We start from the raw sequence: 108,895 nt of genomic DNA on the forward strand, positions 1-108,895 counted from the left end.
TGTTGTACCTATATATAGTCTAAATATTGGGGCTAGTGATTGTTCATTCCAAATAGCCTTCTGTTTAAGTTGCTGTGTGTGCTTGTGTGTGTGTGTGTGTGTGTGTGTGTGTGTGTGTGTGTGTGTGGGTGTGTGTGTGTGTGTGTGTTTGTGTGTGTGCGCACTGTGTTGAACATTCCAAGACACACCTTATACCAGTATGAGAACAAAACATGAGAGCAATTCCATTTTTATCTGATAGACGTCCATCTGTGCGTATGCATGAAATAAACATTGAGACTCACCCTAAACTCACCCTAAATCTATAATTAGAAGACATTATTTTCTTCTTCTTTTTTTTATTTTTTTTATTTTTTTTTGTAATGAGATTTTTTTTTTTTTTTTTTTTTTTTTAAGAATCAATATACTGTTGACACAATTATTAAAATAACATATTACACATGATATCACTCCTTAGCCTAAGGGAGTTTGGCAGAAAGTCCTATACAATATAATGATTTAATTGTACATTTGAGGATTATCATTTTACATTTGATGATTATCACCTCCTCTCTTCTATCAAATCTAGGTAGAAGGCTGTCCCTTGGCAGGGAGGTGGGGGTGGGGAAAGGGTACCCACAATTTTAGAAACAGCCTAGTGCTTTATCAAATGTATCTAAATCATTCATAGAATCACCATGAATGTACTATTCAAATAAAACATATTAGTAAAAAATAAATTTAAAAAAAACATCTGTTAAAACATCATTTTATAACTTTGAAACAAACTTCAAAACTTTGTATAATGAAACATTTATAGGCTTCTACAACAATTAGGACCACTGATTATGTAATGTGTGTAGCAAATAAAATCTGATTAATTCTATTTTATTGTTCATCCATTTCAGAAATTCTTTTATAGGTTTTATTTGACCTTTTATATATTTATTAATAATCTTTCATCAAAATAGACACATTTTTGTCACCAAAACACCTTTTATCATCCTGACAGAAATGAATTCTTGACATTCACCTTAGCAGTAATCAGCATTGTATTTACACCCTTCATTGTGAGAAATTGATACCATCAGTATGCTTCTGTATTGCGTACTACAGGGTTTGGTAACCGAACTACACTTGTTACCACACCCTACACACGTCAATCTGCCTTTGATATAGTATCACCCAAAATTGCACTATTCAGTTTTTCACTTTTGAACTAAGAAGACAAATCACATAGAGCGCTGCAATACCATTTGGTATACATGGTTATGACTTTGAACAGCATATTGAGGTAGGAAATTCTTACACATGAATTGATTGACATAATGTAGCTTATAATACTATATAATACTTTATTCAATGTATTCTACGTAAATATGTTATATGATTACATTAGCCCCTGTATCTGCTTGTATATTTGTTGTCAACTTGTATCAACTTCATGTCAAAGGAGGGTTGTGCACCATTCAAAATTTAATGTGAATGCCTTTTAAATTACAATTACATTTTTTAATATGAATTGAAAGTGAATTGGGGTACCAAGGAAGCAAAATTAAAGTGAATTGAAAACATTGGATCACATTTTTTTGAGTAGAAAAGCAAAGTTTGTCAAGACCTTAACTACTATGTACTAACATTTAAATTAATAATTTGATACAATGCACTTATTGTGTACATCCATGTTTTTACTTTGTACTTATATATTTGTTTTAAATACCTGCATGTAATTACAGCTGTAATTAATTTCTGTAATTACATATGTAATAACACTGTAATTCTGTAATAACATCTATGATTGCACTGTTGAGCCTGTATCCCACATCAATAGCAGCAAAAGTGTTTTGCAATACAATTTGAACACAATAAGTACATTGTAGACTACTTCTTTTTTTGATGTAAGTACATAGTACTTAAAGACACCTAATATAAAGTGTGACCAAAGTCTTAAAATTTTAAGGTTTATAGGCATTATGAACAGAAAGATAGAATGATAGACAGACATATACACAGAGATGGATAGATAGATAAATAAATAAGTTAATAAATAAATGATCATGAATAAATCAATAGTTAAAAGTCTATTAAAAATCCTATTTATTTTACTAAAATACCCAACATATAACATGAAAACAGATCACATCACCATACAACACTTGAAGCTAACAGCTTGAAGCACTTTAAAGGAACCGTATGTAAGAAATGTATTTCAATTAATCATAAAATGGCCCTGATATGTCACTAGACATTAAGAAATCATGTTCATTTCAAATACTTATATCACTGACAACAGTAGTCCGGCCAGGATATTGTCATTTAAAAGTGAAGTTGCAGCCCTCAACTGATGGTGATGTTGATGTTGTGTTTTGGCCTGATGCTCCACCCTCCACCTATCTACTAATCACAAAGTCAGTAGTGTTTCAGCATCCGGGTTGCCAGCTCTGCTCTAGTTACCACAGCTGCAGCTACAAACGTGTCGGATAAAAAATGCCTAACGTTACGAAACCTAAAAGACCTCATTATGAATCCGAAATACGCAAAACATCTCTCATGAAGCATAAACATAATAAAAAAAATAATAATAAAATAAAAAAAAACGTACTGTGTAGGACTCGTCACTTGCCATTGGAAGCTCCTTGTAGCAGCCTACGTTCCTGCTGGATCCGGCAGCCTAACTGGCTCAAAAGTGTGCATTGAGGCTATGCCTTTTGAAACCTAAAATGACAAATAGAAAAACCAATGGACTTCAAAGACATTAGCATTTGACAGTCATAGCAAGGCCATGAGTAAACATCAAATGTATAATTTGCGTCAGGGCCTGATTTGTCTAAAAAGAAAAAAAAGCTTTTAAGAACCAAATTACATTTTTCATCATCATCTGGATCAGTAATTTTCTCTGTGTTAATTGGGAACAGCTTTCATCTAAATTTAGGGCATACATGCTGAGATTTGTGTGACTAATTCAAAGTTTAGCTCTTCTGAATAATTATTATTTACTTTATTATACAGAACTACTGCAAAATATATCATGAATCTGAAACTCATTCAGTTACATTGTGACATGCTTGACATCTACTAAGTATTAATGTAATGCAAATTGGGATGGGACCACAGTGCCTTGTGTCTTATTATCTTTAATCCACACTTAATCTGTTTCAATGTTTGTTTGAAAGCTCTGTGCATTCCTGTAGCACAAACAATATAACTTGATATCAAGGTCATGGGTTTGATTCCCAGGGAATGCATTAACCAATAACTATATACATTTTAAATGCCAAATGAGCTGCTTCAGACAATGACATGCAAATATATGTCATGAGAAATATTTCTAAATAGAAGGACATTTTGAGACATAAGCATTCAAAATTGATCAAATAGTGCTTTGAAACCTTGTCCATGTAGTTTGACCTGGCTTTTTAGTATGATAAAAGCATGTTGTCATAGATGCCTCAGTTTAAACCTTTTCAAATCTACTTCGTTTGTGACAGAATTAATAGGTAAAACGTTTCAGTTTCTCTGAAAACCTGACAATTGTTCACGATTTTGGTTCTTTAAATCTTCTCTAGAGGAAAGTTTAGCCTACTACATAGATTTATTACTACAAAGATTTATCATTTGTAGCGCATAACTCATAACTCATAAAGCTCTTTGAATGTAAATGTTCTGAAATTCCTTAAAGACATAATATAAATGATTTTTCTTCTTCTTCTATTTTAGGGGGTGTTTCATTTCAAAAAATGCCAGATGGACAGTTTTTCTCACCATATGTAAGTATACTCTACATTAAATATGGATATTATGTGCTGAGAAATTGATAAATATAGAAAATAACAAATGTAATCAAAAGCTATTAAATAATGTTCATCCATATCAAAAATAGTCTAAATTGAATTTTGAAAGATCAAGGTAATCATGACATATATTTGTTTCTTTTCTTGACAGTATGTGTATGGTGTACCGTTTGTGGAGGTACATCCTCCCCAACTACAACTGCACCAACAACACCGGATTCACAAACAACCAGTGAAGTTTGTATAATAAAAACTAAAGCGTCCATTACCACAGCTATGACCCCCGAACCAAATAAAAAATGTACAGCTGTGACTTTCACAACTGCACCTCCTACAACTACGGATTCAACATCAACGGTATCTTCAAGAACAAATGAAGATTCTACAGAATTTCCAACAACAGCTACAGGTTCAAACACAGTGTCATCTTTAATGACAACAGAAACTGAATCTTCAACAACCACAGATTCAGCTGCTTCAACATCAACAAAGGAAGAATCTATGACACCCCCAACCACAGTCACATCCTCACCAACTACAACAGCGACAAATGCTGCTGAAACAACAACTGCAGAATCTTCAACAACCACAGCTGCGAACCCCACAAGCATGCCTGTATTCCCAGAATCTACAACTGCACCTCCAGCCACAGAAAATACTGCTCAAACAGAGACACCATCTTCAACAATAACAATTGAATCTTATACAACCACAGATGTGACCCCCACAATCACAATCACATCCTCACAAACTACAACAGCAACAAATGCTGCTGAAACAACAACTGCAGAATCTTCAACAACTGAAGCTTCAACAACCACAGCTGCGAACCCCACAAGCATGCCTGTATTCCCAGAATCTACAACTGCACCTCCAGCCACAGAAAATACTTTTCCAACAGAGACACCATCTTCAACAATGACAATTGAATCTTATACAACCACAGATGTGACCCCCACAACCACACTCATATCCTCACAAACTACAACAGCAACAAATGCTGCTGAAACAACAACTGCAGAATCTTCAACAACTGAAGCTTCAACAACCACAGCTGCGAACCCCACAACCATGCCTGTATTCCCAGAATCTACAACTGCACCTCCAGCCACAGAAAATACTTTTCCAACAGAGACACCATCTTCAACAATGACAATTGAATCTTATACAACCACAGATGTGACCCCCACAACCACACTCATATCCTCACCAACTACAACAGCAACAAATGCTGCTGAAACAACAACTGCAGAATCTTCAACAACCACAGCTGCGAACCCCACAAGCATGCCTGTATTCCCAGAATCTACAACTGCACCTCCAGCCACAGAAAATACTGCTCAAACAGAGACACCATCTTCAACAATAACAATTGAATCTTATACAACCACAGATGTGACCCCCACAACCACACTCACATCCTCACAAACTACAACAGCAACAAATGCTGCTGAAACAACAACTGCAGAATCTTCAACAACTGAAGCTTCAACAACCACAGCTGCGAACCCCACAACCATGCCTGTATTCCCAGAATCTACAACTGCACCTCCAGCCACAGAAAATACTTTTCCAACAGAGACACCATCTTCAACAATGACAATTGAATCTTATACAACCACAGATGTGACCCCCACAACCACACTCATATCCTCACCAACTACAACAGCAACAAATGCTGCTGAAACAACAACTGCAGAATCTTCAACAACCACAGCTGCGAACCCCACAAGCATGCCTGTATTCTCAGAACCTACAACTGCACCTCCAGCCACAGAAAATACTTTTCCAACAGAGACACCATCTTCAACAATGACAATTGAATCTTATACAACCACAGATGTGACCCCCACAACCACACTCATATCCTCACCAACTACAACAGCAACAAATGCTGCTGAAACAACAACTGCAGAATCTTCAACAACCACAGCTGCGAACCCCACAAGCATGCCTGTATTCTCAGAACCTACAACTGCACCTCCAGCCACAGAAAATACTGCTCCAACAGAGACACCATCTTCAACAATAACAATTGAATCTTATACAACCACAGATGTGACCCCCACAACCACACTCACATCCTCACAAACTACAACAGCAACAAATGCTGCTGAAACAACAACAGCAGAATCTTCAACAACTGAAGCTTCAACAACCACAGCTGCGAACCCCACAACCATGCCTGTATTCTCAGAACCTACAACTGCACCTCCAGCCACAGAAAATACTTTTCCAACAGAGACACCATCTTCAACAATGACAATTGAATCTTATACAACCACAGATGTGACCCCCACAACCACACTCATATCCTCACCAACTACAACAGCAACAAATGCTGCTGAAACAACAACTGCAGAATCTTCAACAACCACAGCTGCGAACCCCACAAGCATGCCTGTATTCCCAGAATCTACAACTGCACCTCCAGCCACAGAAAATACTGCTCAAACAGAGACACCATCTTCAACAATAACAATTGAATCTTATACAACCACAGATGTGACCCCCACAACCACACTCACATCCTCACAAACTACAACAGCAACAAATGCTGCTGAAACAACAACTGCAGAATCTTCAACAACTGAAGCTTCAACAACCACAGCTGCGAACCCCACAACCATGCCTGTATTCCCAGAATCTACAACTGCACCTCCAGCCACAGAAAATACTTTTCCAACAGAGACACCATCTTCAACAATGACAATTGAATCTTATACAACCACAGATGTGACCCCCACAACCACACTCATATCCTCACCAACTACAACAGCAACAAATGCTGCTGAAACAACAACTGCAGAATCTTCAACAACCACAGCTGCGAACCCCACAAGCATGCCTGTATTCTCAGAACCTACAACTGCACCTCCAGCCACAGAAAATACTTTTCCAACAGAGACACCATCTTCAACAATGACAATTGAATCTTATACAACCACAGATGTGACCCCCACAACCACACTCATATCCTCACCAACTACAACAGCAACAAATGCTGCTGAAACAACAACTGCAGAATCTTCAACAACCACAGCTGCGAACCCCACAAGCATGCCTGTATTCTCAGAACCTACAACTGCACCTCCAGCCACAGAAAATACTGCTCCAACAGAGACACCATCTTCAACAATAACAATTGAATCTTATACAACCACAGATGTGACCCCCACAACCACACTCACATCCTCACAAACTACAACAGCAACAAATGCTGCTGAAACAACAACAGCAGAATCTTCAACAACTGAAGCTTCAACAACCACAGCTGCGAACCCCACAACCATGCCTGTATTCTCAGAACCTACAACTGCACCTCCAGCCACAGAAAATACTTTTCCAACAGGGACACCATCTTCAACAATAACAATTGAATCTTATACAACCACAGCTGTGACTCCCACAAATATGCCCATATTCTCAACACCTATAACTGCACCTCCAGCAACAGATGCTGCAACCACAGCACTATCTTCAACTTCTTCACTTTTCACTACAACAACCAGACCTGCTACCACAACATTTTTCACTCCCACAACCATGCCAATATTCTCAGAAATTACAACATTTATGACAACAACATCTTTACAAAATGCAACTCAAAATTCAGCGACACACAATCCAGCTCCAAATACATTTGAAGCTCATAGCACTATGTCTTTAGCAACCACTGCAACCAGTGCACCAACACTCATAATTGTAACTCAAGAAACCACTATGTCATTGTCAATGTCAACAACTAGTGCCTCCCCAACTACAATTGTGACTCCAATGACTGAATCTGGAGCTGCAACAACTGCAAACAATGCAACAACAGCAGTGGTCACAAGCAAGCTGCTTTTCAACTCCTCATCTCCAGTCCCAAGTGAAGCTCTGGTCCTCGGTGCTGTCAACACTCTCCTGAAATCCAGAAAGTCACAGCTCAATGAATCAGTGAAGGTGGTGAATGTCACTTATCAGAGTAAGTTTCATCATCTTGAATTGAAAAGTATTTCAGCTACAAATTTTCAACCAGTGATTTAATGTCAAACTTTGACTGAAAAAAAATGTGTGATTGTTTGCCAACAGAAATCTCAGAAACCTCTTATGCCGTCGTCATTGTGTTTAATCTGAGTAACATCAGCATGTCTGAAGTCCCTGAGCTCAGAAACAACACTTACACGCAAGTGCAGGATGTTGTCAATAATGCGGTAAAGATTTATCCTTAAAAAATAAAGAAGTCTGAATCTGATATAAAGCTTCTTCAGAGTTGAATGAATTATTTGATTTTCTTTTGCAGCTGAACACTCTTCTGAATGAACCTAACAGTCCAACATTGAAGCCCAATTCATCCAACTTCACGTAAGATGCAAACTGACTTGCAATCTTCACTTTGTCTCCGGATATTTTAGCTTATTAAAGCAATCCGAAATGAAAAATACTTTTTCTATATAATTTTCATCAATTGTTTTGCAATATGGATTGAAGTCCTTAAACAGTATCTTCTGATTTTCCACAGGAGCTCTTCAAACAAGATTGATGGCAGGATGGAATACACCTTCCAGGATGGAGATGTCATTCAACCAGTCAGCTTCCTAAATGAGCTTCGTTCACAATTGGGTACGTCAATAATGATGATCTATGGCTATACAAAATTCTAAAAGGCAAAAAAAAAAAAAAAAAAAATGTTTCTGTAAATCACAAAAGACTAATTGTTTGTTTTTACAATTAATTGTAGAAGTGATCACTACAACAGTGTTTCCAGAATCAACAGCCGGTTCCTCTATGGCTCCTTCAAACCTAATGTTAGTGTTGACTTACCATTTTGAGAGCTCATTATCATTCATGGAGTACTTTCATTGTAAAGATGTGAAATATATTAAACAAAAGAGGTTATCTTTACAGATCTGGTTCAGCAGTGGTCACGAGCAAGCTGCTGTTCAACACCTCATCTCCAGTCCCCAGTGAAGCTCTGGTCCTCAGTGCTGTCAACACTCTCCTGAAATCCAGACAGTCACAGCTCAATGAATCAGTGAAGGTGGTGAATGTCACTTATCAGAGTAAGTTTCATCATTTAAGGTCGAAATGCTTTTGAAATGGTATTTAGTCAAATATTCATGAATGGAAATCTTTTAACCATAAAAATGTCTCATTTCTCTCCAAACAGAAATCTCAGAAACTTCCTATGCTGTCGTCTTTACATTTAACCTGATTAACATCAGCATGCCAGCAGATTCTGATATCAGAGGCAACACCGACCAGAGATTGCAGGATATTATCAATAATGCGGTAAATATATAAAAATGAACACTGTAAATATATTTAGTTCCAATGCCAATCTTCGCCAGAGTTTGATGAATGATTTGATTTTTCTCCTGCAGCTCAACACTCTTCTGAATGAACCTGGGCAACAAGTTTTTGCGCCCAAGTCCTCCAATTTCACGTGAGATGCAATCTTACTTCTATCTTGGAATCTAATTATTGATTCATTATGTTCAGTTTTCGATTTCAGGACATTAAAAAAGCAAAAAATAAAAATATTTACATTTTCTTGAAAATTTCAATAAATCTGTATTGCACAAATGAATTGAAACTCGTTAAACATCTGTTTGATTTTTCCTGCAGAAGCTCTTCAAACCAGATTGATGGCAGGATGGAATACACCTTCCAGGATGGAGATGCCATACAACCAGTCAGCTTCCTAAATGAGCTCCGTTCACAGATGGGTATGTCAATACTCACGATTTCTATATGAATAATAAAAAAAATACAAAATTAGTTTTGCTCTGAATCTGAGTTTTATTGTGTTTCTGCCTTTCATTGTAGAACTGACCACTACAACAGTGTCTCCAGACACAATAACCAGTTTCCCCTCGACTTCTCCAAGCCCAATGCAAGTGTTTATTTTCTATTTGCAAAAATTGCAACCTTTTATGGAGTCCTAAATTCATCACAAAAAAGGAAACTGTATTAATGAAAAGCGGTGCTCTTTACAGATCTGGTTCAGCAGTGGTCACGAGCAAGCTGCTGTTCAAGTCCTCATCTCCAGTCCCCAGTGAAGCTCTGGTCCTCAGTGCTGTCAACACTCTCCTGATATCCAGACAGTCACAGCTCAATGAATCAGTGAAGGTGGTGAATGTCACTTATCAGAGTAAGTTTCATCATCTTGAATTCAAAAGTATTTCAGCTACACATTTTCAACCAGTGATTTAATGTCAAGCTTTGACTGAATAAAAATGTGTGATTGTTTGCCAACAGAAATCTCAGAAACCTCCTATGCCATCGTCATTACGTTTCATCTGAGTAATATCAGCATGTCTGAAGTCCCTGAGCTCAGAAACAACACTTACACGCAAGTGCAGGATGTTGTCAATAATGCGGTAAAGATTTATCCTTAAAAAATAAAGAAGTCTGAATCTGATATAAAGCTTCTTCAGAGTTGAATGAATTATTTGATTTTCTTTTGCAGCTGAACACTCTTCTGAATGAACCTAACAGTCCAACATTGAAGCCCAATTCATCCAACTTCATGTAAGATGCAAACTGTATTGCAATCTTCACTTTGTCTCTGCATATTTTAGCTTATTAAAGCAATCCGAAATGAAAAATACTTTTTCTTTGTAATTTTCATAAATTGTTTTGCAATATGAATTGAAGTCCTTAAACAATATTTTCTGATTTTCCCACAGGAGCTCTTCAAACAAGATTGATGGCAGGATGGAATACACCTTCCAGGATGGAGATGCCATACAACCAGTCAGCTTCCTAAATGAGCTTCGTTCACAATTGGGTACGTCAATAATGATGATATCTGGCTATACAAAATTCTAAAAGGCAAAAAAATAAATAAAAATGTTTCTGTAAATCACAAAAGACTAATTGTTTGTTTTCACAATTAATTGTAGAAGTGATCACTACAACAGTGTTTCCAGAATCAACAGCCGGTTCCTCTATGGCTCCTTCAAACCTAATGTTAGTGTTGACTTACCATTTTGAGAGCTCATTATCATTCATGGAGTACTTTCATTGTAAAGATGTGAAATATATTAAACAAAAGAGGTTATCTTTACAGATCTGGTTCAGCAGTGGTCACGAGCAAGCTGCTGTTCAAGTCCTCATCTCCAGTCCCCAGTGAAGCTCTGGTCCTCAGTGCTGTCAACACTCTCCTGAAATCCAGACAGTCACAGCTCAATGAATCAGTGAAGGTGGTGAATGTCACTTATCAGAGTAAGTTTCATCATTTAAGGTCGAAATGCTTTTGAAATGGTATTTAGTCAAATATTCATGAATGGAAATCTTTTAACCATAAAAATGTCTAATTTCTCTCCAAACAGAAATCTCAGAAACTTCCTATGCTGTCGTCTTTACATTTAACCTGATTAACATCAGCATGCCAGCAGAATCTGATATCAGAGGCAACACCGACCAGAGATTGCAGGATATTATCAATAATGCGGTAAATATATAAAAATGAACACTGTAAATATATTTAGTTCCAATGCCAATCTTCGCCAGAGTTTGATGAATGATTTGATTTTTCTCCTGCAGCTCAACACTCTTCTGAATGAACCTGGGCAACAAGTTTTTGCGCCCAAGTCCTCAAATTTCACGTGAGATGCAATCTTACTTCTATCTTGGAATCTAATTATTGATTCATTATGTTCAGTTTTCGATTTCAGGACATTAAAAAAGCAAAAAAAAAAAAATATTTACATTTGCTTGAAAATTTCAATAAATCTGTATTGCACAAATGAATTGAAACTCGTTAAACATCTGTTTGATTTTTCCTGCAGAAGCTTTTCAAACCAGATTGATGGCAGGATGGAATACACCTTCCAGGATGGAGATGCCATACAACCAGTCAGCTTCCTAAATGAGCTCCGTTCACAGATGGGTATGTCAATACTCACGATATCTATATGAATAATAAAAAAAATACAAAATTGGTTTTGCTCTGAATCTGAGTTTTATTGTGTTTCTGCCTTTCAATGTAGAACTGACCACTACAACAGTGTCTCCAGACACAATAACCAGTTTCCCCTTGACTTCTCCAAGCCCAATGCAAGTGTTTATTTTCTATTTGCAAAAATTGCAACCTTTTATGGAGTCCTAAATTCATCACAAAAAAGGAAACTGTATTAATGAAAAGCGGTGCTCTTTACAGATCTGGTTCAGCAGTGGTCACGAGCAAGCTGCTGTTCAAGTCCTCATCTCCAGTCCCCAGTGAAGCTCTGGTCCTCAGTGCTGTCAACACTCTCCTGAAATCCAGACAGTCACAGCTCAATGAATCAGTGAAGGTGGTGAATGTCACATATCAGAGTAAGTTTCATCATCTTGAATTGAAAAGTATTTCAGCTACACATTTTCAACCAGTGATTTAATGTCAAGCTTTGACTGAATAAAAATGTGTGATTGTTTGCCAACAGAAATCTCAGAAACCTCCTATGCCATCGTCATTACGTTTCATCTGAGTAATATCAGCATGTCTGAAGTCCCTGAGCTCAGAAACAACACTTACACGCAAGTGCAGGATGTTGTCAATAATGCGGTAAAGATTTATCCCTAAAAAATAAAGAAGTCTGAATCTGATATAAAGCTTCTTCAGAGTTGAATGAATTATTTGAATTTCTTTTGCAGCTGAACACTCTTCTGAATGAACCTAACAGTCCAACATTGAAGCCCAATTCATCCAACTTCATGTAAGATGCAAACTGTCTTGCAATCTTCACTTTGTCTCTGCATATTTTAGCTTATTAAAGCAATCCGAAATGAAAAATACTTTTTCTTTGTAATTTTCAAAAATTGTTTTGCAATATGAATTGAAGTCCTTAAACAATATTTTCTGATTTTCCCACAGGAGCTCTTCAAACAAGATTGATGGCAGGATGGAATACACCTTCCAGGATGGAGATGTCATTCAACCAGTCAGCTTCCTAAATGAGCTTCGTTCACAATTGGGTACGTCAATAAAAATGATCTATGGCTATACAAAATTCTAAAAGGCAAAAAATAAAATAAAAATGTTTCTGTAAATCACAAAAGACTAATTGTTTGTTTTTACAATTAATTGTAGAAGTGATCACTACAACAGTGTTTCCAGAATCAACAGCCGGTTCCTCTATGGCTCCTTCAAACCTAATGTTAGTGTTGACTTACCATTTTGAGAGCTCATTATCATTCATGGAGTAATTTCATTGTAAAGATGTGAAATATATTAAACAAAAGAGGTTATCTTTACAGATCTGGTTCAGCAGTGGTCACGAGCAAGCTGCTGTTCAACACCTCATCTCCAGTCCCCAGTGAAGCTCTGGTCCTCAGTGCTGTCAACACTCTCCTGAAATCCAGACAGTCACAGCTCAATGAATCAGTGAAGGTGGTGAATGTCACTTATCAGAGTAAGTTTCATCATTTAAGGTCGAAATGCTTTTGAAATGGTATTTAGTCAAATATTCATGAATGGAAATCTTTTAACCATAAAAATGTCTCATTTCTCTCCAAACAGAAATCTCAGAAACTTCCTATGCTGTCGTCTTTACATTTAACCTGATTAACATCAGCATGCCAGCAGAATCTGATATCAGAGGCAACACCGACCAGAGATTGCAGGATATTATCAATAATGCGGTAAATATATAAAAATGAACATTGTAAATATATTTAGTTCCAATGCCAATCTTCGCCAGAGTTTGATGAATGATTTGATTTTTCTCCTGCAGCTCAACACTCTTCTGAATGAACCTGGGCAACAAGTTTTTGCGCCCAAGTCCTCCAATTTCACGTGAGATGCAATCTTACTTCTATCTTGGAATCTAATTATTGATTCATTATGTTCAGTTTTCGATTTCAGGACATTAAAAAAGCAAAAAAAAAAAAATATTTACATTTGCTTGAAAATTTCAATAAATCTGTATTGCACAAATGAATTGAAACTCGTTAAACATCTGTTTGATTTTTCCTGCAGGAGCTCTTCAAACCAGATTGATGGCAGGATGGAATACACCTTCCAGGATGGAGATGCCATACAACCAGTCAGCTTCCTAAATGAGCTCCGTTCACAGATGGGTATGTCAATACTCACGATATCTATATGAATAATAAAAAAAATACAAAATTTGTTTGGCTCTGAATCTGAGTTTTATTGTGTTTCTGCCTTTCAATGTAGAACTGACCACTACAACAGTGTCTCCAGACACAATAACCAGTTTCCCCTTGACTTCTCCAAGCCCAATGCAAGTGTTTATTTTCTATTTGCAAAAATTGCAACCTTTTATGGAGTCCTAAATTCATCACAAAAAAGGAAACTGTATTAATGAAAAGCGGTGCTCTTTACAGATCTGGTTCAGCAGTGGTCACGAGCAAGCTGCTGTTCAAGTCCTCATCTCCAGTCCCCAGTGAAGCTCTGGTCCTCAGTGCTGTCAACACTCTCCTGAAATCCAGACAGTCACAGCTCAATGAATCAGTGAAGGTGGTGAATGTCACATATCAGAGTAAGTTTCATCATCTTGAATTGAAAAGTATTTCAGCTACACATTTTCAACCAGTGATTTAATGTCAAGCTTTGACTGAATAAAAATGTGTGATTGTTTGCCAACAGAAATCTCAGAAACCTCCTATGCCATCGTCATTACGTTTCATCTGAGTAATATCAGCATGTCTGAAGTCCCTGAGCTCAGAAACAACACTTACACGCAAGTGCAGGATGTTGTCAATAATGCGGTAAAGATTTATCCCTAAAAAATAAAGAAGTCTGAATCTGATATAAAGCTTCTTCAGAGTTGAATGAATTATTTGAATTTCTTTTGCAGCTGAACACTCTTCTGAATGAACCTAACAGTCCAACATTGAAGCCCAATTCATCCAACTTCATGTAAGATGCAAACTGTCTTGCAATCTTCACTTTGTCTCTGCATATTTTAGCTTATTAAAGCAATCCGAAATGAAAAATACTTTTTCTTTGTAATTTTCAAAAATTGTTTTGCAATATGAATTGAAGTCCTTAAACAATATTTTCTGATTTTCCCACAGGAGCTCTTCAAACAAGATTGATGGCAGGATGGAATACACCTTCCAGGATGGAGATGTCATTCAACCAGTCAGCTTCCTAAATGAGCTTCGTTCACAATTGGGTACGTCAATAAAAATGATCTATGGCTATACAAAATTCTAAAAGGCAAAAAATAAAATAAAAATGTTTCTGTAAATCACAAAAGACTAATTGTTTGTTTTTACAATTAATTGTAGAAGTGATCACTACAACAGTGTTTCCAGAATCAACAGCCGGTTCCTCTATGGCTCCTTCAAACCTAATGTTAGTGTTGACTTACCATTTTGAGAGCTCATTATCATTCATGGAGTAATTTCATTGTAAAGATGTGAAAAATATTAAACAAAAGAGGTTATCTTTACAGATCTGGTTCAGCAGTGGTCACGAGCAAGCTGCTGTTCAACTCCTCATCTCCAGTCCCCAGTGAAGCTCTGGTCCTCAGTGCTGTCAACACTCTCCTGAAATCCAGACAGTCACAGCTCAATGAATCAGTGAAGGTGGTGAATGTCACTTATCAGAGTAAGTTTCATCATTTAAGGTCGAAATGCTTTTGAAATGGTATTTAGTCAAATATTCATGAATGGAAATCTTTTAACCATAAAAATGTCTCATTTCTCTCCAAACAGAAATCTCAGAAACTTCCTATGCTGTCGTCTTTACATTTAACCTGATTAACATCAGCATGCCAGCAGAATCTGATATCAGACGCAACACCGACCAGAGATTGCAGGATATTATCAATAATGCGGTAAATATATAAAAATGAACACTGTAAATATATTTAGTTCCAATGCCAATCTTCGCCAGAGTTTGATGAATGATTTGATTTTTCTCCTGCAGCTGAACACTCTTCTGAATGAACCTGGGCAACAAGTTTTTGCACCCAAGTCCTCCAATTTCACGTGAGATGCAATCTTACTTCTATCTTGGAATCTAATTATTGATTCATTATGTTCAGTTTTTGATTTCAGGACATTAAAAAAGCAAAAAATAAAAATATTTACATTTGCTTGAAAATTTCAATAAATCTGTATTGCACAAATGAATTGAAACTCGTTAAACATCTGTTTGATTTTTCCTGCAGAAGCTCTTCAAACCAGATTGATGGCAGGATGGAATACACCTTCCAGGATGGAGATGCCATACAACCAGTCAGCTTCCTAAATGAGCTCCGTTCACAGATGGGTATGTCAATACTCACGATATCTATATGAATAATAAAAAAAATACAAAATTTGATTTGCTCTGAATCTGAGTTTTATTGTGTTTCTGCCTTTCAATGTAGAACTGACCACTACAACAGTGTCTCCAGACACAATAACCAGTTTCCCCTCGACTTCTCCAAGCCCAATGCAAGTGTTTATTTTCTATTTGCAAAAATTGCAACCTTTTATGGAGTCCTAAATTCATCACAAAAAAGGAAACTGTATTAATGAAAAGCGGTGCTCTTTACAGATCTGGTTCAGCAGTGGTCACGAGCAAGCTGCTGTTCAAGTCCTCATCTCCAGTCCCCAGTGAAGCTCTGGTCCTCAGTGCTGTCAACACTCTCCTGATATCCAGACAGTCACAGCTCAATGAATCAGTGAAGGTGGTGAATGTCACATATCAGAGTAAGTTTCATCATCTTGAATTGAAAAGTATTTCAGCTACACATTTTCAACCAGTGATTTAATGTCAAGCTTTGACTGAATAAAAATGTGTGATTGTTTGCCAACAGAAATCTCAGAAACCTCCTATGCCATCGTCATTACGTTTCATCTGCGTAATATCAGCATGTCTGAAGTCCCTGAGCTCAGAAACAACACTTACACGCAAGTGCAGGATGTTGTCAATAATGCGGTAAAGATTTATCCCTAAAAAATAAAGAAGTCTGAATCTGATATAAAGCTTCTTCAGAGTTGAATGAATTATTTGAATTTATTTTGCAGCTGAACACTCTTCTGAATGAACCTAACAGTCCAACATTGAAGCCCAATTCATCCAACTTCATGTAAGATGCAAACTGTCTTGCAATCTTCACTTTGTCTCTGCATATTTTAGCTTATTAAAGCAATCCGAAATGAAAAATACTTTTTCTTTGTAATTTTCAAAAATTGTTTTGCAATATGAATTGAAGTCCTTAAACAATATTTTCTGATTTTCCCACAGGAGCTCTTCAAACAAGATTGATGGCAGGATGGAATACACCTTCCAGGATGGAGATGCCATACAACCAGTCAGCTTCCTAAATGAGCTTCGTTCACAATTGGGTACGTCAATAAAAATGATCTATGGCTATACAAAATTCTAAAAGGCAAAAAATAAAATAAAAATGTTTCTGTAAATCACAAAAGACTAATTGTTTGTTTTTACAATTAATTGTAGAAGTGATCACTACAACAGTGTTTCCAGAATCAACAGCCGGTTCCTCTATGGCTCCTTCAAACCTAATGTTAGTGTTGACTTACCATTTTGAGAGCTCATTATCATTCATGGAGTAATTTCATTGTAAAGATGTGAAATATATTAAACAAAAGAGGTTATCTTTACAGATCTGGTTCAGCAGTGGTCACGAGCAAGCTGCTGTTCAAGTCCTCATCTCCAGTCCCCAGTGAAGCTCTGGTCCTCAGTGCTGTCAACACTCTCCTGAAATCCAGACAGTCACAGCTCAATGAATCAGTGAAGGTGGTGAATGTCACTTATCAGAGTAAGTTTCATCATTTAAGGTCGAATTGCTTTTGAAATGGTATTTAGTCAAATATTCATGAATGGAAATCTTTTAACCATAAAAATGTCTCATTTCTCTCCAAACAGAAATCTCAGAAACTTCCTATGCTGTCGTCTTTACATTTAACCTGATTAACATCAGCATGCCAGCAGATTCTGATATCAGACGCAACACCGACCAGAGATTGCAGGATATTATCAATAATGCGGTAAATATATAAAAATGAACACTGTAAATATATTTAGTTCCAATGCCAATCTTCGCCAGAGTTTGATGAATGATTTGATTTTTCTCCTGCAGCTGAACACTCTTCTGAATGAACCTGGGCAACAAGTTTTTGCACCCAAGTCCTCCAATTTCACGTGAGATGCAATCTTACTTCTATCTTGGAATCTAATTATTGATTCATTATGTTCAGTTTTCGATTTCAGGACATTAAAAAAGCAAAAAATAAAAATATTTACATTTGCTTGAAAATTTCAATAAATCTGTATTGCACAAATGAATTGAAACTCGTTAAACATCTGTTTGATTTTTCCTGCAGAAGCTCTTCAAACCAGATTGATGGCAGGATGGAATACACCTTCCAGGATGGAGATGCCATACAACCAGTCAGCTTCCTAAATGAGCTCCGTTCACAGATGGGTATGTCAATACTCACGATATCTATATGAATAATAAAAAAAATACAAAATTTGTTTTGCTCTGAATCTGAGTTTTATTGTGTTTCTGCCTTTCAATGTAGAACTGACCACTACAACAGTGTCTCCAGACACAATAACCAGTTTCCCCTCGACTTCTCCAAGCCCAATGCAAGTGTTTATTTTCTATTTGCAAAAATTGCAACCTTTTATGGAGTCCTAAATTCATTACAAAAAAGGAAACTGTATTAATGAAAAGCGGTGCTCTTTACAGATCTGGTTCAGCAGTGGTCACGAGCAAGCTGCTGTTCAAGTCCTCATCTCCAGTCCCCAGTGAAGCTCTGGTCCTCAGTGCTGTCAACACTCTCCTGAAATCCAGACAGTCACAGCTCAATGAATCAGTGAAGGTGGTGAATGTCACATATCAGAGTAAGTTTCATCATCTTGAATTGAAAAGTATTTCAGCTACACATTTTCAACCAGTGATTTAATGTCAAGCTTTGACTGAATAAAAATGTGTGATTGTTTGCCAACAGAAATCTCAGAAACCTCCTATGCCATCGTCATTACGTTTCATCTGAGTAATATCAGCATGTCTGAAGTCCCTGAGCTCAGAAACAACACTTACACGCAAGTGCAGGATGTTGTCAATAATGCGGTAAAGATTTATCCCTAAAAAATAAAGAAGTCTGAATCTGATATAAAGCTTCTTCAGAGTTGAATGAATTATTTGAATTTCTTTTGCAGCTGAACACTCTTCTGAATGAACCTAACAGTCCAACATTGAAGCCCAATTCATCCAACTTCATGTAAGATGCAAACTGTATTGCAATCTTCACTTTGTCTCTGCATATTTTAGCTTATTAAAGCAATCCGAAATGAAAAATACTTTTTCTTTGTAATTTTCAAAAATTGTTTTGCAATATGAATTGAAGTCCTTAAACAATATTTTCTGATTTTCCCACAGGAGCTCTTCAAACAAGATTGATGGCAGGATGGAATACACCTTCCAGGATGGAGATGTCATTCAACCAGTCAGCTTCCTAAATGAGCTTCGTTCACAATTGGGTACGTCAATAAAAATGATCTATGGCTATACAAAATTCTAAAAGGCAAAAAATAAAATAAAAATGTTTCTGTAAATCACAAAAGACTAATTGTTTGTTTTTACAATTAATTGTAGAAGTGATCACTACAACAGTGTTTCCAGAATCAACAGCCGGTTCCTCTATGGCTCCTTCAAACCTAATGTTAGTGTTGACTTACCATTTTGAGAGCTCATTATCATTCATGGAGTAATTTCATTGTAAAGATGTGAAATATATTAAACAAAAGAGGTTATCTTTACAGATCTGGTTCAGCAGTGGTCACGAGCAAGCTGCTGTTCAACACCTCATCTCCAGTCCCCAGTGAAGCTCTGGTCCTCAGTGCTGTCAACACTCTCCTGAAATCCAGACAGTCACAGCTCAATGAATCAGTGAAGGTGGTGAATGTCACTTATCAGAGTAAGTTTCATCATTTAAGGTCGAAATGCTTTTGAAATGGTATTTAGTCAAATATTCATGAATGGAAATCTTTTAACCATAAAAATGTCTCATTTCTCTCCAAACAGAAATCTCAGAAACTTCCTATGCTGTCGTCTTTACATTTAACCTGATTAACATCAGCATGCCAGCAGATTCTGATATCAGACGCAACACCGACCAGAGATTGCAGGATATTATCAATAATGCGGTAAATATATAAAAATGAACACTGTAAATATATTTAGTTCCAATGCCAATCTTCGCCAGAGTTTGATGAATGATTTGATTTTTCTCCTGCAGCTGAACACTCTTCTGAATGAACCTGGGCAACAAGTTTTTGCACCCAAGTCCTCCAATTTCACGTGAGATGCAATCTTACTTCTATCTTGGAATCTAATTATTGATTCATTATGTTCAGTTTTCGATTTCAGGACATTAAAAAAGCAAAAAATAAAAATATTTACATTTGCTTGAAAATTTCAATAAATCTGTATTGCACAAATGAATTGAAACTCGTTAAACATCTGTTTGATTTTTCCTGCAGAAGCTCTTCAAACCAGATTGATGGCAGGATGGAATACACCTTCCAGGATGGAGATGCCATACAACCAGTCAGCTTCCTAAATGAGCTCCGTTCACAGATGGGTATGTCAATACTCACGATATCTATATGAATAATAAAAAAAATAAAAAATTTGTTTTGCTCTGAATCTGAGTTTTATTGTGTTTCTGCCTTTCATTGTAGAACTGACCACTACAACAGTGTCTCCAGACACAATAACCAGTTTCCCCTCGACTTCTCCAAGCCCAATGCAAGTGTTTATTTTCTATTTGCAAAAATTGCAACCTTTTATGGAGTCCTAAATTCATCACAAAAAAGGAAACTGTATTAATGAAAAGCGGTGCTCTTTACAGATCTGATTCAGCAGTGGTCACGAGCAAGCTGCTGTTCAAGTCCTCATCTCCAGTCCCCAGTGAAGCTCTGGTCCTCAGTGCTGTCAACACTCTCCTGATATCCAGACAGTCACAGCTCAATGAATCAGTGAAGGTGGTGAATGTCACTTATCAGAGTAAGTTTCATCATCTTGAATTGAAAAGTATTTCAGCTACACATTTTCAACCAGTGATTTAATGCCAAGCTTTGACTGAATAAAAATGTGTGATTGTTTGCCAACAGAAATCTCAGAAACCTCCTATGCCATCGTCATTACGTTTCATCTGAGTAATATCAGCATGTCTGAAGTCCCTGAGCTCAGAAACAACACTTACACGCAAGTGCAGGATGTTGTCAATAATGCGGTAAAGATTTATCTTTAAAAAATAAAGAAGTCTGAATCTGATATAAAGCTTCTTCAGAGTTGAATGAATTATTTGATTTTCTTTTGCAGCTGAACACTCTTCTGAATGAACCTAACAGTCCAACATTGAAGCCCAATTCATCCAACTTCATGTAAGATGCAAACTGTATTGCAATCTTCACTTTGTCTCTGCATATTTTAGCTTATTAAAGCAATCCGAAATGAAAAATACTTTTTCTTTGTAATTTTCATAAATTGTTTTGCAATATGAATTGAAGTCCTTAAACAATATTTTCTGATTTTCCCACAGGAGCTCTTCAAACAAGATTGATGGCAGGATGGAATACACCTTCCAGGATGGAGATGTCATTCAACCAGTCAGCCTCCTAAATGAGCTTCGTTCACAATTGGGTACGTCAATAATGATGATCTCTGGCTATACAAAATTCTAAAAGGCAAAAAAATAAATAAAAATGTTTCTGTAAATCACAAAAGACTAATTGTTTGTTTTTACAATTAATTGTAGAAGTGATCACTACAACAGTGTTTCCAGAATCAACAGCCGGTTCCTCTATGGCTCCTTCAAACCTAATGTTAGTGTTGACTTACCATTTTGAGAGCTCATTATCATTCATGGAGTAAATTCATTGTAAAGATGTGAAATATATTAAACAAAAGAGGTTATCTTTACAGATCTGGTTCAGCAGTGGTCACGAGCAAGCTGCTGTTCAACACCTCATCTCCAGTCCCCAGTGAAGCTCTGGTCCTCAGTGCTGTCAACACTCTCCTGAAATCCAGACAGTCACAGCTCAATGAATCAGTGAAGGTGGTGAATGTCACTTATCAGAGTAAGTTTCATCATTTAAGGTCGAAATGCTTTTGAAATGGTATTTAGTCAAATATTCATGAATGGAAATCTTTTAACCATAAAAATGTCTCATTTCTCTCCAAACAGAAATCTCAGAAACTTCCTATGCTGTCGTCTTTACATTTAACCTGATTAACATCAGCATGCCAGCAGAATCTGATATCAGAGGCAACACCGACCAGAGATTGCAGGATATTATCAATAATGCGGTAAATATATAAAAATGAACACTGTAAATATATTTAGTTCCAATGCCAATCTTCGCCAGAGTTTGATGAATGATTTGATTTTTCTCCTGCAGCTCAACACTCTTCTGAATGAACCTGGGCAACAAGTTTTTGCACCCAAGTCCTCCAATTTCACGTGAGATGCAATCTTACTTCTATCTTGGAATCTAATTATTGATTCATTATGTTCAGTTTTCGATTTCAGGACATTAAAAAAGCAAAAAATTAAAATATTTACATTTGCTTGAAAATTTCAATAAATCTGTATTGCACAAATGAATTGAAACTCGTTAAACATCTGTTTGATTTTTCCTGCAGAAGCTCTTCAAACCAGATTGATGGCAGGATGGAATACACCTTCCAGGATGGAGATGCCATACAACCAGTCAGCTTCCTAAATGAGCTCCGTTCACAGATGGGTATGTCAATACTCACGATATCTATATGAATAATAAAAAAAATACAAAATTTGTTTTGCTCTGAATCTGAGTTTTATTGTGTTTCTGCCTTTCATTGTAGAACTGACCACTACAACAGTGTCTCCAGACACAATAACCAGTTTCCCCTCGACTTCTCCAAGCCCAATGCAAGTGTTTATTTTCTATTTGCAAAAATTGCAACCTTTTATGGAGTCCTAAATTCATCACAAAAAAGGAAACTGTATTAATGAAAAGCGGTGCTCTTTACAGATCTGATTCAGCAGTGGTCACGAGCAAGCTGCTGTTCAAGTCCTCATCTCCAGTCCCCAGTGAAGCTCTGGTCCTCAGTGCTGTCAACACTCTCCTGAAATCCAGACAGTCACAGCTCAATGAATCAGTGAAGGTGGTGAATGTCACTTATCAGAGTAAGTTTCATCATCTTGAATTGAAAAGTATTTCAGCTACACATTTTCAACCAGTGATTTAATGTCAAGCTTTGACTGAATAAAAATGTGTGATTGTTTGCCAACAGAAATCTCAGAAACCTCCTATGCCATCGTCATTACGTTTAATCTGAGTAATATCAGCATGTCTGAAGTCCCTGAGCTCAGAAACAACACTTACACACAAGTGCAGGATGTTGTCAATAATGCGGTAAAGATTTATCCTTAAAAAATAAAGAAGTCTGAATCTGATATAAAGCTTCTTCAGAGTTGAATGAATTATTTGATTTTCTTTTGCAGCTGAACACTCTTCTGAATGAACCTAACAGTCCAACATTGAAGCCCAATTCATCCAACTTCATGTAAGATGCAAACTGTCTTGCAATCTTCACTTTGTCTCTGCATATTTTAGCTTATTAAAGCAATCCAAAATGAAAAATACTTTTTCTTTGTAATTTTCATAAATTGTTTTGCAATATGAATTGAAGTCCTTAAACAATATTTTCTGATTTTCCCACAGGAGCTCTTCAAACAAGATTGATGGCAGGATGGAATACACCTTCCAGGATGGAGATGCCATACAACCAGTCAGCTTCCTAAATGAGCTTCGTTCACAATTGGGTACGTCAATAAAAATGATCTATGGCTATACAAAATTCTAAAAGGCAAAAAATAAAATAAAAATGTTTCTGTAAATCACAAAAGACTAATTGTTTGTTTTTACAATTAATTGTAGAAGTGATCACTACAACAGTGTTTCCAGAATCAACAGCCGGTTCCTCTATGGCTCCTTCAAACCTAATGTTAGTGTTGACTTACCATTTTGAGAGCTCATTATCATTCATGGAGTAATTTCATTGTAAAGATGTGAAATATATTAAACAAAAGAGGTTATCTTTACAGATCTGGTTCAGCAGTGGTCACGAGCAAGCTGCTGTTCAACACCTCATCTCCAGTCCCCAGTGAAGCTCTGGTCCTCAGTGCTGTCAACACTCTCCTGAAATCCAGACAGTCACAGCTCAATGAATCAGTGAAGGTGGTGAATGTCACTTATCAGAGTAAGTTTCATCATTTAAGGTCGAAATGCTTTTGAAATGGTATTTAGTCAAATATTCATGAATGGAAATCTTTTAACCATAAAAATGTCTCATTTCTCTCCAAACAGAAATCTCAGAAACTTCCTATGCTGTCGTCTTTACATTTAACCTGATTAACATCAGCATGCCAGCAGATTCTGATATCAGACGCAACACCGACCAGAGATTGCAGGATATTATCAATAATGCGGTAAATATATAAAAATGAACACTGTAAATATATTTAGTTCCAATGCCAATCTTCGCCAGAGTTTGATGAATGATTTGATTTTTCTCCTGCAGCTGAACACTCTTCTGAATGAACCTGGGCAACAAGTTTTTGCGCCCAAGTCCTCCAATTTCACGTGAGATGCAATCTTACTTCTATCTTGGAATCTAATTGTTGATTCATTATGTTCAGTTTTCGATTTCAGGACATTAAAAAAGCAAAAAATAAAAATATTTACATTTGCTTGAAAATTTCAATAAATCTGTATTGCACAAATGAATTGAAACTCGTTAAACATCTGTTTGATTTTTCCTGCAGAAGCTCTTCAAACCAGATTGATGGCAGGATGGAATACACCTTCCAGGATGGAGATGCCATACAACCAGTCAGCTTCCTAAATGAGCTCCGTTCACAGATGGGTATGTCAACACTGACAATTAATTGCTCCACTGAATCCAAATAGTGTAACCGCAAGCATCCTCAACTAATCATTACTTTATTTTACAGTCTTAACGACAGCCACCACTCTGACAACAAGCACAACAATTCCACCTAATTTGTAAGAGCAATTATTCCAGTTTAATTTTCTAAAAGCCAGTTGTTGTCTGAATGGTTTTACATTCCTGTTTTTTATCATCTTTTGTAGTATGGGGAAGGTTTATATAAATATTCTCCTCGTGTTTAAAACACTGGGCCCGATACCGAGTGAGGCTAATGTTCTACAACTGGTCAACTCTTTGATCGACCCACGATTAAGAACTAAAGATGGCTCAACACAAACTTCAGATGTGAGCTTTAATAATGTCACCTTTATAAGTGAGTATTTCTCTCCACTTTAGGCTCACTTTTGTTCTAAATTTTACATTTGATTGCAAATAGTGTAAATAGTGTAGACCTGTAACAATAGCTTTCTTTCAGGGAAAATAATAAATGTTTCAGTCAATTATACCCTTCTGAGAATGAATGTGTAATGCAGTTTTACCACTCACATATAACCACACAACTAATTTTATTTTTATTTGTGTACATATATTTTAAGGAATTAATGATACCTCCTATGCTCTCAAATTTGGATTTGTAATCAGCAATGTATCCATGTCGGAGAAAGTTCAACTCAAGAATGAGACATACATTTCAATCCAAACCTCTATAAATAAGTTGGTGAGTTGGAGACACTTTGATACAGTGTTTTTTCACAAAAACTTGCCCTGAAAATGAATATGCCTTATTCTAACCTTAATATATTAATAAATGCATTCATTTCTATATTTATTACTCCACTCTTCAGCTGACTAAGATCCTAAATGACCCCTCAGCTCCTCAGTTTAATATCAAAGAAGTGGATTTCAAGTAAGTTCTGAGTGGTTATTTGTTGTTGTTGTTGTTGTTGTTGTTGTTGTTGTTTTACTTTATTTTGATCAGAAATGTCTCAATCTGTATTTGTCAGTGAGTAGTTTTTAGTATGCGAGTAGATGACTTTTGATCTTCATTGCATGTTTAAATCTCCCCACAGGGATACTAACACCGAGATTCAGGCCAATGTTGAATATGTTTTCTCAGAAAGTAACATGAACACAAACAGCACCTTTGTCAAGGAACTTCTCAAAATGACTGGAGGTATTACCACATCCACACCTGCTATGCCATGTTTTAAATACATTTCTCCACAAACACCAAATACTGTAATTTAAAGCAGGATTGTCCTTCACTAATTATTACTTTATTTTACAGACTTAACGACCGCCAGCACTCTAACGACAAGCACAACCTCTCCACCGAACTTGTAAGAGCAATAATTGCAGTACAATTTTGCAATGCCAGTCATTACATTTCTCTTTATCTTTTGCAAACTTCCATCTTGCCACTCCTGTAACGCTTACTGTTAAACACATTGTATTGAACTGATTTTACCTTTTTGTTGCCGTGAAAACAGCTATAGATGGTGACATGGAATATATCATCTAAATCAATAAATGTACCATCTTTTGCAGGCTTGGGAAGGTGATTATACACATTAAGCTTGTGTTTAAAACACGGGGCACTTTACCAAGTCAGAGTATGGTTCTACAAGTGGCTAACTCTCTGTTAACTGGACTGAAACTAAAAAGTAATCGAGCCTTCACAGCAAAAGCTCTGGATGACCTTGTGAGCTCTGTTAATGTCACCTATAATGGTGAGTTTACGTTCCTTTGTTGTTGTTGTTGTTGTTGTTGTTGTGAATATATAATTTGTATGCAAAGGGTGTGCATTATGTAGTAAGCTTTTACAGCTTTATTTGAATGAAAATGTTTAAACCAGCACTGCCCTCTAATAATTAATGTGAAATTTTATCATCCACATTTAACCACACAGCTAATTATTGTTTTGCTTTTTTCCAAAAGAAATCAACAAAACCGCCTTCTCTCTGAACTTTGGATTTGAAATCAGCAATGTATCCATGTCGGAGAAAGTTGATTTCAGGAATGAAACCTACACAGTGATCAAGACCTATATAAACACATTTGTAAGTTAGAGACACTTAAAAAAAAAACTTGCCCTGAAATTAAAATTGCTTTATTTCAATGGCATTAACCACACCATAGTAATAAACAAATTAATCTATGTTTATTTCTGCTCTCTTCAGGTGTCCAAGATCCTAAATAAAACAACAACTACTCCGTTTAATTTCAATAATATCAAATTCAAGTAAGTTCTGGCTCAGTAATTTTTCCCTTTATTTCGAGCAGGAATTCTTAAGAGATCTGCTTATATCAGTGGGTAGCTTTTGGTACATGGGTGAGGGAAGATGCACTGTAAATTCAATTGATTTATTTTGTTTCATTTCTCATTGTACATTTTTATCTCTCCACAGCGATAATTCCAGCGTGATTGTGGCCAATGTTGAGTATGTTTTTTCGGATGATGATATCAACGGTTTTGGCTTGGTCTCCATTCTTCTCGCCACACCTGCTCCAACCACAGTTTACCCTACAGTTATAAACACTACAACCTCAAACAACGGCACAAACGTAGCATGGATTGTGGCGATCATTGTGCCTGTGGCTATTGTCCTCGGGCTTATACCTTGCTGGATTCTCCTTTGCGTAAGTTTTATGATGATTGAATGTCAAATATGTGCATAGGTAGTGAAGAGATTCATGACAGCATGGATGTGTTATCCATAGATCTGCCTTTTAAATGAGGTTTATAATTGTATAGCTGAATAAAAAAAATTTAAAGTGTAAAGTGTTCTCTCTCAGGATGTTAACTCTCATTTTGTCTGTTTATGTCTTTAGTGTTTACTCTGTGGATGCTGTGCAGCAGTCAGAAAACGTTGGCACAGAAGACAGTCGTACAACGTACAGTACACCACTCGAAACAGCCTCTTCTAGAGATATTCAAGATCAAAACATTGATGCTTAAAAGATACATTATTTTTCCTGTATTGCTGGGCATACAGGACCTTTTCAACTGTGTTTTTAAAACTGTTATTTATGAAATTGTATTTATTTGAAAGTTCTGTCATATAAAGTGATGATGATCTTGTTTTCCAAATAGACAATTTATTTAGTCGTACATTTAATGTTAAGGGACAAATGTAGAATGTGTTGATCACGTTTTTATTTACACTTCATGTACTTTATCTTCATCTAATATAATATATTGCTCCCTACTGAAAAGTTTCCACAAATTCAACGTGAATGTTTTAAACTGTCTTGTTAAAAAATAAAATAAAAGCAATTGTTCATTTTAAGAATGTTGTTGTATCCAGGGATATTCAATGCAGAGCTTTACAGGCAATATTTAAAGACAGAAAGGTTATGATGATTATAAAGCATTTTCATCACTTACACTCATCACACTCCATTTCCTAAATATGGTGTCAGCCATTTTGTAGTGCCGTCTGACTTCTTTGTTTTAACAGACACATCTGGTAACAAGAGTATAAAACAAGAACTACCTGTAGCTAATATTTTTTGGAATGTTCTGGGAACATTAGGTTTTGGTTCCCAGAATGTTCCCAGAACATTAATAGTAAATCAATATGAGCACACAATTTGTATGTTTGTTGATACATTGTTTAATTGTTAACATAAGTCATGAATCACATGAATTTCAAAATAGTATTATTAGAATTTAGGAACAGTAGGCCTAATTATAATTTAAAAGGGGTGAGCAGGGCACAACCTAACGCGGAGCTAGTTGTAACACACTTGTTTGAAATACTACACATACTAGCATGATGAAACTTATTGTATTTACTAGTTACCATATAGAGAAAAATAATGATCCAAATTTCCGAAATCTTTGTAAAATATCACTGAACATTTTTTTAACTATAGCAAAAGTATTTTTTTTTTAACTTATGTTAATTTTTCATCTCTGTTTTTTGTGTTTATTTAAAATTAGACAAATCTGATATTATTTTAATCTTATATCTGTTATTTAACAGTTGAGATAGTTCTTTAAAGGGGTGGTATAATGCCCTTTTCACAAGATGTAAAATAAGTCTTTGATGTCCCCAGTATGTGAAGTTTTAGCTCAAAATACCCCAGATATTTTTATATTGCATGTTAAAATTGAACTTGGTTGGAACTTTGTAGATGTTGTTTATGCTCAAATAGCAACATTACACACTAACTAAAGTTAGAATAGAAAAGTGAAATCATATTCAACCACCCCTTTAATGCTGATCTAACTAGCCGAAGACTCTAGCCGGGTTTAAATCCCAGTTGTGCATGTTTTAACCCTGCATTACAATGTGCCCCTATTAGAACTATGCTATTCTATTCTATACCTTTATGAAAAACCATGAAAAAATAAAAATGTTTTGAACTATGCGGCATAGCTGTGTTTTCCGGTGTGTTTGTTGTCAAACTGAAACATTTGTTTATTTTTAATTATTAAAAAAACTACATAAAAAAAGTTAATAATTGTATTTTGTTGAGAAAATATTTTAGTTTGCTTTGTATATTTTTCTGATTAGATAATAGATCAGATAACATTTTAAGCTGTCATATGGTCATGTTACAATTGTACCCCACCAATGGGGCATGTTGTCACATTTCACTTCCATTCTTTCGGGGTAGGCTATATCAAGAAAAAAAGTACACACTGTATTAATGAAACAAAACCACATAATTGTACTTGACATGTGTGAGATTAATGTGGGAACAAATAAATACTTAGTCTGAACCCTAAGTAGGTAAAATTCAAATTCAAAATTAGGTTTACACAAACTTAATAGGCTAAGTCAAAAAGCGTTAGGTTGTGCCCCGCTATCCCCTTCTAAAAACATTCTAGGAAGGTTAGAATATAACGTTCTTGTTTGGTTCCCAAAATAATAACAAAACAATGATAAAATTGTAACGATATAACGATAATCTCGCATTCTCTTTTTCAGTTTATGAGTTTACTTTACGTGTTGATTAAAAGTGCTTTATTTTCTTTCATTTTTTTTTTTTTTTGTGTTGTTGTTGTTGTTGTTGAGTGAAATGGCAGTCTGGAAGACACGAGACCGTGCTGGGTTAAGCTGTTTTCGTCTTTCAAAAAAAAAAAGAAAGAGAGAGAGAGAGAGAACTTCAAAACAGACTACAAGATTGCTTTTGACAGGTAAATTACTTAACGTCAATGTGGGGGTTTTAAGCAGAGTGTTTGATTCGTTGACTCTGGTAGACGGCTAATATGGCCTAGGAGACCGGAGATGATTGTAACATTTTTGACATTTCTGTCTGTATCTTGGAGTTCTTTTAAGCCAGTGTGTTCAAAATGAGGACACTAATGGCTGTTGAAAACTCAGTTTTGCCATTACAGAAATAAATTGAATTTTATTAAAAAAGTTATTTTAATCAACATAGCTGTTTTTACAGTTTTATATTGCACTCAGCGAGAATGTTTGGATGCATTGACTAAACAGATGTTTTGCAAACGATTTATTAAGGATATTGTATATTTAGCTCATTTGTTTGAATCTTTCCATATGCTGCTTTAATTAGCAGATGTCCTCAGCGTGCATTCTTAGGGGGAAGATTACTTTATCCTATCACTATTAAAGGCAACTTTTACTTTCACACAGAAAAGAACATCTCAGAATGTTTTGTAATGCTGTGACCAAATCAGACTAGAAAACACAATAGGCTACTTTTTTGTTTCTCTGATGGAACAGAGATGACTTAAGTTTATGTGCAAACAAGTTTATGTGTTTTTATTTTTATTTTGTATTTACAATGGACCCTTTTCACAAACTATTGACATGTTTCCAGTTATTAACAAACAACAGTGAGTTGAAACAGTTAGTAATACAATAAAAAAAGAAGAAAATTACAAGAACTAAACTAAGATTCTATTACTCACTAAAAGCCCAATTTATTCTTCTGCGTCGAACTCACGCCGTAGCTACGTCATAGGCTTTGTGTAGCACGCGTACCCTTGGGCGTCCTCTGACGTGCACCCCTCCAAAAATGTAACAATGCGTCAATTCTACGCGGACGCAAGCGCTGTGATTGGTCTGTTTGAACCGCTCCCTCGGTTTCACATGCTCCCTCTGCATGTGTAATCGCGCGTCAACGCGGACAACGATGCAGGAGTATGAAAACCAATGCGTAGTAGCCTACAGCGTAGAGGCGTAAGTCCGACGCAGTGGCAGAAGAAATCAGCCTTTAGCCCTAGTCATTAAATCATATTTGAATGCAAGGGGGCCGTCTGGTGGTTCGGGGGCCCTACACGGGGGCCTACTTTGCTTATAGGGAGGACCGGCTCTGTCACTATATATATTGTGTTATATCACCTTGGCATGAAATATTGAACTCCTGTGTGGGTGTTTCTAATAGCATTGGCTGAGACTACCATAATCAATCTCTCAATATTTTTTTTTCCTCTTCTGGAAAGTTTTATAAAAGCTGTCTTGGATGTTCCTTTTGCTAGTGGTGGAAATGGGAATGCAAAAAATACATTTGTTGTAGTTTCCATTCGCTACTATTGAAGTTTACCCAACGACTTCCGCTTCAGAGAACTCTGTAAACGTGAATGCCAATTATCCCAGGGATGTGGCTCCTTCTTTAAAAAAAAAAAAAAAATCAGGACTAGGGATTAAATGTAGGCTATTATTTTAAGAATCAAACATTGAAAAAATAACTATATCTTAATGTGTAAATTTAATGTCCAATTTCTAAGGGACAGATCACCAAAAATAAGTATTGGTATGGCATGGGGTTAGAATTGATGCATTATTCCAAATAAATAGATTGAGATTCACAAACAAATGTAAAGAGATTCACAAAAATGTATCAAATTCACAAATAAATAGATTAAGATCCACAAATAAATGTAAATAGTTTTACAAAAATTCCTAAACTCACAAATAAATAAAATGAGATTTGCAAATGATTTTTTTTTTTTTTTTTTTTTTTTACAAATGTGTAAAAAAAAAACTCTGCTTGGTATTTATTTGTGAACCGCTTTCTGTGCATTTGTAAATCCCCTTATGCATCTGTGGATTGTAAACATAAGACTGTAAAAAAAAAAAAAAGATGGACGAGAAAGTCCTAAGCCGCGCGCGGTATTCACTAAAGTAGAAGGGTTTCAGTGCCGATGGTGGCGTATCCGATGGTGTGGCCATCACACCGCTTTCCAAAAAAAAAAGAATAATTTGCAGGTCAGCGCACATGCGCAGAGTATAGAGCGTTCTTCCCGCGGTCTTTTCAAATTAGAGACAGAACTGGTGGACGATGAAGAGCAAACTGTTAAACATTAAACAGCCATTGACACTCAAGGACAAAACAGCTAAATCTGTGACCAGCGAATCAGCGAAACCAGACTGGCTTCCATCATCTTTTCAAATATGTTCATCTTCAGAAGAGTACATCACAGGCATAGTTTCTTCAGATGAAGACCTGAAACTCCTTCTGGAAAACCACAACCGGTGTAGAAATCATTTGTCTTTCAATCTGCAGTATACTGAACATGAATATATCAGCAGAAGAAGATTTCACATTCAAAGCAGCAAGAAAGTTGATTGCCCAGCAAAACTATATGTCAGATATATTAAGGTAAATTTGACTGTCATGGCTCATTTAATGCACTCATTTAATATGTATAACTTTATTACCATTATAAAGGTAATGGTGAAAAGAGTGCACCCTTTAGTTCTGTCTCATGTAAGGGTGTTGCAACATCATGGGACTACTTGGATATTTTTCCGACAGATACTCATTATGGAATGTTGTTCTCGACAGATATGACAACTTTGCTGTTGGAGACAAAAGTTTTAGAAGTGAAAAACAAGCAGCTATAAAGAGGCTTATGGAGTCAATAAAAGATAACTCCACTGCCACTTCTGAAGTAATTCATGTCAAAACACCTTTGGCAGAAGCACACAAAAAGCACAACATTTCAGAAAACTGTCATTTCTCAAATAAGATCCATCAGCGGGTGCGTGACAAAATACATGGATATGTTTCACTTGGAATGACCCCTGTCCCTTTCCTGAAGAAGGTTCTGAAAACCTTTGTCCAAAAAGAGCTTTCAGGCATGGGAAGTGTTCTACCATACCCACAGGACCCATCATATTACTACCCATCAAGCCATGTTATTCAAAACCATGTGCATCAGGCTGTACTTGCTGGAAAATACTCTGGCTTTGAGCAAACGCAACTGGAAAATAAAACTGATGAATGGAAATGGACAGATTCAGGTGCCCAGTTTTTCTTTAGGCAGTGCACAGAGAATTACAGACATCAGACATAAATGCATGTTGAAGGGAATGCACAAAGAAATGGATTTCCAAAGACTCTGATTTTGAGGATAAACACACACTGGAGATGACCACATCACAAGAAACATTCTTGATTATTCATCAAAATATACAACAGCAGCATTTACTTGAGCGTTATGGAGATATGGTCCTACGTGATGCCACATACAGAACCACCAAATATGCATTGCCCCTGTTTCTGGTTGTTGTTCGGACTAATGTTGGCTACAAACCGGTTGCTGAGTTTATATGTGAAAACGAGACAACCACAGCGATAGCTGAAGCTCTTACCATCCTGAAAGAGTGGAACCTGCATTGGGAGCCAAAGTACTTCATGCTTGATTATTCACAACAGGAAAATCAAGCTCTGGACCATATACATTTCCAAATGCACAGAAGTATTTATGCTCATTCCATCGTGAGCAAGCTTGGATACTTCAGTCCAGATGAAGTGAATTTTTTTTTATTTTTTTTATTTTTTTATTATTATACTTTTCATTAGAAGTAAACCAATACATTCTTAAATTTACATTTCAGTTGTTCAAAAACATCTTTCAACGTATTTTCAGTAATGTATTAAATTGTTTTCTTAGTTTCATTTATTTACATTTAATATTGTAAATTAGTCATCTGAAACATATAGGTACTATTTTTACAGTCGTTAATATCCCATATACTCTCTTTCTGGCAGCCAAGAACAAGTTGTCCCTCTCTGAGCAAAGTGAACTACACTTCAACACAAACGTAACAGCTAATAAAGGCACACACACACACACACACACACACACACACACACACACACACACACACACACACACACACACACACACACACACACATATATATATACACACACACACACACAGTATATGTCAAATATGAAACAGTATTGCCACTTGTTGGGAAATAAGTTGACTAAAAGGCTACATCTTTTTTTCTAAACAAATACATCTACTAATGCAAACTTTTAAATGCTTTTAAAGGCGATATAGCCTAACCTACATGGAGACGACGTATCAGCCGTCTTTTAAGGCGATATTTTCTCATATAGCGTACGCCGTCGCCACGTCGCCGTCAGGTTTCCTACCGTGAACTCGCTGTGACGTCGCCGCCGGTCTGTCGTCAGCAGTCCCTATCAATCCTATTCAAAAATCTACACGGACGGCGAAGGAAGGATAGACTACTCCTTCTCCTTCTCCTTCACCAGGGTATCCTTGGAAATGTAATTTTCCACTAGTCATAATCAATAAGTTGCTGACTAATGAATAACTGGATTCAACCTCGTGATATATACGCGAGTTTGTGTAATATAGGTGAAATAGGGGATAGCGGGGCACAAAGTTACGCTTTTTGACTTTCTCAGTTTGTGTAAATGTACTTAGGGTTCAGAGTATTTATTTTTCCCACATTAATTTCCCACATGTCTAGTACAATTATGTAGTTTTGTTTTATTAATACAGCATATACTTTTTTCTTGATATAGCGTTATAGCCTACCCCGAAATAATTAAATGTGACAAAATGCCCCATAGGTGGAGTACATTGTAACATGTGATGGGCACATTGTAACATGACCATATGACAGATTAAAATACTATCTGATATAATCAAACAAATATACAAGACAAACTAAAATATTTTATCAATAAAATACAATTATTAACTTTTTCATATAAAAGAATGGCATTTTTTTAATAATTAAAAATAAAACAAATTTTTGAGTTTGACCACGAACACAGCAGTTCAAAACATATTAATTATTAGTAATTTCTGAACATTGACTCTCAGTCTTAATTCACCTTTTTATCATGTTTTCTCAATAGAATTCATAAAAGTATATAATAGAATAGCATATTGTGGGCTTCTCCCTTGACTTTATCGGACTTTATGCCTCTATGTGCCCCATATAAAACAATATTCTGCATTAATGGTTCCCACTAGAATTATGTACATTGTACCTGATTATAACTCAGAACACAAATATGAAAACACAAAAAAATAAATTAAGTTCTGATGAAGATCACTAATAATCTTCATTACATTTTATATATTTTTTTTAAAACCAGCTACATTACGTTGTTCCCCGCTCTCCCCTACTGTCACAACGGCCAACAGCTTTTCCTTCTTCAGTCAAGTTTTAAATATGCAGCAGGTCCGTGGATCTAATGATCTATTCGGGTTTCATCCGGTCCCTTTCCACAGGTGTATAAAATCAAGCACCTAGATTATGAATGCAGACTGAATTGTGCTTGATTAATACACCTGTGGAAAGGGACCGGATGAAATCCTTGAATAGAGCATTAAATGGGCCATTCCACCGAATGGGTGACATTTGCTTGTTGTAACTCTTCAAAATTAAACTTATTTTTTAAAATCTTTTTTTCAACACTGAATCTAATACTACACATATATAACTATTCAAAATATGTATTGGTCAATCTCAGGCAACTTATAGCCTAGTGATTTTTTTTGTCAAATATAAATTATTTGAACATATAACCAACAATTTCTTTAAAATAAACACTTTCTTGTGGGGAAAACAAAGGAATTAAATTGAAATACTTTTAAACATGCTTTTTAAATGGCACATGAGTTTCGGTAACAGGAATGAGAAAATATGCGTCCATCTTCTGCTTGTAAAAAATTAAATAAAGGCGTATTTTAATAAAAAAAAATCCTACAAAGGAATACAAAAGCCCCGACACAGAGTTTTGACGCAGTTTTAATCTCCCTTTTGGTTATTTCAATACTTAATTGCCGACAGAACACCACGTTACATGCTCGTAGTTTATTTTTCGTGATACAGGGCGCGCCGCATTTGCGCGTGATATAGAGTGCTCGCCGCGAGCAAACGGCGGACACGACAGGAAGTTCTTTTTCCTGAGTTTTACTGACATATAGCCTGACAACATCTGGTCTGACAGAGGACTGTGCGGCGGTGCTGACTGCGTTATTTATTATTATTTTTAATTGCTGTGAGATTGTTTGCTGTTGCGCGTAAATCCTGGAGATATTCTAGGATATGCTTAAATCACTCACGTGGTGCCTGGTGCGTCTCTGTGTGAGAGACCGATTTCAACAATCACCAGTCAGAGACAGCAGCAAAGCCATAGCACAATGAAATAAGGCAACTTATGATTTCGGGGGGTTACATATAGGTTTACAAACATTCGGGGCAGAAGCCCCGGAAAAATCGTCTGACGCCACCTCTGTGTGTGTGTGCATAAGATTTCTGTGTTGAAGTGATGTAGCCTACTATGTGCTAGTAGTAGCAGCCCGATCTCACGGGAAAACGTACAAATTCTACAAAGTGGCTTATTCGTACGAATTCATACGACCTGACTCGTACGAATTAGTACGATTTTTGCAAAATCGTACATATTTGACGAATTGGCCAATTCGTATGAATTCATACGAATGACCTACCCCTGACCCCGCCCCTAAACCTACCCATCACGTGGGTTTAGACAAATCGTACAAATTCGTACGAGTGAGGTCGTACGAATTAGTACGAATTAGCCAACTTTTTATCATTCGTACGAATTCGTACGAATTGGTCGTGAGATAGCGTTGGTAGTAGCCTACTTCACAGCGAAGGAGGTGGAAAGAGAAAGAAGGAGAGAGAGAAGAAGAGAGAGGGAGGGAGAAAGAGGGAAGTTAAGACAAAAAAGAGAGGGTTGCGGGTGTGTTTCGCTCCTTCCATTGCAATCAGTGATGCGCGGGTTGATCCGAAATGAGCGGGTGCCTGCGGTCACCCGCGGTTACCCGCGGTTACGAGTCATCCAAAAATATTTTTAATGATATTCGGGTCGCGGTCGGTCGGGTCGTTTGAAATAAAGATGCCAATTAAACCTTTGTAATTTATATAGTAGTATAGAGAGCATAAGCGGAGTGGAGCGGTGAGAATCTTCGCTCATCGCTCACGGAACTGTCCACCCCTCCGCTCCCCGCTCCCCCGCTCAAAGCTACATCAGGCCGCTCCGCTCATTATCGCTCGATCAGCGCTCAACGCAGTTTGATCCGCGCTCCACTCAAATCGCCCCCCGCTCGCTCCAAAAAGGGGAAAAAAAATCTACATGTAGCCTATATCACTGTAGCTTAGACCACAGCCTTACCTCCTAAAGAACTAATGAGCAACAACAACATTTTTCAAATAGAAATGTTTTATTTCAAATGACAAATTAGGCCTATGTAAGAAGGAATATAGCCTACACAAAGTCCTGTAAAATTAAACGAATAAATGGGCCTAATAATATGAATAACAATTATATAAACAAAAATATAGCCTACATAAAAATTTTAAAAGTAAATTTACTATTAGGCCAGAATTTTGATAAGTTAACTTTTGTGCAACGCGCACGATTAAAATTTAAATGGGCTTATATCCATTGTACACACAAACTGCTGTAAAATAAAACGAATAAATGGGCCTAATAATATAAATAAAATTTATATAAACAAAAATATAAAATAAATATACATAAACGTTTTAAAAGTAGGCCTAGGCTAAATTAACTATTAGGACAACATTCTTATAACTGAACTTGTGCGCAGCGCGCAGGATTAAAATTTAAATGGGCTTGTATCAATTGTTTGCATTTTACGCTGTATTTAATTTAGGCTACACTTTAAGTTACCGTATTCAATTTGCTAACCTTTTGCTTTCTTCCCAGCGTGTTCACATATCACACTGCATGTTTTCGAGAGATGTGTCTTTTTAGATTCCAAAATTAATCTTTAGGCCTACTGACTGAAACGATGTCGTTTTCTTCTACCACATAATAGTTAGTTTTACACCTGTATGACTTCTTATTTTCCTTTTTGAAGTAGCCTACTTTTTGAACTCCATTATTGAGCCGAGTTTTGACTGAAAATAGAATCCATCTTGCAGTCATCAACAGTAGACTGAGTCAGGCTTGACTGAGCATGCTTCAGAATCTTGGTGTGCGCGGAGCGAAATTGGAGCGGGAAATAGGGCGACGCTCCATCCTTTTAAAAATGCCGCTCTGCGTTCTGTCCAAGATCCGCCCGCTTGCTCCCGCTCCACTCCGCTCACATGCAATTTTCTATGAAATACATAGGCCTACACTTTATTGGCTGAATAACTGGCGCGAAGATGACGCACGAGCTCAGTCTGCAGGTAGAGATGGAGGCGGCAAGAGAAAAGGTGAAGACTGGGGAGTGGAAGCTCCGCAAATACACAAACAGAAAGAGCAAAGTTGCCGAAATAATGAAAGATAATGACCAAAGTGCTGGCTTTGTCATGTGTATTTCTTGCTATGCATTTACTAGCCTACTTTTAAAAAATGCGGGTCAGGAAGCGGGTCGGGTACAATATTTTCTTTCTTTTTTTTTTGCGGTCCGAGTTGCGGGCGGGTTAGTTGAAAACGTCGGTCGGGTCCGGGTTGTTTATACATTGACCCGCGCATCACTGATTGCAATATGCCATAGGTGGGTGTTTTTGGCACCTGCATAGTATTGGTTCTCTCCATCTTCTACAAAATATAAGAAAGACAAAGACAAAACGTTTAAGTCACTTCGTTGTGGAGTGGCTTCCTGGAAGTATGGTGTTCACATTGTAAAACTAATGCGAATGTCTACAATATAAGTAATTGCAACCTTAAATCTCATAATTCAGGTGAATAGTATCATATCAATATTTATAATATTTACAGTATTAAATCAACAAAACAGAGGACTCTACTTATTCCTGTTACTTTAACTCACTCCTGTTATTTTTCATATAATTAACAGGATTGAGTTTTTAAGCAAAAAGTTAAATACATGGCATATGGCCACATAGCATACATACTAATAGCATGAAGACACTGAAAAAGTTCTAGTGACATACCAAAAGTTAATGTTTTTAAAATAAACAAATGAAATCTAAGAAATAATTTAGGTAACAGGACAGTATGTTGAGGCTGACCCAATCGTTACAATTTCATCAAATATACAGAAATTAAAATGAGAGGACTTAATAATGGGGTGCTTCTCAATTCTTATTTGTGCACCCTCGTTCCCTTTCCTCGTGTCTCAGCTCCTCCCCCTGTAGGATGCAAGGGAAGGCTGCAAGGAAAGAAAAAGAGGACGGAGGAATCGAATGAAAGCTTTTTTATACATTGGAATACTTGATCACTCGAGCGTCACTTAATAGCGTCATCAGCTGCGCTCAAAGGATCTTCCCTTGTATTGTTGAAGTTGTTTAAGAAATTCATAATAAATAATAATAAAGCAAGATACCCTGTTGAAATATGTGAGATGTGTGGTTTATATAAACTGCAAAGGTAAAGTATAAATTAAAATTATTGTGACCGATGTGAAGGGGGAGGAGAATTTCTACGTGCATCACGTTTGCTGGGATACGGTGGATCGCTCATGACTCATCAGGAAGCCTCCTCACTCCTCGATCCTCGACTCCTCGCGGTGCAATAAGAGAATTGAGATGTCCTTCAAGATGGCTGAGCTCGATCGGTTTCCGGGTCATAGGATGGAGGACGGAGGAGCGAGGAGACCATAGATAGTATATAAACTGGACACAGCGACCCCATAGGTTTCAACTGAGAAAAGTGAAGTCAATTAGAAGCTCTCACTTCCTGATGGCTGAGCGTACTGCGCAGACTCAAACTGAGCTTGACGACGTAGATGTGACGTGAGCAACCCATCTGTCTACTAGTAGCTGTGCCAGGATGTGTCCATGAGCTAGGAGCAGGAGCAACTTTTGCTAAGTATTCTGATTAATTACTTTGTCATTTCGCCTCCACGTCCCCCCGATTGCCCGCGAACTTCTCCTCCTGTCCATATGGTAATTCTCTACTGTGCGACAGAGAGTCGCGTGGTTATGACGCAATCGTTAGCCTATTTTTACAAAAACTGCTTCTACGGGGCCATAACGTAAGATACAAGGTAATGGAGCCTTTTATACATTTTCGTGTTTCTTTAGAAATAAATAATGGACAAATGGAGTCTTTAAACACCTCAGATGTAAAGTTATTCGCTGTCAAAGTGACGCCAAAATGAATGGGAGTCAATGGAATGCTAGTCTCGCATAGCCAGACCTTCAGACTGACGGCAGAAGGTCTGGACTCTATCGCAGCATTTCTTGGCCAAGGACCGCCCAAGAGGACGTTTGACTGACATGTAACACAACCAATCACAGTTTGTTTTGTACCGCGTCATATTTAGGGGCGTGACAATATAATGTTGATGTCCCTACAATAACAGACCGGCGTGCATCTAATAAATTATTCATTCAAGAACCTTGTGCAAGTTTACTGCATCAATGGAGCCGCGAACTTCACATACTTTTGAAAATACAGCGTTTAGTTGATCGTGGTAAGCGCTCATTGTCTCAGTTGTAAAAACAACGGCTTTCTTCTTCCATGAGGGGTTTTGGCGTCATGACATTTGTTTCCCGGCGGACCGAAAATAAACGCGACACTCGCGCCCCCCGGAAATCCGATAAAATTCAACCAATCAGATGACGACTTCGACATTCCTGAAGTGTTTCCAGTTAAGCGTACCATATGCATCAGACGTTTAGCCAACGTTGTGTGGGCGTGACGTCTGAGGCTGAGACTAATGGAATGCTAACAGCAGGTGGGGGTCCGCTAATCAATGGAGGCGCCCGGGGAAGCTTCAATGTTTTCCGAAAACACTGCCCCCCTGGAGGAGACGAGGAGGGATATTAAGAAGCACCCATGGTCCATTGACTTCAGAAGATCCAGATGATGCAACTTCCTGTTGAAAATGTGTCTTGTGGGATTTCTTTCGCTCATCTTCGGAACACAAATGAAGATATTTGTAATTAAATCTGAGAGACTTCGGTCCGTCCACTGACAGTCTACACAAGTACTACTTTGATGCTTCGAAAAGTTCATAAAGAGATCGTAAAACAAATCCATATGAATAGAGCGGTTTAGTCCAATTTTAAGGTGGCCGAGAAGTGCAAAACAAACCACAATAATTCTGAAAACAAAACGAACAAATTTATAAATGCAATAGAAAGACTAAAAACAAATTAACACGTTAGAAAACACAATAACAATTTCGAAAACAAAATAACAAATAAAAAACACAGTGACAAATCTGAAAACAAATTAACAAATAAAAAAACACAACGACAAATCTGAAAACAAATCAACAAGTCAGAAAACACAATGACAAATCTGAAAACAAAATAACAAAAAAAAAAAAAAAACACAACGACAAATCTGAAAACAAATTAACAAATAAAAAAAACACAACGACAAATCTGAAAACAAATTAACAAGTCGTAAAACACAACGACAAGTCAGACAAAACGAAAAGGTAGGTATATGTGGCTAATGGAATACGGACCGCTTATTGGATGAGACATCTGTCAATCAAGACATGCAGAAAGTACAGCAGACTGCGGCAGAAGAAAGTCGTTTTGCGCATGTTATTGTGTTTTCTTACTTGTTAATTTGTTTTTAGTCTTTCCATTGCGTTTATAAATTTGTTGTTTTGTTTTCGGAATTGTGGTTTGTTTTGCACTTCTCGGCCACCGTATATTTTTCTGAAGAGACTCACTCCTTTATGTGATGAACAGATTGAATTTAGGCTTTTATTTACATTATTGCTTAAGTGATTTATTCAGATGGGGGCAGCAGTGGCCCCTTTAAGTCCTTTTGAAACAACGTTTTTTTTTTTTTGTGAATAAAAGTAGGCATGACTACAGCAAACAACAGCTGAGAGTTTCATTATACAAGGCAAAGTGCTGAATAGGCCTATGTTATAAAATCAAAAACAGAAACAGAACAGAACACTGCACTCTCACCATTCCAATCTTCACCAGGTATCATGTTTCTTGTCTTCTTGTTACCAGCAAGATGAATTGCATTTTAACTGTTAAAACGGGAAATCAATCCGACTGAATTATCTTGCGAACTAAAATTACAGTTGACTTAAAAGTTGTGGATTTTTCTTTCTTTCTTTCTTTCTTTCTTTCTTTCTTTCTTTCTTTCTTTCTTTCTTTCTTTCTTTCTTTCTTTCTTTATTGACACAAAAGCGTGTCTTGTTTTTATTTGTAAAATATAAAATCTCTTAGCAAGGCCTAAAATAAATAAATAAATAATAAAATATTATTGATAGTTGTTTTTTCCCCACAATGACTCATATTTGAGGTATTTGAAGTATAGGTTGGGCCATCGTCCAACTGGCCATACTGGTTCTGCAGTCTGTGACGGTACAGCAACTTCAAAACAAACAACAGATAGATCAAAAATGTGACTGCTTATCAATAAATTGATTTTCATCAAAACTCAATACCGCATTCTGATTACATTTACAATTCTGGTCACTGACAGTCAAAATTTCATCCTGTGCTCATGTGACAGCTTGTTCAGCTGTATGACCACCTACAAATAATGTGTATCATATTTATCACTAATGATAGTGATATTGGCTATATCTATTACTATGTTTTGGCTACACAGCACTAAAGATAGTGAAATGGTCTGCCAGTAAAGGAGCTATCTTCTTTTATCTCTTTGTCTCTATAATCCCTGAAATGTTCTCACAAACCATATGGACCATTACGTGTATTTATTTTAAGATAATCTCCTTTGTTCTAATTGGTCTGTTACATGCGTACCTGTCACTGCAGCTGGGTATTGTTTGGATCATGGTGAAAGAGATAAAAGGGAAAGAAATAGGATAGTGCCAGTGTGCTTGCCAATGAAAGAGGTAGAGGAGAAGGTGTAAGAGGTGTGTGCAGAAAAATCAGGCAACAGGGTGGAAGTGAATAATGAGATGAGATCCACTTTTACTATACACACATTTCTATCTATCTATCTATCTATCTATCTATCTATCTATCTATCTATCTATCTATCTATCTATCTATCTATCTATCTATCTATCTATCTCATTATGTAGCGTTGTTTTTGGCGGCCGGTTTTAATTTTAGTTTTAGTCTAGTCTTCGTGTCAAGCTGTCATTTTAGTTTTTATTAGTTTTAGTCACGTTCATACTCTTTTTAGTCTAGTCAAGTTTCAGTCGACTAAAAGTCGCCTCGGTTACGACTGTAACCTCGGTTCCCTGAAGAGGGAACGAGCGTTGCGTCGAAAACTGACGCTATGGGAACGCTTTGCGTGATGACGTCTTGAAGCACATGTAAAATCAGTCCAATGGTGTGGCGGAACGTCAGAGGCGGGTGACGTCACGTACCAGGAAGCTATAAAAGCCGGCCCGAAACAGAAAACGAAAGCTTCGTAAAGTCTGAAGTCGCGCTGACAGGCATGAAGGAGATATGGCAAGGCGACGCAACGCTCGTTCCCTCTTCAGGGAACCGAGGTTACAGTCGTAACCGAGGCGTTCCCTTTCAAGGGAACTCCCGTTGCGTCGAAAACTGACGCTATGGGAACGTCTATACCAACGCCTCCATAGCTACAAATGTCTGTCCTGTGTGTAATCATGTGAGCAGCACTAAGAAGACAAAACATGAGACCCTGGAGTAGAGTCTAAATCCAGAGAGTAGAACCTGACGAAGGTGTGCGGTGAGGACCAGCCTGCCGCATCACAGACGTCCTGTAACGATACTCCTGATATAAGGGCCTTAGAGGCCGCCATACTCCTAGTAGAGAGCGACCGGACAGCCAAAGGAGAAGGCTGTCCAGCCGCCTCATAAGCCAGTGAGATAGTCTCAACCACCCACTTGCTCATCCTTTGCTTAGACACTGGACCTCCCTTGTTAGGGGAGCAAAAGTCACTTTTACGCCACAGGGCAGCTCTGTGGACATACGCGTCTAACGCCCGAACAGGGCAAAGCAAATTATTCGCCTCCTGGTCCGATTTCGAAAGGGAGGAGGACCTCCAAGTGCCCCGAGGGAAACGAGATACCAAAGGGTCTTTCCCCACAGACATTCCACCCAAAGGACTGTGGTAAGCACCTACAGCCGCCACATAAACCTTTAAAGTGGACGGGGTCAGACCTGCAGTGAACCGGTCCTGCAGGAACTCCAGAACTGTACCAATTGGGCAGTGGACTGGGTCCAACCGACGGTCACTACACCAAGAAGTGAATACTCTCCACTTCAGGGCATAAAGTTTCCTCGTGGAGGGAGCTCTGGACTGTAGAATGGTCTCAACAACCTCGGTTGAGAGACCTGACTCTATGAGCTGGGCCCCCTCAGAGGCCAAGCCCACAGGTTCCACAGTTCTGGCCGAGGGTGAAATATCGAGCCCTCTGCCTGGGACAGAAGGTCCCTCCTGACGGGTAGCTCCAGAGGATGCCCGTCGAGGAGGGACACAAGATCGGGAAACCATACTCTACCCGGCCAGCGCGGGGCTATAAAAAGCAGGCAAACCCGGTCCCTGCGAACTCTTTCCAGAACTCCCGGGAGCAGAGCAACTGGGGGAAAGGCGTACAGACATAGCCTCGGCCACGTCTGTACCATAGCATCCAGTCCCAGAGGAGCTGGATGCGTGAAGGAGAACCAAAGTGGACAGTGAGACGTCTCTCGAGACGCAAACAGATCCACTTATAATTTCCATATCAGCTCCACCACCTCGGGGGTGGAGCCACCATTCCCCGGGCCTCGGCCCCTGTCTCGACAGAGTGTCTGCTCCTATATTCTGGACCCCGGGGATGTAGGCTGCCTTGAGTGACAGCAACTTCCCCTGGGACCACAAGAGGATATGGCATGCCAGCGCAAACCCCCTTGATATAGGCGACTACCGACGTGTTGTCCGTATGTACTACACATGGTGTCCCCTGAGACCTGTGATAAAGCTCCTCAGAGCCCGGAAGACAGCTAACATCTCTAGGCTATAGAATGCCAGGAACGATGATGGTCTTCCCACAGACCTTGAGATGAGCGACCCTCAGGATCGCTCCCCAACCCGTGAGGGAAGCATCCGTCGTTAGCAGTTTGCGACGACAAGGAGCTCCCAGCACTGGGCCCTGGGACAGGAACCAAGGTTTCTTCCACATAACCAAGGCACGTAGGCATCACCGCGTGACCTTGATTGTGCGAAATGGGTTGCCCCTCGGGGAAAAACTCTCTGGTCCTGAGCCACCACTGCAGGGGCCTCATGTGCAGCAGTCCAAAAGGTATCCCGTTGGAAGCTGCTGCCATGAGACCCAACAGTCTCTGGAACTGTTTGACAGTGAGTAGCTGGCCTAGCTTTACACTTCTCACAGCTGCCAGGATGGAATCGAAGCGTGGCGATGACAGGCGCGCCTGCATCGACACTGAATCCCAAACCACGCCTAAAAAAGTGGTCCTCTAAAATGGAGAAAGCACACTCTTCTTGGCGTTCAGCCGTAACCCCAACTCTTTCATATGGGCGAGAACAACATCTCGATGTTGAACCGCCATCTAATGCGACTGAGCTAAAATCAACCAATCGTCGATGTAGTTCGTGATGCGAATACCCCGGAGGCGCAGAGGCGCCAGAGCTGCATCCACGCATTTGGTGAAAGTGCGGGGTGATAAAGCCAGGCCGAATGGAAGAACTCGATATTGCTATGCTTTGCCCCCGAAAGCAAACCTCAGGAACTTCCAATGACACGGACGGATGGAAATATGCGTCCTTGAGGTCTATCGTGACAAACCAGTCCTCGGACCTGATCTGTGGCACGATTTGTCTCAAGGTTAACATTTTGAACTTGAGCTGCATGTACTCGTACAGAACTCGAAGATCTAAAATGGGACGCAATCCCCCGTCCTTTTTTGGAACTATGAAGTACCGGTTGTAAAACCCGGTTTCCCTGTTGGAGGGGGGTACATATTCTATGGCCCCTTTCTCTAACAGAGTGTTTACTTCCTGTTCCATAACCAGAACCTGCTCGGGGCCCACCACTGTGGGCACGACCCCCATAAACCGCGGTGGGCGTTAATAGAATTGTATCTAATACCCTTTTTCCACGGTCTGCAGGACCCAACGAGAAACATTTGACAGTAGCTTCCACGCTGTCAAAGATTCTACTAGAGGTACCAGTCTCTCGAGATTTTGTTGCTGTTGAGTAGTCGGTTCGTCGCCCTGTAACGGCGCACCGGCAGGGAACGACCAAACAGACTGCTCCAGCACCCTCCTCAGAGGGGGCGGGCATCCCGAGGCCACTACGTTTCCGGGTGGACCTTGAGATATGTGCTCGCCGGAGACCGCTGCGCCCTGTAACACCGGAGGCGGCAGGGTTGGCAGAACGGTCCCCTGAGGGCACCGAAGAGAGACGGCACCGTATTTTTCTCCTGCTGTTGAGTAGTCGGTTCGTCGCCCTGTAACGGCGCACCGGCAGGGAACGACCAAACAGACTGCTCTAGCACCCTCCTCAGAGGGGGCGGGCATCCCGAGGCCACTACGTTTCCGGGTGGACCTTGAGATATGTGCTCGCCGGAGACCGCTGCGCCCTGTAACACCAGAGGTGGCAGGGTTGGCAGAACGGTCCCCTGAGGGCACCGAAGAGAGACGGGCACCGTGAAAAGAGGTGTTAACCGCTCTGCTTCGGGGGGACTACCCTCATTTGTCCTGAGCCCTCAGACATCAGGACTTTTTCCCAGCAGCCTTCTTGGCGGTAATAACGGTCCGCAGATCCGTTTTACCCCTCGAAGACTGCTGGGTTTGAGAGCGCCCTCCGTGTCCCCGAGATTTTTGTGGGGGAGCACGAGAGGACACACTCTGTTTTTGAGTGGCACGATGTTCAGCGCTCTTTTTAGAGGAGTGAGGCTGCTCCCGCTCAGCAGCCTCAATGAAAGAACGGCGGGGGAGAAGTTTTTGTAATGCAGCTGCCTGTTTAGCAGCTTCCTGAGATTTAGCTACCGCACTGTTTACTGCATCACCAAATAAACCAACAGTGGAAACCGGAGCATCTAAGAGAACGTGCTTTTCTTTCTCTTTTATATCGCTCAAATTGAGCCACAGATGCCTCTCAGTGTCCACCAGGGCTGCCATAGACCGCCCGATTGATTTAGCGGTCTCCTTGGTGGCCCTGAGAGACAGATCTGTGGCTCTGCGTAGTTCAGCCACTGTGTCAGGACCAATTCCCCCGCCCTCCTCTAAATCCCCCAATAATTCTGCCTGATAGGCTTGCATAATAGACATCGTATGCAGACACGCTGCAGCTTGACCAGCGGCTGCATACGATTTATGAACCAGAGATGATGTGAATTTTACTGGCTTAGAGGGAAGTGAAGGAGCTTTCAGGGAAGATGCTGTTGCTGGAGAGAGATAGCTCGCAAGCGTCTCCTCCACCTTCGGCATCTCCCCATAACCATATTCTTTATATTTGTGAATGGAAGAATAGTGGGATGTTTGTGGTGCATACACTCTGTATGAAACCGGTTTTCCCCACGATTTCGACACCTCGGTGTGGAGATCGGGGAAAAACGGAAGGCTTCTTCGCTGAGGCTGTGTACGAGATGGCAGGAAGCGTTCGTCGAGCTTACTTTTCGAACGAACGTCCTGCCTATCCTCTGGCCACTCAATAGATAGTCTGTCAACTGCTCTAGTAATAACATCGAGCAGTTCCTCAAACGCATGAGACTGAGGTGGCGAATCCTCAGACTCAGCTTCAATACTCACAACATCCAACTCCTCAGAGCTGGACAGTTGCAGTATTGGTGCCTCTATCGGGGGGGAAGAAACCGCAATGCGTGCTTCCACACCCTGATGAGAGGCACTGGATCTGTCAGATTGATGCTGAGATAAGGCAGAGCCCGTCTCAACATCCACTGACAGATCCATTTGCGAACCCCAGGTCTGAGATCGCCGCCGAGCCTCAGCCGCGGCGGGACCCGAGCCCTGGGGAACGCGATCGGGATTGAACCGAGCCAAGCGGGATCGGAGCGTGCGCAATGGAAGCGCGTCGCAATGCACACAGTCACCACCCTCGAGTGCTGACTGGGCATGCTCCTCACCCAAACAAACAACACAAAGAGTGTGAGTATCACCTCCCGTTAAATAACGCGGGCAGGGATGGACACACACTCTAAACTGCTGCTTGCTCGCCATACTGAATATATATATATAATATAGACAGACAACACCAAATAACAAGGACAGATTCAACACAGAGCGCAACTGAAGACTCAGAAAGCTTTCGTTTTCTGTTTCGGGCCGGCTTTTATAGCTTCCTGGTACGTGACGTCACCCGCCTCTGACGTTCCGCCACACCATTGGACTGATTTTACATGTGCTTCAAGACGTCATCACGCAAAGCGTTCCCATAGCGTCAGTTTTCGACGCAACGGGAGTTCCCTTGAAAGGGAACTGAGCATTTTAGTCTTATTTTAGTCAGAATTATCCATGACTATTTTCGTCTAGTTTTAGTCGACGAAAACTGATGACATTTAGTCTAGTTTTAGTCAATGAAAATTGTATTTTAGTCTCTTTTTAGTAATGCAATTCTATTTAACCCAGTAAATATAGTGTACCACTATGGAAAAATAGCAAAAATAGCGAACAGAAAAGTAACACTCGTCTCATTCGTGGAGATTGAAAAGCAAGTTCTTTGTGACATCCAATATTTATTGTATTAAAATTTAAATGCAAAAGAAAAGGCATGAGAGTTGGCGTTTTTGTCAATTTTAAGTTTTAATTTAAAATGTTTGCGACTTTAATATAACTACATGGCTAAATATTTTACCACTTGCTTATAAATCTAGATAGAAGTAGTGCATTGAATAATATGTTGTTTAAATTGTGCTTAAAAGTGAATTACGTCTATTAAAGAGTGAATGTGTACAAAGAGAATCGCAATGCTGACAAAACTTTTTTTTAAATAAAAGTAGCTGATAACTTCTGGATTTGAAATAAAAATATTGAGTATGTGTTTGTGGTACAGCCGTGGATCAGTTACGCACTGCAAACCCAGCATATGTGAAAGCACTATAGCGTGTGCTGCTCCTGCACCGCATACGCACGGCACACGGAGTATGTGTGAAATGGGCGTCAGACTTAAAGGGACAATGTGTAGGAATTTATCCCATCTAGCGGTGAAATTGTATTTTGCATTCAAACGAATAGTGCTCTACAGCCCCTCGCTTTTTCAAATGCGTGTTGCTTCTACGGTAGCCGTTATGTACCAAAAAGCTATGACAGGATGTCTTCTAATAGCACTTCATCGAGTTTTCCTTCGGGTGAACAGGTTTGTTATTTCAAACAAACTGCAACTTGACACAACGAACAAACGGATGTTTGAAAGAATTGAGGCAGAGAAGCGACCAAGAGTTTCTTTGGAGAGTTTCCAAAGGCAGAGAAGCGACCAAGCAATGAAAAAAAAGCTTGTAATTTAGACCGTAACATTGACTTACCTGTTGAGAAGAAAACAGGCAAGTTCAGCGTCTCTTTTGAAAGCTTTCTCCTGCATCAACTCTTTCCACCTGGAAAAAGCAATCCCGACATTAACCCTTGTTTTTTGCAATCTCGGGTCCTGTGGCTCCACATAAGTATGGTCCTCCATTATAAATAACCGTGCAGTGCAGCCTTTTAAACTTGCCGGGGCAGTGACAAGCGTCTTTCCAATCTTCTTGTCCGGTTCAGCTGCTTTCAGTCACATGACGCTGACTCTGAACGAAAACGCGTTGTGGAAACCCGTTGGGCTAGTACTTTTTGTCCCTCTCTGCTATTATAGTTTTTCAAGATGGTGGAACGACATGGAAGCCTCCATGGACCTACCCGTCCCATGTATATAAAGATAATAAATTCTTCGTTTACGAGGATAATTGGCAGAGGTATTTGTACACCATTGAGGACATATTTATGAATAAAAATATTGATTTTAGATAATAAAATACTTAAAAAACTACACATTGTCCCTTTAACTTTGTTTGTTGTTGTTTACACTAACTTACCGCAGCTGCATCTTCTAAATAATGCCATGAGTGGGGCTTGAGGAAGTCATAGATATATACACTAGATGTCGCCTTGGGGTTCTAAGCATGCGTCAAAACCGCCGCCATCTTGGAACAGGGGTCTTGTCATAGGAAGTAGCTAGGTAACGCTGCTATCTCCGCCTGTACTTCGAATTCATGGATGATGCCGGACTTTTGTGCTGTATGGATGTTCACACGAACTAAATCTAAAAACCAGACAGCAAGGGATTACATTTCACAAGTGAGAATGTGTTTTATTATATTGAATGATACGAAATTATATTTCTGGTTACGTTGGTTTGTTTCAGTCCTTGGTTAACGACCGCAGCTAATCCATGCTAGTTAGCTAGCTAGTTACCCTTAGTTTTTGACAGTTAGGAAAACCGACAATGAACAGAATGTATTTATATCAATGTAATAGGATCATAAGATGTTGGAAATGTGGACAGTTGTTTTGGTCTCTATTCAATAATTTCTCTTGCGTGGCTAACGGAAATGAGTCTTAAGTTAAAACGTCCACCTGAACAAGTTTATACAAACACATTGGTTCTGGCTGTTTACCCCGATTGTCTCTGATGAGCATCTTATGTATGTGTGAGTTACAAGGACTCTGAGGACAAGGATACAGTGGGCTCAAGGGCTTGTTTCTTCCTTGCAAACTGGGGATGGAGGTGTGGAAGGACACTGGAATTTGTGAAAATGTCAACTGTTTAGCTATTTAAGATGTATTTACTACTTTAGTGCATACTTATTTAATGTGGCAAAAGTATTGCGGGACAGGAATAAAGAAAAGATGAAACGGTCTTTGGCACCTCAACTATCTAACTTTCACATTATGTTCCTCTCAATTTTTTGATTTGCTTCCACTTGCAAATTGCTTTGTGTATCATATTTAATAAACCAATACAATTTAAATGTTTAAATTAGCATGTATAGTCACACAATTGTAGCCATTTTGCATGCAGTAGGCTAAGGTAAGTAGCGATAGTTCATTCTAAGTTTACTCAAGTGGAAGAATGTGACTAATAAACTTAGGCCTACTAGCACTATGCATTATATTTTGAAAAATAAGTCGATTATCTTAATATTCAATGCAAATTTTTCTGATCATATGCCTGTATTTTTCTCTGTTCCATACTCTGGTCAAACTCAAAAAAATCAGCCCATGGGGCGTATGTCTCGCACCTTTACTGGTGTGGAATTCCTCTGAAACGGAATCTACTCTACATAACTTGGATGCGGACGAACATCTCAGTTATTTTAACTCTACTTGCGCTTCTATCTTGAACAGTATTGCTCCATTAAAGCTTAAATTTCATAAATCGGTGCCAATTCCCTGGCTTAATGAATCAGTGCGTTCTCTCAGACAGACCTGTCGACAGGCCGAGCGCAAGTGGAAAAAGGACAAATTGCAGGTCTCATATGAAATTATGAGAAATGCACTTTCTTCGTTTCGTTTCAGAGGGCAGCCAAAGCTGCTAAGTGTAAATATATTTCTGATCTGATTATGAAAAATAGGCATAAGCCTCGTGTCGTCTTTTCCACTATTGACTCTGTGCTAAATCCACCTGTTAATCTTTTCTCTGAGCCTTCTGTCTCCCTTTGTGAAAGTTTTGGAAACTTTTTCACAAATAAGGTATTGGCTATTAGATCTCAAATGGCTCAGACTGGATATACTATGTCAGAGATTCCTTTATACTCCTCCACATGGTCTGTGTTTGAGCCACTCAACTTGCACTCCTGTAAGGCAATTGTTGATTGCCTTAAGCCCACTTCATGCCCACATGATATTGTTTCTTCGCATTTCCTCAAACAAACTATGGATGCAATTGGTCCAGGTCTATTATCTGTCATTAATAAATGATTATATACGGGCACTGTTCCAGTCTGCCTTAAACATGCCATATATTAAACACACCATATATTAAAAAAACTAATCTTGATCCTTCATCTCTTTCCAGTTTTCGACCTATTTCAAATCTTCCTTTTATATCAAAGATCATGGAGAAAGTTGTATTGGCTCAATTACAATCTTTCCTGTTAAACAGTTCTATCAATGAAGTTTTTCAAACAGGTTTTAAAGCATTACATAGCACTGAATCTGCTCTTTTAAGAGTCTTAAATGATATATATCTCACCACTGAGTCAGGCAAACAAATGGCTTTTGTCCTGTTAGATCTAAGTGCTGCTTTTGACTTAGTCGACCACAACATCACACCTGGAGTCTTGTGTAGGACTTTGTGGTTCTGTTTTACAGTGGTTTCACTCTTACTTGTCAGATAGATGTTTTACTGTTCACTTGGGACAATACTCATCCACTAACAAACCCCTTGGTTGTGGTGTTCCTCAGGGATCAATCCTTGGACCTGTGTTATTTTCTCTGTATTTGCTCCCCGTGGCCGCTATTTTAAAAAAACATGGTGTCTTTTTTCATTAATATGCCGACGATACACAGCTTTACCTTCCCTTGCAACGCAATAATAAATATACTCTTCAGCCGCTGTTAGATTGTCTAAACAAACTTAAGTCATGGCTTTCAAGCAATTTTTTAAACTTAAATTAAGTTTATTATTTTCGGCCCCAAGGAAAACTGTGTTTTTGATTTTGATCTTGGCTTTCTCACCCCATATAACACAAAGTGTGCCAGGAATTTGGGCTTCCTTTTTGACTCCAGTTTAAAGTTTGACAAACAGATTTCAGCTGTTATCAAGTCATGCTTTTACCAATAGCAATACCTAGCATGCTTCGCCTTCTCAGTAAAGTGAAGCCCATTTTATCAAGGAGTATTTTGGAAACAGCTATTCGTGCATTTGTTACATCTAGGCTTGATTACTGTAATTCTCTGTATTATGGCATTTCTCAGGCTTCCATCTCTCGTCTGCAGTTGGTTCAAAACACAGCCGCTAGACTACTTGAAGGGAAGTGAAAGTACGACCACATAACACCTATTTTGATGTCTCTGCACTGGCTTCCGGTAAAGTATAGGATTGAGTTTAAAATTGTATTATTTGTCAATAAAACCCTGAATAATTTGGCACCTCAATACTTAACGGATCTTTTGATTCCGTACACTCCATCCAGAAACCTGAGATCCTCTGAGCTTGGCCGTCTTACAGTCCCTAAAGTAAAACTTAAAAAACATGGTGATCGCGCTTTTTTCGCTGCTGGGCTGAAGCTGTGGAACAGCCTTCCTCCTTCTATTAGGCATGCTCCATCTATCTGTACTTTTAAATCTCAGCTCAAGACTCATTTATTCACCTTGGCTTTTAACACTCTATAGTTTGTCTTCCTGGATTTTTCTTTTATTCTATTGAATGTTTTTTGGCTTGTCTGGTATTTATGTATGTATATTGGTTTTATTTTTGTGTTTCTTTTATTCCTTGTAAAGCACTTTGGTCAACTTCGGTTGTGTCTTAAATGTGCTCTATAAATAAATGATTGATTGATTGATTGATTGATTAATATCAAAACCTTACATTTTCTCTGGACTCAATATTAAATACATGTCTGACCGAACAAAAAAAACTAGAAAATCGCATTCATGACGATTTATGGTGATTTTATTTCCTTTAGACCTTTGTCTACATTGACGCTGATGCATTAAAGAGGAGGGGCTCCCCTGTTCCAAGATGGCGGCTCTATTGACGCATTCATTCCAGTGAACTGCCGTAGCCAAGGTGACATCTAGTGTATATATCTATGTGAGGAAGTGACATCGCCTGCGTCTGCGCAGTGCGACCTGATGCAGCCCCTGAAGTGAGCCACGGGAAACAGAAGTACTGCAAAATAATAATAATGCGACTAAACGAGACGAAATAACGTCATAACATTCCGTCTCAACTCGTTTTGGTCAACGAAAATAAAGAGACATTTTTGCATAGTTTTTATTTTGTAAACCACATTTAGTCTCGTTTTTATTCATCAACAATATTGCATTATCCATTTAATCATAGTTATCGTCACATGGCCAGCATTTATGTTGTGTCTTATCTCGTTTTCGTCACGTGATAAAGGTTCGTTGATGACAATATTTAGTCATAATTTTCGTTGACAAAAGCAACACTAACATTATGTCTGTTGTTGTCTATGCTGATTAACTCAAATCAGTCAAAACTCTTTTTTTATACAAACACTGATTCTTAATAGCAGGTATTCACTAAAATTGTGAATGTGTTATTTTTAACCCAAATGTGGGTAAGCATGTTGGGTCATTTTTATTGGGTTATTTTCTATTATTTTTACCCAGGTGCTGGTATTTCTGTAACTCAGCTGATGGGTCATTTTTACTGTCAATTCAAATGATGAACCCCCTCACACACCTAACCAGCGCTGGGTCAATGTAACCCAGTGTTGGGTAGTCTGTGCCAAATGATAAAAATTCCTGAGGGACACTTCCTGAATGAAATTAAGGTTTCATTTGACTTTTTCCTTTTACTTGGACCAGCATAGGCTGGATCTTCACTCAAACATGCACCACCATGGAAGTTTCACTTACTGTACCACCAAATGAATAGCAGGACAAGAGCTGAGGCATTGCTGCCATAGCCTGTTAAAAAGAATATAAAAAATGTATTAAATCCAGGCAGGATAATCACAGGAGAAAGGGAAAACAACCACTCAATATTGATGAGACAGGACACAGAACTGAACAAAACAGGGAGAATATATACCAGACTAAATAAGGGAACTAATGAGCTAATTAATGAACACCAGGTGAACTGAATGAAACTGACAAAAACTCTGTCAATTAAGGATGACAGAATCAAACACACTGAACAGAACACAATCCTGATATTATGCCCCACTCTGGAAAGACGTGTCCTTGCGTCGTACAAAGTCCAACTGAGGAGGTGGGGCAGGGGTTCTGGAGGAGGCAAGAGCCAGGGGGGAATGAGGATCCAGCCAGGAAGAAGATCCACTGCGACGTTGAAGGATGAGCCATGGTGGAGAAGTCCAAACCGACACCATGGGGACAGACGATGAATACGGAGCCCTAGGCGCAGATGGAGCCGGGCGACACCGATGGTCATGGCGGCCACAAAGAGGCTGCAGTGACGACCTTCCAAGGAGGAATCGGGGTACCAGAGGGCTTAGGTGGAGCTGGATGTGAAGTTTGATGGTTCCAGGTGGATACGAGGGAGGGAGGAGCCAAGATGGAGGAGTCCGAGTGACGGGCCAAGGTGGAGTGATGAGAGCAGCTGCTGGAGGCGGAGCTGGGGGATCCACTCGCTTGGTAGGAGCTGGATGATGAAAGGCCCGAGGTGGATCCACACCGCAGAGGGGAGGTCAAGGAGGAGCCGAGGGGCTGACAGGAGACAGTGGAGATGAGGCTGATAGACTGGCTGATTTAGATAGAGGAAAGGGCAAGGGGGTGAAGGGAACCAGCAGAAGCAGGGCTGGAAGAGGAGGCGGGAGAGGGACACTGGCTGGGAACTCTGGAGACACAGGAGAGTGTGTGCTGGGCAGAACCAGCAGGGGGCACAGGAGACTCTGAACTGGGTGGAACCAGCTTAAATACAGGAGATGTTCTACTAAATATGACTAACGGGGTTGGAAGATCTAGGTAAATCTCCACTCCTGGCTCATCACAACAATAATTTGCAGAGGTCAACAGCATCTCACCCTCAGTGGTGGGAGTGTGGGTTGGGTCTTCCTCCATTCCCTCGAACTTCGCTAATACTCCCAAGACATAACATGGTGTTGCCGGCTCACACCCCTGGTCTGATGTTTCTGGAGACTCGCGTTCCAGGGCGAGGTATAATTTTCCTGGTGCTGGCTCGTGCATTGCGGTGGGCTCAATCTCTCCGTCTACGGAGGGGCTCAGGCATCATATCCATGCGGAGGGATGATGGCATGTTGGGCTCTGGATCTGTGGGAGTGGGGCTGGAATCCTCTGCTGGGCAAATGGTTTTGGCCGCTCTACTATTTTCCAGCACCCACTCTGCGAAATTCCCCCAAGGACCCACACCGGGCAGGCATGCCATAGTTTCCGCGTTTAGGCTGGTTAAGTAAAACGTGCACAGCAATCTGTCTGGAAAGTTTGTGAGGCACGCCAGTTGTTGAATTCTCTGGGTGTGTGCCTCAAAGGCCTCACAAATTTACCGTGGTCGCTAATTCGTACGACGTCACTCGTATGAATTTGTAAGATTTTTACAAAATTGTACATATTTTACGAATTGCCCAATTCGTATGAATTCGTACGAATGACCTACCCCTGACCCGCCCCTAAACTTACCTATCACTGGGGTTTAGAAAAATTGTGCACATTCGTACGAATTGGTCGTGAGATAGCATTGGTCCATCTTGTTAATCGGTCCTGTCTTCAGTCACGTCAACACACGACATAAGAGAATGTCAAAAACACAAACAGTCTTTGTTATCGCAGGAGAATGGGAAAACACCACCACTTAACATTGGACAAAGAATTGAACAAAGAATATATACCAGACTAAATGAGGGAACTAATGAGCTAATTAATGGAAACCAGGTGAACTTGATGAAACTGACATGGACTTGGAAACTAGTTCTGTCAGGACCACTACCGTCAAATATGATTGACAATTAGCATACAGTTTGGATTGGCGGTATGGTTCCGTTCTGGGCGAGAACTCCCTGCGCATCCATGCAGCCTAGCATGGATAAGAGCAGGGAAAGCAACAATAACCCCCCTTGGGGTAAACAGAACAGAACCAACATGAAAGTTTGCAAATATATTTAATTCAAGATTTTAAAGTACAACATAATTCAAGGGGAATCAGAATGCCAAATCCTGACTGGGCGAGAGGAGGAGCTGGGGATGGAGGAGGGTAATTAGCTCCTGAGAAACGCGATAGCTGCTGATAATACTGAGCTTATATATGTTTACGGTGATAGGCGTCGTATTCCTATAGGTAAATGTGGATCAGCTGAGAGTCAGCTGATGCGAGCTTGACTAACGTGACCTGCCAGAACTAACGCTACGCTTGATATATATTTAGGATAACAGGAACAAACACACTGAACAGAACATAATCCTGACAGTTGCCAAAAAATCCAGCATTGGTTACTTTTTAAACCCAGCACTTTTTAGAGTGTATTTTAGCCTGCTGTCACTAAATTCTAATGCAAGAAGACAAAATATTGACACATCTAATTAGACATATGTGTTGTTTATGTGAAATTTATGTTTATGTGAAAATTTGCCAAGCCTGACATTTTGACATTATTTTGTGTGTAGGCCTATTTGATATTTTAAGTGCAATAAACCACAAAAAGTTATTGTGCTAGAACAGGTAGAAATTTCTTGAAAGGATTTGTCATATAGGATTAAAATAAAATGGGTAGATGAACCAGCTAATTATAACTCAGTTGTAAATATATAAAATGGCTTTTTGTATATAATTATAGTAGGCTATAATTAGACTTTCTGTTAGGTAGGAGATCTTTTTCTTTTTTTTTTCGAAAGCAGCCCAACCTGGAATTATAATAGTGTGTTATGTTGCATCACAACACAACACCCTCTTCGTGAAAGGAATCTTGGTCCACCTCATTCTTTACACATTAAGCTGTTATTAAAATTATATCTTTCTGAAGCCAACACCCTCTTGGCGTTTCTTGACCTAAATCCCATAAAGCAAATGGTTCTGATTTGGATCTTGTTTCTTTATATTTTACATTTACATTTATTCATTTAGCAGACACTTTTATCCAAAGCGACTTTCAAATGAGAACAATAGAAGCAGTTACACTAACAGTAGGACAACAATATGCAAGTTCTTCTCCGTTGATGAGAGCCTTCTCAGTTTAATCTAACGCATGTCAATTTTTATTTATTTAGGCTATTTTTTGTTAATAAATTGCCTAGCCTAGCAACGAAGAACCGCGCTAAAATCTAATGAGAAAAGTAAACACTCACAGACTGACGTCCTCTCCTGTTGCTCGACTGCTTCTTCGGATTAATCTTGGAAGATTATATCAGATTAATCTTCCATGTAACACATTTAAGTGAAAAAATATCTTTGCGGTCCTAATTATTTATCATCCTGTGTCTTTGGAAATGTTTGCTTTGTCACCCTCATCCGTTAATTTGCCATTTAGTTAATATCTTAAAGGTATAGCGGAGGATGTTTTACTTCCTGGTGGGTAGTCTAAACTATTGGTCCTCCTAATTGTCAATCATTCTGGTGAATCAATCAAACTTTTCAAAAAGTGGAGAGGGCGGGTCTTATCTAAAATTTGGAAAGATCCTCCGCTATACCTTTAAGGCGTTGTTTATTCGGCATGTAGTGCGTAATAACTGGTCTGGTGTCTGGCCCAATGACTTACTTATAGTAAAAAAAGATGCATGAAGGAGACCAACATTGTCCTTTAAAAAAATGCAACAACAATATAAAAAGACATTTTAAATTTACGTTGCTAAATGTACTCTCTGACATATAGCACTGAATGACTGTCTGATTCAGGTGTTGCTCCACTGAAAAATATGGCGGATTTGTGAAAAGATTATCAGTATGGAAGAAATAAATTAGACACTATCTTATGTAAAGGGACTAATGTCAATATATCAAAATAATGTATTCAGTTAAACTAGAAAATGAACAACATTTAATGAACAAATTGGCGGATATAGGCTACTACATTTTAAAAACAAAACGGCATATTAATGATATAGAATGTTGGTAACTCAAAAGTTTGGGTAATTTAGCTTCTTTTGTGCTCCACGGAAGACAGAAAATCATACAGGTTGACATGAGGAGGGAGAGTAAATGATGACAAAAATTTCATTTTTGGGTGAACTAAACCTTTAATGTATTATCTGAATAAACCTTATACCTAACCTTATAAAAAAAACAACAATAATAGAATGTTATACATATAGTATGTGACATTCTTGCCATTTTGCCTGGAAGAATATTTGAACTCAAAAACTGCACATACGAGAATAATCAATGGAATGCTATGCTATTCGAAAAGGATCCCCGCCTTGCCCCTTAGCTTATTCTTTCTTTAACAATTATAGCTTTTTAAAGTGTATCGTTTGCAGTGACATTTTTGATTTGCAAAAACTGCTTCTACTATTACTCTAAACACTAGTGATTATTAATGGTCTGCTGAGGTCAAGAATATAGCCTGACAGTAGAGAAAGGGTGAATCAAAAGGAAAAAAGGACAGCGTAGTAACATTGCAAAGCACTGATGTGATTCTAAAAAAAACACAGGTGGAGGTTTGATGTCTAAGTCATTGGAAATGACATTAGACAAACTGTAAAAGTAAAGGGCGGAGCTTTAGTAGACTTCCAAAAACAAAAACCAGTATCATCAAAACAGCCAGTTGAATAGATATGGTGTGACAGTCTCATTATTGGCTGTTGCAATGGTTTAATTTAGTTTCAATATTCTGTGAGTTTTTATTAATGGCTGACAGATCGAATTTTAAGTCAATGTTTGCCATCTTGCACCAATAAATAACATAATTATGGACATTTCCCTAATGCACATGAAGTTGCTTAGGTTTAATATAATTCTCTTATAATATTATTGTATCTTGCTTTCCTGACATTCAAAATGTGTATCAATTTCACTTATGTTTTAGTTTAGCTTGTATTTACAAAACAGATAATATCTGTTTTGACAGGGTAGAGTGTCAGGGTTCATGTTTTTTTTTAGGTTCATGAGAAAATTATCCAAATAAAATACATCTGTCATGATGTACCTGTGTATTGTTTGATAGATAAAGATGAAGGTGTGTCTGTGTGTACGTCTACATCTGTTTGTCAGTGCGACAGAGATGTCGTTGCGATAAGTATTTATGCCTGTTTGTGCGTGTTTTTAACATTCCACACCCAAAAGAAAACAATTCAATACAATATGATTGTGAAAGAGGAAGAGTTTATGCGTTTGATATACTGCTTATTTGTGTACTTGAGCACATGTTCTGAATGTGCTCACACCCTAAAACAAACGGAAAGAATGAAAAAGAAAAAGAAAGACTTTTGAATCCAAAAATACCTTTAGAGAGAGAAGAAATGTTGTTTTAATTGTAATAAATAAATAAATTAGAATTATTGTTGAGTATACACTATTATTGTTGAGTATACGCTGACCCATAGGTATATTAAGACTGAAGGGGAATCTGCACACCAAATTGCACTTTTAAAGAAACAATAGGTCTCATGATTGTGTGATGGGTAACATTGTTTGTGTCGTCCTGTCTTTCAGCCACGAGAAATGTAGTAATATGATCCATGACTTATGGTTAAACAGGTCTTTGGAATAAGTGAACAACTTTTGAACACATAAAATATTATGTGTCATCTATGTTATACCTCAATTGTATAATTTTCCTCCTTTTACTTTTTAAAAATATTTAGGTTTAGGTGTGCCATCTGTGACATGACTATTAAGAATGTGCCGTTCAGAATGACTACACCATTCAGAATCTCCTTCTCCTCCTTAATTTCTCCATTGTACTTCCTAAAAATTTTTTTCTATTTGTAATTTTTCCACAATATTCAGGCATTTTTTTAGAGAACAGACAATCATGTTTATCCCACCCTATGACATAACATTGTACGAATCAAATTTTATTAACATATCATATAGATGCATCATACACAAGAGTAATATTTTCATTTGCTTAAGCAGTGACTCATTTTCAGATTTTCAGTCATTGGGTAAAATCGAGTTGCTTTAAGTCTGTTAGTGGGACTGGGATGCAGCCTTGACTTTGCTTATCATTTATGAATGATTCACTACTTTATTTAACTGAAACCTAATTGCAGGTCTTTCTTTGTCACATTCATTGTGAGTCCAGTAAAACAGATGTGTGATAACCCTCATTTCACTGCTGAAGAGCTGGCACTACCCATGGTTGAATTAATTCCTTGGGGAACACACACACACACACACACACACACACACACACACACACACACACACACACACACACACACACACACACACACACACACACACACACACACACACACACACACACACACACACACACACACACACACAGTTGTAATCAAAATTATTCAACCCCCATTGCAAATCAGGTTTATTGGTAAAATGTACAGACTTTCATCTGTTTGCAATGAACAAATCAAACAAAAGTAATTGAAATAGCTCAACACAACAAATGTTTGAAGTGGATTTCCCAAATTCAACTGAAAATGCCACCTTTAATGACTTCTGCAGTCTCAAAATTATTAAACCCCTTCATGGCAAGCATCTTTAGTACTTAGTAGAACACCCTTTTGCTGTTATGACCCACTGCAAACGAGATGTATAACCAGAAACCAGCTTCGGGCAGCGTTTATGAGGAATCTTAGCCCATTACTCATGAACAATGGCCTCCAGTTCAGTAATATTCTTGGATTTGCGTTCTGCAACCGCCTTCTTTAAATCCCACCAGAGATTGGAATTCAAGTCAGGTGACTGTGATGGCCACTGTAGAATCTTCCAGGACTTCTTCTGCAACCAAGCCTTGGTGGAATTTGAGGTATGCTTGGGATCATTGTCCTGTTGGAAGGTCCAATGATGCCCAAGCTTCAGCTTTCTCACTGACGGTATGACGTTTTCTCCTAGGATTTCCTGATACTTCAATGAATCCATTTTGCCTTCCATACACTGTAGGTTTCCAGTGCCAGAGGATGCAAAGCAGCCCCAGAGCATCACTGAGGTGATGATATTTTCTCTTAACTTTTTGGAACATTCTTTTGACTTAGCCATTTTTGTTACATGCAGTCAAACGTGACACTCAACAAACCTAGCCAGTTCAGATATAGTTCATATGTTCGAGCTCAGGGAAATCTGGTGATTCTATTCAGGTGATTGAATAATTTTGAGACTCCAGAAGTCATTAAAAGTTGCATTTTCAGTTGAATTTGGGGAAACCACTTGAGACATTTGTTGTGTTGAGCTAATTCAATTACTTTTGTTTGATTTGTTCATTGCGGTTTTCAAGGAACTTAATAATTTACAACGTAACTACGACATAGCTATGACCGCCAGTTGAGAAACACTGAACCAGACAGTCTTTATTTAAAATCCAAAATAAGTAGGAGAGCTCATGAAAGAACGCAAACCACATAAATCATAGGCCTATACGAGAACCAATAAGGGACTGAACATAACAGGGAGTTTAAATACAATTACAGTTGTAATGCATAATTTTCAGCAGATGTCATTCTCATCTCTTCTTGTTGCCATAAAAGGCAGACACTGCCATATACTGATCCTAATAGATGAGAGGAAGCTGAAAAAGAAATGTTCATTGGGGATTCTTTACATTTACATTACATTTATGCATTTAGCAGATGCTTTTATCCAACAGCTTCTCCTTCAACATGGTCTTCATCTTATTATAGCTCTCAAAAAGTACTACACATGCTGTACTACACAAGATCTGTAAATTTGATTAAGTTGTCCCAGCTCAGTAAGTCTTGATTTTTGTTGGACTTTTCAAAGATGACTCCAACAGCTCCACCTTTGTCTAATGCACTTTAACTATCTTGGGTCTAAAGCCAAACTGCTTGGGGTGTTACCTAAAAGAATGCGTGCTAAGTTGTTCTGTCACATGCCTTTTAATGACCTTAGCATAAAAGTTGTAAACCTTTGGGCCTGTAATTGTGCAGCTCTAATAAATTCCATGCTTTATATTTAGGTGTTATAATTGCTGTCTTCCATGCCTTTAGGAAATCCCTAAATTGATAGACCTATTTATGATATTTTAAATGGGACCAGACAAACACTCACTCAATATTTTTGGCAACACTTTGTGAATTGAACATTTACACTGTTAAATGTTGTCAAAACAGGTCCTTGTTCCTCTGTAGAAAATTAATAGAATTGGGCTTTGACCCTGACCATTTCTGTTTGTGTATTTGGAATTTTCCAAAAATTATAAAAAGTTCAATAAGTACAAGAAAAAAAAAAAGTACAAGACTTGTTTGTATTTTTATACATACACTCACCTAAAGGATTATTAGGAACAACTTACTAATACTGTGTTTGACCCCCTTTCGCCTTCAGAACTGCCTTAATTCTACGTGGCATTGATTCAACAAGGTGCTGAAAGCATTCTTTAGAAATGTTGGCCCATATTGATAGGAAAGCATCTTGCAGTTGATGGAGATTTGTGGGATGCACATCCAGGGCACGAAGCTCCCGTTCCACCACATCCCAAAGATGCTCTATTGGGTTGAGATCTGGTGACTGTGGGGGCCATTTTAGTACAGTGAACTCATTGTCATGTTCAAGAAACCAATTTGAAATGATTCGAGCTTTGTGACATGGTGCATTATCCTGCTGGAAGTAGACATCAGAGGATGGGTACATGGTGGTCATAAAGGGATGGACATGGTCAGAAACAATGCTCAGGTAGGCCGTGGTATTTAAACGATGCCCAATTGGCACTAAGGGGCCTAAAGTGTGCCAAGAAAACATCCCCCACACCATTACACCACCACCACCAGCCTGCACAGTGGTAACAAGGCATGATGGATCCATGTTCTCATTCTGTTTACGCCAAATTCTGACTCTACCATCTGAATGTCTCAACAGAAATCGAGACTCATCAGACCAGGCAACATTTTTCCAGTCTTCAACTGTCCAATTTTGGTGAGCTCGTGCAAATTGTAGCCTCTTTTTCCTATTTGTAGTGGAGATGAGTGGTACCCGGTGGGGTCTTCTGCTGTTGTAGCCCATCCGCCTCAAGGTTGTGAGTGTTGTGGCTTCACAAATGCTTTGCTGCATACCTCGGTTGTAACGAGTGGTTATTTCAGTCAAAGTTGCTCTTCTATCAGCTTGAATCAGTCGGCCCATTCTCCTCTGACCTCTAGCATCAACAAGGCATTTTCGCCCGCAGGACTGCCGCATACTGGATGTTTTTCCCTTTTCACACCATTCTTTGTAAACCCTAGAAATGGTTGCGCGTGAAAATCCCAGTAACTGAGCAGATTGTGTAATACTCAGACCGGCCCGTCTGGCACCAACAACCATGCCACGCTCAAAATTGCTTAAATCACCTTTCTTTCCCATTCTGACATTCAGTTTGGAGTTCAGGAGATTGTCTTGACCAGGACCACACCCCTAAATGCATTGAAGCAACTGCCATGTGATTGGTTGATTACATAATTGCATTAATGAGAAATTGAACAGGTGTTCCTAATAATCCTTTAGGTGAGTGTATATCAAAGTCATTCAGCTTGAATACAATATCTGTTTTCCTTCTATTGTTTTAAAAAAAAAATCTTTGTTCATTTACACAATTTATGTCACGTCTGGTCTGTTTTATTTTTGCTTGAGTTGGACTTTGAGGGTACGTTTACACAACAACAAAGTATTAAAATGGAAACGTTTTTCCTTTTCACATACAGCTAATCAACCTTCACTGGTTGATTGATTCTCTGCACCTGTTTGTCATTCTTTCATTGTATATTTAGCCCTGCCCTATGTTTGTTACTTTCTTTGTGCAATCTCATCTTTAAAAAGTGGTTGGATTGTTTGCAGTGTTTTGTATCCAGAATATCTAAGAAGCGTTCAATTGAACTTGTTTTCAATAATCAACTGCTTGCACATAGTGGTGGGCAGATCGAGACTTTGTGAAACAATGAAACAGTTGAAGCAAATGTGCCATATTGTGTCGAGGCTTCGAAACAATCCGACACCCGTCTCAACGGTGACACCTAGTGGTCACTTGCAGGTGTTGATCTGAAACAACCTTGACAACGAGCCATTAAACGGATAGTTCACCCAAAAATTCTGTCATCATTTACTCACCCTCAAGTTGTTTAAAAACCTGTATGAATTTCTTTTTTCTGCTGAACACAAAAGAAGATATTTTGAAAAATGTTGGTAACCAAACAGTTGATGGACCCCATTGACTTCCATAGTTCCCCTTCCGAATCTTGCAGAGACGGAGAGCGTGTGTAGGAGGTGTCCATGAGCTAGGAGCAGGAGAAACCTTTGCTAGGTATTCTGATTAATTATTTTGTCATTTTGCCTCCACGTCTTCCCGATTGCCCGCGAGCTTCTCCTCCTGTCCATACGGTAATCTCTCTACTGTGCGACAGAGAGTCGCGTGGTTATGACGCAATCGTTAGCCTACTTTTACAAAAACTGCTTCTACGGGGCTATAACATAAGCTACAAGGTAATGGAGCATTTTATACATTGTCGTGTTTCTTTAGAAATAAATAATGGACAAATGGAGTCTTTAAACGCCTCAGATGTGAAGTTATTCGCTGTCAAAGTGACGCCAAAATGAATGGGAGTCAATGGGATGCTAACAGCAGGTGAAGTTCTGCTACAAGATGGTGGCACGCGGCCGACTTCAACTTCCGGTCGACTTCCTTCCCGCATGCAACCTCCCCGTCTCTCTCTTGAAACCAACACGGAAGTGAGTTAAACTGCAATTCATTGACTGGCCGCTTGAGGCTGGCTGCAGAAGTGAGTCAAATCTGTATCTCCCCCATGTTAAAATTACCAACTTTACAGCAGAAAAAAACATGTTTACAGCCTGGTTCTCTGTGGCTTTGGTCTATACAGCTAATTTTGTGAATTTTTTTATAACTCATCCGTTTAGTTGATTCATATTTAAAGTTCTGCATGCATAATTAAGGGTGTGTCCACTTTTGAGTGACAGGTGGATTCCCGCTGATGTCAATGCTAGCTGTTTGTTTGCTGTTAGCCGTGCCACTACTCACTTCACCTCAGCAAATTTTAGCTGCTGAACTTGCCATCTCTGCAGTGTTTGTGCTTTTTTCGGGATTATTTCATACAATTTAATACACCCATTAGCACTACTTGGCCCACGGCTTTGGATTCCGTCGTTGTCGTCGAGTATCGTTCGAGAGAACAACCAGTGCTGGTTAGTTGGTTGTTCGAGAGAACAACCAACTAATCCAAATTAAAAAAATTCCCCATCGTCCAAATTAAACAATTCCCCATCGTAAGTACACATTGATGGCCTAAGACACGAAACGAGCGGTTTGTGTGAGAAAACGAACAGTATTTATATCGTTTTTACCTCTTGTACACAGCCACGTCCAAGTGATCTGAGAGCGCGGGCGGGTATAGATATATACACTAGAAGTCGCCTTGGCTATTGCAGTTCATTGGAACGAAACCGTAGCCAAGTCGACATCTAGTGTATATATCTATACCCGCCCGCGCTCTTAGATCACTTGGACGTGGCTGTGTACAAGAGGTAAAAACGATATAAATACTGTTCGTTTTCTCACACAAACCGCTCGTTTCGTGTCTTAGGTCATCAATGTGTACTTATGATGGGGAATTGTTTAATTTGGACGATGGGGAATTGTTTTAATTTGGACTCTGTGCATGCTATTTGAGGTGGTGACCATCGACCTGCACTATATGACTGACAGACAAGAACGGTTTGACCTAAAAATATCAAAATTGAAACTACTGCGGAAAAAAAGACACCTACATCTTGGATGCCCTTGAGGTAAGCTAAAACATACCAAAATTTTATTTCAAAGTGAACTATCCCTTTAATAGTTTGGAGTGAAGCATACGTACAATTGGTAAGTGACAAGGTTTTATGGAGTTATAGTATGCAACATAAGTTGATTGAGTTATAGGCTAATGTTACCGCTACAGCTACTGCGATGTCTTGGAGATTCAACCAGATCACAAAATATGTCTGGAAACGACACCTCTGGCCATTTGGTTGGGTCATTGACCCAGTTTTTAATTAAATAAGGGCTATCATAACCTATTGCAGTTAATTTTACAATGTAGCCTACCATTGCCGGTCGGCAGGAGTCAATGACTCGCGCAATACCACATTTTTTGTCATTTAAATACACACGATGTTCGCAGTGGCTGAGTACCAATTCGCCTACTTATACTACGACCTAAAAGTATGTACTTTTTTTGTGATGAAAAAGTACATACTTTTGAGTGTGTAGCAAAAGATTATGCACGTTCTGGGACATACTTCGATGACGTCATGCAACGTAAACGAGAACGTGGTTGCCTAGTTACGCACACCGCGACTGTTAACAAAACATTTTACATTTCATTCATTCTTATATATCCAATATAATTTTATTTAATATTCCCATCTTTTTTTCCACAATACATTTACAATGTGTTTTACCAAATTGATGAGTGAAGCAGGGCGTCGTCGTACACTAGATCAACCAAACGCAGGTCGTTTGTGAGGCTGCTGGTTCTGACGTTCATGTGCAAATGTGTGTATCGAAAGCTACTTATTTTCTGAGTTAAAATATTTAAAGTTTATAGTGTAACTATTGTTTAACGTATTATATACTTAATCTTATAACTTACTTATGTATAATATAATATAGCATTCATATAATCCTACAGTTCAAACTACAGTCCGGCCTCTAGCTCATAAATGCCAGAGGAGAACTGGCCCCCGACTGAGCCTGGGTTCTCCCAAGGTTTTTTTTCTCAATTAGGTCACCTGATGGGAGTTTTAGGACACCATTAGGTCACTTGATGGAGTTTTTCGGTTCCTTGCCACTGTTGCCTTTGGCTTGCTCAGTTGGGGATATTTTGGGGATATTTAATTTAATTTCATCAATCAATAAATTCCTCTTAAAACAAACTTTGTTGTATTATTTTAATTTAATACTGTGAAGCTGCTTTGATACAATCTGTATTGTGAAAAGCGCTATACAAATAAACTTGACTTGACTTGACTTGACTTAATACTTAAAAATACCCCGATGAAAATGAACCATGCTTTTACTATAGTAAAAGTGTAGTAACCATGTTTCTTTGGTTGGACTGATAAAGTTAACATTTGTACAGCCACAGTATTACTACAAATAAGTCAGACACAAACATCAAAAGAAATACATAAAAAAAGACACTTGCATGACACTGTAAGTTATAGCCTTTTTATTTAGCCTATTGTTTTGTAGCCTGCAATGAGGCGCTCAGTATCTTCATCGGACCCTACAAGATAAACACGGTACTTTTTTGGCACAACATAAACCCATTAATATTACGAGACAATAAAATATCACTTTAATTAGGGTTAAACATTTGAATTCTTACTCTTAAAAACTATGGGCGCATCTCCGCTGCTGCATCCGACTGCCTTTACATCACCACCATCACCGCAAAGCTCCTCCCTCCCGCACGCAATGGGTTGTGGGCAATATTAGCCGTTAGTGTGCATTGATCTGCACTTCGAATTCTAACCGGAAATAGTAGACCATCCGGGTATCTTTGGAATACTCATTTCAACATATTACGATTTGGGACGTACTAATTCTAGTTTCGCATACTATTTAGGACGGATAGTATGCGAATTGGGACTCAGCAAGTGTTTTCCCCCACGCCGACTCCACCCTCGCCACGCCCCCAACTATGACTTGATGCCGACTGTATGTATGCTGCCTTCACGTGCTATCGGAAATTTCCTACTTTCCTGCTTCCCCCAAGTCGTGATTATGAGCTCATATCATTCATGTCCTATTTTTTTAATTAGGAAACTAGTTCCGATAGCACGTGAAGGCATCATTAGCCTACATCTACTTAACATCTTTTCAAGAACACTCGTTGCGTTGTGACAGTGACAGTAAGACCCGCCTTCTTTGATTTGATTGGCCATCTCGGTCATTTTGACACTAACGAGCGCTGTTAGATCGCTAAGGTGGGCTACAGACTAAAAAATGTAGCCTAACTTTTAAAACTTTTTGTCATCCTAACAACAAACAGGGTTACTCATTCTATAGCCTATACTAAATGATAAGAGACAGATAAAATTAGAAAATATGAACTAGGCCTATATATTATTATTATTGTATCCCCCCAAGCCCCCTGTGTAGTTTACTTCAAATGTTCACAAAATTTAGCCTAACTTAAGATACCTGTTCATTCATAGTAGCAATAAATGGTCTAAGTCATCTTTGTCAGTAAATACTGGCTATCTCAAATTGTCTGGGTCTCGACTCGACGTAAAGAAATGTTTTTAACGTAGGCTAATTGTAGGCCTAGGCAAGGCTACTTGCTACACCCTTTATTGTGGAGTAATATCGAAATTGTGATGCTTTAGTATTGTGCACTGCAGATTCATCACCTAATTGCACCTGTTACCCAATACCACACCTTAGACGTCAGCCTATAGCCTACCTTTGAAATACTCTGTCCCAATTTTTTTCTTGTCAGTCTTTAAACTTTGAACTGAAACGCATCGCATAGAGCATCGCAAGGACTATCGACAGGAATATTGTTTGCTTTTTTCATGGTTATGACTTTGAATGAAGGAAGACGGTAAGACACTGGACAAATGAAGAATGAATTAATAATAAAAAAGAACTGATAAATGAACATGTTAAACAATGAATTTTATCTGCGTTTAATTAAGCGGTTTTTGTATAACATTTAAACTCATCTCTGTTCGCAGACTGATATGCCACTTTATCGATAATTAGCCTACATTTAATGCTATAATACATTAAATGTGATAATGCTATAATATACATGTGTGTTCTAATTTAGTATATTCGTTAGAGATAAAGAAAAAACAAAACGTTGTCTGTTAACAAAGAATGGTAACAATATGGTAACACTTTACAATAAAGGTACATGAATAATGTAATAAAACTTGAACTAATACTTAGCCTACTTCAACATGAACTCATTAGTGAAGACATGAACAAATCATGAACCAATGAAGAGATATCCTTAACTACGGCTGGAGGATTCATGTAGACTAATAACAGCAGCCTTAGCCTACATGTTAACATTTAGGGGTAAACTAAACCAAAGTCTCTATAAGAGAAAATATTTTGACTGAAATAAATTTAAACAATTTATTATTGACATCTGCAGCATAAAGACTGGATGGCGCAGGATTGTCATTATTTTCACTGATTCTCCTTGTCAAACTAAATACTAATCCACTAATAATTGATCTTAAAAATCTTAATCTGTTTTGTGATCTTTTTCCTATAACCCCAACCTGTTGTTACTTATTGCTAGCTAAATAAAAAATAACAATAAAAAACCTGCAAAGTATAGCCTACATTTGTTAAACAGAACTTCCCACACTGGATGCCAAACGCCACGTCTTTAGAATAAGAAAATATTTCAGAATCCTGGATTATAATGCATTATTATTGTCCTAAAGCCTGGGCTACATAAAGACTAAGATTCTAAATGTTAATATAAGAATCAATGATAATATAATAAGTTAGATGTAAAATATGTATTATATAGGCTACAGATCATGGTTCTCCCACGATTCTGAAAACAAAACATTAGACAACTAAACAAAATAAAGTTAGCTTGCTTACAAAATCATAAATCAGATGTAGGCTATGTACAATTGTAGTACTCCTGTAAGTAACAAGACAATGAAGAGAAGAACGCATTTGTGATGGCTTCTCGTCTCTGCATTTACTACGAAATCAATAAAAGTATATGCATACAACTGTAAACATTTTACATATTCAGGGTTTACAATTGCCAAAGTGACACCCTAATGGATAATTTTTATATTTAAAACACTTTAACTAGCATTTACCCTTTATCTAAATAATAATGAGAATGATGATGTAAAACACAAACGGCCTGTACTCACTATTACACAATAACATTACGATGTCCAGCAATCGATTTAAATAGTAGCCTACTGGGTTTAATTAGTCGTTTAATGAGGTCTAATATATGTTGTTAATGGCGAGAATTTTCACGTGAAGAAATACATAGATCAGACTATTTATAAGCTTGTTTTTAAATGGTCCAGTGGCGGAATTTTTGCCAAGCGTGTCAGAGGTTCGGGTTCTAATCCGCACTCTTATAGGTTTTTATTTATTTATTTTTTAGCAAAACCGATTATGTTTATCAGTGGTTGTAGGCTATATCAGGCAGTATGGGACTCGTTTGTGTGCATTTTGTTTTGTAATTTCACCGGAACGAATAGAGAGTCTCCACAACGGACCGAAGCGCGCGTCCGAGTGAAGACTGTGCGCGAGCCACAAGAGAACACAGTATCCGCGCCATAGACATAATAAATACATAGACGCCCTATTGGCCGCTTTGGAACGTTGCTGCGATACGTCATCGCGTCCGCCATTTTGCGGAGGACTGCGCTGTAATCAAATGCAAGTAAACAGGTGAGCTTCGGTTTTTCTGGATAAAAACCAAAAAAAAAGTACATTTATCAACTGATTTCAGTGGTTTGTATGTGGTGTACAAAAAAGTTCCATCCCTAAAATCTCGATAGTTAGACTTAGGCCTATAACATTTTTTTTTTTATTATTATTTTTTTTTTTTTATAAGGAATGGCCAAAGCTCAGACTTGTCATGTATTTGGCTTTTTATTCTTGGATAAGAATTGTGAACACCCCCATACTGAGATATAATTTAATTTTCACATTCAATTAAATAAAGTTTCCTTATTGTGGAAAAAGCATATTCTGCCATTGACCCGATTTTAGCAACAACAAAGATAACTGATGGATCCTTTATGGTAATACATATGATATGGTTCAACTACAGTGCAATGAAAATAGTAAATATAAGATAAAGTGAGAAGTAGGCTAATAGTAAATAGTTTAGTCAATAAAATAAACAAACCGTATACAGCAAATAAAATAGTAATGAAAATAGTAATGAAAAGTATAATTATAAAATATCATAAGTACTATAATATAAAAATATATTGATAATAGCATATAGTTTATGTATAATACTATAATAATAGCAATATAATATGAAATATCAATTACAGAATATAGACAATAAAAAATAATAAGTTAAATTGTTACTATGAATAGTACAATAATTTAACAGCATAACTAATAGATTGATAATCGCAAGTGGTATTATTATAATAACAATAATTAATAATGTAAATTTATATATTTAAAAATATTCTTACATAGGCTATATAAAATAAAATGACTCAACCCTGTCTCTTTTTGTTAAATTTCAGTTTTTAAAAGGTATAAGAATCTATACAAGTCAAGAAATAAAGTAAACGATTCAGTCAAACACACAGCAGGCTACAACGTTAAAGTTAAATAGCTTAAATAAAGTTATGAAACTTCACTTTGCCCTCAGCCAAAACGATTTGCCAAGGAACAAATTATAGATTATTGAGACCAAAGATCGCCCGTTAGATATACACAAGACGAATTATTCTCATGTTTAACCACTAGACTAAAGACATCAGATCCAGCGGCGGGCGAACGTCAGAAGCACTAGCCGAGGTAAGGCTGTTCTCGGCGGGGTACATGAGCGCTGAGCGCCCGGTGATCGCTGGAATTCGCAACTCCGAAACCGTCAGATAACATTTTTTAAATAGGCGCTATCTTTATAAATAAACCACAGATTTGAGCTTTAAACAACTACATTGTCGACTGAAAAACTCTTAAAACTACATTTCGTGACACAATAACAGTAGTAGCCTATTTTTTAAATTTCGCGGCCTTTCTCCTCTGAAAATAAAAATAGTAAATGAAATACAACCAGAAACAAATTTTCAGTTTTGCTTGTGAAAGGTAATTCCCTGAGACCTGTTTTCAATTGTGTGGCGATTTGTAAAGCCCCAAGCAGCACACGAAATAGGCATTTTTCTCAATTCTCGTTATGAGAGGTATGGGAAAGTTGCCCTCCGCAGTATGGCGGCGCCGTTGACGTACGATCCAGCGGCCAATAGGGCGTCTATGTATTTATTATGTCTATGATCCGCGCCACTGATCGCAGCGGGAACGAGGAATGAATGCTCTGCTAGTTAACTGGAAATATTTTATTTATTTGTATTGATACATTCGTACCGCGAGATGTTTCAAAACTGGTGGGGACAATATCGACCTTAGCAAATGTCCCACCCGTCCCATCCGTAAATTACGCATATGCTAGGTGGTTCTGTCCTTTTTACCTATATGGGGAGGCTGCAGACCTGGAGCCGGTAGATCTACGCCCCTAGCAGTTTTACGCCCCTGGCAGTTTTACGCCCCTGCTGTTCCTGATGCGTCCAGTAGGGGGATATGCTGCGAAATAACACCATTAAATCGATGCTCAAAACTTACACAATAATAACCGTCCAGTTCATAGATTTTGCCCGAATTTGTGGTTTTTGTTAATTTAAATATTAAACGTTTTAGTATAAATCTGCACTGCACTGTGGATTAAAATATCTCTAGATATTAGGTTGGGCTTCACTCAGCCTATACAGAAGACTATTTGTTTTCATGAATTAAAAAATAACACACATAGTTGGATCAGATGACAAGTAATGATATATGACCTACTATAGAATAGTTAATTGAATATTGAATACATTAATATTGAATAAATAGTAATAATAATAATACTAATTAATAATAATAGAATATTCACTGTATGTTTTTATACAGGAGACTGAGTGAAATATGTTGTTGTGAATTTATATAAAGTTACAATTAGATATTAAACATATTTAGCCCATTAGACAGCACCGTGTAATCATGTGGATTCTCGATTAAATATCTGCTGTACTATTCACTTAGTCATCATACAGCTACAAAACAGTGTCCTTCATAGCATTTTATGAAGACAAACACAATTTATCCCTTTTCTAAAATTCCAAGGGCCATTTATAAGAAAGAGACAATATTTTTGTTCACAAAAACATTATTTATCAACACCATTTATGAATTATGATGACTCCCCTATGGCTTGCCACTCTGCTTTAACTGTTTTTCTATCCTCCTGTCAAAGTGCTTCTGCTCACTGATAAAAAAAAAATAATAATTAAACAAACAAATGTAAAAAGGACATCCATGGTGAATTTGATTTTGTCAAATTCAAAAGCAGCAGGACTCACTGTTAAATTTTGTATAAAATTCCTGAATCCTTAATTTTTTATCACAGTTGCTTTTGTACATTTCATCATTATTCATTATATCAATTCATTTTTTCCTTCATTAGTGAAATTCTAAATACACCTCCGCAATTCATCAGTTCAGGACACATTTACAAAATAAAGTGTAATAGAAATGTATATTGAAAACATGCTTAACAGTTTATGACAACTAGTCAGCCATTTTGCATTTAATGACTTATGCAAGGAACTAATGCCTAGATGTTTTGAGTATGACAATTCAACAGAGAAATAGCATAATAGGCCTATATTTTGATCAACATGACATAAAGAGTTGATAATGTAGGAAACAGCAGACAGTTGTACATTATGAATTGCATGAATGTACCAAAGCATTTGCAATTTGTATAAAATGATTAATTGCTTTTATGATGTGCACAAGTGAAAGATGATGTGATTTCAGGTGTGATCTGAGAAATGCACCAAAGCAACTGAGATAAACTATAATACTTATTGGAGACCCTGCAGAATCACTGACCCCATGAGTCACAGACCACATAAAAGAAAGTGTTACGAGAACACAAACTGCCTTTTTAATTTGCATTTCATGTGTGTATTTCATTAAAAAAAAGCTAAACTTTAAAAAAATATAAAAAGGACATCCATGGTGAATTTGATCTAGTCACTGTGTGTGTGTGTGTGTGTGTGTGTGTGTGTGTGTGTGTGTGTGTGTGTGTGTGTTGCCCAGAATTTATGTCAGATGAGTGTGGATTGCATCAATTTGCTCCTGATCTTCAAAGTACAATGGCACAGGTACTTGTTGGTGGAACACTTTTGGAAAAAGTGTCAAGACACTTTGATTTCTTTTGGCCACTGATGATGGACTGTGCAGAGAAAATTAAAAAAATGACATTAAAAACATGTCCTTGTATGTCTCTGTAAGTCATTTATTTACTAGAGAAGCTATTGGTTTGGAATGCAGTTAAAAAAGAGATGGGTGTTTATAGTTTATAAAAGTTTCGAGAGAGAGAGAGAGAGAGAGAGAGAGAGAGAGAGAGAGAGAGAGAGAGAGAGAGAGAGAGAGAGAGAGAGAGAGAGAGAGAGAGAGAGAGATTTCCATAGCTAAAGCAAACACACACCTTTATTAAGTAAAGCTATTTTAAGAAAAAATTATATTTAGATATAAATGAGATAGTTAGATCATCTCATTTTATAAGAAACAACTCAAACCAGAAAGTAAAGGAGTCTTACCAGAAGAGGCAAGATAAAGACAGGCAACAAAAGAAAATTCAAAAGAAAATTAATTTTGAAAGTGAGTAGAGAAGACTAGGGGCAGCTAAACTTACACGTGGTAAGCTATAACTTATAAATTTAAGCCAGACAGAACATCAACCTGACCGTCCAGAACTTTTTGTCTCTCGAAATAAATGATAGACCTATCCATTGATATAAAGAAATGAATTGATAACTACCTAGCTCTATCAAGCTATTCGTTTATAAATAATAAATGTTGCATCATTGCTAAACAACAATAACTTTAGCGGATTATTTATTATACCTCAATCAATTCGTGTCAATGTACAGCCTCCCCCTACTGGACGCATCAGGAACAGCAGGGGCGTAAAACTGCCAGGGGCGTAAAACTGCTTGGGGCGTAGATCTACCGGCTCCAGGTCTGCAGCCTCCCCTTACTCCTTTTTACACTGGGGTATAGTAAGTCTATATTATTATGTTTATTGGGTCTGCGCTAAATCCTTTCAAAAAAAGAAAAAGAAAAAAGAAGAAAAAAAGAACTCCGTTATTTGTTGCTTAGATGCGGTTGTGTTGAAGTAAGCTAGACATGCGTGTGTGCTGCGCAATTCGACTATATTATTCATATGACTCATGAGCAGTGTTGGGGAAAGTTACTTTGAAAAGTAGGCTATTACATTACAATGCATTACAATAGAGTTTCTCCCTTAAAAAGTAACTAATTGCGTTAGTCACTTTTTAAGAAAAGAGATTTTCTCAACATGGGGACAGGAGAGGAGTAACTTGCGTTGCTTATTTGAAAAAATAACTTTTTTTATATTTTGTTGTAAATTTAAAAGTAATGCAACTAAGTTACTTGGAAAAAGTATCTGATTACGTAACTCAAGTCAAGTTACTTGTAATGTGTTAGCATTAACCCCAACACTGCTCATGGGCTGAGAATGTGCGCTAAATCTGAGCAGATTACATGAACTTCACCAGCAAATTGAGTGAACATAATTTGTGAAACATAACCCACCAAATTGCCTAGTGATTTGACATTGGCTGTTTCTCAATTCCAAGAACGCAAAGAACAGACTTGCGTTCTCTTTGAGACTGGTCTTGCCAGGCGACCTTGAAAGAACGAACTCGGAAGGACGCGACAACACAGAACGCATCTTTATGAGAATTGAGATGTGCTGCGATGCTGCTTAACTGACCATCTCGGCAAATACAACACAACATCACAAACATATGTCACAACCTTTTAAACATTTCTTTCATATTATTATAGACATTGTTTTCATAGTTTATATCTTTTTTATTTTACCATGTGTATTTATGAGTAGCCTATGTGTTACCTATGTTTTGTCAATGTTAAGATTCTTTTTAATATGCCAATAAAAATAAAAAATACTGCCTTTATCACTGTATTAAAATGAAGCAAAAGAGACCGCCAAATGTAAACTTTCACGAGCTGTCACGTATGTCGAGCTTGCAGCGGGATTAAAGGGATAGTTCACTTTGAAATACAATTTTGGTATGTTTTAGCTTACCTCAAGGGCATCCAAGATGTAGGTGTCTTTTTTTCCGCAGTAGTTTCAATTTTGATATTTTTAGGTCAAACCGTTCTTGTCTGTCAGTCATATAATGCAGGTCGATGGTCACTTGTCTCAAACAGCATGCACAGAGTCCAAATTAAAACAATTCCCCGTCGTCCAAACTAAACAATTCCCCAACGGTTTCGCAGTAGCCATGCAAGGCGACATCTATTGTATATATCTATACCCGCCCGCGCTCTCAGATCACTTGGACGTGGCTTAGTTCAAGAGGTAAAAAATATATAAAAACTGTTCGTTTTCTCACACAAACCGCTCGTTTCGTGTCTTAGGCCATCAATGTGTACTTACGATGGGGAATTGTTTAATTTGGAAGACGGGGAATTGTTTTAATTTGGACTCTGTGCATGCTATTTGAGACAAGTGACCATCGACCTGCATTATGACAGACAATAACGGTTTGACCTAAAAATATCAAAATTGAAACTACTGCGGAAAAAAAGACACCTACATCTTGGATGCCCTTGAGGTAAGCTAAAACATACTAAAATTTAATTTCAAAGTGAACTATCCCTTTAAACACATTTCACAAAAAGGTCACAATTCATGCACATTTTTATTGAAAACAAGAGAAAACTACATTAAAAGCACACTGTCCTAGGCTCTTTACCTGCTTTAACGGCATCCTCTTTTCTATCCTGATCAGGAAGAATACTTATTTATAGATATTCCAGTGTTTTTTTTTTGTAGAACAATTAAAATAACAGATTTTTTTTTTTTTTTTTTGTAGAATTTTTTTTCTTTTCAAGCAGAATGGCATTAGGACAATTGTATTCACCCTATGTAAGTACTTAAAATTATCTCTTTATAATATATGTGTTCTACAGATTGTTTTGGAATTGTTTTGTTTTTAGCTAGATATACACAAAAATTATATAAAAAAAATATATAACACTGTGTTTCTCTTTACAGTGTGCCTGTGGTGTGCAATTCATGGAGCTGAGTAAGTGGAATTATAATTAATTGTTTGTATTCTCAATCATGTATCACACACATGCACACACACGCACACACGCACGCACGCGCACACACACACACACACACAATGATAATGAGTTTTTTCTCGAACTGCATCGATGATGACACTTTGGGTAAGGCCCTTAGCGTAATGCATCTGAAGTATGAATGAAATGCCGCCGGCACGAGCAAAAAAACAAAACAAAAAATCTGCGCCGCGAAGCGGTTTTCTATTATCTATCATTTCACTGTGTGGGGAATTGGCAAATTTGCGCCCCCTGCAGCTGCAGGCGCCCCTGCTTGCTGAGAAGATGCCGTGCACAGAAGTTGTTTGTTTGAGAAGGGGAAAGGGGAGGGGGCGCGGAGGCGCGGGCGCGGATGACAGTTCACCTCTGGGTCTCTCCCAAATGGAACGGACAAGGGGGGGAACGGGGATCCATATAGTTATCTAAGTCAGTCAGTCACACCTCGACTTTCTTCCAAATAACGCACATTTCATTCATAATATTATAAATACAGGCCTCTATATTTCCTGCACATTTTTGTTTTTCTGAATTGTCTGAATGGCTAATAAAAATAGGTAATACAAAACGATTGCTTGGTCACCACCACCAAGGTGAATTGGTTTAGTCTTGACTTCTGGTCGTGACTCGTCGTGAGTGACAGTTGGTATGGGGGGGATCATGCCACTGATTACGGGTCTACTCTGCAGTAAAGATTCTGTGGCTGGCATCTCGCATTTGCAGAGGCAGCGCGTAGATTAAAAGTCTGCATTGCATTACAGAATCTAGTGGCTTGGATCTCGCATTTGCAACGTTCGCAAAAAACCCCCAAAATAACGACTTTATTCCACTATTCATTTCCTTCTCTCTGGGCCTCGAGTTAGTTGACGTAGTGTTTTAGCGCAGCGCATCTGTGTTGTACGTCACACGTAGGCTCACTATTGGCTGACGCTGGTCATGTGTTTGATGCGTGTGACGTACAAAACAGAAGCGCTGCGCTAAAACACTACGTGAACTAACTCGAGGCCCAGAGAGAAGGAAATTAATAGTAGAATAAAGTCGTTATAATTTTTATTTTTTTTGCGCACAAAAAGTATTCTCGTCGCTTGATAAATTTAAGATTGAGCCACTGTAGTCACTTGGACTATATTAACGATGTCTTTAATAACTATTCTGGGCCAGCAAGTTTCAATCCCTTAGAAGCCTATGGAGGAGTGATCTAGCTCTCAGATTTAATCAAAAATATCTTAATTTGTGTTCCGAAGATGAACGAAGGTCTTACAGGTTTGGAACAACATGAGGGTGAGTAATTACTGACAGAATTTTCATTTTTGGGTGAACTAACCCTTTAAATAGCTACATCCCCTTGGTAAAAGCTCAACAAAAGGACTCATATCAGCGTCATTTAACCAAGTTTCAGTGATAAAAAGAAAGTCCAGCCCATACGTTACATAATAGTCATTCAGGATGAATATTTTGTTGACAAGTGAACATGCATTTATCAAAGCCATAAGCACTGGTCGACTCAACGGACCGATTAGAGGAAGAAACAGCACTTAGCTTCATTGCCCCAGCTCGTCTCACAGAGCGCAAATTTGAATGCACCACGCCTCCGCGTCTCGTCTCTCTCCGTGTAGTCCAACGCAATGATGTTGATGTGGCAGGCAGAACATGTATCAAATAGGAAGGCCGCGACTCCGCCATTGGTCTAACTCCACTATTCCTTAATTTCTTAAGTTTCACCAAGACTCCAGCCCGTATGCCTCGTCTCCTGCGGCGTCTCCTCTTCCAGCACGCGCATCCAGTTACTTGACAGACTTTCATCGGCGGCTGTAACATGCATGGCTGTTCTGCGAACAATTTCAAGTTCAAATCACGGCTGCACATATCCAAAGCCATAGATCGAAGACTTAGCAACGAAAGGCGATCATAGATCAACTGTGACCAATCCAAATGATTGCTAAAACATAAAAGTAAAACAAACAAACAAAAAACAGACATCCTAAATGTGGAGCGACGGCAAGCCAATACACAACCTGGCACCATCTTGAAAACACTATCTAAGTGTCATGATAGATCTAAGGGTATTTTTCAACATGAAAAATACTTCCACATATCCATCCTTCCATCTCACAGGACGTTCCTGAGGTTCGCTTTTGGGGGCGAAGCATTCCTATATTGGGTTCTTCCGTTCGGCCTAGCTCTCTCCCCTTGCACGTTTACCAAATGGATGGATGCAGCTCTAGCTCCACTGAGGGTTCAGGGTATCAGGGTGCTAAATTATATCGACGACTGGCTTTTTATGGCCCAGTCACAAGAGCTGGCAGTTCGGCATCGATATGTCGTCCTTGCCCACAACCAGAGCTTGGGGTTGAGACTCAACATGAAAACGAGCATTTTGACTACAGCCCAGAGAACCACGTACCTGGGAGTGGTGTGGGACTCGGTCACTATGCGGGTACAATTGTCTACTGCACGAATCGAGTCCATCCTGGCCATGGTGACCAGGATAAAAGCTAGGCCAAGCCATCACTGTAAAACACTTTCAAAGAGTGCTAGGACTCATGACAGCAGTGTCCAACATCATTCCATTTGGCCTGCTGCACATGTGTAGAATCTTTGTGGAAAAAAGCTTGGTTTCTGTCCCAAGGCCCCGTGCTGGGAGCGTCATGTCGCCGGAAAGCCGCTTCGACAGACGCCTTCCTCAAGGGCTGGCAGGGCTCTGAGGAGCTTCTTTCCAGACCTCAGGGGTCACCACACAGACAATGTGTTGGTGGTCTCCTACTTGATTCATCAGGGGATTCTGAATTCGTGACCTCTATCCAGATTGGCGCATTAGATCCTCCTGTGGTCCCAGGGGAAACTGCTAAATCTCAGAGCAATGCACGTCCCAGGAGACCAGAATCAGAGAGCATACATCCTGTCGAGGCAGGGGCTGAGGCCCGGGGAATGGAGACTTCACACCGAGGTGGTGAAGTCGATATGCGAGAGCTTCGGCCCAGTGGAAGTAGATTTGTTCGCGTCTCGACATGTCCCACTGTCCACTTTGGTTTTCTCTTATTGCCCCATTGGGGTTGGATGCCATGGTACAGATGTGGATGAGGCCACGCCTTTGGGCCTGGCCCCTGAGGGGGCTCAGTACCTAGAGGCTGGCCTGTCAGCTGGAGTGGTTGAGACCATACTCAATTCCAGAGCTCCTTCTACGAGGAGATTGTATGGCCTAAAGTGGAATGTGTTTCCACTTGGTGTAGAGAGCGTGAGGTGGGCCCAGTTAATTGCCCGGTTGGCTTCAGTGCTGGAGCTCCTCCAAGATCGCTTCTCGGTTGGTCTTACCTTGTCCACACTCAAGGTGTACGTGGCTGCCATTGCAGCTTTCCACGCTCCTCTGGGTGATGGGCCTCTGAGGAGACATCAGCTTGTCATACATTTCCTCCATGGGGTTCAGAGGATGAGACCTGCGGCTCGTACCAGAGTTCCCACATGGGACCTGGCAGTGGTTCTCGAACGGCTGGTCGAGGCCCCCTTCGAATCTCTTGAGTTGGCTGAGGCCAAGAACCTTTCCCTCAAGTTTGGCGGCGGATGAAGAAAGACATTCTGCTCTGCACTGTCAGAGCTCTCAAGATATATCTCCAGAGGACTTCTTCATGGCGTAAGTCAGACCAGTTGCTGGTGTGCTTCGGGTCGCCCAAGAAGGAGCTTCCCGCATTCAAACAGACCATCAGTAACTGGATCGTTCAGGCTATCTCTATGGTCTTTCAGGTGCGCAGCTTGCCTTCACCTTTGGCCGTGAGGGCTCATTCAACCAGAGGCATGGCGTCCTCTAGAGCCCGCCTTTTAGGGAACCCGATCCAAGAAGTGTGCGATGCATCAGGATGGGCCACCCCTCATATTTCTATCAGATTCTATAGCCTGGACATTCCTTCTACGCCAGGCACTCTAGTGTTCTAGTCTTAAGTGTGCCTGTGCACAGCTTCACACTGGGACAGGAAGAGCTCATTGTGGCATAGTGGGTACTCGTTCTCCAAAGTGTCGTCATCGACGCAGTTCGAGTTCCCTTGAAAGGGAAAGTCTCGGGTTACAACTGTAACCCTTGTTCCCTGAGAAGGAAACGAGACACTGCGTCCCGTCGCCACGCCTTTCCCTGCCTGGGAACGTCTTGCTTCATCGCAGAAGCTAATTATGTTGTGTGCCGGCGTCCCTTTGAAGCTTCTGTGTATGCCGTCACATGTTACATCAATACGCAGCACCAATCAGGATTGGATTAGTTTCATTCATATTTCTGATACGTTACGCGAAGGGCATTCCCCAAAGTGTCGTCATCGACGCATTGTCTCGTTCCTTTCTCAGGGAACAAGGGTTACAGTCGTAACCCGAGACGTTCTCTAAATTATAAATACATATAATTTTATACATGAAATATATAGAGATATCATATATATTTTATTGTTTTATATACAATATAATATAATTTAATATAATATTATTTTGTTTTAAATTAGTGTTTCAACAACTGCAGAAACCACTACTACAACCACAACTCCAACTTCAGTTGACTCTGCAACAACTGCAACTGAAACAACATATACAGCATCCACTTCAACAACAGTTATAACTTTAGAAACTACAACACATGCTTCGACAACAATGCCTACAACTTCAGAAACAAAAACTGCATCTTCAACAACAAATATAGCATCAACAACCCTAACTGAACCTTCCACTACTACATTAGCTCCAACGTCCTCTGAAGCACAAAGTACAACAACAGCTCCGACAACAATGCCACCTGTAACCACAACTACTGAAGCTGTCACAACAACAAATGTTAGTTCAGAAACCTCAACTGTTGTTTCAACTACAATTTCTACAACTTCAGAAACTTCAACTGCTCCTCCAACCACCACAACTATAGCTGAACCCACAACAATAAATGTTAGTCCAGAAACCTCAACTGTTGTTTCAACTACAATTTCTACAACTTCGGAAACTTCAACTGCACCTCCAACCACCACAACTATAGCTGAACCCACAACAACAAATGTTAGTCCAGAAACCTCAACTGTTGTTTCAACTACAATTTCCACAACTTCAGAAACTTCAACTGCACCTCCAACCACCACAACTATAGCTGAACCCACAACATCAATTGGCCTCACAACAACTCAAGATCCCACAACCACTGTAGTGACTACAGAAACAACACCTCTTACTTCAACAGTGGTGCCCACAACTTCAGAAAGTACAACATCAGAAACTACAGCTACAGCTTCAACAACCATAACTTCATTGCCCACTACTACGACATCAGCTCCAACTTCATCTGAATCTCCAACTTCAACAACAGTTACAACTTTAGAAACTACAACACTTGCTTCAACAACAATGCCTACAACTTCAGGAACAACAACTGCATCTTCAACAACAAATATAGCATCAACAACCCTAACTGAACCTTCCACTACTACATTAGTTCCAACGTCCTCTGAAGCACAAAGTACAACAACAGCTCCGACCACAATGCCACCTGTAACCACAACTACTGAAGCTGTCACAACAACAAATGTTAGTCCAGAAACCTCAACTGTTGTTTCAACTACAATTTCTACAACTTCAGAAACTTCAACTGCTCCTCCAACCACCACAACTATAGCTGAACCCACAACAACAAATGTTAGTCCAGAAACCTCAACTGTTGTTTCAACTACAATTTCTACAACTTCGGAAACTTCAACTGCACCTCCAACCACCACAACTATAGCTGAACCCACAACAACAAATGTTAGTCCAGAAACCTCAACTGTTGTTTCAACTACAATTTCTACAACTTCAGAAACTTCAACTGCTCCTCCAACCACCACAACTATAGCTGAACCCACAACAACAAATGTTAGTCCAGAAACCTCAACTGTTGTTTCAACTACAATTTCTACAACTTCGGAAACTTCAACTTCAACTGCACCTCCAACCACCACAACTATAGCTGAACCCACAACATCAATCGGCCTCACAACAACTCAAGATCCCACAACCACTGTAGTGACTACAGAACCAACAACTCTTACTTCAACAGTGGTGCCCACAACTTCAGAAAGTACAACATCAGAAACTACAGCTACAGCTTCAACAACCATAACTTCATTGCCCACTACTACGACATCAGCTCCAACTTCATCTGAATCTCCAACTTCAACAACAGTTACAACTTTAGAAACTACAACACTTGCTTCAACAACAATGCCTACAACTTCAGGAACAACAACTGCATCTTCAACAACAAATATAGCATCAACAACCCTAACTGAACCTTCCACTACTACATTAGCTCCAACGTCCTCTGAAGCACAAATTACAACAACAGCTCCGACCACAATGCCACCTGTAACCACAACTACTGAAGCTGTCACAACAACAAATGTTAGTCCAGAAACCTCAACTGTTGTTTCAACTACAATTTCTACAACTTCGGAAACTTCAACTGCACCTCCAACCACCGCAACTATAGCTGAACCCACAACAACAAATGTTAGTCCAGAAACCTCAACTGTTGTTTCAACTACAATTTCTACAACTTCGGAAACTTCAACTGCACCTCCAACCACCACAACTATAGCTGAACCCACAACAACAAATGTTAGTCCAGAAACCTTAACTGTTGTTTCAACTACAATTTCTACAACTTCAGAAACTTCAACTGCTCCTCCAACCACCACAACTATAGTTGAACCCACAACAACAAATGTTAGTCCAGAAACCTCAACTGTTGTTTCAACTACAATTTCTACAACTTCGGAAACTTCAACTGCACCTCCAACCACCACAACTATAGCTGAACCCACAACAACAAATGTTAGTCCAGAAACCTCAACTGTTGTTTCAACTACAATTTCTACAACTTCAGAAACTTCAACTGCTCCTCCAACCACCACAACTATAGCTGAACCCACAACAACAAATGTTAGTCCAGAAACCTCAACTGTTGTTTCAACTACAATTTCTACAACTTCGGAAACTTCAACTGCACCTCCAACCACCACAACTATAGCTGAACCCACAACAACAAATGTTAGTCCAGAAACCTCAACTGTTGTTTCAACTACAATTTCTACAACTTCAGAAACTTCAACTGCTCCTCCAACCACCACAACTATAGCTGAACCCACAACAACAAATGTTAGTCCAGAAACCTCAACTGTTGTTTCAACTACAATTTCTACAACTTCGGAAACTTCAACTGCACCTCCAACCACCACAACTATAGCTGAACCCACAACAACAAATGTTAGTCCAGAAACCTTAACTGTTGTTTCAACTACAATTTCTACAACTTCAGAAACTTCAACTGCTCCTCCAACCACCACAACTATAGCTGAACCCACAACAACAAATGTTAGTCCAGAAACCTCAACTGTTGTTTCAACTACAATTTCTACAACTTCGGAAACTTCAACTGCACCTCCAACCACCACAACTATAGCTGAACCCACAACAACAAATGTTAGTCCAGAAACCTCAACTGTTGTTTCAACTACAATTTCTACAACTTCAGAAACTTCAACTGCTCCTCCAACCACCACAACTATAGCTGAACCCACAACAACAAATGTTAGTCCAGAAACCTCAACTGTTGTTTCAACTACAATTTCTACAACTTCGGAAACTTCAACTGCACCTCCAACCACCACAACTATAGCTGAACCCACAACATCAATTGGCTTCACAACAACTCAAGATCCCACAACCACTGTAGTGACTACGGAAACAACACCTCTTACTTCAACAGTGGTGCCCACAACTTCAGAAAGTACAACATCAGAAACTACAGCTACAGCTTCAACAACCATAACTTCATTGCCCACTACTACGACATCAGCTCCAACTTCATCTGAATCTCCAACTTCAACAACAGTTACAACTTTAGAAACTACAACACTTGCTTCAACAACAATGCCTACAACTTCAGGAACAACAACTGCATCTTCAACAACAAATATAGCATCAACAACCCTAACTGAACCTTCCACTACTACATTAGCTCCAACGTCCTCTGAAGCACAAAGTACAACAACAGCTCCGACTACAATGCCACCTGTAACCACAACTACTGAAGCTGTCACAACAACAAATGTTAGTCCAGAAACCTCAACTGTTGTTTCAACTACAATTTCTACAACTTCGGAAACTTCAACTGCACCTCCAACCACCGCAACTATAGCTGAACCCACAACAACAAATGTTAGTCCAGAAACCTCAACTGTTGTTTCAACTACAATTTCTACAACTTCGGAAACTTCAACTGCACCTCCAACCACCACAACTATAGCTGAACCCACAACAACAAATGTTAGTCCAGAAACCTTAACTGTTGTTTCAACTACAATTTCTACAACTTCAGAAACTTCAACTGCTCCTCCAACCACCACAACTATAGCTGAACCCACAACAACAAATGTTAGTCCAGAAACCTCAACTGTTGTTTCAACTACAATTTCTACAACTTCGGAAACTTCAACTGCACCTCCAACCACCACAACTATAGCTGAACCCACAACAACAAATGTTAGTCCAGAAACCTCAACTGTTGTTTCAACTACAATTTCTACAACTTCAGAAACTTCAACTGCTCCTCCAACCACCACAACTATAGCTGAACCCACAACAACAAATGTTAGTCCAGAAACCTCAACTGTTGTTTCAACTACAATTTCTACAACTTCGGAAACTTCAACTGCACCTCCAACCACCACAACTATAGCTGAACCCACAACAACAAATGTTAGTCCAGAAACCTCAACTGTTGTTTCAACTACAATTTATACAACTTCAGAAACTTCAACTGCTCCTCCAACCACCACAACTATAGCTGAACCCACAACAACAAATGTTAGTCCAGAAACCTCAACTGTTGTTTCAACTACAATTTCTACAACTTCGGAAACTTCAACTGCACCTCCAACCACCACAACTATAGCTGAACCCACAACAACAAATGTTAGTCCAGAAACCTCAACTGTTGTTTCAACTACAATTTCTACAACTTCAGAAACTTCAACTGCTCCTCCAACCACCACAACTATAGCTGAACCCACAACAACAAATGTTAGTCCAGAAACCTCAACTGTTGTTTCAACTACAATTTCTACAACTTCGGAAACTTCAACTGCACCTCCAACCACCACAACTATAGCTGAACCCACAACAACAAATGTTAGTCCAGAAACCTCAACTGTTGTTTCAACTACAATTTCTACAACTTCAGAAACTTCAACTGCTCCTCCAACCACCACAACTATAGCTGAACCCACAACAACAAATGTTAGTCCAGAAACCTCAACTGTTGTTTCAACTACAATTTCTACAACTTCGGAAACTTCAACTGCACCTCCAACCACCACAACTATAGCTGAACCCACAACAACAAATGTTAGTCCAGAAACCTCAACTGTTGTTTCAACTACAATTTCTACAACTTCAGAAACTTCAACTGCTCCTCCAACCACCACAACTATAGCTGAACCCACAACAACAAAAGTTAGTCCAGAAACCTCAACTGTTGTTTCAACTACAATTTCTACAACTTCGGAAACTTCAACTGCACCTCCAACCACCACAACTATAGCTGAACCCACAACATCAATTGGCTTCACAACAACTCAAGATCCCACAACCACTGTAGTGACTACGGAAACAACACCTCTTACTTCAACAGTGGTGCCCACAACTTCAGAAAGTACAACATCAGAAACTACAGCTACAGCTTCAACAACCATAACTTCATTGCCCACTACTACGACATCAGCTCCAACTTCAGCTGAATCTCCAACTTCAACAACAGTTACAACTTTAGAAACTACAACACTTGCTTCAACAACAGTGCCTACAACTTCAGGAACAACAACTGCGTCTTCAACAACAAATATAGCATCAACAACCCTAACTGAACCTTCCACTACTACATTAGCTCCAACGTCCTCTGAAGCACAAAGTACAACAACAGCTCCGACCACAATGCCACCTGTAACCACAACTACTGAAGCTGTCACAACAACAAATGTTAGTCCAGAAACCTCAACTGTTGTTTCAACTACAATTTCTACAACTTCAGAAACTTCAACTGCTCCTCCAACCACCACAACTATAGCTGAACCCACAACAACAAATGTTAGTCCAGAAACCTCAACTGTTGTTTCAACTACAATTTCTACAACTTCGGAAACTTCAACTGCACCTCCAACCACCACAACTATAGCTGAACCCACAACAACAAATGTTAGTCCAGAAACCTCAACTGTTGTTTCAACTACAATTTCTACAACTTCAGAAACTTCAACTGCTCCTCCAACCACCACAACTATAGCTGAACCCACAACAACAAATGTTAGTCCAGAAACCTCAACTGTTGTTTCAACTACAATTTCTACAACTTCGGAAACTTCAACTGTACCTCCAACCACCACAACCATAGCTGAACCCACAACAACAAATGTTAGTCCAGAAACCTCAACTGTTGTTTCAACTACAATTTCTACAACTTCGGAAACTTCAACTGCTCCTCCAACCACCACAACTATAGCTGAACCCACAACAACAAAAGTTAGTCCAGAAACCTCAACTGTTGTTTCAACTACAATTTCTACAACTTCGGAAACTTCAACTGCACCTCCAACCACCACAACTATAGCTGAACCCACAACATCAATTGGCTTCACAACAACTCAAGATCCCACAACCACTGTAGTGACTACGGAAACAACACCTCTTACTTCAACAGTGGTGCCCACAACTTCAGAAAGTACAACATCAGAAACTACAGCTACAGCTTCAACAACCATAACTTCATTGCCCACTACTACGACATCAGCTCCAACTTCAGCTGAATCTCCAACTTCAACAACAGTTACAACTTTAGAAACTACAACACTTGCTTCAACAACAGTGCCTACAACTTCAGGAACAACAACTGCGTCTTCAACAACAAATATAGCATCAACAACCCTAACTGAACCTTCCACTACTACATTAGCTCCAACGTCCTCTGAAGCACAAAGTACAACAACAGCTCCGACCACAATGCCACCTGTAACCACAACTACTGAAGCTGTCACAACAACAAATGTTAGTCCAGAAACCTCAACTGTTGTTTCAACTACAATTTCTACAACTTCAGAAACTTCAACTGCTCCTCCAACCACCACAACTATAGCTGAACCCACAACAACAAATGTTAGTCCAGAAACCTCAACTGTTGTTTCAACTACAATTTCTACAACTTCGGAAACTTCAACTGCACCTCCAACCACCACAACTATAGCTGAACCCACAACAACAAATGTTAGTCCAGAAACCTCAACTGTTGTTTCAACTACAATTTCTACAACTTCAGAAACTTCAACTGCTCCTCCAACCACCACAACTATAGCTGAACCCACAACAACAAATGTTAGTCCAGAAACCTCAACTGTTGTTTCAACTACAATTTTTACAACTTCGGAAACTTCAACTGCACCTCCAACCACCACAACTATAGCTGAACCCACAACAACAAATGTTAGTCCAGAAACCTCAACTGTTGTTTCAACTACAATTTCTACAACTTCAGAAACTTCAACTGCTCCTCCAACCACCACAACTATAGCTGAACCCACAACAACAAATGTTAGTCCAGAAACCTCAACTGTTGTTTCAACTACAATTTATACAACTTCAGAAATTTCAACTGCTCCTCCAACCACCACAACTATAGCTGAACCCACAACAACAAATGGTAGTCCAGAAACCTCAACTGTTGTTTCAACTACAATTTCTACAACTTCAGAAACTTCAACTGCTCCTCCAACCACCACAACTATAGCTGAACCCACAACAACAAATGTTAGTCCAGAAACCTCAACTGTTGTTTCAACTACAATTTCTACAACTTCAGAAACTTCAACTGCTCCTCCAACCACCACAACTATAGCTGAACCCACAACAACAAAAGTTAGTCCAGAAACCTCAACTGTTGTTTCAACTACAATTTCTACAACTTCGGAAACTTCAACTGCACCTCCAACCACCACAACTATAGCTGAACCCACAACATCAATTGGCTTCACAACAACTCAAGATCCCACAACCACTGTAGTGACTACGGAAACAACACCTCTTACTTCAACAGTGGTGCCCACAACTTCAGAAAGTACAACATCAGAAACTACAGCTACAGCTTCAACAACCATAACTTCATTGCCCACTACTACGACATCAGCTCCAACTTCAGCTGAATCTCCAACTTCAACAACAGTTACAACTTTAGAAACTACAACACTTGCTTCAACAACAGTGCCTACAACTTCAGGAACAACAACTGCGTCTTCAACAACAAATATAGCATCAACAACCCTAACTGAACCTTCCACTACTACATTAGCTCCAACGTCCTCTGAAGCACAAAGTACAACAACAGCTCCGACCACAATGCCACCTGTAACCACAACTACTGAAGCTGTCACAACAACAAATGTTAGTCCAGAAACCTCAACTGTTGTTTCAACTACAATTTCTACAACTTCAGAAACTTCAACTGCTCCTCCAACCACCACAACTATAGCTGAACCCACAACAACAAATGTTAGTCCAGAAACCTCAACTGTTGTTTCAACTACAATTTCTACAACTTCGGAAACTTCAACTGCACCTCCAACCACCACAACTATAGCTGAACCCACAACAACAAATGTTAGTCCAGAAACCTCAACTGTTGTTTCAACTACAATTTCTACAACTTCAGAAACTTCAACTGCTCCTCCAACCACCACAACTATAGCTGAACCCACAACAACAAATGTTAGTCCAGAAACCTCAACTGTTGTTTCAACTACAATTTCTACAACTTCGGAAACTTCAACTGTACCTCCAACCACCACAACCATAGCTGAACCCAAAACAACAAATGTTAGTCCAGAAACCTCAACTGTTGTTTCAACTACAATTTCTACAACTTCAGAAACTTCAACTGCTCCTCCAACCACCACAACTATAGCTGAACCCACAACAACAAAAGTTAGTCCAGAAACCTCAACTGTTGTTTCAACTACAATTTCTACATCTTCGGAAACTTCAACTGCACCTCCAACCACCACAACTATAGCTGAACCCACAACATCAATTGGCTTCACAACAACTCAAGATCCCACAACCACTGTAGTGACTACGGAAACAACACCTCTTACTTCAACAGTGGTGCCCACAACTTCAGAAAGTACAACATCAGAAACTACAGCTACAGCTTCAACAACCATAACTTCATTGCCCACTACTACGACATCAACTCCAACTTCAGCTGAATCTCCAACTTCAACAACAGTTACAACTTTAGAAACTACAACACTTGCTTCAACAACAGTGCCTACAACTTCAGGAACAACAACTGCGTCTTCAACAACAAATATAGCATCAACAACCCTAACTAAACCTTCCACTACTACATTAGCTCCAACGTCCTCTGAAGCACAAAGTACAACAACAGCTCCGACCACAATGCCACCTGTAACCACAACTACTGAAGCTGTCACAACAACAAATGTTAGTCCAGAAACCTCAACTGTTGTTTCAACTACAATTTCTACAACTTCAGAAACTTCAACTGCTCCTCCAACCACCACAACTATAGCTGAACCCACAACAACAAATGTTAGTCCAGAAACCTCAACTGTTGTTTCAACTACAATTTCTACAACTTCGGAAACTTCAACTGCACCTCCAACCACCACAACTATAGCTGAACCCACAACAACAAATGTTAGTCCAGAAACCTCAACTGTTGTTTCAACTACAATTTATACAACTTCAGAAACTTCAACTGCTCCTCCAACCACTACAACTATAGCTGAACCCACAACAACAAATGTTAGTCCAGAAACCTCAACTGTTGTTTCAACTACAATTTCTACAACTTCGGAAACTTCAACTGCACCTCCAACCACCACAACTATAGCTGAACCCACAACATCAAGTGACTTCACAACAACTCAAGATCCCACAACCACTGTAGTGACTACAGAAACAACAACTCTTACTTCAACAGTGGTGCCCACAACTTCAGAAAGTACAACATCAGAAACTACAGCTACAGCTTCAACAACCATAACTTCATTGCCCACTATTACGACATCAGCTCCAACTTCATCTGAATCTCCAACTTCAACAACAGTTACAACTTTAGAAACTACAACACTTGCTTCAACAACAATGCCTACATCTTCAGGAACAACAACTGCATCTTCAACAACAAATATAGCATCAACAACCCTAACTGAACCTTCCACTACTACATTAGCTCCAAAGTCCTCTGAAGCACAAAGTACAACAACAGCTCCGACTACAATGCCACCTGTAACCACAACTACTGAAGCTGTCACAACAACAAATGTTAGTCCAGAAACCTCAACTGTTGTTTCAACTACAATTTCTACAACTTCGGAAACTTCAACTGCACCTCCAACCACCGCAACTATAGCTGAACCCACAACAACAAATGTTAGTCCAGAAACCTCAACTGTTGTTTCAACTACAATTTCTACAACTTCGGAAACTTCAACTGCACCTCCAACCACCACAACTATAGCTGAACCCACAACAACAAATGTTAGTCCAGAAACCTTAACTGTTGTTTCAACTACAATTTCTACAACTTCAGAAACTTCAACTGCTCCTCCAACCACCACAACTATAGCTGAACCCACAACAACAAATGTTAGTCCAGAAACCTCAACTGTTGTTTCAACTACAATTTCTACAACTTCGGAAACTTCAACTGCACCTCCAACCACCACAACTATAGCTGAACCCACAACAACAAATGTTAGTCCAGAAACCTCAACTGTTGTTTCAACTACAATTTCTACAACTTCAGAAACTTCAACTGCTCCTCCAACCACCACAACTATAGCTGAACCCACAACAACAAATGTTAGTCCAGAAACCTCAACTGTTGTTTCAACTACAATTTCTACAACTTCGGAAACTTCAACTGCACCTCCAACCACCACAACTATAGCTGAACCCACAACATCAATTGGCTTCACAACAACTCAAGATCCCACAACCACTGTAGTGACTACGGAAACAACACCTCTTACTTCAACAGTGGTGCCCACAACTTCAGAAAGTACAACATCAGAAACTACAGCTACAGCTTCAACAACCATAACTTCATTGCCCACTACTACGACATCAGCTCCAACTTCATCTGAATCTCCAACTTCAACAACAGTTACAACTTTAGAAACTACAACACTTGCTTCAACAACAATGCCTACAACTTCAGGAACAACAACTGCATCTTCAACAACAAATATAGCATCAACAACCCTAACTGAACCTTCCACTACTACATTAGCTCCAACGTCCTCTGAAGCACAAAGTACAACAACAGCTCCGACTACAATGCCACCTGTAACCACAACTACTGAAGCTGTCACAACAACAAATGTTAGTCCAGAAACCTCAACTGTTGTTTCAACTACAATTTCTACAACTTCGGAAACTTCAACTGCACCTCCAACCACCGCAACTATAGCTGAACCCACAACAACAAATGTTAGTCCAGAAACCTCAACTGTTGTTTCAACTACAATTTCTACAACTTCGGAAACTTCAACTGCACCTCCAACCACCACAACTATAGCTGAACCCACAACAACAAATGTTAGTCCAGAAACCTTAACTGTTGTTTCAACTACAATTTCTACAACTTCAGAAACTTCAACTGCTCCTCCAACCACCACAACTATAGCTGAACCCACAACAACAAATGTTAGTCCAGAAACCTCAACTGTTGTTTCAACTACAATTTCTACAACTTCGGAAACTTCAACTGCACCTCCAACCACCACAACTATAGCTGAACCCACAACAACAAATGTTAGTCCAGAAACCTCAACTGCTGTTTCAACTACAATTTCTACAACTTCAGAAACTTCAACTGCTCCTCCAACCACCACAACTATAGCTGAACCCACAACAACAAATGTTAGTCCAGAAACCTCAACTGTTGTTTCAACTACAATTTCTACAACTTCGGAAACTTCAACTGCACCTCCAACCACCACAACTATAGCTGAACCCACAACAACAAATGTTAGTCCAGAAACCTCAACTGTTGTTTCAACTACAATTTCTACAACTTCAGAAACTTCAACTGCTCCTCCAACCACCACAACTATAGCTGAACCCACAACAACAAATGTTAGTCCAGAAACCTCAACTGTTGTTTCAACTACAATTTCTACAACTTCGGAAACTTCAACTGCACCTCCAACCACCACAACTATAGCTGAACCCACAACAACAAATGTTAGTCCAGAAACCTCAACTGTTGTTTCAACTACAATTTCTACAACTTCAGAAACTTCAACTGCTCCTCCAACCACCACAACTATAGCTGAACCCACAACAACAAATGTTAGTCCAGAAACCTCAACTGTTGTTTCAACTACAATTTCTACAACTTCGGAAACTTCAACTGCACCTCCAACCACCACAACTATAGCTGAACCCACAACAACAAATGTTAGTCCAGAAACCTCAACTGTTGTTTCAACTACAATTTATACAACTTCAGAAACTTCAACTGCTCCTCCAACCACCACAACTATAGCTGAACCCACAACAACAAATGTTAGTCCAGAAACCTCAACTGTTGTTTCAACTACAATTTCTACAACTTCGGAAACTTCAACTGCACCTCCAACCACCACAACTATAGCTGAACCCACAACAACAAATGTTAGTCCAGAAACCTCAACTGTTGTTTCAACTACAATTTCTACAACTTCAGAAACTTCAACTGCTCCTCCAACCACCACAACTATAGCTGAACCCACAACAACAAAAGTTAGTCCAGAAACCTCAACTGTTGTTTCAACTACAATTTCTACAACTTCGGAAACTTCAACTGCACCTCCAACCACCACAACTATAGCTGAACCCACAACATCAATTGGCTTCACAACAACTCAAGATCCCACAACCACTGTAGTGACTACGGAAACAACACCTCTTACTTCAACAGTGGTGCCCACAACTTCAGAAAGTACAACATCAGAAACTACAGCTACAGCTTCAACAACCATAACTTCATTGCCCACTACTACGACATCAGCTCCAACTTCAGCTGAATCTCCAACTTCAACAACAGTTACAACTTTAGAAACTACAACACTTGCTTCAACAACAGTGCCTACAACTTCAGGAACAACAACTGCGTCTTCAACAACAAATATAGCATCAACAACCCTAACTGAACCTTCCACTACTACATTAGCTCCAACGTCCTCTGAAGCACAAAGTACGACAACAGCTCCGACCACAATGCCACCTGTAACCACAACTACTGAAGCTGTCACAACAACAAATGTTAGTCCAGAAACCTCAACTGTTGTTTCAACTACAATTTCTACAACTTCAGAAACTTCAACTGCTCCTCCAACCACCACAACTATAGCTGAACCCACAACAACAAATGTTAGTCCAGAAACCTCAACTGTTGTTTCAACTACAATTTCTACAACTTCGGAAACTTCAACTGCACCTCCAACCACCACAACTATAGCTGAACCCACAACAACAAATGCTAGTCCAGAAACCTCAACTGTTGTTTCAACTACAATTTCTACAACTTCAGAAACTTCAACTGCTCCTCCAACCACCACAACTATAGCTGAACCCACAACAACAAATGTTAGTCCAGAAACCTCAACTGTTGTTTCAACTACAATTTCTACAACTTCGGAAACTTCAACTGCACCTCCAACCACCACAACTATAGCTGAACCCACAACAACAAATGTTAGTCCAGAAACCTCAACTGTTGTTTCAACTACAATTTCTACAACTTCGGAAACTTCAACTGCACCTCCAACCACCGCAACTATAGCTGAACCCACAACAACAAATGTTAGTCCAGAAACCTCAACTGTTGTTTCAACTACAATTTCTACAACTTCGGAAACTTCAACTGCACCTCCAACCACCACAACTATAGCTGAACCCACAACATCAAATGTTAGTCCAGAAACCTTAACTGTTGTTTCAACTACAATTTCTACAACTTCAGAAACTTCAACTGCTCCTCCAACCACCACAACTATAGCTGAACCCACAACAACAAATGTTAGTCCAGAAACCTCAACTGTTGTTTCAACTACAATTTCTACAACTTCGGAAACTTCAACTGCACCTCCAACCACCACAACTATAGCTGAACCCACAACAACAAATGTTAGTCGAGAAACCTCAACTGTTGTTTCAACTACAATTTCTACAACTTCAGAAACTTCAACTGCTCCTCCAACCACCACAACTATAGCTGAACCCACAACAACAAATGTTAGTCCAGAAACCTCAACTGTTGTTTCAACTACAATTTCTACAACTTCGGAAACTTCAACTGCACCTCCAACCACCACAACTATAGCTGAACCCACAACACCAATTGGCCTCACAACAACTCAAGGACCCACAACCACTGTAGTGACTACAGAAACAACACCTCTTACTTCAACAGTGGTGCCCACAACTTCAGAAAGTACAACATCAGAAACTACAGCTACAGCTTCAACCACCACAACTTCATTGCCCACAACTATGACATCAACTCCAACTTCATCTGAATCTCCAACTTCAACAACAGTTATAACTTTAGAAACTACAACACTTTCTTCAACAACAATGCCTACAACTTCAGAAACAACTGCATCTCAAACAACAAATATAGCATCAACAACCCTAACTGAACCTTCCACTACTACATTAGCTCCAACGTCCTCTGAAGCACAAAGTACAACAACAGCTCCAACCACAATGCCACTTGTAACCACAATTACTGAAGCTGTCACAACCACAAATGTTAGTCCAGAAACCTCAACTGTTGTTTCAACATTAATTTCTACAACTTCAGAAACTTCAACTGCACCTCCTACCTCCACAACTACAGCTACCACAACATCACTTGGACTCACAACAACTCAAGCTCCCACAACCACTGTAGTGACTACAGGAACAACACCTCTTACTTCAACAGTGGTGCCTACAACTTCAGAAAGTACAACATCAGAATCTACAACTTCAGCAACAACAACTTCATTGCCCACTACTACGGTATCAGCTTCAACTTCATCTGAATCTCCAGCTTCAACAACAGTTATAACTATAGAAACTACAACACTTGCTTCGACAACAATGCCTACAACTTCAGAAACAAAAACTGCATCTCAAACAACAAATACAGCATCACCAACCCTAACTGAACCTTCCATTACTACATTAGCTCCAACGTCCTCTGAAGCACAAAGTACAACAACAGCTCCAACCACAATGCCACTTGTAACCACAACTACTGAAGCTGTCACAACAACAAATGTTAGTCCAGAAACCTCAACTGTTGTTTCAACAACAATTTCTACAACTTCAGAAACTTCAACTGCACCTTCTACCACCACAATTACAACTGAACCCACAACATCACTTGGCCTCACAACATCTCAAGATTCCACAACCACAGTAGTGACTACAGAAACGTCACATCTTACTTCAACAGTGGTGCCTACAACTTCAGAAAGTACAACATCAGAAACAACAACTGCAACTCAAACAACAAATTCAGCATCAACAACTGAACCTTCCACTACTACATTAACTCCAACGTCCTCTGGAGCAGAACGTACAACAACAGCTCCGACCACAATGCCACTTGTAACCACATCTACTGAAGCTGTCACAACCACAAATGTTAGTCCAGAAACCTCAACTGTTGTTTCAACCACAATTTCTACAACTTCAGAAACTTCAACTGCACCTCCCACGACCATAACTACAGCTGAGCCCACAACATCACTTGGACTCACAAAAACTCAAGCTCCCACAACCACAGTTGTTAGTACTGTAACATCACCTCTTACTTCAACAGTGGTGCCTACAACTTTAAAAACAGCAGAAACCACAGCTACAGCTTCAACAACCTCAACTTTATTGCCCACTACAACAACATCAGCTCCAACTTCATCTGAATCTCCAGTTGCAACAACAGTTATAACTTCAGAAACAACACTTGCTTTGACAACCATGCCTACATCTTCAGAAACTGCAACTAAAACAACAAATGCAGCATCCATAACCCCAACTGAACCTTCCACTACTACATTAGCTTCAACATTCTCTGCAACATTTGAAAGTTCTACAAGTTTGCAACCAGAAACTTCAAACATTCCCAAAACAAATCCATCGTCAACTAATGTGACCGGTACAGCAATAGTCACTACCAAACTGGTATTCTCATCCTTCTCATCCGTGCCCACTGAGGCTCTGGTCCTCAGTGCTATCAACACTCTCCTGATATCCAGACAGTCACAGCTCAATGAATCAGTGAAGGTGGTGAATGTCACTTATCAGAGTAAGTTTCATCATCTTGAATTGAAAAGTATTTCAGCTACACATTTTCAACCAGTGATTTAATGCCAAGCTTTGGCTGAATAAAAATGTGTGATTGTTTGCCAACAGAAATCTCAGAAACCTCCTATGCCGTCGTCATTACATTTAATATGAGTAATATCAGCATGTCTGAAGTCCCTGAGCTCAGAAACAACACTTACACGCAAGTGCAGGATGTTGTCAATAATGCGGTAAATATTTATCATTAAAAAATACAGAAGTCTGAATTTGATATAAAGCTTCTTCAGAGTTGAATGAATGATTTGATTTTCTTTTGCAGCTGAACACTCTTCTGAATGAACCTAACAGTCCAACATTGAAGCCCAATTCTTCCAACTTCACGTAAGATGCAAACTGACTTTGCAATCTTCACTTTGTCTCCGCACATTTTAGCTTATTAAAGCAATCCGAAATGAAAAATACTTTTTCTAGGTAATTTTCACAAATTGTGTTGCTTTTTTGTATTAAAGTCCTTAAACAGTATCTTCTGATTTTCCCACAGGAGCTCTTCAAACAAGATTGATGGCAGGATGGAATACACCTTCCAGGATGGAGATGCCATACAACCAGTCAGCTTCCTAAATGAGCTCCGTTCACAGATGGGTATGTCAATACTCACGATATCTATAAGAATAATAAAAAATAATAAAAAAAATGTTTTGCTCTAAATCTGAGTTTTATTGTGTTTCTTCCTTTCATTGTAGAACTGACCACTACAACAGTGTCTCCAGACACAATAACCAGTTTCCCCTCGACTTCTCCAAGCCCAATGCAAGTGTTTATTTTCTATTTGCAAATATTTGCAACATTTTATGGAGACCGAAATTCATTACAAAAAAGGAAACTGTATTAATGAAAAGCGGTGCTCTTTACAGATCTGGTTCAGCAGTGGTCACGAGCAAGCTGCTGTTCAAGTCCTCATCTCTAGTCCCCAGTGAAGCTCTGGTCCTCAGTGCTGTCAACACTCTCCTGAAATCCAGACAGTCACAGCTCAATGAATCAGTGAAGGTGGTGAATGTCACTTATCAGAGTAAGTTTCATCATCTTGAATTGAAAAGTATTTCAGCTACACATTTTCAACCAGTGATTTAATGCCAAGCTTTGACTGAATAAAAATGTGTGATTGTTTGCCAACAGAAATCTCAGAAACCTCCTATGCCGTCATCATTACATTTAATCTGAGTAATATCAGCATGTCTGAAGTCCCTGAGCTCAGAAACAACACTTACACGCAAGTGCAGGATGTTGTCAATAATGCGGTAAAGATTTATCATAAAAAAATACAGAAGTCTGAATTTGATATAAAGCTTCTTCAGAGTTGAATGAATGATTTGATTTTCTTTTGCAGCTGAACACTCTTCTGAATGAACCTAACAGTCCAACATTGAAGCCCAATTCTTCCAACTTCACGTAAGATGCAAACTGACTTTGCAAACTTCACTTTGTCTCCGCACATTTTAGCTTATTAAAGCAATCCGAAATGAAAAATACTTTTTCTAGGTAATTTTCACAAATTGTGTTGCTTTTTTGTATTAAATTCCTTAAACAGTATCTTCTGATTTTCCCACAGGAGCTCTTCAAACAAGATTGATGGCAGGATGGAATACACCTTCCAGGATGGAGATGCCATACAACCAGTCAGCTTCCTAAATGAGCTCCGTTCACAGATGGGTATGTCAATACTCACGATATCTATAAGAATAAAAAAAAAAATACAAAATGTTTTGCTCTAAATCTGAGTTTTATTGTGTTTCTTCCTTTCATTGTAGAACTGACCACTACAACAGTGTCTCCAGACACAATAACCAGTTTCCCCTCGACTTCTCCAAGCCCAATGCAAGTGTTTATTTTCTATTTGCAAATATTTGCAACATTTTATGGAGACCGAAATTCATTACAAAAAAGGAAACTGTATTAATGAAAAGCGGTGCTCTTTACAGATCTGGTTCAGCAGTGGTCACGAGCAAGCTGCTGTTCAAGTCCTCATCTCCAGTCCCCAGTGAAGCTCTGGTCCTCAGTGCTGTCAACACTCTCCTGAAATCCAGACAGTCACAGCTCAATGAATCAGTGAAGGTGGTGAATGTCACTTATCAGAGTAAGTTTCATCATCTTGAATTGAAAAGTATTTCAGCTACACATTTTCAACCAGTGATTTAATGCCAAGCTTTGACTGAATAAAAATGTGTGATTGTTTGCCAACAGAAATCTCAGAAACCTCCTATGCCGTCATCATTACGTTTAATCTGAGTAATATCAGCATGTCTGAAGTCCCTGAGCTCAGAAACAACACTTACACGCAAGTGCAGGATGTTGTCAATAATGCGGTAAAGATTTATCATTAAAAAATACAGAAGTCTGAATCTGATATAAAGCTTCTTCAGAGTTGAATGAATGATTTGATTTTCTTTTGCAGCTGAACACTCTTCTGAATGAACCTAACAGTCCAACATTGAAGCCCAATTCATCCAACTTTACGTAAGATGCAAACTGACTTTGCAATCTTCACTTTGTCTTCGCACATTTTAGCTTATTAAAGCAATCCGAAATGAAAAATACTTTTTCTAGGTAATTTTCACAAATTGTGTTGCTTTTTTGTATTAAAGTTCTTAAACAGTATCTTCTGATTTTCCCACAGGAGCTCTTCAAACAAGATTGATGGCAGGATGGAATACACCTTCCAGGATGGAGATGCCATACAACCAGTCAGCTTCCTAATTGAGCTCCGTTCACAATTGGGTACGTCAATAATGATGATCTATGGCTATACACAAATCTAAAATGTAAAGAATTACTTTTGCTGTAATTCACAAAAGACTAATTGTTTGTTTTACCATTTAGTTGTAGAAGTGATCACTACAACAGTGTTTCCAGAATCACCAACCGTTTCCACTGTGCCTCCTTCAAACCTAATGTTAGTGTTGACTTACCATTTTGAGAGCTCACTATCATTCATGGAGTAAATTCATTGTAAAAATGTGAAACATATTAAACAAAAGAGGTTATCTTTACAGATCTGGTTCAGCAGTGGTCACGAGCAAGCTGCTGTTCAACACCTCATCTCCAGTCCCCAGTGAAGCTCTGGTCCTCAGTGCTGTCAACACTCTCCTGAAATCCAGACAGTCACAGCTCAATGAATCAGTGAAGGTGGTGAATGTCACTTATCAGAGTAAGTTTCATCATCTTGAATTGAAAAGTATTTCAGCTACACATTTTCAACCAGTGATTTAATGCCAAGCTTTGACTGAATAAAAATGTGTGATTGTTTGCCAACAGAAATCTCAGAAACCTCCTATGCCGTCATCATTACATTTAATCTGAGTAATATCAGCATGTCTGAAGTCCCTGAGCTCAGAAACAACACTTACACGCAAGTGCAGGATGTTGTCAATAATGCGGTAAAGATTTATCCTTAAAAAATAAAGAAGACTGAATCTGATATAAAGCTTCTTCAGAGTTGAATGAATGATTTGATTTTCTTTTGCAGCTGAACACTCTTCTGAATGAACCTAACAGTCCAACATTGAAGCCCAATTCATCCAACTTTACGTAAGATGCAAACTGACTTTGCAATCTTCACTTTGTCTTCGCACATTTTAGCTTATTAAAGCAATCCGAAATGAAAAATACTTTTTCTAGGTAATTTTCACAAATTGGGTTGCTTTTTTGTATTAAAGTCCTTAAACAGTATCTTCTGATTTTCCCACAGGAGCTCTTCAAACAAGATTGATGGCAGGATGGAATACACCTTCCAGGATGGAGATGCCATACAACCAGTCAGCTTCCTAATTGAGCTCCGTTCACAGATGGGTATGTCAATACTCATGATATCTATAAGAATAATAAAAAAATAAAAAATAAATGTTTTGCTCTAAATCTGAGTTTTATTGTGTTTCTTCCTTTCATTGTAGAACTGACCACTACAACAGTGTCTCCAGACACAATAACCAGTTTCCCCTCGACTTCTCCAAGCCCAATGCAAGTGTTTATTTTCTATTTGCAAAAATTGCAACCTTTTATGGAGTCCTAAATTCATTACAAAAAAGGAAACTGTATTAATGAAAAGCGGTGCTCTTTACAGATCTGGTTCAGCAGTGGTCACGAGCAAGCTGCTGTTCAACTCCTCATCTCCAGTCCCCAGTGAAGCTCTGGTCCTCAGTGCTGTCAACACTCTCCTGAAATCCAGACAGTCACAGCTCAATGAATCAGTGAAGGTGGTGAATGTCACTTATCAGAGTAAGTTTCATCATCTTGAATTGAAAAGTATTTCAGCTACACATTTTCAACCAGTGATTTAATGTCAAGCTTTGACTGAATAAAAATGTGTGATTGTTTGCCAACAGAAATCTCAGAAACCTCCTATGCCGTCATCATTACATTTAATCTGAGTAATATCAGCATGTCTGAAGTCCCTGAGCTTAGAAACAACACTTACACACAAGTGCAGGATGTTGTCAATAATGCGGTAAATATTTATCATAAAAAAAATACAGAAGTCTGAATCTGATATAAAGCTTCTTCAGAGTTGAATGAATGATTTGATTTTCTTTTGCAGCTGAACACTCTTCTGAATGAACCTAACAGCCCAACATTGAAGCCCAATTCATCCAACCTTACGTAAGATGCAAACTGACTTTGCAATCTTCACTTTGTTTCCACACATTTTAGCTTATTAAAGCAATCTGAAATGAAAAATACTTTTTCTAGGTAATTTTCACAAATTGTGTTGCTTTTTTGTATTAAAGTCCTTAAACAGTATCTTCTGATTTTCCCACAGGAGCTCTTCAAACAAGATTGATGGCAGGATGGAATACACCTTCCAGGATGGAGATGCCATACAACCAGTCAGCTTCCTAATTGAGCTCCGTTCACAGATGGGTATGTCAATACTCACGATATCTATAAGAATAATAAAAAATTATAAAAAAAATGTTTTGCTCTAAATCTGAGTTTTATTGTGTTTCTTCCTTTCATTGTAGAACTGACCACTACAACAGTGTCTCCAGACACAATAACCAGTTTCCCCTCGACTTCTCCAAGCCCAATGCAAGTGTTTATTTTCTATTTGCAAAAATTGCAACATTTTATGGAGACCGAAATTCATTACAAAAAAAGAAACTGTATTCATGAAAAGCGGTGCTCTTTACAGATCTGGTTCAGCAGTGGTTACGAGCAAGCTGCTGTTCAACTCCTCATCTCCAGTCCCCAGTGAAGCTCTGGTCCTCAGTGCTGTCAACACTCTCCTGAAATCCAGACAGTCACAGCTCAATGAATCAGTGAAGGTGGTGAATGTCACTTATCAGAGTAAGTTTCATCATCTTGAATTGAAAAGTATTTCAGCTACACATTTTCAACCAGTGATTTAATGCCAATCTTTGACTGAATAAAAATGTGTGATTGTTTGCCAACAGAAATCTCAGAAACCTCCTATGCCGTCATCATTACGTTTAATCTGAGTAATATCAGCATGTCTGAAGTCCCTGAGCTCAGAAACAACACTTACACGCAAGTGCAGGATGTTGTCAATAATGCGGTAAAGATTTATCATTAAAAAATACAGAAGTCTGAATTTGATATAAAGCTTCTTCAGAGTTGAATGAATTATTTGATTTTCTTTTGCAGCTGAACACTCTTCTGAATGAACCTAACAGTCCAACATTGAAGCCCAATTCTTCCAACTTTACGTAAGATGCAAACTGACTTTGCAATATTCACTTTGTCTCCGCACATTTTAGCTTATTAAAGCAATCCGAAATGAAAAATACTTTTTCTAGGTAATTTTCACAAATTGTGTTGCTTTTTTTGTATTAAAGTCCTTAAACAGTATCTTCTGATTTTCGCACAGGAGCTCTTCAAACAAGATTGATGGCAGGATGGAATACACCTTCCAGGATGGAGATGCCATACAACCAGTCAGCTTCCTAAATGAGCTCCGTTCACAGATGGGTATGTCAATACTCACGATATCTATAAGAATAAAAAAAAAAATACAAAATGTTTTGCTCTAAATCTGAGTTTTATTGTGTTTCTTCCTTTCATTGTAGAACTGACCACTACAACAGTGTCTCCAGACACAATAACCAGTTTCCCCTCGACTTCTCCAAGCCCAATGCAAGTGTTTATTTTCTATTTGCAAATATTTGCAACATTTTATGGAGACCGAAATTCATTACAAAAAAGGAAACTGTATTAATGAAAAGCGGTGCTCTTTACAGATCTGGTTCAGCAGTGGTCACGAGCAAGCTGCTGTTCAAGTCCTCATCTCCAGTCCCCAGTGAAGCTCTGGTCCTCAGTGCTGTCAACACTCTCCTGAAATCCAGACAGTCACAGCTCAATGAATCAGTGAAGGTGGTGAATGTCACTTATCAGAGTAAGTTTCATCATCTTGAATTGAAAAGTATTTCAGCTACACATTTTCAACCAGTGATTTAATGCCAAGCTTTGACTGAATAAAAATGTGTGATTGTTTGCCAACAGAAATCTCAGAAACCTCCTATGCCGTCATCATTACATTTAATCTGAGTAATATCAGCATGTCTGAAGTCCCTGAGCTCAGAAACAACACTTACACGCAAGTGCAGGATGTTGTCAATAATGCGGTAAAGATATATCCTTAAAAAATAAAGAAGACTGAATCTGATATAAAGCTTCTTCAGAGTTGAATGAATGATTTGATTTTCTTTTGCAGCTGAACACTCTTCTGAATGAACCTAACAGTCCAACATTGAAGCCCAATTCATCCAACTTTACGTAAGATGCAAACTGACTTTGCAATCTTCACTTTGTCTTCGCACATTTTAGCTTATTAAAGCAATCCGAAATGAAAAATACTTTTTCTAGGTAATTTTCACAAATTGTGTTGCTTTTTTGTATTAAAGTCCTTAAACAGTATCTTCTGATTTTCCCACAGGAGCTCTTCAAACAAGATTGATGGCAGGATGGAATACACCTTCCAGGATGGAGATGCCATACAACCAGTCAGCTTCCTAATTGAGCTCCGTTCACAGATGGGTATGTCAATACTCATGATATCTATAAGAATAATAAAAAAATAAAAAATAAATGTTTTGCTCTAAATCTGAGTTTTATTGTGTTTCTTCCTTTCATTGTAGAACTGACCACTACAACAGTGTCTCCAGACACAATAACCAGTTTCCCCTCGACTTCTCCAAGCCCAATGCAAGTGTTTATTTTCTATTTGCAAAAATTGCAACCTTCTATGGAGTCCTAAATTCATTACAAAAAAGGAAACTGTATTAATGAAAAGCGGTGCTCTTTACAGATCTGGTTCAGCAGTGGTCACGAGCAAGCTGCTGTTCAACTCCTCATCTCCAGTCCCCAGTGAAGCTCTGGTCCTCAGTGCTGTCAACACTCTCCTGAAATCCAGAAAGTTACAGCTCAATGAATCAGTGAAGGTGGTGAATGTCACTTATCAGAGTAAGTTTCATCATCTTGAATTGAAAAGTATTTCAGCTACACATTTTCAACCAGTGATTTAATGCCAAGCTTTGACTGCATAAAAATGTGTGATTGTTTGCCAACAGAAATCTCAGAAACCTCCTATGCCGTCATCATTACATTTAATCTGAGTAATATCAGCATGTCTGAAGTCCCTGAGCTTAGAAACAACACTTACACACAAGTGCAGGATGTTGTCAATAATGCGGTAAAGATTTATCATAAAAAAAATACAGAAGTCTGAATCTGATATAAAGCTTCTTCAGAGTTGAATGAATGATTTGATTTTCTTTTGCAGCTGAACACTCTTCTGAATGAACCTAACAGTCCAACATTGAAGCCCAATTCATCCAACTTTACGTAAGATGCAAACTGACTTTGCAATCTTCACTTTGTCTTCGCACATTTTAGCTTATTAAAGCAATCCGAAATGAAAAATACTTTTTCTAGGTAATTTTCACAAATTGTGTTGCTTTTTTGTATTAAAGTTCTTAAACAGTATCTTCTGATTTTCCCACAGGAGCTCTTCAAACAAGATTGATGGCAGGATGGAATACACCTTCCAGGATGGAGATGCCATACAACCAGTCAGCTTCCTAATTGAGCTCCGTTCACAATTGGGTACGTCAATAATGATGATCTATGGCTATACACAAATCTAAAATGTAAAGAATTACTTTTGCTGTAATTCACAAAAGACTAATTGTTTGTTTTACCATTTAGTTGTAGAAGTTATCACTACAACAGTGTTTCCAGAATCACCAACCGTTTCCACTGTGCCTCCTTCAAACCTAATGTTAGTGTTGACTTACCATTTTGAGAGCTCACTATCATTCATGGAGTAAATTCATTGTAAAAATGTGAAACATATTAAACAAAAGAGGTTATCTTTACAGATCTGGTTCAGCAGTGGTCACGAGCAAGCTGCTGTTCAAGTCCTCATCTCCAGTCCCCAGTGAAGCTCTGGTCCTCAGTGCTGTCAACACTCTCCTGAAATCCAGACAGTCACAGCTCAATGAATCAGTGAAGGTGGTGAATGTCACTTATCAGAGTAAGTTTCATCATCTTGAATTGAAAAGTATTTCAGCTACACATTTTCAACCAGTGATTTAATGTCAAGCTTTGACTGAATAAAAATGTGTGATTGTTTGCCAACAGAAATCTCAGAAACCTCCTATGCCGTCATCATTACATTTAATCTGAGTAATATCAGCATGTCTGAAGTCCCTGAGCTTAGAAACAACACTTACACACAAGTGCAGGATGTTGTCAATAATGCGGTAAATATTTATCATAAAAAAAATACAGAAGTCTGAATCTGATATAAAGCTTCTTCAGAGTTGAATGAATGATTTGATTTTCTTTTGCAGCTGAACACTCTTCTGAATGAACCTAACAGCCCAACATTGAAGCCCAATTCATCCAACCTTACGTAAGATGCAAACTGACTTTGCAATCTTCACTTTGTCTCCACACATTTTAGCTTATTAAAGCAATCTGAAATGAAAAATACTTTTTCTAGGTAATTTTCACAAATTGTGTTGCTTTTTTGTATTAAAGTCCTTAAACAGTATCTTCTGATTTTCCCACAGGAGCTCTTCAAACAAGATTGATGGCAGGATGGAATACACCTTCCAGGATGGAGATGCCATACAACCAGTCAGCTTCCTAATTGAGCTCCGTTCACAGATGGGTATGTCAATACTCACGATATCTATAAGAATAATAAAAAATTATAAAAAAAATGTTTTGCTCTAAATCTGAGTTTTATTGTGTTTCTTCCTTTCATTGTAGAACTGACCACTACAACAGTGTCTCCAGACACAATAACCAGTTTCCCCTCGACTTCTCCAAGCCCAATGCAAGTGTTTATTTTCTATTTGCAAAAATTGCAACATTTTATGGAGACCGAAATTCATTACAAAAAAAGAAACTGTATTCATGAAAAGCGGTGCTCTTTACAGATCTGGTTCAGCAGTGGTCACGAGCAAGCTGCTGTTCAAGTCCTCATCTCCAGTCCCCAGTGAAGCTCTGGTCCTCAGTGCTGTCAACACTCTCCTGAAATCCAGACAGTCACAGCTCAATGAATCAGTGAAGGTGGTGAATGTCACTTATCAGAGTAAGTTTCATCATCTTGAATTGAAAAGTATTTCAGCTACACATTTTCAACCAGTGATTTAATGCCAATCTTTGACTGAATAAAAATGTGTGATTGTTTGCCAACAGAAATCTCAGAAACCTCCTATGCCGTCATCATTACGTTTAATCTGAGTAATATCAGCATGTCTGAAGTCCCTGAGCTCAGAAACAACACTTACACGCAAGTGCAGGATGTTGTCAATAATGCGGTAAAGATTTATCATTAAAAAATACAGAAGTCTGAATTTGATATAAAGCTTCTTCAGAGTTGAATGAATTATTTGATTTTCTTTTGCAGCTGAACACTCTTCTGAATGAACCTAACAGTCCAACATTGAAGCCCAATTCTTCCAACTTTACGTAAGATGCAAACTGACTTTGCAATATTCACTTTGTCTCCGCACATTTTAGCTTATTAAAGCAATCCGAAATGAAAAATACTTTTTCTAGGTAATTTTCACAAATTGTGTTGCTTTTTTTGTATTAAAGTCCTTAAACAGTATCTTCTGATTTTCCCACAGGAGCTCTTCAAACAAGATTGATGGCAGGATGGAATACACCTTCCAGGATGGAGATGCCATACAACCAGTCAGCTTCCTAATTGAGCTCCGTTCACAGATGGGTATGTCAATACTCACGATATCTATATGAATAATAAAAAATAATAAAACAACTTTTTGCTCTGATTCTGAGTTTTATTGTGTTTCTTCCTTTCATTGTAGAACTGACCACTACAACAGTGTCTCCTGACACAATAACCAGTTTCCCCTTGATTTCTCCAAGCCCAATGCAAGTGTTTATTTTCTATTTGCAAAAATTGCAACCTTTTATGGAGTCCTAAATTCATTACAAAAAAGGAAACTGTATTAATGAAAAGCGTTGCTCTTTACAGATCTGGTTCAGCAGTGGTCACGAGCAAGCTGCTGTTCAACTCCTCATCTCCAGTCCCCAGTGAAGCTCTGGTCCTCAGTGCTGTCAACACTCTCCTGAAATCCAGACAGTCACAGCTCAATGAATCAGTGAAGGTGGTGAATGTCACTTATCAGAGTAAGTTTCATCATTTAAGGTCGAAATGCTTTTGAAATGGTATTTAGTCAAATATTCATGAATGGAAATCTTTTATCCATAAAAATGTCTCATTTCTCTCCAAACAGAAATCTCAGAAACTTCCTATGCTGTCGTCTTTACATTTAACCTGATTAACATCAGCATGCCAGCAGATTCTGATATCAGAGGCAACACCGACCAGAGATTGCAGGATATTATCAATAATGCGGTAAATATATAAAAATGAACACTGTAAATATATTTAGTTCCAATGCCAATCTTCGCCAGAGTTTGATGAATGATTTGATTTTTCTCCTGCAGCTGAACACTCTTCTGAATGAACCTGGGCAACAAGTTTTTGCACCCAAGTCCTCCAATTTC

The 108,895-nt window shown here is 38.8% G+C and overlaps 1 protein-coding gene and 7 long non-coding RNA genes across 9 annotated transcripts; 7 read left to right on the top strand and 1 right to left on the bottom strand.

Annotated features, from left to right (window-relative positions):
• Window positions 1-1,157: 1,157 nt before the first annotated feature.
• LOC309495083 lies at window positions 1,158-7,859 on the top strand. The gene is made up of 4 exons (XR_014204546.1): window positions 1,158-1,273; window positions 3,697-3,746; window positions 3,922-7,737; window positions 7,845-7,859. It is a non-coding gene; the product is annotated as an uncharacterized lncRNA (long non-coding RNA).
• Window positions 7,860-8,835: 976 nt separating this feature from the next.
• Window positions 8,836-9,475, top strand: LOC309495085. The gene is made up of 3 exons (XR_014204548.1): window positions 8,836-9,044; window positions 9,137-9,198; window positions 9,381-9,475. It is a non-coding gene; the product is annotated as an uncharacterized lncRNA (long non-coding RNA).
• A 1,534-nt stretch (window positions 9,476-11,009) lies between these two features.
• Window positions 11,010-11,643, top strand: LOC309495087. The gene is made up of 3 exons (XR_014204551.1): window positions 11,010-11,211; window positions 11,304-11,365; window positions 11,549-11,643. It is a non-coding gene; the product is annotated as an uncharacterized lncRNA (long non-coding RNA).
• Window positions 11,644-13,263: 1,620 nt separating this feature from the next.
• Window positions 13,264-15,978, top strand: LOC309495086. Of its 2 annotated transcripts, none has more exons than XR_014204549.1 (3): window positions 13,264-13,379; window positions 13,472-13,533; window positions 15,884-15,978. It is a non-coding gene; the product is annotated as an uncharacterized lncRNA (long non-coding RNA). The 2 variants fall into 2 exon arrangements; XR_014204550.1 differs by lacking the exon at window positions 15,884-15,978 and adding an exon at window positions 13,717-13,811.
• A 5,954-nt stretch (window positions 15,979-21,932) lies between these two features.
• Window positions 21,933-22,714, top strand: LOC309495084. Its single transcript, XR_014204547.1, has 3 exons — window positions 21,933-22,048; window positions 22,141-22,202; window positions 22,385-22,714. It is a non-coding gene; the product is annotated as an uncharacterized lncRNA (long non-coding RNA).
• A 1,366-nt stretch (window positions 22,715-24,080) lies between these two features.
• On the top strand, window positions 24,081-27,969 carry LOC309495081 (uncharacterized protein). Its single transcript, XM_082164630.1, has 14 exons — window positions 24,081-24,215; window positions 24,308-24,369; window positions 24,552-24,652; window positions 24,741-24,792; window positions 24,880-25,049; window positions 25,273-25,394; window positions 25,522-25,583; window positions 25,747-25,850; window positions 25,965-26,016; window positions 26,225-26,406; window positions 26,615-26,736; window positions 26,857-26,918; window positions 27,085-27,316; window positions 27,509-27,969. Exons 1-14 carry the CDS (start codon window positions 24,150-24,152, stop codon window positions 27,602-27,604), a joined length of 1,485 nt encoding a protein of 494 aa, XP_082020756.1. The 5' UTR covers window positions 24,081-24,149; the 3' UTR covers window positions 27,605-27,969.
• A 14,133-nt stretch (window positions 27,970-42,102) lies between these two features.
• On the bottom strand, window positions 42,103-57,883 carry LOC309493586. The gene is made up of 5 exons (XR_014204009.1): window positions 57,696-57,883; window positions 56,037-56,121; window positions 54,302-54,347; window positions 49,241-49,309; window positions 42,103-42,180 (listed from the first exon to the last, which is right to left on the bottom strand). It is a non-coding gene; the product is annotated as an uncharacterized lncRNA (long non-coding RNA).
• An 11,075-nt stretch (window positions 57,884-68,958) lies between these two features.
• On the top strand, window positions 68,959-82,869 carry LOC309495312. The gene is made up of 4 exons (XR_014204613.1): window positions 68,959-69,059; window positions 77,179-77,231; window positions 77,361-77,391; window positions 81,907-82,869. It is a non-coding gene; the product is annotated as an uncharacterized lncRNA (long non-coding RNA).
• Window positions 82,870-108,895: the final 26,026 nt, after the last annotated feature.

This window comes from Leuciscus leuciscus (assembly GCF_965113295.1).
Source record: "Leuciscus leuciscus genome assembly, chromosome: 3".
NCBI classification, from domain to species: domain Eukaryota; kingdom Metazoa; phylum Chordata; class Actinopteri; order Cypriniformes; family Leuciscidae; genus Leuciscus; species Leuciscus leuciscus.

Bases quoted from the DNA above. Each gene is read 5' to 3' on its own strand.
- LOC309495081 (XM_082164630.1), top strand. From the start codon at position 24,150: ATGCCAGCAGATTCTGATATCAGACGCAACACCGACCAGAGATTGCAG. The intron at 24,370-24,551 runs GTGAGATGCAAT...TTTTTCCTGCAG, and splicing joins CCCAAGTCCTCCAATTTCAC to AAGCTCTTCAAACCAGATTG. The intron at 24,793-24,879 runs GTAAGAGCAATT...CATCTTTTGTAG, and splicing joins ACAACAATTCCACCTAATTT to TATGGGGAAGGTTTATATAA.